Below are 126648 nucleotides of genomic sequence, written 5' to 3' on the forward strand. Positions count from 1 at the left end.
CGACGCGAGAATATTGCATGTTTTTTCTACCTCTAGATTCTTTCACTTCCCTCTCTTCCATTGGCACGAGTCAATGAAAGTGGCCCGGCCGGAGCCAGTCGGCGCGTGCTCGGTACGTCCTTTTTTCTTCGCACACGAACACAAGCACGCACGCACGCACACACGCACACCTACAAACGCACACACACTCACGCACACGCACACACAAACACACACACACACACACGCGCGCGCACACACACGCACACACACAGCGAAAACAGTGCCCTACCTGCCGTCCAACAAACACCGCACAGCATTTTTACATCTTTCATTCTGGTGTCCACGAACAACACACTGAACGTCGACCTTAGTTGCGCCCTTGCTGCGAGCAGTTTTTCAATCGAATGAGTAGTGATAAGAAACTAGCGTAACCGGCTGTGAAGTTTAAAGCACTGGCTCTTATGGCGGAGGTTCCCCGCATTTGTGTTGTTGTGCCTGTCAAGATCAGGCGCTCGTACATTAGTTTTTGATGAAAAGAAAGGCACGGTGTCTAACTCACTTCTTGGTGGACACTTAAAACTGTAGCGTGATGGAAGGGCGGAAGGAGGTAGTTAAAGAAGGAAGAGGAAAATAGGTGTCATGGTGCAGGGCTCCGCAAAAAATTTCTGCCCCCTGAAGCTTTTACGTGCATTGACATCGCACAGTATACGGGTGTCTGAGTTTCGCGTCCACTGCAGCGCGGCCAGGATTGAACCCTTGTCACGTCGGGACGAAGCGCAGGACACGACGACAGACGCACGGCTGATTCATGCTCACTTTCTCCTCTCACTCCTTCCTTAGCTCCATCCCGGCCCAGGTGTCCACCTCCTGAGGAAGTGCCACTGTTTCTTTTTTTAGTACGAAAGCAACTACTCCAGAAGTACCAACCCTGAGCAACAATGTTCTGTCTTCTCAACTTGTTTTGAGCTCCCAACTAACGAGAGCTTACCCGAGTTACCCGAGTTACCCGAGCTTACCCGAGTTACTCGGGTTACTCGGGTAAGCTCGGAAGAGTGTCGCGCACGCTGTAAGCAATGGGAGTAGAGTGTCGCACCACCTAGATCTCATAACCTTATGACGTCATCAAAACCTGCCCTGGCGGGGGCAGTTGAATTAATGATTGGTCGTGGGAGAATGCTCGGGAAGACAAACCTGTCTTTCACAATCCCTACCGGTGGCTGAGATAGAAATAGCCAGTGGCGCATGGCTTAACTGCTGCACTACTGAGCTGGTAGTGGTATGAGGACTCGCCGCGATCTATGAGTGTTAAGTAGAGAATGGCCAATTGATCATATATGGGCATTAACCCACCAAAGATATTGTATCATACCCTTTAGGCGGAGCTTAAGTGTCCCCTCCAATTGAGAATAAACTCCTGCTCGGTTTAACTACGTTAAATCATTGCCACTTTTAGATTGAAAAGCTCTACTTCTTCCATACTGAACCTGAAGCTCATCTGGCTTTTGGATTTGGATTTGACCTCAAACGGGAGGCGCGCCGCATGTGCAAAAATCGTGCGAGGCAGGTGCCGCGATTTTCTACTTCATCGACGGCATAGCTGGGCGCTTGGCAGTCACGTCGGCCGCGGCGCCAGCTGCTGCTTGGCGGCTCCTCCTTGCCAGTTGGGGCATATGATGTGTCACATGATCCTCTCTTCCGCTTGGCAGTCACGCGCACCGCTGCGCCGACCGCCGCGGTGGACGCTCGTTGTTGCACTTCTGGCACATGATGCATCACGCGATTTGGTCTCGCTGAAACAATTAGCTCTCGCTGAAGTCTTGAAAAAATAAAGGTGAACCAAAGCTAAACTTTCACTATCCATACTTAACAGAGTTTTCGCTCATAACATTCTGGTCAAGTGAGTTGAGCCAAAGCAACTTTTTCTTCCTTTGCAACTATACTGTAAAAATATAAACAAGACGCAAACGTATACTGTGTGGCTTGAGCAACCGTCGCGCGTTGAGGGGATAGGACGCAGCCTCTGCAGAGCAAGGTCGCTCCTGTCTCAAGCTGTGCAATAACTGGTGGTTTGGCAACACCGTTCTGAGGTCACCTCAAAGTTGCAGTTCCTGTGGCCGCTACGCTATGCATTATGGCAAGTCGGCTTAGGAAACTTCATTGCAGGTGTTCTGTTAGGTTGGGACCACAGACGTTACTCTGTCAGTCCAGGAGTTGCGAAGTTCGAGTGAAGCTCGCTAGAGTCGCATGGAAGAACACCTCGACGATTTAGGCGAGCGATGTGGCGTGTAACCGAGCGGCCAGGGCTCGCAATCGGGGCAGAGGCGCCAGCAGAACAAGGGTCTACGCGTCAACATAAGCGTTCGCCACAGGAGCGGCGGGCCGAGGCCAAACGCAAGGCGCGTGGGAGCCCCAAAGTGCGGGAGCTTGAACTCCGAGCCTACCTTGAAAGATGGCAAGATCCTCAATTACCGGCTCAGCATTCAGAAGCCTCTCGCGAATCACGCCAGAATTAGGTTCTGGCCCGATAGGCAGAAGCCACCCATGATAGATACTTGCGACTTATACGAGAGCGTTAATCGCAAAATCGTTAACCGGGAAAGCACAAGGGGAAACGAGCTAGTGTTCACCATTGTAATTGCCGTGAATGCGAAATCTCCACATAATTTCTTTTGTAAGAACTACGCCAGCTAGTGAGCAAAGGCGAATCCTCGTGAGAGAGACGGTTCTCGCTTCGTCTAGCGCGACCGTGTTACACGCTGCGAAAGTTACTGGCTGGGGACCTCTAAGGGAAGTCTCACTGGCCGAGCGAAGGATCTGTCAATATTTCGACGTGTTACTCTTGGAGTAAATTTAGCCCATGAGTAAATGTTTTGTGCAGCCGGTCGCCAGCCTCAGCGAGAACAGGGAGACGAAATTTTAATTTTTCTTGGAAGTACGGTCGAACGGCACATTCAGTAAAAGCATGTACTCAATGGCGGCTATTTCCAGCTTTTTTGTAGGCTTTTCACCGGGTTTGGAAAGCGGTGGCGTGGGGTATCTTCCCCATGCGTAAACCAACTCATTATTGCATTCCCGAGGTTTATCGTGTTCTCCGGAGTATGTCAGTGCACTGTGTTTCCTCCGTACCTTTAGTCGACTGACATTTTCAGAAGGCACGTGAGTGGCCCCTTTGATTTCATACTTACGAAACCCAGCTCATGACGTGCTCATTTCTCCCTGCAATGTTTCTTTCAATCTCATCAGAGGGAAGCGACTGAACAGCGCTTTGTGAGAAGTCTAAATGACGCTGCTCGTTCACCCGTTAGACTTTTTACGAGCCCAAATTCACGTTTACATTTTGTAATTCGTATAGTAGGTTATCTCATGCATTATTTAACAGAATAGTTGTTAACGGCTTCGCGATGCTGGGGGTTTTTGCTCGCCCCTGGCTTTTCGCTCTGGATCCACCATGGCGCAATAATTTCTATCTCTTCAGACTCGAGGGTTTCCTGGGCCGTAATTATAAAGTTATAGTGCCATTATCTGAAAAGATTCCACTGATACATGCCGGTTGCTGTTATATGCCATATCACACATTCCTGCACGGATGAGATTTGTGAGCAGTATATTCACTGATGGCCCACTAGTTATGGTTATACCGTATGGACGTATTTCACAATAGGCTAACGAGGGTTTTAATCAAGGTTCCTATTGTAAGGCAGTAACAAGCTTCTTGTTGTACTCTAACCTTTTCTGCCATGTCTCAATAAGCTACTCTTGCAAAGAGGCATAATACGAATGCTGTAGACCTTTGTCAATGCACGAAGGGAGGGTTACATGAAAAGCTAAAGGCGTGTTTTTGTGCGATGCGCTTGTTAACTGATTTAATTAACTGTAGAGGTCATGCCTTCTCAAAAAGGGCAAGAGCAGCGTGTAATGAAAGCCAACTGAAACGAAATTTTTGCCGCTTAAAATACAATTTGCTAGTGATATTTTAAAAGAGAGCGCTGTAAAAGATGACAGCTTTTGTAGAAGCGAGTGTGTCAGGAATGCCTCTTAAAATCTTTGTTGCTCAATCCGAAACGAAAACCGCCCAAATAGGCGTACGAGAGAAGCACTCTGACCGATTAAACCCTGCGGACGTGGCAGTTCGCCTGATGAGGCAGGCAGGCTCACGTTGCAAGCTACTCGATCGTCGATCACGGTTAGTTACTGCCCTGAGTGCCAACTATTGAAACGCGGTGCATTCTTTTGTCGTTCTTACGCCGCTTGCTTTCGCCCTTCTGCCGCCGACAGCATATGGCCCTGCTTATGCAGCTGTTTCAAAAACTTATTGTTTCATCCGCAATCGCTGCAGGCAGTTTGGATTTCCAAATAGTTCTGAACATTTCACGCAAGGAACTCACTCGAAGGCACTATTAAAAAAACAAACAGAGCGCCAAATGCTAGACATCTATCGCTTCTTGCTCGAAAATGCACGGATGCTTGTTTTACGTGTGGCATGAGTGTTTGCAAACCCGAATGGTGCATAGCGATTCGGCATGGTGCTCGCACCTGATATCTGAAAGACTATTTAGCCACACCAAAGAATGCTAACCAAGCCACTATTTTGCCTTCAGGCATTCCTTCAGCTAGTCACACCGCGTCATCCATGATCCACACTTACAAGTTTTTCTGTGGGCAGTCTATAGACTGACCATAGACTTCTCAATGAAGTCCACAGACTTTGTGCAGACAAATCTATTATAATAGTCCATAGGAAATCTACACATTTGTGGCCATACAATTTTTGTGGGTTTCTGCCTACAGGCAGTCCAAAGACAAATCTAGAGCTTCAGTAAGCACAGGTCTGTGCTCTGTCTAAAGATATTCTATAGATACCTGGCCTTGCACTTTTAGACACATTTGCCTTAAAGAGTCTAAGACCTCTGTCTACTATACCTTTTGTACAAATTGTCTATAGACTTTCGACAAACAGTATACAAGCGTTGAAGAATGTCACTACACAGCTTTCACAAATACATGATGACCTATGCCACTTGCATCTCTAGTTTATTTCAAAGTTTTCCAGGCTGGGCAATACATGCACGATAAGAATTGCACCATGTTATAGAATCAAAAATATAAAGTAATAGCCCGCCTAGTTTCCTCGAAAGTATTCTTGGGGCCTGTTGTCTGCTGTCAACCATTCGGGCATATTGGCCTGTACAGCTCAAAACAAAAAAAGTAGTGTAGGGTAATTGAACAAAAACGTAACCGCTCTCCACGCATGTACAGTGGGCCAATTCTTTAACAGTACCGCGCGAGCGCCGACCAAACTGCTTGTCAGCGCCTTATCGCAGCGCGGAGCGGCGAAGCCAGCGAGAATAATCGCGCGCGCACAAGTTTGCCCACACAGCGATTGTCGTCTGCTAGGCTCTTCCCGCGATGGCGACACAACCCCGGCCGTGTTGTTCTCCTCCCCCCGTTTGATGACAGCGGCGTGATGAAGCAGTAAACGACAGGCTGGGCAAATCTTTGTTAACGTTTTAGGCATGCCGCTAGCTTTTACTCAGCCGCAAAATGCACTACGAAGGCGTCCTTGGTGACAACGCAACTACGGTTGTGCATAAAGTGTGGTCGCCCCGTCGAATGTTTTTTACTCGCTGTCTAGGAGCAAGAAGAATGCCCCCATGCATCCCGGAAGAAACGCGGCTGCGTATTGTTGCACTGGCGACAGCGGAAAAATGTCAAAGGGAGATAGCTAGGGAAGTTGGTGCGAGGAAGGCAACAGTTAATAGGATTATTCAGGCCTTCCGTGATGAAGGCCGCATTGGAAACGCACCCAGATGTTTAAACCGGAAGACAACACGAGAGCAGGATATGGCCATCGTTGCTGTAGCTGCTGCGGATCCTTTCATGACGGCGGGCCAGATAAAGAATATTGTCGGCTTGGACACAAGTGACGAGCTTGTGCGAAAACGGCTACGTGAAGCAGGCCTCACGAACAGATGTGCGGCCCAAAAACCATTGCTTTCGGCCACCAGCAAGGCAGAAAGGCTGCGGTTTGCGCACGAGCATCTGCAGTTGACAGTGGACGACTGGGGTCAAGTAGCATTCACTGACGAGTCGACGTTCTGCACTCAGTGGAACCAAAAGCAGAGAGTCTACCGTCCAGCCCTGTCAAGGTATGCAGAGCTCAGTTTGTGTGTGATTGTAAACGATGCCCATGGTGGACCTTCTACTCAGTTTCATGTTACCGTCAAATGCGCAAGAACGCTCACTGCCTTTGCCACAAATGAATTGAGCAGCTTTGTTTCTCCGATGTAGCCTACGTTATGCCTTGAAATTGCACCGACAATATGGTATTACATTCAGATATTAAAACTGGCTGTTTTTGTTTTTGTAGGTATGACCCGTGCTACACCCAAGCCGTAAAATCCAGCGGTCGCACGAGTGTCAACGTCTGGGGAGTCGTTACCAAGGACGGACTCGGGCCCATTTGTCGGATTCCCGGTCGTTTCTGCTCGGAGGCATATATTGAAATTATTGACAACAAACTCCTTCCCCACGTGCTTGATGGACCTTTTAAGGACGGATGTTTTTACCTTCAACAAGACCTTTCTCCTATCCACACTTCCCGGTCTCTGAAGGCTCACCTAGAGCAAGTTGGTGTCATGACACTGCCATGGCCGCCGCAAGGGGCCGACCTCAACATAATTGAGAATGTGTGGGGAATAATGAAAACAAACTTGTCAAGAATGGGCTTGCACCATGCGACTTCCGACGAGCTCTGGTAAGCCGTCACGGGGGAATGGGAATTGCTTGAAGCCGACACGGACCTCGTACCAGCTCTATATGAGTCCCTACCTCGACGCATGGCTGGGGTTGTTCAGTCGGATGGAGCTTGCCTGGCTTACTGACCACGCACGAGTGCGCACATGAGCGCTGGAACGCACGCGGCCGCCATCACATGGATGATGATGTGCCTCAATAAACAGTGGTTGTGCGTCAACATCGAACGAGGTGTCTTCATTCTTTATAGTAAAACGAAGCATTTGTCCTGTTTTGCTAGTTTTGTTCATGTTTTTCCAGGGTAGGCGCAATCATGCGATAAATTCTGGCAAAAAAAATGCAATACAGTTACTCGTGCACCTGCTATTTCGGCTCGGTCAAGAATATGCGCACTCAGCAAACCGTGAGAGGGGTTGTGTCCCATTAGTGGGAACAGCCTAGTCGATGACCGTCGCGACGGAAGAAACGTTGTGCGCAATCGCTTATTCTCGCTGGTTTCGTCGCTCTGTGCCGTGATAAGGCGCTGACAAGCAGTTCGGTCGACGCTCGCGCGGTACTGTTAAAGAATTGGCGAGGTGTACAGTTTTGGTAAAAAAATGGCCTGGCTTAGCTTATGGTTAAGCCTAGGATGCGAAGCATACGTCGCTTGGCAAGCCGTACTTCTCGTTCTTCTCCCGTTTCCGTGGCTCTTTGTAACTTGCGCTTTGCGGTCTGGCGAGCCGCCCTCTCCCTGGCCGACATCTCGCTGCTCAAGTGACTCAACGAGTGCGTCGCCTTTTATACAATTGCGTGACGTCAGTATCTCCTAGCGGTAGGAGCGGGAGTTAGGCCGCCGGCGGACGCTGGGAGGCTGCGCGTCCGCAAGCGAGCGCACGAGTTGAGCCCCAGCTTTCACAGCTGTTGTGACGTCATATCACGTGGTGCGCCGATGTAGGTCAAGTGGTAGCTACGCGGCCGTGCGCGTCGCAGCAAGGAAGAGCTCGGATGTGCGGCTAGTATGTTTCGCATAAAAACTTAAGGCCGCTGTGAACGGCCGGGGAGCGGCTGCGCTCCGCTATCGCGGCGCTGCCACCGCCAGCGCGCGCCGCCGCTCGCTTGCGCCGAGGATAAAGAGGGCGAGGGAAGCATATCTCTCACTCTCAAGCCTCCTCTGATAACAGCGCTCGTGAAAAACTAGTGCGGCGTTCGTTATGCCAGCTCGTATCGCGGCCGCCGTGACAGGGCCTTCCTGCGACTAAATTCGGTTTCCTGGACGAAGCGAGCAGCGCATAACAGTACAAAAGTTATCGTAATCATCGCAATTTTCTATTACAATTTTATTTTACACATTTAGAGCGGAGAGGGTTCGCATTATGCTTTTAGGTATACATTTCGAATGTGTTTCGCAGCGCGGTGAAAATAAAAGATAAAATATAAGCCTGATTTCTCTGAGTGCTCCCTAGCGCTGTGCCAAGTTGCATTGAAATATATGGGCAATTCAGTCAATGTTCTTTTAAAAAAGGACGAGAAGCAGTAATTTCTACTACAAAGGCTGTCTTAGGAAAGGGCCTGTGACTTCCGCCACAATTTTTCAAATACGTAGACCGCACTTATTCACTAAGGAATTAGCGCACGTGTGTGTTCGACGTTGAAGTTCTTTAAATAAGCCCACATTGAGATTATGAAAACTTTTTGGAACTAGAGGACGCTTGTCTGGCCTAAGTAGCCGATTGAGTTAGAGCATACCTTGGCAATTTGGAAATTGCCCACTGCTTGGCCTCTTTTCATGTCTTAGTGCATGCTGCCTCATTGTCGTTAGGGCTCACTTTCAAGCACATATGACGCCAGCGTAAGTTTATCCCTCTTTAATTGGACACCACGCGTACGAGACGTTTGAATCGTGCAAAATAGCCGACGGCCACGAGATTACAACGTGCTCATCCTGCCTTCTCCTAACGAGTGCTGCCCATGCCCATGTCTTATTGATGCAGCCATCCGCAAAAATTTCGTGATGTTCTTCACAAGAAAGTGCATCAATGTAGACGAGCAGAATACAAAAATAAAAACGCAAAAAATTGATCCCCCAGCCCCACCCCACCATTTCCATTTCATGCCTTATCCCGTTTTACAAGCTTTCACGGCTGCTCAGAAAGCACCTCGTCCAGGCCACCACAATAGGCCGCACGAAGCGCCCTGTCACGGCGGCCGCGAGACGAGCTGGCACAATGAAAGCCGCACTAGCTTTTCACGAGCGCTGTTATCGAAGGAGGCTTGAGAGTGAGAGACATGCTTACCTCGCCCTCTGTATCCTCGACGCAAGCGAGTGGCGTCGCGCGCCGGCGGTGGCAGCTAAAGTCACTGGAACGGGAAAAGTACCGCAACCAGCCGCCATATTTGGTCCAGCGCCGCTTGCTGTGCACGCTTATCTCGGCCCATAAGAGCAAGTGCTACGTAATGCTCCGGATTATCTGTGTGCCGGCGGCCACGGGAAAGAAGCGAGCAGACCATTTATGACGGGGAATGATCGCGTCACCGCGCAGAACGAATCGGGAACGCGCGCGCGCTGGCCGGCCGCCTCGGCGGCGAGAGAAAACGAATGCGGTACTTTTCCCGTTCCAGGGACTTCAGTGGCAGCGACGCGATAGCGGAGCGCAGCGGCTCCCCGCCCGTTCACATAGGCCTTAAGTTTTTTGACCAAGACTATACTTTAAAGCGGAAGGCATAACTTGGCTGCCCTATTCTAGAAAATAAATCTCCATCGTTTCAGGGAATAAGCGTGACAAATTCTGAATGATTTTCATGAAACGTTGTGAGAAACACCCATAATCTTTGGAGCAGTTCACTCTGCATTAAATATCTACTGCCAAGTCTGATCTCGCAATACACATTCTTTTTGCATTGAATCATAAGACTTCGAGAAATTTTGGAACGTGTCACCATTGACTCCCTTCAGGCTGTTGAGAATGGCACTGGAATAACATGCACGTTGAAAGCTCCTAACACAGGGACACCAAGATTATTGTTTCACTTTTTTTATATTCGCTAATTTCAGTGGAAGACACGCGCTCCAGCGTTCGTGTTAAGCGTGATTACGCCTGTACATTGAGCTTTACGTCGGATTGTTAAGGAATACGTTCCGTGAAAACAAGTATTTGCTCTTATGAAATTTGTTTACTATTAATAGTGTTCAAAGCAGTCTAGTCCTTGTCATTCCACCGGAAGATTAGATATGTATTGATTAAATTGTAACATTTTACTTTATTTGCGCTGATCTATTTTGGTCGGCATATGATGTGTAGCCATCTGCAAAAACAAACATTTGCATTGTGCGCTATCAGGGTGCCATAGCCTAGTAAGACACTTTCCGGGCCTTTTTCAATCCTTCCCAGACAATTTGTTTGAAATTTCCTCAAATAACGACAGAAAGAAAGAGAGAAAGAAAGAAAAAGTGCCGGGAAGACGAGGTTTCTTAGTTGGCTTGGCTATTTTAAGGAACAAAACGTGAATTCAGCGTAAACGCACTACTCTTCTCGAGGCAAACCGCGAAGGAATTATGCGCAAGTTTCCGTACCGGCATAACAACGAACTTTTACATGCTTTAAATCTGTTGAAGTGAAAAGCGCAGTATTCAGATAACCTAATCTGCGGATAGATAGCAGCGCGGGGCAACTACCGATTTCGAGTTACAAGTCTTTGGCCTAACACTATCCAAGCCAAACACGACACCTTGTCTTCCCTGAAATCCCGCGGTAAATGAAGTGCTCTTTAAGAAACTCGCGTAGACGGTGGCGCCAGCTTTCCCACTAGGCAACATTTAGAAGCTCTATGGTGTGGTCCACTTCTCCTAAAGGTTAACCCCTCGCTTTTGGTGACGGAAATTGAGTCTTTATGTTATAGACCCAAGAGTGCTCCCTAATTGCTTTGAGCAACCGATGAACGACAATCTGGGAAACACCACTAGCGCTTTCATTGCTCGCGCTGCGGATTCACTGTGGATCGATGCGATCGGTGTCGCCGACGCGCAGATGGGGCAGTAGCCATCTGGGCGCCAAGTCCGTCGGGGCAGCGTTGTCGGCCGCCGCTAACGTCAGCTGCGCCCGGGCATCGAACTATAGCGTTCGTTGTTTACTCTAACGTCACTCAGCGTGCGCGAAGCTCATGCGCGCGCGCCCGCGTTACGTCGGACTACAAACGCACCTTTATGGCGCGGTGCTGCAGCGTTTTCACTTTTAGAGCAACTAGGTCCAATTAATCAGAAAGCACTACTTCACGGGGTCAACCACATCCAAGAATCTTGTGGCTTGCATGAACTTCAAGGTGCAGGAAAAAAAAACAGATAATGCCGCGACTGTATTTCTAACCCGCGGCGGCGCGAAGAGATCAGCTTCGCTGTCCACTGCACTAGGGCACTATGCTATCGTCGCATCCGATCACGCCTCGTTGTTGTTGTTTGCCTCACAAACTGCAGCACACACTCGCTGTGTGCTTTGCAAATCCTCGTCTTCATCAACTTCCATCTGCGATGTGAAAGATCGGATCAGCCTAACCTTGGTCAGATCTTAACCTGAGTCTGATATCGCCGCCAGACGTGCCGACAACCAAGCAAGGTAAAGCCACGAGGCAACCTGGCCGAACACATGTTTTCGCAAGTGCATATTTGTTGTAAATGCGTAAGCATTGTACCAATTCTTTTCACCCTTTCCCCGTGTGCATCTTCACTGTCTTCGCTTCCAACACGCCGCCACTTGTAATACCCCTACCCTGCAAGTTCAGGGTACAAGATTTTGTTTTTAATGTTATTCAGTTAAGACCGCGGATACGCGATGATCCCTACCACCGTGTGAATTACGGCTCGTCTTCCTTACACAAAGTAAGGACACTGCCGTAACTAAGGAAAGGTATACCAAGCCAGCTTAGCAATAACCAATATCGCAACAAAATACTATCCACGAGAGCCAAATTCAAAGCATTATTTATTTTTATTTTTTGTCGCAGAAGAAAAAGATAATGTCTCGCCAGCCAATATTGAGAATGAGTGTGAAGACTCGCTGTCCTTGTTACCAATTACGTTACTATTTCATTACAGACCAGTGATGAGGTTTGCAGAAATTAAACCGAGCCGTAATCAACCCGTTTCTTTACTTGCGTATTAAATGCAAATCCTTTTGTACACATTTTTATGTATCAGTGCAGTAAGTTTCGCAAGATCCTTTTTTAGCAATAGTTGCTATGCGAGCGCAAATGAACATGACTGAAAAATTACACTTAAGACTAACTTTTGGCTTTTGAGCTTCAATATCTCTTTGTGCACAAACCAGTGCAGCTTCAAAGCGCTTTGAGGAAATTCTGAAGTTAAAATGTCATCCTCGTATTACCTCCACGTACCGATCATGCGGCTAAGATCAGCAGTGGTTTCACATGGCATAGTAAGACAGTATATGTAAAGCGGCCACCAAAGGGGCTCGGAGTGTCACCCTGTTCGGTCTCTGTAAGGCCCCTGTAGCGATCGCGAGTCGTTGCCAAAAAAAAATCTGACAATTCCCGAAGGCGCACGCGGCTGCAAACGCATCCCTGCACAGGGATCACTAGCCCTAGTTCATGCAAGGCTGCATGAACTAGGGCTAGTGATGCATGCACGACTGCGAGAGCGGGGTTTTGCCTTGAAAGCACTGCAAATTGCGAAAGGACATTGCACATAAACTGTGTACACGAACTTTCAGTGTGTAAGGGGCAAGTCACGGCCTTTTATTTGTGTTTAGATTGGCTGGGCAAAAAAGCACAGCAATCTTCTTACGGTGCGGCGTGTAAGACCGCGGTAGCGAGCGCAAGTCGATGCCAGCGCGCGCGCCTAAAAAAGAAAAAAAAAACAATCTCCTGGGCATTCCCGAAGGCCCACGCGGCTGCAAGCGCATCCTTGCACAGGGGGCCAGGACCTACCCCTCATCCCCCCCCCCCTCCCCCCTCCCGCGACCTTGTCGAAGCAGGGCGCGCGCGGACATATGTTCTAGATGTTTCTTGAGCTCTCGAGAAGCCGGGGGGGAGGGAGACGTAGTTTAACGTGTGCTGCGACTCCTTTTCTCTCTTGTAGCGCCGTCGTCCATTTCTGGAAGTTTCGAACTGGGTTTTTTAAGTGCGCGTTGCTTCACATTATGTGCGCATTTGGTCAGGCTTCGCACAGCAAAGTAGGCAGACCCCGGTTTTCGGCAAGCCGTGAAGTGCGAGCTTGGAGCTCGAGCGTTAATTTGTGTCAGCATTGGTAGCTGAGTGTGCAGCCCCTGTTGTTTCTGCCTATAGTTGTTTGTGTAGAATTTTGAAGTGTTATAAAGTCCAGTTTCTTGGTTCGTCTGTCTCTCGTTGATTGTCCACACTCTGGCTGTCGGCTACGAGTCCAACGCCAAATAAGCCAGTACCTGGAAGGAAGTAAGCTGCGACGAAAGAACCTTTTAACATCTTTACGGGCGCTATGGTGGAAAAGGAAAAGAAAAATTACTGATATGCTAGCGTTTTTGAGCCCAAAAAAGAATAACGATAAGCTCTTCCTTGAAGTAATAAGCAAGCAGTGTTACTTTGAGGGAACAATTGGTTTAATTTTGCTCTAAATATGACGGCAATTTCTAGGTCATTTTTATTACAAATTTAGCATTTTTCTATAGTGATTACCTTAAAAATGTAATTCTGCCGTGCATCTCGCACATCGCGCCCATGGGCTTAGAGCCCAAGCCAGGTAGTATGGAGGTCGGATTTCGAAGCCAGAAAACGAAACCCGCAAGAGCATTGGAACTAGCGAAGATGGAAAGGCGGAATAATGTGTGTTCATTGATGAGGTCACATCGATGTCGGTGCTTCTAAATAAAAGGAATTAGCACAATGTGTGCGCTTAAGCGCAAAACAGGTCGAATCTGAACATGCAGTACTTCAAGTAGACCGGACTGCTTCTCCAGATAACCTGAAACTCCATGGTATGTATACGGGAGTTTGCTTGCACAGAAATTTCACGGTATGTGATCTGTTCCTGTTTTTTTAGATTTCTGCTTTGTTCTGAATATCCGGATTCCCATCGGTAGGAACCCGGATATAACGGGAGATACACTCTCATCGTCTACCAAGCAAGGTAAGCAGCTGATTTTTACACTCCTCTGAGATTTTCTCATGTGCACAGAATGCTAGTTTCACAACTTGAGCCTTCATTTAGTTCAGCTGGTTTTCGAATCGCACGCTCGCTGATAGAACTTCATGGTTTTCGAATAAATTTATAACGCTTATGATTGTGAAACATGTAGACACACGTACATAAAAACAACCCTGTATTACAGCGGTCTTTCATTCCCGTTCGAGTTGTATATCCTCGGCCAGTTTTCTATTCTCTGAAGAATGATGGGCGAGTAACTTTGTTCAAGTACCGCTCTGCGTTTTTGAGGATATGCAGGCTATATCACAGTTTTGTGGAGCAGCGCAAAAAACACAACGAAGTACAGATCGCTGTTTGGTTATTGACAGAAAAACTACGCTGAACGAAAAACTCTGCAAAGCACACAAAACAAAGAGGCAATGGCTCTCTTGAACGCATCTTGCTAAGATTCTCATGAAGCAATACTGTCTGCTAGAACAGAAATGGTTTGAATCAATAGTTTGAATTGGACAAGTTGGTTGATCGAGCTTGAGAAATATTTAAAGAATCAGTGCAAGGCGCTTGAGTGTTTTTCTTAGTTCTTTCATTTTCGACCATTGAGTAGCCCCTCTTATTATTGGCAATCACGAACCATATAGCCCACATCCCGATAGAAACTGATGCTTGCTGACATGCAGACGCACTGACCGGTTGCACTATTTATGATAGAGCAGCATCTCACAAAAATGACCTTGAAGTTTCGTTAACATTTTGTTGGCCTTTCTTCGCTCAATGAGTTTGTAATGAAATGTTTTATACTTGCTTTTGCTTAACAATGAATCAACAAAATTTTCCTTGAGCGCTGCGCAGTGAAATACACATTGAGTAGTAAATGCATATTTTTCGTTGTGCAGCAGTTGCGGCGTAACCAGCGCCGCGCACCATCTTCCGGCTTGGAGTCGTCCCCACGTGATGACTGTTGGGTAGTGTTTTGTGGTGCAATTCAGTCGATCGTCATGTGTTTCGTCTGGATAGGTAATCGTAGAAGCTTGTCTGTTCATGTATATCTGTCAGCGCGCTGTGTCAGTTACGCTGCTAGTGTGGGCCGACGCGGTATAGCTTCTTTAGTGTGAACTTCTTTGTTCTTGGCTGCCGAAAATGTTGCTCTCCTGACCAGAGGTGGGCAAATGCCCTCATTTTTACTTTTCCTCCCTCACCTTCACTTTTGAATCCATGGCCCTCCCTCAACCTCTCCCTCATTTTGAAAAGTTATCCGGCCTTCCCTAGCCCTCCCCTACTTCAAAAAATTTGCTGGCCCCCCCTCGTCCTCACATCGTCGGCCCTCCCTCACCCTCACTGTCACTAACAGTCATTCTAAAATGCGAGTTGTATGTTCTAGTATGTAACATCTGGCGATATCACTGAGTAATAAACATACAAGAAAAGCCCTCAAGGCTCTGTTGAACGAGAGGCTAGACGCTTATACTGTTGTGTGTGTGCGGGTACGTGTGTGAGCTGTTTGAGCTAATACGTGAGACAGTTACGAATTCTGCCCTAAGATATCACTGTGGCTTTACTTCTGTCACGCACTGCATGAATACATGTGCCCTGAATTTATAGCATTTCATTGATATTGCAGCGGGTAGACGACGACTACGACATTGAGCGAGTGAACGAGTGGACGAGGATGAAGACGAGAACTCATCTCTGGCTGTGTTCTGAGTGCCGCCCGTAGCTGTTCATTCGTTTTTTAAATAACTGTAAATATATTCTTTCCCGCAACATATTTGGTGGAGGTGCGGCTTTCCTCTACGCCTACTGAAGACGGAGCTCCGCAGCGGCCGCCAGCTGACTTCGCTCACCATGACCCAAGACGCCTCCCAGCAAACATCACAATCGGCAATGCCATCGCTCGTTCTTTCTTCCCCTCGTGACCCTGGGACATTTTCTGGCACCGACAACGTTGACGTGGACGACTGGATCAACATGTATGAACGCGTGAGTACGTACAACCGCTGGGATCCGACTCTTATGCTCGCGAATGTCATCTTCTATCTAAAATACACCGCCTGCGTCTGGTACGAGACTCACGAAGATGATTTGACCAGCTGGGACGTCTGCAAGCAGAAACTGCGAGCTGTTTGGACGGCCGCTCGGCCGAACATTCGCCGCTAAGAGGGAGCTTGCGTCCAGATCTCAAAGGTCTACGGAATCCTATGTTTCGTACATTCAGGACGTGTTGGCCCTCTGCCACAAAGTTGACAATAACATGCCCGAATCTGACAAAGTGGGTCACGTGTTGAAGGGGATCGCCGACGACGCCTTCAACCTGCTCGTCTGCAAGAACTGCACTAAAGTCAACGGCATTATTAAGGAATGTCGCCGCTTCGAGGAGGCTAAAAGCAGACGTATTAGTCAGCCGTACACACGCCTCCCCAACACGGCTGCCACTTCCTCATGTGAAGACCTGCTGCACCGGCAAACTCCTGCGCCTCCAGAAAATGTGACCCGCATCATTCGACGCGAACTCGAAGCTATGTCCCCTGCCTCCCTGCCTCTACGTGATGGCGACAACCACCTGCCCACCATCTCGATGGTACAAGCCGTCGTCGGTCAAGAGCTTGCAAACCTTGGTCTCCAGCCCGTCAGCCCTGTGCGTCCTTCATCACCACTCGACATCACTGCGATTGCTCCTGAACGACCTTCCTACTTCGCTCCACGTCGCCGTAACCATAACGACTGGCGGACACCCGACGACAGACCCATTTGTTTCCTCTGCCACCGCATTGGCCACATCTCCCGTCACTGTCGCAATTATTGGTCTCGTCGTAGCACATACAGTCATCTAAGCTCTCACCGCAACGATGACCAGCCCCGCCACTTCACGCCCCCTCCAGCCCAGCAGAGTGCTACCTTTGATGGCCAGATTTCCCGCTCCAGCCGCTCCCCGTCCCCCCTGCGTCGGCAGTCTCGTTCGCCCCTACGCCGTCGCTCCTCTCCTGGCCCCTACGGACGCTCGCAAGCGGAAAACTAGACGCTGCAGTGTCTGGAGGTGATGCTGCAGTACAGCCCCAGTCCCAAAATCCTCGCTTAGCCCTTCGCGCACACCAAAATTTGCTCGCTATTTATGTCGATGGAGTCCCTGTGAGAGCCCTGATCAACACGGGCGCGCACGTGTCCGTCATGAGTTCCACCCTACGACGCCGCCTCAGAAAGGTACTGACCCCTGCACCCACAGCCGTTCTCCGCGTTGCCGACGGCGGAACGCCTCCTGTGGTTGGACTATGCACAGCTCGTGTGACCATATCCGGCCGCCATACATCTGTTCTATTCTCTGTTCTGGGCCAGTGCCCTCATGACGTCATTCTTGGCCTCGACTTCCTGTCTGAGCATTCAGCCCTCATCAACTGCGCCACCAGTGTTGTCCTGCTTGACCTTCCTCTTTCTGCTGAGTCGCCGTCCCCAGTTGTACCTCGTCTTTGTGCTGTCGACTTTGTCCGTCTACCGCCTCAAGCCGCAACTTCATTTCTTTCTCATCTGTTCCCCCTGTCCCCGATGGCCCCTACGTAGTCACTCCGGACCTTGACGTTGCCCTCACGCGAAGTATTGCGCTTGCGCACACTGTCTTTACAATGTCGCCAAACCGTGCGTACCTTCCGGTTCTGAACTTTGGCTCGTCTATCCAACCGCTCCCGCAAGCCATCTCACTCGCCACGCTGTGCCCTGCTGCCGAATGTGTCATATCAGTGGTGGACAGCTGCTTACCTTCCACTCATCAATGCCTGTTGTCTGCGGCAACATCACCATAGAAACCAACGGATGACTACGCCGACATGATCTGTTCTGACCTACCAGCGATGCAAGCTCACGATCTTAGGTGCCTCTTATCATCTTTTCGCGACATCTTCGACTTTGATGTCCGTGTTTTGACTCGTACCTCTGTGGTGACGCATCAGATAAACACTGGTGATGCCGCTCCTCTCCACAGACGTCCGTACCGCGTGTCCAGCGCTGAACGCACCGTCATAAATCAAGAGGTCGATAAGATGCTCGCAAAAGACATCATCGAGCCCTCGTCAAGCCCTTGGGCTTCTCCAGTTGTCCTGGTAAAAAAGAAGGACGGCAGCTGGCGCTTCTGCGTTGATTACCGGCACCTAAACCGCATCACAAAAAAAGACGTATATCCTCTCCCCAGGATCGATGATGCATTAGATTGCCTCCACGGCGCCAAATATTTCTCTTCAATTGATCTTCGATCGGGGTACTGGCAATTTGCCGTAGATGAATAGGACCGTGTAAAGACCGCCTTCGTGACGCCTGATGGCTTATACCACTTTAAACTCATGCCATTCGGACTCTGTAACGCGCCGGCTACCTTTGAACGAATGATGGACTCCCTTCTTCGCGGCTTTAAGTGGTCTACCTGCCTCTGCTACCTAGACGATGTTGTGGTTTTCTCGCCTACATTTGCCACGCACCTCGACCGCCTCTCCAGTATTTTGACAGTGTTTCGTAACGCCGGACTCCAGCTGAACTCATCGAAATGCAAATTCGGTCGCCGCCAACTCACTATTCTCGGACACCTGGTTGATGCTTCTGGTGTACGCCCAGATCCAGTCAAAATTCAAGCCGTGAAGGAGTTTCCTCTTCCTAGGTCGTCGAAAGATGTGTGCAGCTTTGTCGGCTTGTGCTCGTATTTTCGACGTTTTATCAAAGATTTCGCCGGCATCGCTCGCCCCCTCACCGACCTTCTTAAGAACGACACCCCCTTTATCTGGGGCTCTGCTCAAGAAAACTAATTTTCCTCCCTCGTTCATTTGCTAACCTCTCCGCCCATCTTAGCCCATTTCGACCCGTCGTCTCCCACAGAGATTCGCACCGACGCCTCCGGATATGGGATCGGTGCCGTGCTAGCCCAACGTCAACAGGGCCAAGATCGCGTCATCGCTTATGCCAGCCGCCTACTTTCCGCCGCAGAGCAAAATTACTCCATTAATGAGCGCGAGTGTCTCGCCCTTGTCTGGGCTGTCGCTAAATTCCGCCCGTACCTGTTCGGCCGCTCATTCACTGTCGTCACTGATCACCACGCTCTCTGTTGCCTGTCTTCACTAAAAGATCCCACCGGTCGCCTTCGTGGCTGGGCTTTGCGCCTTCAAGAGTATTCATACTCTGTCGTGTACAAGTCCGGTCGTAACCACCAGGATGCTGACTGTTTATCCCGATACCCTGTGGAGCCACCTGACCTCGAAGACGCTGAGACCCTACCATGCCTCTTAGCTATCACTGCTCTCACCGATATCGCCAACGAACAGCGCAACGACTCATCTTTACAACCTATCTTTGATGGCCTCCACTCTGCAAACCGATCTCCGTCTCTGCAACTTTATGTGCTCCAGAATGGCATTTTGTATCGCCGCAACCTACGCTCCGACGGTCCTCCGCTGCTCCTCGTCATACCCCAACATCTACGTTCTTCTGTCCTTGAGGAATTGCACGATCTGCCGACAGCCGGCCACCTTGGCGTGTCCCGCACGTACGCTCGAGTGCGGCACCGCTTCTTTTGGCCTGGTCTGTATCGTTCCGTCAAGCGTTACGTTGCCGCTTGCGACCTGTGTCAACGCCGGAAAAGGCCCTCCACTTTGCCTGCCGGTCTTCTACAACCCATCGACGTACCTCCGGAACCTTTTCACCGTGTTGGCCTCGACCTTCTTGGCCCTTTTCCCACGTCCCTCTCTGGTAACAAGTGGATCGCGGTCGCAACTCATTATACGACTCGGTACGCCATCACGCGTGCTTTGCCCACCAGCTGCGCTACCGATGTCGCCGAGTTTCTTCTCCAAGACGTAATTCTTCACCATGGCGCCCCTCGTCAACTGCTCACCGACCGCGGTCGTTATTTTCTGTCCAGAGTGATTGATGACATTCTTCGTTCGTGTGCCACGCAGCACCAGCTCGCGACAGTTTACCATCCACAAACCAACGGGCTTACGGAACGGTTCAACCGCACGCTCACCGATATGTTAGCAATGTACGTCTCACCGGACCACCGCGATTGGTACGCAGCCTTGCCTTGTGTGACATTTGCGTACAACTCTTCACGGCATGACACAACAGGCTATTCCCCTTTCTACCTTTTGTGTGGTAGGCACCCCCTATTGCCTTTGGACACACTCATGCCGCCTTCTTCAGTCCCCACCACTGCTTACGCTCAGGACGCCATCGCCCAGGCCACGTTGGCTCGCCAAATAGCCCGTAGTCGGCTCCGTGCCTCTCAAGCTTCCCAGAAGTCCACCTACAACCGCCGGCACCGGGCCGTCGAATATCACCCCGGATCACTCGTCCTTCTCTGGACGCCGTCGCGCAGCGTCAGTCTCTCCGAGAAGCTCCTTTCTCACTACCGTGGCCCTTACCGTGTGGCGCGCCGAGTCACCGACGTGAACTATGAAATTGCTCCCCTTGCGTCCTCGCCATCGTCCTCTGGCCCCTCTACCGACGTCGTCCATGATGCCGCCTCAAACCTTATCACGACGCTCCTACGCCACCACTCTAACGCCGAGACGGCGTTTCATCAGCCGGGGGTCCTGCAGCGGGTAGACGACGACGACGACATTGAGCGAGTGAACGAGTGGACGAGGAAGAAGACGAAAACTCATCTCTGGCTGTGTTCTGAGTGCCGCCCGTAGCTGTTCATTCGTTTTGTAAATAACTGTAAATATATTCTTTCCCGCAACAATATCTATATTTATTTTGCTTATACTGCAATCCTCACTACGGATTTTAGCAGGGTGGGATACAGGCTAGTAAACACAACGTAATAACACAGGCAATGAACACAAGGGCAAAGTGGAATAACATAGCTCGAAAATTTTTGAAAAAAAGCATACACAACAGATTTTTAACAATACCGGAAAGAAATGTCGACATAGAAGATTTTGAAACGCCGTCATTGGTTAAGAGTTTTCCTTCAATTAGTGTTCGTGGAAGGAATACATAAAACGGTTATCACGCGTGATAAATGGCGTTACTGTGCGCCTATGTCTTTGACTAGTGGCTAACCAGATGAAAAAGAAATTATTCCTGTGGTATATGTCTTACAGTGGCCGTTAAAAAATTGAAAGACAAATTTTAGTCGTGGCAGGGTTTCTTTGTGTTAATGGGGGCAAGTCCGCTTTGGTTGACAGTTCTGTCACGTACGCTCACATCGATTGTAAATGAAGCGAGGGGCTTTTTGTTGCACTATTTCTACCTTAATAGTGTAAGTTTTAGTGAAAGTGCCTCAAATAACGTATGCATATTCTAGCATCGGCAGAACTATGTTTTTGTATGCGAACAATCGGACAGAAGGAGGAGGAAGTCTCATAGCTCTCCTCAGAAAGAACAACTTGCGCTTAGTCATTATGTCGTCATTGTGTTTAGCCCGAGTGAAGTCATTAGCGATGAAGAGTCTGAGATACTTATAATGTATCTAGAGAAAAACTCCAGAAAAGTTTCGAAGGATGAATGTTTAAGCTTCTTATCTAAAGCGGCGTCTGCAGTAGTGAGCAGTACAGCTTTGTGGCCCGATATTTTATCTATCTGGCTATTTCTTTTGGCAGTAATTGGTCCGCTAACAAAAAAGAGGTCGAGCATTGATTGAGAATTGCACTGAAATATGGTATTTTCTTCTACAATCTGCAATAAGTCGAAGCCAAACGCAATGTACAACATAGCTTCACCTTGGGGGTGGTGCTTTTTAACTGAAAAACTTGACCAGTCTACTTCAGGCAAAATAAAATTTCCTGACAGTATAATACGAGTGCCGGGTTTAACATTCGTGCACAAATGTTGTTTCAGTTCCTATAATACGGCAACGGTAGAGTTGGGGGGCCTGTATACAATGCTCCAATAATAAATCTAATGCTTCCATAGTACGTTGAGCAAAAAATTCACTACATTGGTTACATCAGGGATTGGTAAAATTCACAGCGATGATTTAAACCTAATTCTGACTTCTCCACCTCTACCATCACGATCATTTCGGTACGAACTGCCGCCAGTGGTAACGAACACAATGTCAAACACTGTATTGTTGAGCCAAGTTTCTGTCAAATGTGCTATTTCAGGGTCGCGCTAAAGCAGAAAGCCTCCAACACATTTGTCTTGTTTATGACACTTCTGCAAAAAACATTTGATATTTTCAAGGTCTGAAGTATCTTAGTTCGCAGTCAGTTTGATTGCTTTCTAAGCCTAAAGCGAGGAGCTCTTTTTCATCCCAACCATACATTGCGCTATTAACACTTAGCTTATCATAGATCAGCTTTAAAGCTTGGCGCCCTCTTTCCGCTCTTCTTCACAGCTTTTCCACTGTTGTTTCCGTATTTCCGTAACTCGATTAAAAATGTCCTCAGCTAATGATTTTCAGCTTTTTTGGTTTTTGTTTTTGAGCTGATTTTGGTGTTTTCGAGTTAATATAGCATGTTCGTAATATTGAAATTTTTTAACAGAAGTCGAGGAGTTTCAAAGCGACTGGTCGTGCCAGATTTATTTCTTTTTTATCCACCCTGTGGCATTTTTCGACACCACTCACTGTTAAAACTTGTTGCAGAAAAAAACACCATCAATTATTTCCTTTCCCCGTTCCTCGCTAGTCTCCTGGCTAAGCTCTTTTATTACGTAAATGATCAGGTTATTTCTCCTACCTCTTTTTTCTGAATCGCCTATCTGGTTCCTAACCGTACTAAGCTGCTCTTTAGGTTCCGATATTACCGATTCCATGTCCTAAGACATTTAGGCCAGACAACTGTTTCTCAGTGCGATCAATTCGCTGAGTTAAACCGGAAAGTTTATTCTCAGTAATCTTTTGAGACACCTGCAGGCACCACATTGTTGAACTAATCTTGCTCTGGCCTTCTAGGAATTCCGATAGCATTTATTTCTCAATCGGGTCAGGATTTGTTTCAACACCGCCCCAAGACAACAGATCTTTTGATAATGCGATCACGCAAGAAAGGAAACACTGAACACAGAGTGGCCAAGACAGCAGCACTAGAAATCTATCGTCACTCCTGCAGCAATGTGCAGATTTCGAATCACTAATCTGGACGGCAAAGCAAAAAGGATTGCTTAGCATGCTGCCTTCTTTGCTGCTGCCATGCCGACTGTGCTAAAATCAGTCAGCGCGTTCTTGTGTATGTGTACAAAAACTAATGTACGCCGAGAGTAGTTAGAAAACAATTCAGTAGCGTTTACCACGATAATTACAATAAGTGCTAAATACAGAATAGACTCAGAAGAAGGAAATTTTGTAGGCCGCTTAATTACAATTACCCGACGACATCGCGATTGCACTGAGTCTTTTCTATTCCACGGCTTCTAATCTTCCGGCATTTCGTGCGGTTTGCTGCATGCTCGTCTGATGACGCTTCCACGCGCACGGATGGAAGATGATGAAGACCACGCTTTCAAACTACCGCGTGAGAGACTGGCACTTTAAACAAGAACTCTCGTGAACGCGGCTACGTGACCAAGACGATGACATTGCAAGCACAGCACGATAGCTTGGCAGTTCGTACAGGCAGGATGTTAGGATTTCTCCCAACTGATTGTTCAAATTAGGGAAATGTATGAACCGACCGAATAAAAAGCGGAGTGGGAATCCTTCTTGGTGATGCGCTCAGCCTATACTCGCGTCTACTGCTCTGTTGCAGTCTTTTTGCGATGTGTTTCGGGGCGTATCCTAAAAGCTTTTTAAATAATTCAGTTAATGTAAATAGAATATATTTTCAATCTTATAAATGTCGTACTTAAAGAAAAGTTGTGGCGATGGCGTAGTGGTCTGAACTAGCGGTCAGCGGAACTGATTTTATAGTGCCGCCACGATTTCGGGTCCCACTCTCCCAGCTTTAATTTTTTTATTTCTTTAGTGTCTTCTCCCGGTGGGGTGCCCCCTTTCAGCTGCATTGAGGCCCATAAGCGGTCGCCTAAAATAAAACATTATTGAGGCCACTTCAAAATCAAATGGCTCGCTAAAATGCAGCATTTCGGCTGAATAATAGTAATCACCAACTCCACAAATCTGTAGTGAACGAATCCTGTGGTTGCCATTTTAGTGCTCTATTGCTTCCAATTCCAATCCGCCGAAAAGTGATCATCTGTGTATCCGAAGCCTGCTTCTAGCATGTGGGCCACCTTTGTCACTTGACGTTGTGACGTCATCACAAGCTGCCTATCGGATTGTGAGCAAACTGCCCACCATGGCAGTTCAATTTAATGATCAGTCGCGAGAGATTCCTCAGGAACAACATAGGTCTCGCAAGCCCCGCCGATGGCAGCACCTGCCATCGCAGGGCAGTGGCGCGTAGCTTAAGCCTTGCACCTCTGCGCAAGGAGAGGAATCAAGACTCCCAGGGACCTGTGAATGTAGAGAATGACCCATTCCAGTGCAGTACAAGTCTAAAATGATGCAATACCACGCGAACTTACATCATATGACATATCAACGAAAGTAAGGATGTTGAGGCCAAGCAGCAGCATAGAAAGTCAAGCTAAACCAAGCGAAACAGGAGTAATGGTGCTATCACACGACAATACGTGGTTAACGCCAAGCGAAACCTCCCGCGATATTTGTTTTTTTTGCTACTGAGTGTCAATAACCAACCATGTCTGCTAGAAATTTGGTTCATAAAATCAGGCGCGAGATTACGCGGTCTAACATGTCTTACCAGGGACAGAAATAAACCAAGAGATGTTGATGTTATCTGCAGAGCAATACAACGTTGTCTGTTTTAGCACATCGTACAATGCAAGGCGGAGCGAGCGATCATGCAGACCAAGCTGGTTAACGCGTTTACTTATTTTCATGGTAAGACCACAGTGGTCGGCCTTGCCCACCATATTGCAGCACCGCTTTCCTATACCGCAGTTTCAGAGAAAATAGAATATAGAAAGAATATATGGCGGAACTGAACTACTCACTGCGTGAACAAAAAAATTCCACACCAACGCCGCCAACAGGCTTTGATTTTACAGTGGAATTTGGAAAAAGGAATTTTTTGCGCTGCAGCCAAATCTATGATACCTCACTGAGCTGAAATCTTACTTCATTGCGGCAAAGAAGGCTTAGAAGTTGGGAATTCAACAGCCATACTAAGTATAATTTCTACGTGTTTTACTCTACACTCTGATCATCCGACAGACTCCGAGCTGATGATGAAAATGTTGACTGCGGTACCATGGTTCCCGTTCGACTGGCAGCCACCCGCGCGGCCCGACCAGTGACCCCTTGTTATCGCACTACACAGGGTGGTTAACCGAATACTTTACAGAATTTTTCAAAAAGGTTTTTCAGTTAAGAGAGCGCTTTTTCCGGCGGTGTAGTACATCACGACGACGTAGCAGATGTGCTTTAATCGCCTTTCGTGTTCACCTCATGTACTTCCAGAGTGGAGAAACTATGTCTTCCCTGGGATCATTACCCTAAATAGCGCATTATAATGGGATTTCATAACTGGCGGCTCAGGCAAAAGCCCGGAGTACAGTCCGGGCCACCACCCTCGCCCTCGAATACTGAATTCTGCCCTCCCTCACCCTCACCTTATCATGTCTTCCCTCCTCGCCCTCACCTCACCATGTCTTTCCTCCCTCACCCACGTCCTTACGTATTTTAATCCGCCCATGATCCCTCAATCTCACCTCAACAAGGGAACTTATCTTGGGGTGAGGGTAAGGACGCCCTCATTAGGGTTCGTCCTCGTGAGGATGCCGATCTCTGGTCCTGACGCTGGAACACGGAGCCACTAGAGAATTTAGTCACGGTGCAGGCTCGTGTCGGTGAGGTGATTTCTGCACAGCATCGGGATTCTCCCGGGATGAAAATACCACGCTTGTTCAAGAACATGTATCATTTTAGTGCGAAATCACCCTTACGCTCACCAACACGGATCAAGAATGTTATCACCATACGTACAGTCTACGTGAAAAGTACACAGCCCAAGGGGTCTGCTTCTGAGCCCTGCAGCGCGGTTCCTCCTTCATACTCAGGGACCCTAATCGCGCGAAGGCGGGAACAACTTGTGTCCTCAGCCCTCCCAAGCTTAGGACTGTATAAATGTGCTAAGAGCCGCGCTAAAGAGCTTGGAAACAAACCACTTGGGCTATATATTTTTGACAAAGACTGTACGTTCACCGTTCACCGTACGTACATACGTACGCTCTTATGCCGTTGCCTAGCAACCCGAGTTCGGAGCAGTATCGCGGCAACTGCGCGAGATGTTGCTCGAGAAGACCAACATGGGTCTCACACTCCTTAGAGGTGGCTGTGATAGAAACAGCTACCTGCTACTGCTGTGGCACAACGCTCAACCGCTACGCCACTGCGCTGGTAGTGGTATGAGTACTCGCCGCTATGAATGTTAAGTACAGAATGACCAATTCTGCATAAGTGGGCATCAACCGTACCCCTAACAATTAAAGAATGAACTACTGCTTTCACACGTCTACTTATTTTAACTACGTTAAACCATTACCAATTCTTTTACGCGGTAGCGTTAAGGCTGGCGTTCTGAAGAAATTCCGGCGTTGTCTGCGTCGTCGGCGTTGTGAGCGAAAAACACATATGCAGCAGGCGTAGAATGGCACTGACGATGAAAAAGTTGACGCGCGGAACTGGCTCCATAGGTCACTGGACAACTCAATCGCTCTTTTACGTACGTGACGGTGGCGTCCGCCTTCAGCTTAGCAATGCTAACCGCCAGCGCTTTGTTTTTATTTCTGCAGGCATATGCGAGGCCTCATAGAGACATCTGCATTGTTTTTAAGGAGTGCTTGTAATGTTCTACTTGCGCCTTAAGAAATGCTGAATGTGTGAGCGCATCAGGTTGTGAAGGGCCCTGAGGGTTGCAGACGCGGCGATCGAATTTTTCGTGACCGTCATGCGGCAGCGCTTCGGACTCCAGACAACTCCCCATATGATCGCGTCGCTACAAATTTGACGTCATATTTCGCATTTGTCGTTGCGCTCACATAAACCTTTAAGCGTCATCAAGCAGAGCAGCTGTGGCTTGCATTAAAAGATTTCCAGCTCTTTACACTTGCGATAAGTTTTGCACTTGATCCCTGCCTCGGCCCAAGCCACCCGAGTACGAACGACACTATGTTCTCTCACCTCCTGCTGGTTTTTTTGTCTTCCCATGGGTTGTTTTGAGAATGGACGTGCTATGCAGGAGCAGCTTTGCTTTTATTTTTGTGCGACTTCGTTCCTCATGTTGTAAGACAACCACGCGCCAACAATTAAAATTGCCGAGCCGTTCGGAGGCGCCCCGCTGGCAGTGCATCAGACACCAGAAAAAGAAGCGTGCTGGGCAATGAAAAAGCGTGCGAACAGCTGGAGAGGTCCGTGCCTGGCGCACGGATGGCGGGCCAGACTGCATGCGCCACAATTCCACTAGTAGAGAAATGCACGTTGTGCTACTTGTTTAAGTGTAATAGAGTGTAAGCATGGATTTAAATTCTGTTGTTACTAGAAAGTTGAGCAGTCCGTCATGTCTATACATAATGTCTGGTTTCGATGGTGAGCGTTTTGTTCGTAAGGCTTCTATAATTAATGCTGGACATAATTATATGGGGCGCAATGAGCTCAGTGGATTTATACCCACTCCACTGTCCCAACAGTGAGTTTGCATATTACTGAAAGGCAAATACGTTCAAAAACTTCGTCCTTGCAGAGAAAGCTGTCCATCAGTCGAGATGCCCATATCAGCGTGACCAGGAGGCGGGCGGTTTTTCATGCGAGATCATTAGTTTGCTCGTTGTGCGAAAATCCCGCCGTAGCCAGAAATGCGTGGCAGGCACGCAAGGTAGACGGCGCCGCATGAGAGTGACGCCATCACCATGAATGCGACTCTCCCCCTCCGAGAAGGGCGAGCAGACTTCCTCGAAAAATGGATGCACGCATGGAAGATGGCAGCGTATTCTTTGAAACGGGATGTGGCAGTTGTCACAATGATCGACTTTTTTTTCTTCATTTTTATTTAACCGCGTTAGAAAATGCTCTTAAAATTCGCCATTTTCTTTAAATACGTTTCCAGTCCTACGCATCTAACCTCAAGTCACTTCTCTGCTTTTGAGCGACCTCTCTTACAATCGGTTTATGATAACTTCATCTGCAGATCTATCTACGTGACCACTGCTGTCTCTAAACACGGTGGCCTAAGCGGGACCTTCTGTCCTTGCATCTACATTGGGATGGATACCATCACGTTCGAGTGTTAGCTGTTCAATTGTTTCCACAGATTTACCACACACAGCACATGTGTCATCAGGTTTGGAGGCACCCACTCCTCCTCCCTGCGGTTGCTGTATAATACTCACCATGCGGATAACAAAGCAGCCCAGGCTCAGGGGGAGCATCTAGCCCCCTCCGTCGCATGCACTGTGCCGGATGCCTCTGAGCGGCCTGACTTGATGTGGAACATGTTGTAAACAGTGGCGTGTCGCCTCCGCCCGACTAGTTAGGAAATACGATGGACCACCGTCGGATTCATGTAAACACGGCTAGAGATCACACAGAAGTAAAGTCCCCACCGCCGTCGTCAGTTGGCCTTCAGCTTTCGGAGAGTGAGGTTGCGGCGCTACGCAGTCTTCTTCGTCCAAGTTGAATCGATGCCGTCTACATCATCAGGCGCGACAGCAAAGCGTGGCCGTAGGCGGTAGCTCAGTGCTCATAAAGTACGCGACCATCGCAATGTGGCAAAACGGATGAAGAGAGCTGCGGCAGCGAAGAGAGCTGCTGCAGCGGAACAACGTTCACCCCCAAGCTGTTAGCAACTCAGCGACACAATCAGCAGCAAGCAGTTCTCTTGCATTTACACATCGTGAGAATTCCTTAGGTGCCTCCATAATTTTTGTTTTCCTTGCTTCCGCTGCATGGTGCTGTGCACGCCAACGTGTTTCCCTGTGCATGTTGGGTAGTGCTTCGTGATGTAATGTGCTCAAGCGTCGCGTGCTTCGTAGGTAATTGTAGAAGCTTGTTTGTCCACGTATATCATCTGTCAGGGCACTGTATTAGCTGCGCTGGGAATGCGAGCCGACGTAGTAGCCTTTCGGGTGTGCATTACTTTGTTCTTGCCTGCCGGAAAGGTTGCGGTCCTAAAGGTGGAACACGGAAACGACGAGCCAATTTAGTGACCGTGCGGGCTCGTGCCAGTGAGGTGATTTCTGCACGGTGTCGTGATTCCCTCAGTGGGTGACTTCCATGCTTGTTCAGGAACATGTTTCATTTCTTTTAGCTTTAAGGCTCCTGTTCTGCAGAAAATCCAGCTTCGGCGTCGTCGTCGGCATTGTGAGCAAAAACTCTTCATACAAGCAACCACGTGGGCCGCCTTGGTCACGTGATCTTGAGGCGTCATCCCAACCTTCCCACCGGATTGTAAGCAAACCGGCCACAGCGCTAGGTGGCAGTAAAAGAAGCGGTTTATCACTCGAGAAGATAAACCTGGGTCTCACAAGCCTCACCGGTGGTGCTTTGCTACACCACTGCTGCAGGAGTGGTTGAGGACTTCCAGGGATCTAAGAATATAAAGTCGAAAATGACCAAGAACGCGTATGTAGGCATTAACTCATTAACCCTATGGCGCCATACCCTTAAGGCAGCACAAATGTTCTGTCCTACTTTCTTACCATCCGCTTACTGACTACCCCCCACCCCCAGGACAGGTTTCTCGCTATTAAAAAAAAAGGGATGCTTTCTCCGTGATGGGTGGTGAAATGTCATACTTTGACTCTGTATGGATTCGGAAATATTAATATTTTACCCGCTGCTTGCTTGTCATACTTGAACAAAAATGCATATTGCATCGGCAGTGCGTAAAAGGTCGCTAATCACGTAAAGTACCATTGTAACTGCTAAGAGACACATTCTATTATTCCCTTCTTTGTGCTCCCAAATCTGAGCCACTCGACACCCCGCTGCAGATTCATTGATTTCACTTTGTAAGCCCTAGTACCAGTTCGCTAGTTTCAGGACAATAGGCATACGCAACATTTCTGGACAAAGACATTTGTGAACGGAGAAAGTTTATAGGCGCAATTTTTTCATATATTGTAATATTTCATTACACGATCAATATACCCGCAGACCTCCCTTGGACAGGCTTTCATTTTTTTCTATTAACGTTTTTGCTCTCTTCAAAAGCCTTCCCCATTGGTTTGCTATAGTAGTCTTAACCAGAGATGGGCATCCTCACGAGGACGAACCCTCATGAGGGCGTCCTCACCTCATGAGGATTTCACTTGGTGAGGTGAGGGTGAGGGAGGTTGGGCGGATGAAAATACGTGAGGACGTGGATGAAGGAAGAAAGACCCGATGAGGTGAGGGCGAGGAAGGGAAAGCATGACGAGTTGAGGGTGCGGGAGGGCAGAATTCACTATTCGAGGGAGAGGGTAGTGGCTCGAACCGTACTGCGGGGTAGCCCTGCTGCCTGTGCCAGCCGTTATGAATTCCCATTTTAAAGCGTTACTTCTTAGGGTGAAGATCCTGGGAAGACGTAGTTTCCGCGCTATGGGGGCACACGAGGTGAACACGAAACACGGGTGCAGCACACCTTCTTTGTCGTCGTGATATACTACACCGCCGAAAAAAGCGCACTTCTAACTCAAAAACCTTTTTTAATTATGTAAAGCATTCGGTGAAACACCCTGTATAGTGGGACAACAAGGGGCAACTGGCCGGGCCGTGCGGGTGGCCGACAGTCCAACGGGAACAATGGTACCGCAGTCAACATTTTCATTATCAGCCCGGAGTCTGTTGGATGATCAGAGTGTAGCGTAAAACACGTAGAAATTATACCTAGTAAGGCTATTGAAATCGCAAGTTCTAGGCCTTCTTTGCCGGAACGAAAGTCAGATTTCAGCTCAGTTATGTTTCACAGAATTGGCAGTAGACCAAAAAATACTGTTGCGAAATTTGTGGGCTTAGTTACGAACCCGTGCCGAAGTGTTGAGTGGCATTTCGCCCACATATCGCGGGTTCGGGCCAGAGCAACCTGAGGGCATATCCAGCGTTCGCCGCGCGCCTGCGCTCTCGCTCCGAAGGAAGGAAGGCGCAGTTGTTTGAGAGCACAAGTGTTTATTACACAGGAAGCTGCAATACATAACGCTGCACTGATCCCCAGACCTCAGTACAACCCGTAGCCCAGCCGCAGCATCCGAAAGCGGGCCCGTGGAGCCACACGTGCAAAGGAAAGACTACATACGAGCATGACGGCATAGCTAAGGGCAATCGCATGCCGCACGGCTTACCAGAGGGTTAGATTGCGCGCAATACAACACGAGGGAGGATGGGGAATCCGCGGAGCACATCTTGACGACGCAGGTCCCACGTCAATGGTCCATCGCGCGTCGTCACCGGCAGTGGCCAGCGATGACGGAGAACCAGCCAGATCAGGCCCTCCCGAATCTGGAGTGCGTCAGCGCCGCACAGGCGGGCGACAATACTCCGGAGGCTCCGGCCTGGACTAAAGCGGACATACTAGGTGCGCAAGGTTACACCACCCGCGCTCTTGGCCCCCGGCAAAGGCCGGGGCCCCCGGGAGGAGAGATCTACGCACCTTCCTGCTGCCCCAGTCGGTGGTGATCTCTCCGCTCATTTTCCGCTCGGGCCTCTCGCCGAAACAACGCACCCCAACTGTCACTCGGAGTGACCCAATGGGGACGCGAGGTCGAAGCCGGAAGAACGGAAGAAAGGGTGATCTACAGCGGTTCTTCAAAAGATCTTCCCTCGGAAAGAAGGACAACCATCGCGGCTGCCTGCATTCTGCTCGCGGACACCCCGTGGCGGTCTCTCTAACGAGCAAAACGGGAACAGCGGCCGCGCACTCCGATCGCTCAAGAGGCCCAATTCCCACAATTTCCACTTCAAATCAAAGCCTGTTAGCGGCTTTGGTGTGGAATTCTTTTATTCATGCTGTGAGTAGTTCAGTACAGTCATATCTTCTCTCTACATTCTATTTTCTCCGGAACTGCGGTACAGGAAAGCGGTGCCGGAATGTGGTAGGCAAGGACGACCACTGTAGTCTTACCCTTAAAATAAAGCAGCACCTTACCACCTTGGTCCAAATCGTCACTCCCTCCGCCATGCATTGTACAATGTGCTAAAAACGAAAAAGTTGTACTGCTCTCCAAATTACATCAACATCTCTTGGTTTATTTCTGTCCCTGGTAAGACCTGTGACCGCGTAATCGCGCGCCTCATTTTATCAACCAAATTTCTAGCAGACATGATAGGTAATTGACACTCAGCGTTTGTGTAAGGCGTAGACGCGAATTAGCAAAGAAAGCACAGCCGGTTTTGCTTGGGGTTAATCAGGAATTATCGTGCGCTAGCACCGTTAGTCCTGTTTCGCATGGTTTATCTAGACTTTCTATGCTGTTGCTTGTCCTGAACAGGCTTACTTCGGTTGATATGTTATATGATGTAAGTTTGTGTTTTATTGCATCATTTTATACTAATACTGTGGTAGAATTGGACATTATTTGCATTCACAGATACCTGGGAGTCCTGGTTCCGCTCCAGCGCAGAGGTGCAGCGGTTAAGCTGCGCGCTACTGCCCTGCCATGGCAGGTGCTGCCATCGGTGGGGCTTGTGAGACCTCTGTTATTCCTGAGGAATCTCGCGCGACTAATCATTAAATTGAACTGCCACGGTGGGCAGTTTGCTCAGAATCCGATGGGCAGCTTGTGATGACGTCACAACATCACGTCACCAGTGCGGCCTACGTGCTAGAAGCAGGCTTCGGACACACAGAGAACCCCTTTTTGGCGGATTTGAAGCAATAGAGCACTAAACTGGGAACCACAGGTTCACTCCAGACTCGGGGAGTTACTGATTACTATTATTCAGCCCAAATGCTGCATTTTCGTGAGCCGTCCGATTTTCAAGTGGCCTCAATAATGTTTCATTTTAAGCGACCGCATAAGGGCCTGACTGCAGCGGAAAGCCTGCACCGCACCGGGGGAAGACTCTAAAGAAATACAGAAAATTTAAAGCTGGGGGAGCGGGATCCGAACTCGCGGCGGCACTAAAAATTCAGTTCCGCTTGCCGCTACTTCAGACCAATACGCCGTCGCCACAGCATTTCTTTAAGTATAAGAATTATTAGATTGAAAATATATTCTATTTACACTAACCAAATTATTTTCAAAGCTTTCAGTATACGCCACGAAACACATCGCAAAAAGACAACAACAGAGCAGAAGACTCGAGGTAGAGGCTGAGCGCATCACTAAGAAGGATTGCCACCCCGGTTTTAAGTCTGTCGGTTCATACATTTCCCTAATTTGAACAATCAGTTGAGAGAAATCCTGACATCCTGTACGAACTGGCAAGCTCTGGTGCTGCGCTTGCAATGTCATTGCCTTCGTCGAGTAGCCGTGTTCACGAGTGTTGTTGTTGAAAGTGCCAGTCTCTCACGCTGTAGTGCGAAATCTTGGTCTTCACCATCTTCCATCCGTGCGCGTGGAAGCGTCATCAGGCGAGAATGTAGTAAACCGCACGAAATGGCGGATCAGAAGCAGTGATTTTGAAAAGACCCAGTGCAATCGTATTGTCATCGGGTAATGGTAATTAAGCGGCCTACAAAATTTTCCCGTTCTTAGTCTATTCTGTGCTTCGCAGTTATTGTAAATATCGGGGTAAGCGCTACTGAATTGTTTTCTAACTACTCTGGGCGTACATTAGTTTCTGTACACATACACAATAGCGCGCCGGCTGATTTTACCAGTACAATTTAGCACAGTGGGCATGGCAGTAGCAAACGAGGCAGCATGCTAAGCAATCCTTCCTCCTTTGCCATCGAGGTTAGTGATTCAAATCTGCACATTGCTGCAGGAGTGACGATCGCTTTCAAGTGCTGCTGTCCTGGCCACTCTGTGTTCAGGGTTTTCTTTCTTGCGTGATCGCATTACCAAAAGATCTGTTGTCTTGAGGCATTGTTGAAAGAAATCCTGGCCCGCTTTAAAAAGAAATGCTTTTGTAATTCCTAGAAGGCCAGAGCAAGATTACTTCAACAATGTGGGGCCTGCAGGCGTCTCAAAACATAACTGAGATATAAACTTTCCGGTTTAACTCAGCCAGTTGATCGCACTGAGAAACAGTTGTCTGGCCTAAATGTCTTAGCCACGAAGGTAAAGGGCATGGAATCGGTAATATCGGAACTTAAGGAGCCGCTTGGTACAGTTAGGAACCAGATAGGCGATTTGGAAAAAAAAGGCAGGAGAAATAACCTGATCATTTATGGAATAAAGAAGCTTAGCGAGGAACTGGGAAAGGAAGCAATTGACGGTGTTTTGTTTCTGGAACAAGGTTTAACAGTGAGTGGTGTCGAAAGATGCCACAGGGTTGGTAAAAAAGAAATAAATAAGGCGCGACCACAGGTTTTGAGACTCCCAGACTTCTGTGAAAATATTTCAATATTACAATCATGCTATTACCTCAAAAACACCAAAATAAGCTGAAAATCCAAACGCCAAAAAACTTCATAATGACTAGCTGAGGACTTTTCTAAACGAGTTCGGGAAATACAGAAACAACAATGAAAAATCTCTAAAGAAGACGGGAAACAGGGCGCCAAGCTTTAAAGCTAATCCATGATAAGCTAAGCGTTAATCGCGTACTGTATGGTTGGGATGATACAACAGCTCCTCGCTTTAGGCTTAGAAAGAAATCAAACTGTCTTCGGACTAAGAGACTTTAGACCCTGAAAATTCTAAACGTTAATTGCAGAAGTGTTCTAAACAAGACAACTGAGTTCGAGGCCCTTCTGCTTTTGCACAACCCTGAAATAGCGGTTTTGACAGAAACTTCGCTTAACAATACAGTGTTTGACATTGCGTTCGTTACCACTGGCTGCAGTTCGTACCAAAACGATCGTGATGGTAGAGGTGGAGATGTCAGCATTCGGTTTAAATCATCCCTGCGAATTTCGCTAGTCCCTGATCTACCCAATGCAGAGTGCTTTTTTTTGCACAACGTGCTGTGGAAACGTTAGATATATTTTTGCAGAAATGTACAAGCCTCGCAAATGTATCGTGACCTTTTATAGGGACTGAAACAATATTTGTGCACGAATGTTAAACTCGATATTTGTATTATACTGTCAGGATATTTTAATTTGCCTGAAGTAAGCTGGTCAAAATTGTCAGTTAAAAAGCACGACGCGCAAGGTGAAGCTATTGTGGGCATTGCTTCCACTCATTGCAGGTTGCAGAAGAAAATATCATATTTCAGGGCAATTCTCTATCAATGCTCGGCCTCTTTTTTGTTATCGGATCTATTACTGACAAAACAAAGAGCTAGATAGTAGATAGGATATCGAACCACAAAGCTGTACTGCTCACTGCTGCAGACGCCGCTTTAGTAACGAAACCTAAACAATCATCCTATCAAAACTTCTCTCGACCTTTTATAGGGATACATTATAAGTATCTCAGACTCTTGATCACTAATGAATACACTTTGACTAAGCACATTGAATGCATAATTCCTAATGTTAAGCGCAAGTTCATCTCTCTCAGGAGAGCTTTGAGACTTCCTCCTCCTTCTGTCCGATTGTTCGCATGCAAAAACATAATTATGCCGATACTAGACTATGCATGCGTTATTTGGGACATTTTCCCTAAACCTTACACTACTAAGATAGGATTGGTGCCAGAAAAAGGAGCTCGGTTCATTTTAAATTGATTTGGACGTGCGTAAGTGACAGAACTGTTAACCAAATCGGACTTGCCCCCATTAACGCAAAGAAACCATGTGTCACGACTAAAATTCCTATTTCAGTTTATTAACGGCCACTCTAAGACAGATCTCAGGAGAATAATTTCTTTTTCATCTGGTTACGCCACCTGGCAAAGACATAGCAGCACAATAACGCCATTTGCCACGCGTAATAACCGTTTTAAGTATTCTTTGCACCAACAGTAATTGAAGGGAATCTCTTAACCAATGACTACGTTTAGAAATATTCTATGTCGACTTTTCTTTCCAGTATTGTTTAAAAATCCGTTGTGCGTGCTTATTTCCCAAACTTTTCAAGCTACGTTATTCTACTTTGTCCTTGTGTTCATTGCCTGCGTTATTAAGTTGTGTTGACCTATCTGTATCCCACCCTGCTAAAATCCCCAGTAGGGACTGCAGTATAAGGGAAATAAATATAGAAAACAATGTAATGTTATTAGTGCAGGGCACATGTAGGCATGCAGTACGTGCCAGAAGTAAAGGCAGAGTGATATTTTAGGGCCCAACTCGTAACTGTCTGTAGTATTAGCTCAAACAGCTCACACACGTACCCCGCACACACACAACAGTATAAACATCTAGCCTCTCGTTCAATAGCGCCTTGAGGGCTTGTCTTGTATGTTTATAACTTAGCCATATTGCCAGAAGTTGCAGACTAGAAAATAGATCTCGAATCTTAAAATGACTGTTAGTGAGGGTGATGGAGGGCCGACGTTATGAGGGTGAGGGCGAGGGAGGGCCAGCAAAGTTTTTGAAGCGAGGGTGAGGGCGAGGGAGGGCCATGGACTCAAAAGTGAGGGTGAGGAAGCAAAACTAAAAATGAGGGCATTTGCCCGCGTCTGGTCTTAGCTGCCCCGTGCAAGCGATGGAAGAAAGTTAAAAGATTTCTCTAGGCATCGGAAGAATAAATATCTACCTTGAATATTTCCATAGTATGAGCACCTTACAATTTTTCAATGTTCAGAATTTTTGTCCAAAAATATCGGACACGTTAGACGTGCAGCTCGGAACAGCATCGCCGACTATTCACGCTCCTCTGAACAGTGCGGGCTAATTTCCAGCGCGTCTTTCGGCTTGTATAGCGTTTTCCTTCGATTAGAATGCGCGTATTACACGCGTCGAGCGCCCCAGATCCAAGGACCCCACTGGAAACTCGAGCCGCTTAGACGGCCTGCTGTGCTGCAGATCCTTCAGGGTGCGCGCTGTCTAATTGCTAAAAAGATGCTGAATCGGTTAGTGTGTCTAGTTGTGAAGGATACTGAGGTTCACAGGCACGGGGATCGAATTTTTCTTAGTGTCGGGCTATAGCGCTCCGGCCCCCAAAGAGCTCCTCATATGGTCGCGTACCTGGAAATTTCACATTATACCTCACTTCTGTCGTTGCGCTCACTATAACCTCGTTACTGTACTGCCGCTTCACCAGGGGTCTTTCAGCAGCGTCAAGCAGCTGTGGTTTGCATTCAAAGAATTCCTGCTCTATACACCTGCGTTAAGCTTTGCCAGTCCGAACGACACTAAGCTCTCGAGGCACCTGTTGTTTTTTGATCTTCCTGTAGGCCGTTTTCAGAATGGTCGTACTATACGCCAGAATATTTGCTTTTTCATTTTTGTGTGGCTTTGTTCTTTATGTGCAATAGGACCATGCAGCAATAACTATTAATTGCCGAGCCGTCTGACGGCGCCTCGCTGGCGGCGAATCAGGCACCACAAAAAAACTTGGACGCTTAAGCTTCCCTCTAAGATTAGAGCTCGATAGCGTTGACGGCAGCCGCTATCGTGATCTGCGCGCGGGGAGGGGTGTTGGTTCCGAACGTTGACTGAGTGGCTGCGCAAGGTTTCTGCCTGTGGTGCTCTTGGAATTTTTCAGGTAAAAACAATGCGACGAAGCCGCTGCATCCTTAAACTGTGGCGACGACAACGACGACTTCGGGTTTCCCGCCTCACGCGAAATTCTTAACGTTATCGCGTTAAAAAGGAGCGTACTGGCAATGAGAAAATGCGCAGGAGGGCTCCGTTCCTGGTGCAGGGCAGAATGGAGCGAGGCGCGTTGTAATCTGGATTTAAGTGTAATTTATAGTAAACACGGAATGAAATTCTTTCGTTTCAGATTCAGCAGTCCTTATTGCCTATATGTATTGTCTCGTTTCGGTTTTGTTGTCAGCGTTTTCTTGGCATGGCCTACATATATAATATTTGACATGATTACATGTGCCGCAATTAGCTCACTGCACTTCCACCCACTCCATTGTCCAGTCAGCGTGTTCCCATATTACCGACGCCTAAATACCTTGAAAACCTTGGCCCCAGATATAACTGTCCATCATTCGAGACGCCAAATTAGAGTGAACCGGCCGCGGGCGGTTCTGTTTTTCCACCTTAAGCTGCATCGTGCTGCGCGCCAACGTGTTTCTCTGGGCATGTCGGGGAGTGCTTCGTGATGTAATGTGACCGAGCGTCGTCTGTCCCTGTGGATACGTAATCTTAGAAGCTTGTTTGTCCTCGCATATCTGTCAGCGCGCTGTGTCAGGTGTGCTGCAAGTGCGAGCCGACGTAGTATAACTTCTTGGGTGTACACTTCTTTGTTCTTGGCTGCCAGAAAGGTCGCTGTCCTGACGCATAACACGGAAAGAATTTGTGAATTTATTCACTCAGTGGGCTCGTGCCGATGAGTTGATTTCCGCACAACATTGTGGTTCTCCAAATATGAAAGTGCCAGGTATGTTCAAGAACATGTTCCTTTTTTAAAACGCGATAGCGTTAAGGTTCCTGTTCTGCAGAAAATTTGGTTTGGTCGTCGGCGTCGTAAGCGAAAAAAACCCAGAGAAGGGACCAGGTGGGACGCCTTTGTCACGTGACCTTGTGGCGTCATCAGAACCTGCCCACTGGATTTTTAGCAACATGTTCGTAGTGGCAGGTCGCAGTTATATTCACGATTGGTGGCTCGGAAAGACCTACCTGGATCACGCAAGCGCACCGGTGCTAGCACCTGCCATTACAGGGAAGTGGCACATGGCTGAACTGCTGCATAGATACAGATACCTCATAGAAGAATTGTTAGCCCCCGCTTCATGAGAAAACTGTACAGCAGCTGAAGATAAAAGAAAAAGTTACAGACACGATCGCAAATAACATGACAGAAAGGTACGTATTTTTTGGCTCGTAAATTTCTGTTTTGCATCAAAAACAGCATCTAGGATAACGCTCAGGGAAAAAGGCTATATTAAACTGTGCCATGTATATTCCATTGTTATTTTGTGGGGTTCAGTATTCACGTAATTTCGCTTCCTGCTGTCTCTTGAGAGGCCTCACCTTTATTGCGTTTTGCTTTCTTGCCCTCGGGCTTCCTTCTTTGCTCAATGCTTTACTTTCCCTCGTGAACTGGGCAACCAAAATAAAGCTGCGAGTCTGCTGATCAATGACCCAAAGCATAGCACTGAAAAGCACTCTATTGTGTGTTTTGCTCTTCAAAAAGATTCAAAATCTCATTTGCGCAGATTTAAACCAGAGTTCCTGCCTATAACAGCAACTAAGCCTGAAACCAAAATCGCACTCATTTGGAAGCTTAGGTTTCCAAACTCAGTTCATGCCCGCACTAAGCCCCTGCAGTGATCAAACCTGGGCACCCAGGAAACCGACAGTTGAGGAGGCTGTTGTGGCTGGCTCGAGTGCGTGTGTGTCACAGTAACCAACGAAACGAACCCGAAGAAGCTAAGTAGACACGACTTGAACGAACCCCCCTCGTGAGTGCATAGAGCCCCATACTGTCACGAAGTGCGGTCAGCCCTCTGAACGTTGCGTCTCCACGCAAAAATCTCAGAAGTCGCAGTGCTTTACAGAGCTTTCTTTGCTTAGCTATCGTTCCTTATCAGTGTCTGATTGAAGATTTTTTTTTCTCCCCCCCCCCCCCAATACATTGCAGACGTCCGCACAGATAGCTGTTACTAGGAACTAGGATGATTTTACCTGCTTTCATGTCGTCGCAGGCAGAGCCGCAACTCCCAGCTGGAAGTTTGCAACTTTCAAACGACACTCCACCGGCGCACACCCACGTACTCAGTTGCATGTTCCTGCAGTTCTTGACATGCGCCTGTAGGAATTCTCAGCATACGTGAGCGCCTGTAAAATTTTGTTAGGCGAGGCTTTATTACAGCGGAACAAGCTCTTTTACCTGCGGCAAACAGTTACTCTTGATGTCTGCACAAGATTTTGCGCCGGAGATGCTCTCAGCGTCGGGAGAAGAGCCCGTTGGCGCAGAGGTATCTGTTGTAATTGAAGACTGGTTGTCAAGCCTACAGTCGCAGGAACAACTGTTCCAAATTTTCATTTTGCAACATTCTTCACCGATTCCTGGCAAAAGTATGAAGACCGAACTGGCGTGGTAAGCTGAATATATTTTTTAATTTTTTGCTCGAACCTTGCCTTCAGGAGTGTTTTGTTTAAAAATATTGACACAACTAAATGAAAGAACAAATCAGGGCTGATACCCTGGAACCGAAATCGCAGTGAATTGCATGTTACCATTTGCAGACTCATTTCATTCTCGGCCTAAGCCCATGCGGTTGCCAAACCTGCCACCCAAGGAACCGACAGCTGAGGCGGCTCTTGTGACTGGCATGGTGCGTGTTTGTCACAGTAACCAATGAGTCGAACCCCAAAGCGCTGAGTAGTCACCACTTGAAAGACCCCCTTCGTGAGTCCGTAAACCTACACACGGTCACGAGGTGAAGACAGCCCTGTGAACCTCGCACCTTCTCACCAAAAACTCACAAATAAAACTGAAATCCAAAGCATCGGATTCCTTTCAAAATGTACCAAAAATTACACAGCTTTCATTTCCTAACGATAATGCCCCATCACTGTTGAATCGTGCTTTTTTTTCCAAGCCTCCATCAAAACATTAGAAACGGGCGCTGTAGCAGCTGTTGCTAGGGATACCTTACCTGCTTACGGGTTGCCGACATCATGATGGCTGCTGTCTCGCCTAGTACATAAATCCCAGCTGCAAAACTGTACCTTTCAGAGAGCGTTCCACCGGCGCACATGCATGAACTCGATTGCCTGTCCTATAGTGCTCTAGACGTGGACATATAGAAACTCTTTTCGAAAGACTTGGACAGTTTGGAAATTTTGCTGGCTGAGGTTTTATTACAGGACAGAAAACTCTTTCACTTGGGCCAGGGAAAGAATTACGATGTTTGCCCAAGCCTTTGCCCCGGAGATGCTCGCTGTGTCGGGTGAAGAGTCTTCAGGCTTAGAGGGATCAGTTGTCATTGAAAACTGCATTTTGAAGTCTCGAATCCCAGGGACCACCGTTCCAAATGTCGATTTTGCAACGTTCTTCACCGAGGCCTGGCAAAAAAACAAGGACCGAACAGCGCTGGTGAGCTTGAAATTCTCTTTTTATCGCTTTTATTTTCGCACCGTGCCTTCACGAGTATTCCAAAAAATTATGCAACTGAATGCACGAACAAATCAGCGGTTAGTTTCATCCTGGATAACGGGAACAATTTACTGCGTTTTCAAGTCGCTAGTGTATCGCAGGCCTCAAAAATTCCACCGCTTTCTTTTAAAATTGGCGCTAGCGTCTGATCTCCCTGTTTTATTACACTGCCTGCTTTTGCGTTGTTAATATTAGGGAAAGTTCTTCCAACTGTGAATCTTAGAAATAAACTCTCATTGAGAGCTCTGTTGTCTATGATGCAAACTATGCGTACTATTTGATATTTTGCCCGTTTTCCACTTTCTGGTAGAGCATGTAAAATTTTTTGCTTGTTTCCTTCTTTGCGAAAGTGTCGTCTTGCATACAGTAGCAGTGTCAAGCAGGTTCTTCCTGCGATGATTATATGTAACAAAGCATTCGTCACAATTCAAGCAAGAAAATTGCACAATGTACCGCATATGTGCAGGTAAAAAGAAATATCGGCTGTAATCAACTGCTGTACACGTGCACGAGTTCCCCAATTAGCTACCAGATGACAGCTGCCTGCTTCCATCATAATTATAATTTTTCGTTAGGCACAGCTGTGCAGTTTAGTGCCATCTGTGAGTGTCTAAAAGTTTTTTCCGCGCAGTTTGGAGTCATTTTCATTTGTGCTGCATTTTGAGCTATCCTTTCAAAGCAGAATTCAGACAAGTCTACTCCGAGTGGATCATGAACTGACGTCAACTGGACGACTAAAGAAGAGCGTCAGTTCAGCTCATGTGCTCCTGGATTTGAATGCATGGTGTGATGTGTCCCCGTAAATTACTGTTAAAATATTTAAGGTTAAAGGCATTTCAAATGGTTTGGACGGAACAGAATGATGACTAATTTATGAGAGTGATGACAAGGATAACGATGATGACGGCCCGAACAACGGCGACAGCGACAGCAATAATGAACCTTAAAACGATCTCTAACTAGCCGCGAGCTATGCATCAACCTGTGATAAACAATAAAATTAATAGTTAGCAGAATATCGCTTTAAAATTGTAGTAAAAAATGCCGTTTCCGGCTAATGGCCGTACCTCACCCGAATTACGAAAATAAAAGTGCGGACCTTACCCGCATATACAATTTATTATCTGAAGTTACTCGACTTCGCTCTTCGTTTTGAAAACTAATGCAGCGAGACGTTACATCAATCACACGAGCAGCCCAAATGCCTGCTTCTTTGGTTTCGTGCACCGCCAGCTGCTTGCTACGCACACAATCGCAATGTTCGCATTGTAGACATCGCCTTCTCTTCCGGCACGCTTTTTTAAAACATTTATTGCCTTGGAGCGCAAGTAATTAGCATTCTCATTAAGTTTCGGAGCATGTGAGTGACTGTGGTTCACGCACCAATGTTTAATCGGCTGCTGAAAAGTATACTATATATGAAGTATATAAAGTATGATGTTTCAAGGAAAAAACCAGACATTTGTGGACCTTTCCCTGCAGCATCAAGCAGCCCTTGAAGGTGCGCGTGAGGGAAATAATGGAATCTTAACAAGTTGTTACAAAATTTTCGATGGCCATTACGAAATCCGACCCGTCTTGCTTTTCTGCGGAGAGAAAAATGGCTCGATTGGGGAGCAAATCCCAAGCACAGTTTCTAATTCTCTAGACCGTTAACTTTCCCAAGACAGCGCCGTGAATTGGACAACGTAATTCTTTACAGCATTGAATGGCCGGCGCTCACGAGAATAAGAGGAACCAGAATTCTATAGCGGCAAAGCAGGTACACCCGTTTTACCGCCATACAATTTTTCAGTTTTTCACCTGAGCGGCCATTTCTAATGAAAAACTTTCAGAAGTGGCAGCCGATTACGCTTCTTGGTAAGGCGTTTTTTGAGCTCAGATGCTACGGTATTTGAACCGTAGGTGACCGCATACGCAACAAGCGTCTCTGCTGTTACGCATGGCAGAGCGTGGCGGTCCGCTGCTGCTGAGCCTCTCCGCGTGCGAACGGAAGGCGGCGCGCACTACTCTGCTGCTATATAAAGGTTCGATCACATGGCAGCGTGACGGCCTGTCGTTGCCACGTGACCAGTTTTACTAGAGTTTGTACCCCTCATGTACGAACTTTTGCTTTAAAAAATTATTAGTTGTGTTGATTGCTTTAAACGCAAGATTCATATTTATACAAATAAAATATGAGAATAACTGACAAAATAATCCGCATGTATTACGCTTGTTGGTGTTTAAACACCACCAAAACCGGTTGCAAGCGCATATCTTCTGCCAGCAACACCGCTTTTCGCTACGGTGGAAAACGCGCTGCGGCAACGCATTTTAAATGAAAGCTCGCGAAGCACTTCACAGCGCAGCGCCGCTTTTCGCTCAATTCGCTGAATTGCTTGCATGTGAACCACCCTTTAGGCGCGGCCCGTTTCTGCGGAGGCAGCAGTGCCTCTTTTGTCCCCCTTGCCCCCGCACGAGGTTCCCATCGCCGCGGACTAGGACGATTAGATATAGACAGGGGGTAACTGAGGGGCTTTACCCAAGCAGCACGCCAATAATGGACCACCGATAGCATAAGAGTGGCAAAAATTGGCGCCAAAATTGGTCGTTCATCGGTATTTGGACAAATTACTACATTTTCCAAGCATGGCCGTCGTTCGTGCCAGTAACGGGCCGATGTTGAGCCACTCTGACTGCCAACAATGGGCCTGTGCACGGCCCAGTATGCACGAATAGTGGCTTTTCAGTTATTGGCATCGGGTGGCTGGCTACAGGCATTTCTAACATGGCAAACCATTGGCTTTCCCAACAACACGAGTGAGGAATTATCGCATGCAATTTTAGGTGCCGTTTGTGTTTTTTAATACTTCGTATTGTAATGAGCGATTTGTTGTAACTCATGAAACTTTCAACTAATACTGGAACCTGTCTTGATGGAGTGTATCAATTGAAAATAATTAAGTGATTCAAACAATTCTACCGGACACATTTTATTGAACCTCCATTTATTAACAAGTTCGTTGCTGTTCTAAGTATTTCGGTCGGGCTACAGCTTGGCAAGCTGACGTGGCACGGCTAAGACACCCACAAAGTGATTCGTGGCGCTGTCCTCCAGTGAACTCACGAGTAGTATCGGAACTACTCATGACATTTGTATTGAAAGGACTTTTGCAGAGCCTTGAAACAAATTCCTCGTCCATCTTTTGCACGATGACCTCGCAATACATCGAAGCTGTAAAGAGATACACGTTGTGGTTATAAGCATATGTATGCCAATAGCAAGAAAAGGTGAAAATTATAAACTTTGCGGCGACAATGCGCGAGAAGATACTCGCAAAACATTTCTATAGAATGATTGGTAAATGAGAACTATCGCCACCTTAATTGTAAAATGTGTAATCGAATTAATCATGCTTGTCATGCAGTGAATGGCCGATTTCTAATCTTAATGCCCCGTGTCACACCACGAAATGAACATGTTAAAATTCACAATGAAGTTAAATTTAGCACTAAAACAAATGGACGAAAATTTAGCTTTATTATCATATTGTCACGCATGAAACCCTATTACGCCCGTTAGCTAGTGCCGGGGTGGACATTCCGTGTCGACGCCACACGCGCCTTCGCACTTTCAGTGCCTCCATACTGTTTTCCCCCTTGCCGGAGGCATCGAGGCGATGCGTCTTGAAAGGAGGGGGCAATGCCACACTGCTCACATTCTGCGAGTGCCGCCATGCGGCCGAGCGGCATAACTGGGCTCGTGTGGAAGCGAAGAAGACGACGTTCCCGCTCAGACGCGGTATAGAAGAAGAAGCGCGCTGCTGTTGTTCTTGGCCATCCGATTTAAATACCCCTTTGTGTCGCCCTACGTTTGTCGGCGAAATTTTGGAAAACAGTATGGAGGCACCGAAAGTGCGAAGGCACGTGTGGCGCCGGCACTGAATGTCAACCCCGGCAATGGCTAGGGGCGTAATACGGTTTCGTGCGGGACACGTGGAGTACTTCAGACTTGGGCGGTCGAGAAGAGCGGACAACTCCTTGCGGGAACACTTCATAGTTCACATCGCTGAGTTGACGTAGCACCTCGTAGGGCCCGAAGTAGAGGCGCAGAAGCTTTTCAGAGCGCCCGCGCAAACGTATATGGCTCCATACACCGACGTGCACGCCGGGTCTGTAAATCACCTCCCTGTGGCGGAGGTTGTAACGCAGGGCTTCAGTTGTCTGCTGGTGGCGAATCCGTTGTCTAGCAAGGTGGCGAGCGGCTTCTGCATCACGAACGAATTGGTCAGCGCCTGTGACAGACGAGAGGGCACAATACGGGAGCAGGATGGCGTCCAGCATGGTCAGGGCGTCCCGGCCATATACCGAACGGAAGGTAGTGAAGCGCGTCGTTTCTTGGTGGGCTGTGTTATACGCAAACGTGATGTGAGTATTACGTCTCAGCTGCGATTGTCAGTGTCGACATACATAGGCATCATATCTGCAATAGTCTTGTTTAGTCTCTCAGTCAGTCCATTCGTTTGAGGATGGTAAGCGATCGTTTTTGTATGACTGGTGCCACAGAGACGCAGGTCCTCATCTGTAAGAGCCGACGTAAACGCGATTCCCCGGTCAGTTAATACAACCGCGGGGGCGCCGTGGCGAAGTACGATGTGGTGAACAAAGAACTGTGCAATTTCAGCCGCGGTGCCCCGGGGAAGAGCCTTGGTTTCACAGTAGCGGCTGAGGTATTCCGTGGCAACAGCAATATACCGGCTCCGGTTACCCATGGAGGACACTGGGAATGGGCCCAGTAAGTCCATGGCGACTTGCTGAAATGGAATTTGTGGTGGATCAATTGGCTTCAGAAGGCCGGCCGGTTTTGTCGGCGGTATCTTCCGTCGTTGACACTCACGACAGGTTCTAACGTAGCGTTGAACGACCGAAGCAAGCCGAGGCCTGCAGTAGTTGTGGCGCAGGTGTCCCTACGTTCTGGAAAAACCAAGTTGGCCAGAAGAAAGGTTGTTGTGACATGTAGAGAGAACTTCCTGACGAAGCGCGGTTGGGACAACGAGGAGATACGCAGTTTCGGACGGGCCGTAGTTTTTCTTGTAGAGGACTCCATCTATTAAGTACAACGCCGAAAGCCCGCGCGAGAAGAGTCTGGGCGGAGACGGAGCAGTTCCTTCGGGGTACTCGATTAGAGGCAGCAGTTCGCAGTCGTCCCTCCGGTGGTGGGCAAGGTCGGATGTGGTGACAGCGCCGAGGAAAGCAGAATCGTCGTCGGACTCATCTGGTGGGCACTGAAGAGGAGCTCGGGAGAGACAGTCTGCATCGCTATGTTGCTGACCCGACTAATACATGATGGTGACGCCTTAACTCTTGCACCCGAAGGCTCCACCGTGCAAGTCGCCCAGATGGATCTTTCGGGTTCGCAAGCCAACACAAGGAGTGATGATCGCTGACGACTCAAAACGGGCAGCCGTACAGGTTCGGACGAAATTTCGTGATTGCGCACACAACAGCGAGACACTCCTCTTCCGTGGTGGAAAAATTCACTTCGGAACGGGACAAAGTACGACTTGCGTATGCGATCACGCGTTCCACACCGTCTTGTCACTCCACAATCACCGCAACCAGGCCAACATTGCTGGCATCTGTGTGCAGTTCTGTGTCGGTTTTCTCATCGAAGTGGCCAAGGATAGGCGTAGATTGGAGGCGGGCCTTAAGTTCTGTGAAAGCTTTTTTCTGATCTTGGCCCCTGAAGACGGGTTCGGAGTCTTTTGTCAGGCGAGTCAGCGGCTCTGCGAGCTTGGAGAAGTTTTGAAGCAACCTCCGTTAATAATCGCAAATCCCCGGAAAACGCCGCAAGCTTCGTTTTTCTGTTGGCTGGGGAAATGCAGCAACGGCGGCCGTCCATTCTGGGTCGGGGATAACTTCATGAGCGCTCACAATATGGCCAAGAACCTTGAACTCTCCAAATACGAAGTGGCACTTTTCAGGCTTCAGAGACAGACCCGCGGAACGAATTGCCTCGAAAACAGCACGCAAACATTTCAGGTGCTCCTCGAAAGTGTCGGAGAAAATCACGACATCGTCGAGATACGCAAGGCAGAACTTCCACTTCAGGTCAGTTAGTACGGTGTCCATCATACGTTGGAACGTTGCAGGGGCTGAACACAAGCCGAAAGAAAGCACCTTAAATTCATACAATCCTTTAGGAGTAACGAAGGCGGTCTTTTCTCGGTCACGCTCGTCGGCCTCGATTTGCCAATAACAGCTACGCAGGTCGAGTGACGAAAAGTAGGTAGCATGGCGGAGGCGGTCTAATGAGTCATCAATGCGCGGCAGTGGATATACATCCCTTTTGGTAACGTTGTTGAGACGTCTATAATCTACACAGAACCGTAGTCAGCCGTCTTTCTTTGCGACTAGAACAACAGGTGATGCCCAGGGGCTCGTCGATGATGTATGACATCGTCGCGGAGCATTTCGGCAACTTGGTGGCGAATGGCATCACGTTCCTTCGACGAAACACAATAAGGACGCTCACATAGCGGTCTCTGGTCACTATCGACGATAATGCGGTGCTTAGTTATGGGCGTCTGACGAACCTTGGAGGTTGACGCAAAACAATCGCGGAAATAGTCAATAAGGCTTTCTACGCGGCGTTTTGGATTGGTGAGAAGGACAGGGTTCACGTCGGTGCTAATGTCTGTTGCCGTGTCCTGTTCCGCTGTTCCAGGGTCCGTTGTGGATAAGACACATTGGAGGGCATGCTCGCCAAGTCCTTCAAAATGGGCAATCACTGTCTTTTTCGTCAAATGTTGAGGTTCGCAACTAAAGTGGTCACTAAGAGCTCGATACGCGCGTGAACAAGGTCGACAAAGGCACGAGCAACGCAAACTTGCTGAGACAGTAGCAGCGACATGTTCGCTTCAGCCATGCCCCAAGTACTGAAGCTGGTATCACACTGGACTGTGACAAACTTCCTTGCTCTCGGCGGTATCGTTGTGTGGATGTCAGAGATGCGTAGTGCTTCCCTGTGCGGCTCGGGGTTGGTATCAACGGCTCGCTGGGTCGAAAACGATACCAATTGCCCATGCAGGTTTATGACCGCCCCATACTCTTTAAGGAAGTGCATGCCGAGAATCAGTTCTTTGGAGCACTCTCGTAGCACGGCGAAGGTGCCAACTAAAGTTGCACCCCGGATCTTTATATGGCAGGTACAGACGCGAACCGGCGTTACCACATGGCAACCAGCTGTGCGTTTCTGCGGCCCATGCTAAGGTGTTAGAACCTTTCTGAGGGTCATGGCTAGGTGGCTGCTCATGACAGAAAAGTCGGCTCCGGTATCCACGATTGCTGACACGTCATAGCCATCGGCGGCAACAAGAATTTCGGCGGCGGAAACGATTCTTTGACAACTCGTCGGTGAGATTTTTGGTGCCGTCGTCGATGGGGCCGTCGCTGAGGTTATCAGTGAGGTCGTCGGTGTGGTCGTCGGCGCGGTCGACGATGGGGTTGGCGGTGTGATCGCCTTTGAGGTCGGCGGTGAGACCGTCTTTGAGGTCAGCGGGTGGGGCCGTCTGCGTTCGGGTCGTCGCATAAAGTCACCGGATGGAGGCTGTTCACTCTCTGCGGCAGCGGCGGTCCTACCCGCAGAGGACGCCATCTTCAGTTTTCCCGGCGGGGGGACGTGTCTCTGAATTGGCCAGAGGATGACGCGTGACTTGGTGAAGGAACCCGTCTTGGAGACGGAGACCTAGACTGACGTTGTGGAGGCGTTGAGGGCAGTACATGATCGGCCAGGTACGTTTCAATGTCTCACGGTCTCTCACCATAGCGAAGTCGAGGTGCGCTCGGCGGAAATCCTTTTAATCCCATCCGCCGGTATGGGCAGTTGCGGAGGACATGACCGGGCTCCCCGCAGTGGTAGCATAGTGGCCGGTTGTTGGGTGTGCGCCACACATCCGCTTTTCGAAAAGGGCGTGGGTCACGCAGCTCGACGGGGGGAAGGTACCCCTGCGTTGGTTCGGCAGCAGGGCGCAGGTCTCCGCAGGGCTTCACTGTAGCTCATGATGTACGGCTCCGGCTGCGGCGTCCGTAGGACTTCGCTGTAGCTCACGATGCACGGCTCCGGCTGTGGTGCCGGTGGTGGCTGAACCGCTCGCCGAATTCCGTCATGGACGCCATCGGCTACAGCTGCAACACTGGCAAGTGGAGCATCTAAGCGGAGGTTGCGCAGTCCTTCGCGAACCACACTCGGCAAAAGTTCCCGAAGTGCCTCGTCTCCGGCGACTGGTAGTGACGCACAATAGTTGGTGGCCGCAACACTTCCGTGAAGACCGTACTACTGCGCACTGCGTTCCTGCAAGGGACGATCCATGCCCGCGGCTTCTTTGACGAAGTCAGCGACGGTTCTTGGAGGGTCGCGTATGAGGCCAGCGAAGAGCTGCTCCTTCACGCCACGCATGAGGTGGCACACCTTCGTAGCCTCGGGCATGGCCGGGTCAGCCCGGTAGAAGAGACGTGCCATATCTTCGATAAACATGGCGACGCTTTCGTTCGACTGCTGTGACCTGGAGCGAAGAGCGATTTCGGCGTTTTTCTTGCGTGCGTTTGTGCTGATTGTAGCGCGCAACTCACGACGGAACGCTTCCCAGTTAGTAAAGGATGCCTCATGGTTCTCGAACCATGTCTTCACCTAGTCTTGGAACGCGAAATACACGTTTCGTAGTTTTCGATCGTCGTCACACGGGTTAAAAGTGGCCACATGGTCAAAGCTGGACAACCAGTCTTCGACATCCTCGAACCAATCGCCGTGAAAGGATGGCGGCGAGCGAGGTGTGAGGACTACAACCGGTGGGACAGTGCCGGAAGGCTGCCCTGTCTGACTGCCAGTAGTACACGTCATGGTACGCACCGACATCGTAAGTGACTGACACTCAGGTTGCTGGCCTCGCAGGCTGCGGCTCGCTTTGTGGACGGGTGTTGTTTCCAAGCGTCGCTGATGAGCGTCAGAATTGTCCTCGGGGTGAGCGTTCATGGGCCGACACCCAGCACCTCCACCAAAATTTCGCCGACAAAAGTAGGGCGACACAAAAGGAGCTTCTAATCGGATGGCCAAGAACAACAGCAGCGCGCGTCCGAGCGGGAACGTCGTCTTCCTCACTCCCACACGAGCCCAGTCATGCCGCTCGGCCGTATGGCGGCGCTCGCAGAATGTGAGCAGTGTGGCATTATTTACGTATCTTTAAATAACGAGCCGTTTTTTTTTGCCTTTTCATTCGAGCAGTGTTATAACACAGGTGGTAGCATCTCCCCTCAATTGACGTCCAAACAACTTTGAACGAAGCTTTTTCTCTATATTGACAAAATTATTTTATGCAAAGACGGCTTGCATAGTTTTGCGAAATCCGCTGAATGTCGGAGACTGAGGGCTTTTTGTTTTGAGAAAAAAAGCAAGCAGTTTACGTTACTTCGCGTGCATGTAACAAGGGAGACGGAACTCTTACTTCAAAACTACACAACACTCTTCTGAGAGTCCATGGCTTTTTAATTCAGAGGCAACTTGGGCAAAATCGACTGGAGCGAGGAATTCAGTATTTTCTGGTACACCTGCAAGTGGGCAAGCGAAAGAGAAATGGTTGGAACTGTTACACATATTCTGACTCGCCTGCTGCAGTGAAAGAGGGAACATGCCTCATTCCCATCTTGCACAAACGATAGACAACCAACGTCTCCACGAACACAGCATTTGTCGGGCCACATTGACACCCCACCATGCTGGTTGAAAAGGTGCTCAACGTTCGGTGAACGTTCAGCCACAATAGATGAAAAATAGTTCTCACCACTGGGGTTGCATTCCTTTGAGCACGCCGTCAAGCTAGAAATTTCGCAATGAGAGTTGGAGCACAGAAGCCGTCTTTGCGCTTTGACGCTTTCTCTTTTCCTGCAAGAAAAAAAGGCGCGTATACAAAGCAGCAATTACACCCAGAAATATATTCATATTTGAATGCATTTAAAGATAAAAGGAAATGTAGTACTTACAAATAGGATCTTGCCGGCCAGGCTACTTAATGACGTCGGAGTCGTCGTAACGCGTCAGGTGTGGGTTTCGCTTGCGCAGAGTACGAACGGTGTGAACGTGAACTCGAGTGTATTGCACATGCTTTCCAGTGCACTCGTGTGGTTATTCGCCATCGTGCTACCCACAGGCCAAGCACGTCTAGTGGAAGTTGCGGCAGTGCACTGGATCGTGCTACGCCATAGCGAGTGCCGGGGAGACGAGGAGACAGCGAGGGGATAGGCTCATTGCTTTTTTTTTCTTTGGGGGGGGGGGGGGGGGAGGGAGGGGAGCGGGAGAATTTTGTTGTAGCAAGAGAAACGGCAACTGAAAGTGGCGAGAAGGAAATCCAGAGAGGGCGAATGTGCGCGGCCGCGCGTAGCTGGGTGTGAGGGGAAAACAGGCTGTGAGTAAGAAAAATCAGAAAGGAAAAACAGCGCTTTGCGCGGGAGGGACCAACTCTCTTCCAAGAAAACGACTCGGTCGGGACAAAAGGCGACTGTATGAGACTTGAAGGAACGGGGAGAAGGTGAAACGAGCGACAGAATTCCGTAATGCTTGGGGGCTGCGTCATAGGAAGATGACAAGACGATAAAAGGGAAGGAAAGGACGATGCGAAGCTGTCAGATTGCAGCCTCAGTGCAAAAGGAAAATCAAGAACCAAGAACGAGCCTCATGTAAGGTGCCGGAAACTTTTGAGGCAATAACTTTGAGCTCGGTCATCGATTTCACCAAAAAAAGCTCCAAATACTGGCGTAATGTTTGCGCTCGTGTGCTGTAGCTCCTTTGGCTCAATATGGGATAAAAGTGTTCCTATGAAAATACAAAAATGTTGAACAATAACTGAAAATACAGGCACAATATGTGTTCTTCGAGTGTTTCATATATGACGCATGAGGCAAACAAATTAGGATAACACATGTCCAAGCAACACAGTTTATCAATACGATGATTCGCTGAGAGAGTGAAAAATCCTTTACATTTTATGGACAGCAAGGTAGACAGGCCGGCCTCAAGAATGGTCATGCGGCCTGCCAACGCGTGTTTGAGGTAGCAAAGAAAAAGCAAAGAGAAACAAGTGCAATTGCGACTGCTAACAACTTCCGATGCTTTTATTAAATGAAGGCGATGTTTATGAGCAAAAACGTACGCAAGAGCCATGGGTGCAAAACACAGCCGCTTTTAAAATTGGCGAGGCCTACGATGGAAGAACAGAGGTCAACGTGGGTCAATGCGGCCAGTTTCCAAACTCGGCGAGGCATACGTTGGATGAGCAAAATTCAAATTGGGCCAATGTGGCCAGTTTTTAAAATCAGCGAGGCCTACGTTGGATGAACAGAGGACAACCGAGGCCAATGCAGTAACCCTTTTTATATGGCCTAGCCGTTGTTGTACGAATGTGCGGAATCTTGGGCCTATGTCGAAAAAGCGGTGAACTGGCTTAACCAACGTTGGCACGCCGCGGTGAAGTCTGGTCCTATGTAGGGCCACTCTGTGCCAATGACTTCCTAATAATGGACCAATATTATGTGCTGCCTTGGTATGCACTATCTCTCCACGCCCACTTAGAGACGCCACCGTAAGTTTGGTCGCCCTCTCCTGCGGGCGCCCAGCGACAACGTCAGTGAATGAGAGGCTGACGCGACGCCGTATAAACGCTGCCCTGTGTTTGGAAGCGGGTAGCGCCGCGGATTCCGTAGTCTGACTGCTGCTGTACCATTCTCCTCCGTCCTCATGATCACTTTGCTGTGGCCGTACTTTTATCCTCTGCTTCGCTCCGCATCCCTCCGCGGTGAATCAGTGGTTAGGGCACTCGGTTACTGTGCCGGAATACCCCTGTTCAAACCCTAACGCGGCGGCCGCGTTTCGATGGAGACGAAACGCAAAAGGCACCCGTGTGCTGTGCGATGTCAGTGCACGTTAAAGATCCCCAGGTGGTCGAAATTCTTCAGGAGTCCGCCACTGCGGCACCTATTTCTCTCTATCTTCTTTCACGCCCACCTTCCTTCTTCCCTCAGGGCACGGTTGAAGTGTCCACTAAGAAGTGAATGAGTTACTGCGCCATTTCCTTTCTTCAAAAACCACTAATCCACTTTGCTTTCTTCAAAAACCACAAATTTTTTGCGTTCCGCTCTCTTTCGTCCTCCGCTGTGATGCTCGTTCGTTCTGCCGGTAGGCCCCTTGACAGTGATGGCAGCGCTCCGCACGGCATGCGGACGACGGACAACAAAGGCCTGACAGCAGGCAAGCGGCTTGTCCGGCGTCTGGCGAAAAGTTGAACAAAACTTGAACTTTTGCGCTGGCGCGCGGGTCCGCACGACGACCGGATGGCAGATATTGGCTGGTTTTTATATGACGTGTCAGGCCTTTCTATCCATGCTTTTGCCAGAGCAAAGATGGCCGTCCGTGGATTTAACTGGGGAGCGGTGTTAGTGTCTGAAACGCAAAAAATATCAGCACAGCCAGTTTGGCCAATTCTTTTTCTTAAGTTTTCTACTGTTCCAGGAGATATAAAGCGATGCGTTTTTTTGTTGTCTTTTTATACTGAGGGGTTCTGCGGTGTAGAGCAAAATTATGGGGACTTGGACACTTATATAACAGCTTAATGCCTCGGATCGCATGTTCTCATTAGATGAATTTGTGATGAACAAATCAAGTAATGATGACGATGATGCAGAGATGCGTGTTGGCACGGAAATAAAACAGTAAAAACCATTGTATTGAAGTGATGATTGCAACTTTCTTTCTTGGGAGAACATTTTCGTTAGGTCAATACTGAAAACGCCGCCAATAGTTAATATGCATATAAAGACACTTCCAGAAGAGAGAAAATAGTCAAAGAACTCAAAGAAGTAATGCTTTCATTTAGAGGATGACATAACAGGGCGAATAAATTATCGCCATTTTTAACGCAAAGTGCTTTGCAGTCTTCGGTAATAAGGCTATACTCATTTAACGTTTCACACTGTGATAATAAGGTTTGTATGGACTACCCTCCTCTTTTTTCTTCACGATTGAAAGAGAAGTGGAGGCAATTAGGACGTACAAAATAGTCCGAGTTTTGATTGCACCAGGTCTCGTAAGAAATAACAACAAATGCGGTGTAGAGCAAAATTATGGGGACTTGGACACTTATATAACAGCTTAATGCCTCGGATCGCATGTTCTCATTAGATGAATTTGTGATGAACAAATCAAGTAATGATGACGATGATGCAGAGATGCGTGTTGGCACGGAAATAAAACAGTAAAAACCATTGTATTGAAGTGATGATTGCAACTTTCTTTCTTGGGAGAACATTTTCGTTAGGTCAATACTGAAAACGCCGCCAATAGTTAATATGCATATAAAGACACTTCCAGAAGAGAGAAAATAGTCAAAGAACTCAAAGAAGTAATGCTTTCATTTAGAGGATGACATAACAGGGCGAATAAATTATCGCCATTTTTAACGCAAAGTGCTTTGCAGTCTTCGGTAATAAGGCTATACTCATTTAACGTTTCACACTGTGATAATAGGGTTTCTATGGACTACCCTCCTCTTTTTTCTTCACGATTTAAAGAGAAGTGGAGGCAATTAGGACGTACAAAATAGTCCGAGTTTTGATTGCACCAGGTCTCGTAAGAAATAACAACAAATGTGAAGTTGCAAGAGTTAAGTAACGCACGTATATAATTATTTCTCGGCTCGAGTTTTCTAGTATTTAAATGGAGCAGTTTCAAATACGTGTCTATTTTTTCGTCCAAAGAGTTCATTAATGTGTTGAGGAAGGATGAAGTTGCTGGCCGTGGTTGATATGAAAAGTTATAAACATTACTATAAAGTTGCAACGTAGAACCACTGCTCCTAATCTTCTCCAGGTGGCTTTCTCGGACGATCAGGACAATGGGCAATAATTCAATGCGCCACGCGAAGATAAAACCGCTTCTTGTCCAAACGAACTTCCACTCATGGTCGCGTTTGCAGGCAATGGCCAAACTTAACAGCTTTTTCATAGATGAGCTCAGGTGCTTATTTATGTAGGCTGGCACCCCCTTGAGCAGCTCTAGGGTAGTATTTGTGAGACATTTCTTTAGGGAAAGTTCAAGAACATTGTCAAGCTTTTCGCGGCGTCGGAACTGAACGATCATGTTTTCGTGTTTTGCGGGCACCCTGTGGCATACTCCGATGTCATTTCGTGTAATGGATTCCCAAATTGATTCACCAATCTTTTTAAGCACCTGTGCAAGATTCTCAGGGGGCCGCTCCTCAACTCAATTTTTTTTATAGATTTCTGTTGCGCCAATGTTGTTCGGATTTAAGGAGCGTCCGATGTGGTTTCGGTCAGGTCTTTCTCAAGCTTAAAAGTTTGCGCTGAAAAATTTCATTTTGGGTCTTGAGATCTCTGTTCTCTCATGCATACTTCAAGCCGCTAGTTAACCCCATCAAGTGACTTCATCATGAAATTCTTGTTTTCTTTAAGCTCTGCGATCTCGGTTTTCACGCGTCTTAGTTAATATTGAAAGCTGCGCTCAACCGCATCTTACAGGTTTTCCATTTCTGCCTTCATTTCATGTTTGAAATTTTGAAACAACTTAGCAACCTCTTTAGCCATGGTAATCCACAAACAAGGGATATATAGCAAGCTAGTAAAGGCTCCTCAAAGGCAGTGGACAGCAGTGACAATGACAAAAACCAAACATAGATATCTCTGACACAACAGATCTGTTGTGCAACAATCTGGAAGACGTAGGAAGACTTGTATGCTTTTGCGTACAGTGCTGTCACTGCTGCCAATGAGCCGATCACTGTCGTCATCCGGGTTTTATAGGGGTCGTCAAGGGTATCACGTGGCATCTACCGCGGTGGTGATTCCAACTTCCAAGCGCTCAATAGCAGTGCACGGCCGTCCGGTGAAAATTCCGTCGGTGTGCATGGAAGTTGTAGGACGACTGCTTTGCATCTGCGTACAGCGGTGTCACTGCTGCCAATGGTGGCTATGGTGCGAAACATATTATATTGGCCGCAGGTTGCTATTACGAGTTTTCCATAGCGACTGCTAACTTCGCCGCGTTCAAAGTCGACGAGTGACATTTCCCCCATGAGTTTTGAAATCATCTACGTAGGCTGATCGAGTTGACAGAGCGGGCTTCAAACACACGGAAAACCTACGTGGTGGCGGCATCACGATGCCTTTTTTTGTAGCCGTTTGCGGTTGCTGCAAGCGTTCCTAATTCCTGCGAGGGTCATCACGGACAGCGACGAGTAACAGCTGCGCAAGGTGAACAACCTCTGAGCGCACAAGCTGCACAGCACAGTGACAAGTGTCCGCGTAGTGAAAGTGATTGTGATCGGAGTGAGTGCTTTTCCGTCCAGTCAGCGAAATGTGCATCTGTTAGTAGCTTACTACGCACACCGTCTTATCCGAATCCTGAAATGAATTTGGCGTCGTGTAGCCGGTCGCATTCTTTGCGATGGTTGCTGTGATCGCGACCGAAGCGAGTACACGAATATATAGACAGGTTGTTGTTTCTGCTAAGCATCTATTACCGATTTTCATCGCGGTTCGTGTCTGTACTGCGCTTGACAACTGCCGTGTGCGGCACCGTTTTTTGCCCCCACAGCTGTCGGGCTGTTTTATGCCGCGACAGCTGCAGCGTGGCCTTCCTCTTGAGCCTTAGGGCTCCATAAAGTGCACTTTGCGGTGATGGGTGCTCGGTTTACGACGGTGTGCCGGCGACGCTGTGCAAAAGACATCGGTGTGCAGTGGACATGCGGACCTATGTCTGCAATAATTAGTTGTGTGACGAAGTGGCGATGGAACACAAGTTCCTCTACATGGTGATGGGGCAGAGCCAAACGAGTAGTTTTCGGTTGAGGTTGTGACAAAATGTTATCCCCAGATGAGGAAATGGAGCAAAAATCATTGCCATAATTGAATCATAGCTTTTTCACAGTGTACAAATCTATAATATCTGCCAACTCATGTATCTCTTTTCGTGGGGTCTGCTACCACCCTTGATCACAGCGCCGTCTGTGGCAGCAACTACTCATCACGTTTCGAAATTTCGTGAGGTCTCCTACCACCCTGAGATCAAAGTGCCCTCTGTGGCTGCAAATAAAAAACAGCACATCTCGCATTGAGACTTGTAGCGCCATCTACAATAGCATTGTAGAAACAACCACCTGCCGCGTGCCAATGATGAAGTCACGGTTCAATATGGTGGATAGAGGTGGAACTTTGTATGACATCCGGGGACGAAATCGTGGCATAGTTTCGGTTTCTCGTATCCAAGATGGCGGCCATTACAATTTGTTGTGCCCTCTCATCCCTTTCCCCCCTCACCAAAAAAAATATCCTAAAACGGGTAGAAAAACTGCACCGTTACGGGACCGCTATACATGTCTACTTTCGTTCCGCTATATATACTCCGACAACAACGGCGAGCCATCCGAACACCGAATTTGGAGGGCAGATAAAACCCTATGGATTTTGGTATTGACATTAAACCACAATTGCATAATAGGTAACATTGTATGCATGCAATTACTAACTGAAGTGCTACCATATCGCACCGCAAGCCGAATTCTAGGCCCACCTTGACCCCCAAACGAAGCAAATTCCGTTTGGGACGTATCTTGAGGGGGTGCAAGCCGACAATGGGTAGACGTGCATCGTTATTTCTCTAATAGATGGCGCTAGGCGCCGTGCGTGCACGCGTAGCTAGCTGGCTAGCGGGCTTGAACCACCGCCCGATTCAAAGGGTTCAGCCTTATCCATCCATCCATTCCAACATGGTGTCAATCCACCCAGTTTCAAATGGTATTACATTCAGTTTCTCGAGACGAGCGGTGCGTTATTCTTCGCTTTCTTCATCTAGTAAAACAAACAGCTAACGCTCGTTACTTCAACGTCTTTCAGACGGCAGCGGCCTTTTTTTTCAAGAGGGTTTCACTTGATGCGATGCGAAAAAGGAAAGGACATGAGAGAAGTTTATGCTTCTCAAAGCTAGCAACCCTTATACAGTCATGCTAATTTAAAAAAGACAATTTGGTTCCTGATTGAAACCATCCACTGAGTAAGTTTGCATAAGGAGTAGTGATTCAAACCAAAGTAGAACAAAAAATCTTCAGAAAATACATCTGATTTCTTTTTTTTTTCACATAGCAGTGTCAAGTCGACATTAGACACATGCTTGGCAATCTGAAGTTGATCTTGATGTTAAAAAAGGCATCTTGGTTTCAATTTTCATCAGAAAAATGCAGTGATATTGAAGCGCCTCATGGGCCATGACACGCTTTGTGCTGATCGACCTGCCCTTGCAGGGCAGTGGCGAATCGCTTAACAGCTGTACCACGGCACCAGAAGTGGTACGAGGACTCCCAGGGGTCCATGAATGTAGAGAAACATTATTCCGCATGTATGGGCATTGACCCATTACATATCGCGCTATACCCTTAAGGCAGAGCTTAAGTGTCCCCTCCAATTTTTCATTTGTAATTGAGAATAAAGCACACATTCCTGTCAGATGGTAAGCTAAAAGGTTAAACCTCATGGCCTATACCTCCTGCGCACTGCAAAACCATAAAAAAATGCTGCCTGCATTCACAGTGTCCAGTTCTGGCGACTACAGGAAATCACTGATGTCTGCCAAACATTTACAATTAGCGCATACATTTGTATGTACAGCTTCATGCAGCACGTGATGGCAGCCTGCAAATAATAAGTTTGTCCAGATTGCCCTGTTTCATAGCGCGACTAGTCGCGAACCCTGTTTTCAGCGAAAATTGGAAAGGTCCGTGAGTGATGATGTGAACTGCCTTCTACGCACCGCTCACAATGGACCTCCTAGAATACTGCCATCGAGGAAGGTTTCTAACTTGAAAAAGGAGTGGTTGATAGCTTTACAAAACGAAAAAGAAGTAAGATATATCGCCATGTTGACGGAAATTTAAAAAAGGGCACTACAGCACAGAGACGACTGTCAGTTAAGATACCACCTAGAAGAATTTACTATCAGCAATGAATGAAACATGAACATGAATGCCTACACAAAAATACCAATATACTGACTCCTGGACGGCAAACACAATTGAAGTTGATTAACCCTTCTCAATGACACTCTTACCTTCTTCGAAGCGAAATTAAACTGCGCTAGTATTGAATTTCCCCCTTCTAAGGTCATGTTATTCTTGTTCGTATTTCTATTCTGTTCACGTTTTATTGCTCGCTGCTAGTACAGACTTCCTGTTTTTGAGCCGTATCCGGCGACCGTCGACATCCTGGTGCAGCCGCCTTGGAAGGCGAGTAGACAGAAAAACTGGCAGCAACTGATGACTCATTCGCACAAAACGTGTTGCTAGACAGTACAGTCTGGTAGGCTGTTCTAGTCTGAGAGCCATGCCTTGCGCTGCGCATATGCGGGTAGCGTTTAGCAGCCTTCGCCCTGTGTTCTACGCCTCCCAAGCACGATGCTGCAACACAGCTATGTTTGCGGACGCTGTCCCAAGTGCGTTCGTCTTAACGCTTTTAAAGCACCGGTGCGAACGTCATGCGCAGTTTGTTTTTCAGTGTTAGCTCTTTAAGAAATGAATTGTGCAACGAATCCCGCGTAGATATAGCCGATCATGCCGAGCTCCTCCCAGCGGTTAAGTGATCCCCCACCCCGTGCACGTGATACGTGCCTCGTGCCTGCTGCCCCATTCGTTGCTAACTACCTCAATGCGAGCTAGTAAGACACTTCCAAAATCTGGGAAATGCCACTTCGATGTTATCGTGAAGGAAAGAATCAAAGTAGGGGTAAAAATGGCAGCCACCAAAAAACAATTGTGTTAACGCTTCCCCTCGCTGTCTCGCTAATTACGCTGTGAATTTATTTTTGTTTATAACGACTGCACCTGTTTTTTCAACGCTGTACACCATTTATGGTAACTGTGTATTTTGTCTAAGTCAGGCCACACCCGCACAATGTGCAGGTGGCGAATTCAAGCGGTCGCAACCACAGGGTTTCACAGTGTTGCAAATGGAGATAAGCTGGCGCCACTCTTTGTGCTAGTTTTGAATGCGCACTTTATCCACTACGGGCATGCCGGAAAGGCGAGGTTTCCAGTGTCACATTTCATGCTTATCTGCCCACTCCTGAAGGAAAATTAACCGAGAAGCAATGCGCGGTACTTCTGCAGCCGGGAGCCAAAGAAATCGGCATCACACAGTACGTCGCTTCTCATCACGTTTCATTCCAGCTCGATACGTGTTCATGACACTTCTTCCACCGAAAGCGGGTCAGCTCAGTCGTCGCAGTAAATACCCAAGGTGTCATCTGAGCCACTGAAAATGCTGTTAAGTTGTGTTTAGCAGAGTAGGCCTATTAGTGGACGATCTCAGAGTACGGAGAAAGGGATGTGGAACAGCTTCACTTAGCTCCAGAGTAGACCTTGAAGTGTGAGAATTTTTTTCATCTCCAAGGTGTCGTGCCGGTGCCTCTCTATCTTGACTTGCCGTCATATGCCATCCCACAGGTTGACGCCAAGTCTGGCTCCCGGTACACCTTCGGCGAACTGCTGGATACATGCCGCAGGGTTGCGGCGGGGCTTCGGAGACTCGGCCTGCAGCCGGGAAATGTGGTCGCATTCAAGGCCGCCACCAGCAGCGAGCTCTTAGTCGCCATGTGCGGCACTCTTTTTGCTGGGGGCATCACCGCTCTAATCAAGGCCAGTCTCACCGAAGGTTGGTAGTGGCCGGCAATTCAAGTTGTCGAACACTCACCTCATAACCACCACAAGAACTTATCTGCTTTATGAATCGAGCTCTTGCCACCTTGTTGAATTTCTTGTTGGAATCATGTAAATGTAGATTTGAACTTGTAATATTAAGCCCATTGAGTCACCTCAATACTGCTGTTCAGCCTTTGTATAGTTCGGGTTTCATTTTTTTTTCAGGAGAATCTCGTTACCAGTTTCAACATTCCCAACCTAAGTTTGTTTTTTGCGATGGAGACGACATGAAAAAAACTGAACAGGCTTGCAGAGGAGTTTCATCAGTGGAGGTGACTATTTTTGTTCAATTATATAACCAATCTATTTCTCCTTTTTTACTGATGCGACTGTTTACACCTTACATCACATTGAGATAACGGCTCCAAACGGAGCTGGAAATTCGCAGCAGAATACTACGTACTCTACTCTCATTTAACGCATTAAGGGGAAAGGTGGAGTGTGGAGTTCGCTGACCTTTCCGCAAACTCGTTGGTCTTGTGTTTGCAAGGAAGGCCGCTACAGGGGGGTCGGAAGTCGCCAACTAAGGGACCCGTCCCCGTCTCGGCCTCCCCTGCTTGTGCTTGCGGCGGACGTCCTCGTTTACTCCGCGCCGTCACGGGCATAGCCCGTCTTAAGAAGCCTAACCATGTACAACTGTCGACATGTGTGTGTTGTCAAGTGGTTGCTGAGGCTTCGGGAATGCACGAGATACGGCTGAGTATTAGCCGAATGACCGAAAACCCACTATTCCCGTCACGACTGTCTTCTTCTCTTTCAGTGTGTTCTGAAAACCACTTTAGTGATCGTCTCGTCGGCATATGTTTGTCGTGTGTGCGAAAGAGAAAACATATGTTCAGAAAGTGGTAACCTATGGGCCGTGGGTGCCGTGGGAGAGGGTAGTCGCGTGAGTGCTGTTTGTGTATTTGATTGCAACCTCTTTTCCCAAATGTTCAATCAGCACTCTTTCCCCAATCTGTGATTAGTTGCCGGAAACCTTATTTTCCTTTCCCTATCCACTGATTGGTGAGGTGTGTCGCTTGTAATCTTATTGGTGGCTGTCCCTGCTGAGGGCGAAGACAGAGGGATTAAAAACAAGTGGTTTGGGTTGAACGAGAGCTGAATTCTTCTGATAAACGGTTTAGTCTTGTGAATAGTTTTCTCCTTGCTTTGTTTCTTTTTGTTTTATTTATTTTGTAAATAGATAGTTAACCTTCTCCTTTCTTCGAGTAACGTGAATGTTTGCGAGTTAGAACCACCGGGCCACCAAGAAACCCCGATTTCATCATCAACAAGGTGTTTCCTCTCATCACCACCTGAAGGGGGAAACTCAACTGGCGCAGCCGGCAGGATCGCAACTTCTTTCTACTCGAGGCATTGGACGGAAGGTGAGAAGAACAAGTCGGTGGACAAGCTGTTTGTCCTAAAGGAGAAAACGTGAAGCTGCGTCGAAAGACTGACTTCGAAAGCTTCAGGATCACGGGTCGAGTTCGAGACGACATCGGAGGCTCAAGTCACCTAGGAGCTGAAGGAGCCGGGCAACAACAAGCCATCGAGGGTTCTAGTCAGCGAGGTGCTGAAAAGAACCAGACGTCCACCTCAAAAGTGTTCGAGTCAGCGAGCTGCTGAAAAGTAACCAGGTGCCCAAGTCAAGCCAGTCAAACGAGGATGTAGCCAGCGAGCTGCTGAGAGATCCAGGGCTCAAGTTGTCTGCATCTAGGAGCCTGTCGTCACCGCTGAGGACGACGAGATCACCGTGGCAGAGAGCAACGAGTGAGGTAGGAGACCTTTCTGCTTTCTCCGAATTCACCATGTCGGTGTAGTGTTTAGTGCTAGAAAGGGTAGCACAGAAAACGGAGATGGTTGCTGTACGGTATGATCGGGAGGGCATGATGCGACGCGTTGAGCAGGAGGAGGCAGAAAAGCTGAGTGAAATTGAAAATTTGAAACTCCAAATTGAGCTGGGAAAGAGAAAACGTGCACAGATGCAGTTGAAATTAAGGCAGGGGACGAACGTTGATAGCAAAGTCTTATTCGCAGCGGTTCAGTGTTATACCTGCATGAAATTTGGACATTTGATGATTGACTGTCCGAACACAAACCAAGAACAAGATGTTCCCGCGGTGAGGACAGATGTGTGCAAACTAGTCGCTCAAGTAGAGATACTGGCGCCTGATAAGCTACATTCCCAGTCGGAAATGACTGTTAATAAGGTCAGTCAACCAGATGGGACGGAGGATCTGCCATGCGGAGACTTGCATACCGAAGGTCAGAGTTCTGAAACCTGTGTGGATTCAGGGACTGAAATAACGTTAACAGGAGAACAAAGTCAGTCACTTTTCAGGGGTAAGGGCTCTGAACAAACAAAACAGGAAGGTGCGGTTCTCCAGGTAGCGGACGCTGATCTGACGCGTGTGCCGATGACTACAGCTTTGAAAGCTGCAGCGGTTAGACAGCAGGACCTAACCTTGTGTGCCGTGCCAGAAGAGATAGGCATAGGAGCGTTAGTCACTCCTGTGACGAACATGCTGTCAGAGCAATCCAGTATAGACCAGACCCAGGAGACACTTGAGTGTATTGCTCGCGAAGAAGAGTTAAGCATCGTGCCCCAGCCAGTGTGCGCTAACTCTGACGCAGCATTAATGGTCGAGGACGGGGAGAAGGCGGATCTGATAGCGAGAACGCTCTTTGCAGTCGACAGTAATCTAGATGCCAAAGATGAGTTGTCTTGCCAGCCGGTGCGGACACTGTGCGCGCTGACAGATCTAGCTGAAGGTGTAGGGCAGCTAGTAACATTGGAACAACACTCGCTACTAGAGCAGCCAGAAAGGGACCAGCCAGATGAAGAACATCAGAGCTCAGATTTCGATGAGCATTTCAGAATCTCGCACGAATCTGTTCGTGACAGAGTCGAGGCTTCAGTGAAGCTTCAGGCAGGTCCAGAGCATCAAATGTTTCTGTATCAGATTGGGAGCTGACAGGAACAGCTGCAAAGAGTTTCGCAGCACATAGGAAACTGGTGGATGCGGGCAATGTCTCCATTCCTGTAGGTTTCCACAAGGAGCAACCTGCCCCATTAGCAGAAGTGTGGAAGCAAGGCAGCGAAGGTGATCGTAAAACGATAATGAATGAGTGCGTGCTTTTCTTTGAGGAGAACGCCGGCTGCCAACGCTGCAAACAGCTAACACTACCGGAAACTGCATGTCAAAATATTGGTCAAGTTGCCGATGACAGGCCTAACTCTACTCTGAAATTCAAAGAGGGAGAGAACGCAGGCGCGATGGCAGCAGCAATCTTTGTAGAATGCTGGGAGCTGGTGAGCTTAGTTGCTTTTGATGAAAAAGACGATGTAGACCTGTTAGCGGTGGTATCCTTTACAACCGGGGTGCCGTGCCGGATAAATCGGAATTTTGGTCCAATCTTGCGGACAAAGCTAAAAAGAAACATGAACTTCGGTTTCAAGATGTAGGCGGCTAGAAATCATTTCTGCCAATTTTGGTGCACCGATCTGACATGGTGGATTCTGGAATGTGCAGATTGGTGTCCTAGCCTTGTGTGTGCGGATTGAATTAACCGCAATGTGCGCTCGTGTTTGCGTGTTCGTGGACTGATTGAACAGCCGAGCATACATGTGCGCGTGTGTGTAATTTTGTTCCGGGAAACTGTGGCTGGACTTTTATGTCACGCTGACAGCAAGTGTCCGCGTGACATTCTTGGTTGGTAGGTGTGGAGTTCGCTGGCCTTTCCGCGAACTCGTTGGTCTTGTGTTCGCAAGGAAGGCCGCTCCAGGGGGGTCGGAAGTCGCCAACAAAGGGACCCGTCCCCGTCTCTGCCTCCCCTGCTTGCGGCGGACGTCCTCGTTTACTCGGCGCCGTCACGGGCATAGCCCGTCTTAAGAAGCCTAACCATGTACAGCTGTCGACATGTGTGCGTTGTCAAGGGGTTGCTGAGGCTTCGGAAATGCACGAGATACGGCTGAGTATTAGCCGAGTGACCAGAAACTCGCTATTCCCGTAACGACTGTCTTCTCTTTCGGTGTGTTCTGTAAACAACTTTAGTGATCGTCTCGTCGGCATATGTTTGTCGCGTGCGCGAAAGAGAAAACATATGTTAGGAAAATGGTAACCGCTGGGCCGTGGGTGCCGTGGGACAGGGTGGTCGCGTTTCTGCTGTTTGTGTATTCGATTGTAACCTCTCCTTTACAAATGTTTATTCAGCACTCTTTCCCCAATCTGTGATTAGTTGGCGGAAACCTTATTTTCCTTTCCCTAACCACTGATTGATGATGTGTGTCCCTTGTAATCTTATTCGTGGCTGTCCCTGCTAAGGGCGAAGACAGAGGGATTAAAAACAAGCGGTCTGGGTTGAACGAGGGCTGTATTCGTCTGATCAACGGTTTAGTCACGTAAATAGTTTTCTCCTTGCTTTGTTTGTTCTCGTTTTATATATGTTGTAAATAAATAGTTAACCTTCTCCTTGCTCAGAGTAACGTGAATTTTTGCAAGTTATAACCACCGGGTCATCAAGAAACCTTGATTTCATCATCAACAAGGTGTTTCGTCTCATCACCAACTGAAGGGAGAAACTCTACTGGGAGGGTCTGCTTTAAAGCGACACTTAGAGCACGACTGCTGCTGTGGAGCTCGGTCCCTTCCATATTCCCTCTTTGCGACACCATATGCTGCGTGGCGCTTGTTCAGGCAAAGAGGCGTCCTACACAGCTTCGTGCACGCTGACTTCCGCCATTCTTCTGGAACTAGAGGCAGCGCCGTTTCCACAACGCCAGCGCACATAGAGGCCCAGGAGGCGAATCTAAATCGTACCGATCATTTAGGCTGCAGTCGTTGAGCACTCCTTCCAGTAGCGAATGCGCAATATGCTTTGTGCGCGGAGCGCGCTAGAAAAAAACTTTACGCTATGTCACGTGATGCGCTGAGCTCAGCGATAGCTGGGCTGCGCAGAACTTCGGCTACTTGGTGCGACATTTCTTTTACACAGCGCGCACCTGCAAGGCATGCCTGACGCTGACGCTACAGCTGTCGAGCTATACCCTTCGCGGGAGCGCCGTGTGTTACATCTGGTGTCAGTGAGTCCGACTTATGGCGCGAAAGAATTGAAATAGGCGTCGCTCGACGCTCCAGCACCCCCACAACCACGTGCTGCTGAGAGGAGGACGTGACTATGCTACCACGGCAATCTCTCCTAAAGCTACATAGCCTCGCTGTCCCTGTCCCCTCAATTTTCTCTCACCCTCTCCCCTCTCGACAGACAAGCAAGCAATTCCAGCTCTGCAAGTTCCCCAGTTCTCTCACATTCCACGTTCAGCCTCACCGCGGAACACAGCTACGCGCGATAGGCGGCGTAAGGTGCCCTGTAAACACCCCTCGTTGTCAAATATCGAGATTTCGCTTGACCCACATTTGGCGCATGAAATTCATTGTAACCGCTCAGCTTATATGCCACATTTGAAATCAAAGCTGGAAGATCTTTCTTCAGGCTTGTATAAGTGTAACGTACAACATAAATCTCCGAACGGGGCTTCATGCGCATGAAGCCACTGTGTATCGGTTTAAGTGCGCGATACTGTGCTTAGACAATGTAAGCTAAGAAATACGCCACCCGCTAGTGATGTGCGGGAAACAAAAGAGACTTTTCAGCACTGTGTGCAGTTTCATGCCACTATACTTGTGTGCTTGTTGTAGTAGAAAAGATTTCAATAGTAAATTACAATGTTACATGCTGTACAGATGGAACGGAAAACGTGCACACATGGTATTTGCTAGAGTTGCATGCCTAGCACGCATGCGAAATAGGTTTCCTTAAGAACAATGATAAAACTCATTAAAGATGAAACACGAATTATATCTCTACTTTACACAGATGAACCACAGAAACGTTAAGAGGCAACAGCTCTGGCACATATGCATTGTTGTGCTTCACTGCACCGAACATTCAATTGGCGTGCACGTTTTCTACCTGTCCAGGTTATCATCGGTATCACCGGAGCTTCCGGAGGAGCAACCAGCCTATCGCAGCTAAAGCAGTCTCCTCTTGACGACTGTGAGTCTCGTAATTTGTGCCCCGACTCGGTGTTGGCCATAATATACTCAAGTGGAACCACGGGATCACCTAAAGGCGTGCAGCTCACCCACCGAAATGTCATCGCACAAGTGGTAATGTATGGGTAAGCAGAGCAGCAGAGCACCTTTACAAGGCGGTAACCCAGTTTTAGCCAGTTCATAGCGGTTCTCAAAATTTTGTGCACAAGTTCAAAGCGGGACTGCCAGGCTTTTAGAGAGCCAGTGCTTCTACTGCCACATCCTAGCTACGCCATGTGGCCCGTTATGCATCCCCAGAGTTTTAAATGTCTTTATGTTGTCAGGAACTGTTGTCCTCCCCCTACCAATGCGGATGCTTCAGGATCCCCGTTATATGGCTTAGAAGGTAGCCACCGGCCTCTAAACTTTTTATTACAGTTCACATAATGGGAAAGCGGAATAAGAAAACGCTTTTTTTTTCGCTTTGCCTTTTGTATCAGAAATACTACTCTGAAGCATGCTAGTCATTCCTGATCGTAGCTTGCAGGCACAATCTCCCTGCATTCTATCTCACTACGAATTGGTATCGTTGTGGAAGCCTCAAAATGAATAACAAAATCGAGCCGCTAATTCGTACCTGCGTTCTTAACATACATCGGTGACTCATTTAACAGCGTTTTCGCTATCGTACACTTGGTAATCATGGCTTGAAATGTCACTGGCATGTATAATTCGCATACTGCTCTCGTGTGCCTGCGGCTTTGAGAATTCGGGCTTTAATTTGTTAATCCCAGCTTTAATTTCCAAAGCGCGGCTAGCTTTTAGTGATACTCTGAATTGAGAAGCATTTTTTAGGAAGAACAATTTCTATTTACATTTACAAGAGCCCCATCCACTACGGTAAAATTTACGAGCTGTACTGCCATGTAAAACCAATGCTCTGGAAGAAAGCTTCCGCCGGGCTCGCAGTTCCAGTTGAGGGACTGGTTAAGCCTAGCTTATAGCATACAAAGGCAAGGATTCGGAGTACCAAATACTTTACAGTACCATACACAGCATAAAAGAGGCAATGACAAGAAAAAGCACTAAGTAGCAGTTATTTCTATCTCCGAGTAGTGTATAACGATGAACAGACGATATACTTCGGAATAGTAGCACCAGAAGAAAAGGGACCAGTGAACGAATATCAACTCGTTGACCGGGCCCTTCTCTTGTTGCGCTACTCCTCCGAAGTATGAACCAACAAGCCGAAATTTCAACATTAAACAGACGTTACTTTACTGGTCTTCGTGAACGGAGCTTTTCCCTTGTTAATACTTAGTTCTCTTAATATTCCGAAATTAAACAAAACAGCACATTTGGACGTTATGTATTAACCGCTATCGCCAGTTATGTTCTTCATGGCAGATTACAGCTGAGCTATTTGTTAAGTAGCTGGGCAGTCAGTATTGTCTTTTTAGCAGCCCCCTCTGTCATAAGGGCGTCCTCAATATGTAATCTGCTAATACCGCTATACCTTCAACTTAACACACCTTCATCCTGTAATCGTCTGGCCTAGCCGATTAGCCCAGCGGGTACCACAACAGTATAATCAGAATCAAAATCCGAAATTCTTTAGTCATTTTGAAAGTTAATACAAGATTGACATGCAAAAAACAGGTGCTATAGTCGGCGACTGTGAAGGAACCTCCTGTAGATTATAACCCTATAATGAGTGAAAGAAAGGGCATCATGTACTATTGGTGAAAATAGTTTGTGGGACGCGAGTTCTTGGAAAAACATTTATTGTAGCTCCGCTTGCTACCCAGTCGCCTTTTATTGTTACCAGAGGAACGAGCATTTAGACCTTTAATATTTTCGCGCAATATTAGGCGACTGCGTAGCGAGGTGGAGCTACAATAAACGTTTTTCCTAGAACTCGCGTCCGGCAAACTATTGTCCCCGATAGTACACAAAGGTCATACGTGTGTTGTCAAACATAACGCATAAATTAGCGGTCAGCTAAAACTTCAATAAAAATTGTGTAGCATAAAAATAAAATAAAAGTAATGATAGAATAAATATCCGTGCACTGGAAATTAACGTGCTGTGTAATATTTAAAAAATCGGTAGAGTAAATATTAGGATCCTTAATTAACGGTCTCTAGGTCATCTTTTGTTCCTGTTTAAAAATAAAACATTAATGTACTCTTAACGCCAAAAAAAAAGTGTGCCATGTGCTTATCGTAGTTAGTACGTACTTTTGGAAAGAGTAAATTGTTGTTAGAAGCTAAACGGGTAATGTTAAAATTTGTAAGCCTTTGTAATATGATTGTGACACATGGTAATTGTTTGTGGAAGAGTTTGAAGAGAAAATAGTGAGACAAAATTTAGTGAGCTATGTAACTGCTCAGATATTGTTGGTAAGGAATACAGATGTGGCATTATCAATGGCCGGACTGGGTGTAATAAATATTACGGCTTTATTGGGGATTAACTGAACCGAAGTAACGTGAGAGTAGTATTTGCACAACATGTTATGTCGTGAGTGAATTCACTGCAAATAAATTAATAATGCAGGCGCTACAGGTGTTCTGCTCCAGCTATCGTTCCTTTGAATGTACAATCTTTTAGCCGCGTGTGATTCAGCAGAAATATCGTTACCGAACTTTTTGTATCTAGCATGCAATCTCTTGTTCAAGCGCTGTTCTTTTTGTGCTAGCACTAAGGCTCCCGCTCACCGATTTCGCCGATCATTGTGTCAATCCTGCCTGACCTTCAAAACGAGCCTCGGACCGAAACGGAATTGAAGAGCGAAGTGCTTGCGCACCTAATTCATATTTCGCCTAACCACGCTAAATCATGGTGAAGGTAGCGCAAAAGACGAGGCCGAAAAAAAGAAGCAAGACACGACATGAACTCTTGTGTCAAGTTTTCCTCCTACATTTCGTCCTCGTCTTTCGGGCTACCTTCACCATAGTGGTGGTCACAACTTTATTTGTTGCGACAGCATTATTTGCTCTGGATCAGTTGGGAGTGGGACGAGTCCAGGGTAGCCTCCAGTGGGAGCGGCGATCTCTCAAGCTCGCGTGACGAGGGCCAGCATCCGATTCAACTCGCCGAAGTTTCAACCTTAACGCTAAATCGTTCGTCATTATTTTTTTGTTTTCTTACAGATATTTTGAAGGCTTTGTAGAGCTGATAACAGTTTCTAGGTACCTACAGATTTTTTTTAAAATTTAGACTTAGATTTTAAATGCAATTTGAAATTAGTGAGAAAAATCTGCAAAAACCTTGCTGACCTTCGGTCAATGACCTGGTTGTAGACCAGTCGGTGTTAAAAACAGCGTTAAGAATTTTTTTGCAAACAATCGTAGTAGCTGAGAGTGAGTGGGTTTCTGTAATACAATCAAAGCGTATAAGTATAGGTCAGTGATTACCAATGTCAATGACGCTTACACAAGCTGCTGGTGCCGTTAACAAGTTCGAGAGCTTGATCAATGAGCGAGCATTCACCGTCATGTGCAATACGAGTAAGAGTTTCAGTCAAATTTTCAAAGCCGAAATTATGAAATGTGGTAGGTCAGTTGACACAGTGTGGGGATGTTTTACCGACTAAAATAATATTGATGTCGACCATTAAGACGCAATTCTTGTTTTCAAGTGAGAGAGTATGTAAAACACGATCAAGGCTGTGCATAAATCAGCTACTGATGCTTGCAGTGAACGCTAAATGCAGCCAAATACGAAGGTTCTTTTATCAAGGCCATAAATCAGTGTTGTAGTCAAATCCTCATAGATTAGCACTCAGTAACGCTCAAAGCAAAATCATGCAAATATATTTAACAGAAACACAACTGGCTCCTCCTCCATGGCCACTAGCTGGTCTGTGGCAGTACTCCAATGCGCAGTTGGGGAAAGCGGGAAGGGTCATTGCCTTCAGAAAATAATTATGTTTCGGTGACTGTCATTAATGTCGAGGTGCTAGTAAAGGGACCAAGACAGATATTATTTTATCAAAATGTTTTCGGATGTTTTTAGCACTGAAATAGATGACAGGGCAATAATCAATCAAAATTTGGTTTAGATTACGTATTGTTAAAGCAGAGGCCATATTCGTTCGGTTCTAGAGGTAATTAGGCTAATGAAATTAGCGGCCTAGTGTATATTTGACAACTCACAATGACTGAAAATTCGTAGAACGTTGCTCGTAGTGGTCTCTCTAGGTTCAACATGTGAGCCCGTAGGAACATCGACATATTTTGTTCCGGGACATCGAGTGCCTGGAAAGCAGAGCTTTGTAGTTTTTGTGAGAGGATCAATCACAAAAACAGGTTATCGAAGTTCTTGATATTGAAATGTCGCTGGGGTGGACTTTGTCTTTTCGAGATTTGTTGAGAAAATCAGCCTTTCTAGCTCTTGAACTGAAACAGGCAGTGATTTTTTTTTCTTGTCCCTTGTTTTGGTTGGTACGCGATGAACATTGTGGATATCTGTACGCAAAATGAAACTGCCATCATTTTCTCCATCACTTGTATGAGTGCAACACAACCTTCCCGTCGGGAGCAGGGCACACCTTTGATTTCCACATCGTTCAATTGGAAGCACTGTATAGTTCTCCAACTATATGAGACAGGGAGTGGTTATCAGCTTTGAGTTGCCTTGTTTACTGTAACCAACAAACCATTTTGACTCCGAAGTTTATCAGTAAGTGAGCTCATATGGCCTGCACTGGGCATCAAAGCATCAACCTGTCCTTTCTGTTCTTTGACATCCAACCCGGAGGTCGGCATTTTTAACAAGAATTTACTCAATACAACGTGAGAAATATGTTCAATCATCCCGCTTAGTTTGCCTTCCCAACAAATTGAAAGTCGCTGACCTTCACCTTTTTAAGTATAATGCCTGAGCAGACGAACTTCGTCGAAGCATCGACCATACTAGTTTGGTTTCCAAGTGTTCAATCTTTCTTGCGAGTTCTGCATTTGTCGACATGGCACAAAATTAGGCGCAAACACGAGCAGAAATAACAACTGGCAGCACCAGTACTACAAAGAAAACGCTGTGAACAAGTGTGCAAATTTCACAAAGCGTGGGCTAACCTGCGCAAACAGCCGATACTGAATAGATGTGTCGGTTGTGCTGTCGCTGTTCGCAGTGAATCGTAACCGTTCAGAGTCGGTCACTTTATAGCAAACCCCAGCGATGGAAGTCGCGTCTATATAGCGGCAGAATCATTAATACCATCAAGTACAGCTGCACGAATGAGGAATCGCGCAGGTACTGGCGACTCGGCGCGATGCAGACCAGCAGACGAAAGGTCAGCACCACGCAGGCTGCCGCCAAGAAAAGCGGCTGACAATTAATATGCGCTAATATTGGACAGTGAATTCAGGAGCCGGTTTTGACACAGCTACTCCCTCTATGGCTGTGGTCCGGCGTTCGAGGTACAAGCTAAGACAATTTCTCAGCTTTCGGCGCTTGAGATAACTGTCTAGCTCTCCGTTTAAGCCGCACAGTACCGTTTTGGTTTCTGTTGTGTGTATTGATGGCAATTATTTTTTTTCTTGCCAAGCAGGCTTCCCGTGACTTGCTTCTTGCCTGAAATATCTAGCTAATTGCCATGTTTGCGTGGTGAACTCTTGAGAACGAAGTAAAAGAGTAATACCCTTGCATGAAACACACGGTTTACTATTCTCGTGTGCAGGGCCTTGACACTGGTACTGACAGTCCTTTTGTTCACGAGCACTTACCAAACTCAAACAAAGTGTGGAAATGAGCTTGTAAAACGTTTGCTTTCAGGCTTCTTGGCCCGTCAGTGTTTGACAAGGACGACATAGTCATTTGCACAGCCCCAGTCATGCACATCGCTGGTTTCTGGGTGGTCTTCGGCAACCTCGGCCATGGATGCAAACTGATCTTGCTCCATACGTTGGACATCGGCTTGATTTTGGAGGCCATCGATAGGCACAAGGTAGACAAAAATCCAGTCAACTATTTAATCACCCGAGAGTTCTTTTTAAGCTCGATAACGCCGAAATGATTTCAGCAGATTAGAAGTAGCAAGGGTATCGGCGAGGTGAACATGAGCCCTCGAGAGGCTGGAAAGTACTGCAGTAGGGTGTACTTTGGAGAAATAGACTCACATGACACAGTTCTCAACGAATACAGGGAACTTTTGACAGACTTAGTATTTTGGCTAAAATACGCGCAGTCCACTTACTGCGAACGTCCGATACAACGAACGTAACGCGCGAGACCGTCAGGTTCTAAATGGGTTAGAGATTAGAGGCGAAGTACATAAAGTCGTGTAGAGTGCACTATCACTCTATGCTAAAGACCCACAGGTGGTCAAAATTATTCCTGAGCCTTGCACTACGGTGTCTCTCATCGGACATGTGGAGCTTTGGGATGTCATACCCGATATACGACAGCAGTTGCTCACGGTAGTTTAAATCAAATATACCACGTACTTTTTTTAACGTTTACAGATTTTTATATTTAAATCTGTGGGAGACAAATCGGCGCGTTCGTTGCATGTGGATTTTACAGCAATGTGGTCGTTGTCTACGTTATGGAGTTCCATGATTAAATGGTTAACAAAAACTGATAAACATAAATTATAATTATATTAGGGGCTAATAATACACTGCGAAATTAAAGACTGTCAACATCGATGTTGGGCCCGCTTTTCATTTTTTTTTAATCGGCAATGTGGTTCCGCACACTAAACGTCAAAATCGCGCATTTAAAAGATCCTTGAGCTGGCTTTCCTGCGTTGCATATTTTTGGAATGGTGTCACTGCGAGTGGTATCGTAGCAGAAATCGCGCGAACTGCTTCTGCGTCATAAAATACCCCGACGGTGTCTGTATTTCCTGCATTAGAAATGCGAGCGTAACCGTTCCATAAATGTGCAACGCGAGCGAGTAACTCAGCGAGCTTTCAAAAGCGCATTTCTGATGTTCAATATTTCGAACCACACTGGCGATAAAAAAAAAAATTTCTCTCACTTTTGAGGTCAATAGCCTTCAATTTAGTAATATTATCTTACCATCAAAATAAAAATATCAAATCTATTCTTTCATTTTAATTCATTAATTGTCTAATAATGTCTGTCTTGCTGCACCATCCACCTGCACTTAATGCATAGCCGTATCTCTTAGTTTGTTTGCTTTTTTACAAAATCTGTAACGGTCAAAAAGATCAGCAGGTACAATTGAAGATGCGAGATTAAACTCAGGATCGAAGGCATGTTCAAGTTCAAAAATCAATAGCCTATTGCGTATTCGATAGCTAATTTAAGACTGCAAAGCTTTGCACGAAAGGCGTAGTGTTTTCTATAGGGGCTTGTGGGTAGGGTTGAGCTCACTTCCGTATTTGTCAGGTCGCTTGTCTCCTGAATGTGCCCCCTCCTTCGTCCGCTTGTGTTCTTCGAGCTAGGTAGAGAGCATGGCCTCCCTGACCGCTTTCATGGCTATGGGGCAAATTTGGCCGTGAGCTGCTTATCTTATGGCGAATTCCACTCGCAGAACAGGAGCGCAGGCAAGAGCATTGAGGAGCAGAGCAGTAGCACAGCGAGAGTGCGACTTCTTGCTCCCCCATTGAAACGTTCCATGCACTCTGAGAGCAATACAATGGCGAAGGTATATCACGTGACGTGCCTTCCCAGCATCCCTGCCAGAGCCGGCCAAAACCGCGCGAATTCGGGGAGAAAGTTTTCTTTCCCGTTCCTGTTTGGCGGCGATTCACTGCCATAGAAAGCGAAGGCGAACAGAATCTGCTTTCGCGAACTAGGTGCTTTAACAAATCATTTGTGATCGGTACGTTTTCGAATATTAACTACTCGCCTCTTGATTCGAGTAAGCAGGCGCCGTTTGCTTGGTTTTCTTGACGTGCGCCTCGACTTTGGGTCTTTTCTGCGGCGGTGAGAACAGCTCTTCAAACGTTTCAGCGTGCACTTCGGTGTGTTCAGCACTGCTGGAGCTGCTCGATGAGCTGCTCGAATGCGATCTAAAGCAACTACCTCTGCAGTCGTCGTCCATTTCAGCAAGTAAATGCGCAATTTGACGGCGTTTCGCTGCCTCCATCGCTGCCGGAACCAAGAAGACACAAACAAAATAAAAGGATATGACTCGTTTCCATTACCTGATTTCTTCCGCACTGCACTTCTCGTGCGGAAGCAGCTCGAACTGCTCTCGACTGCTCTCGACATAGCCAGACTGCTCCTGTTCTGCCATTGGATCACAGTGCTCCTGTTACGGTTCACTCACTGGAACGCAGCAACTTGCGAGAGAGCACTTCGAGCGCAGTTAAAAGTGCTCCTGTTCGCCGGATGAAAACCGGTATTAGTTGAGCCGCGCTCTCAACTTTCTTGGGCGCTTTTAGTGATTTACGTTCAGCCGCTTCTTCCATTAGTGCTGGGCAGCCTTTGGCGTTTCTCGATGCTGTTGCTCTTCCTCGCCCGGTCTTCAATGGTTTTCGGAAACATTCGAGACGCAGAGCAAACTGAAGAACAGTAATGGAGACGACGATATTCAACAGACACCAGGAGACACTACCAGCTAGGATACGCTCCGCGAGAGGCTGCGGCAACGGTCGAGTGATGTAAGGCATCGGTAAGAAGAGATGCTTTATCGGCGCTACGCAGGTACAAATCCCACTCGGGGTAATATTATGGTGAGGCTTTTCCCACTTGATACCGCTCTGAAGCAAAAGTTCGGAGATTTTCGGATAAGTTCCGCTTTATGTCCGACGCTTTTCGGACAATTTTGGTGATAATGGGATAAAAACATTTTATATTTAATATATATGAAGCGGATTACTTCAGAACAGGTAGTAGCTTCACTCTGAAAGTGATATTTACACTCCGAATGAACCTCGAGCAAATATGGAGGTGTACAAATTCGCAGTGACTTTCGCGATGACGTTCAGTTCGGCAGCGCCACCTATAGGGCTAGCCATTACAACAGCCAGGGCGGCGATCTGCAGATTTCAAGACCATTGAAACTGCATGCATCTGCCGTAATTTTACATGTAATCGAATAATTGTATTGTGTGGAATTTTTAGCGATAAAAAATTTTGCTGCCTTGATGCAGGCGAATGCGAAAAATTAGTGCCTTACTGGTAGTCGCTTAAAATTTGCCTCTTCCTTGCGCACTTCGTTCACAGCGATAGGCAGACTCCAACACTGGCAAGCGTGTTACAACTGGCAGGGTATTTTGCAGCGCTTTGTTGGAGTGGTCAACCCTTATGGTGACTTCCAATAGCAGAGTTGGAGCAACGTTTCCTGCTCTTTTCGGAGCAACTGTATTCCAAACACAGATCTAAGGTTACGGATCGCGTCTTCCAATCGTTGACAGGGAGCGGTTGCCGTGCCGAGATTGCTCCGTGAAGCAGTCGGGACTGCTCCGCCGAAATCGGCGGATCCGGCCGGAAGTTTGCGTGACGTTCTTTTTCAGCGGCGCTAGCGGCGCCCTACATGCTGTGGCCTGCATGCTCTGGCCAGAGCAGGTGTACTCCAATCGCAAATTCAGGTCGCGCTCTCTGCGCCGGATTCAGGCGCTCTGTCACAGAGCGTGCAGACCGCTCTGCGTCTTCGATTGGAATTCACCATTAATCATGCACACAGTGTATACGGATTCATGTTGATAACCATGCCCTGCAAGCCCGTGCATGGCGCCGTGCGCTACCTGCACTGTGCTGGGACCATTCCACGCGGGGACGAAAGGTTGAAACTGCCTCGTCAACTTTACGGAAGCCCACAGCTTTCAGTTCAACTATTGCAGCCTCTTCGCCGGACAAATTTATTACCACAAGATCATAAATTTTCAGTTGCTAGTCAGAGCTCGTGTCTGCCTCATTACTGGTGTTTTACCCTGTTGCTTGTTCTGTCTTGTTCGTTATAAATTTATTGTCTCTTAAAAAAATTCAACAAAGGCGTATTCAAGAGCCGTATCAGTCGCCAGTTTGTAAAAATGAACGTCGCACTTTTCTCTGCTCACAGCCGACCATGCTTACACTGTACCCAACGTTTCTCGCCAAATTTGAGGAGCATCCCCTTCTGGAGCATGTGGACACAACAAGCGTCACAAAGCTTATGACAGGTGGAAGCTTGGTGAGCTCATCTGTACTGAAGAAAATCACACTGAAGCTCGGCTTGAAGGGGGTCATACAAGGTTCGTTAACACGTTTATGTCATTGTCATCTTATTGCACAGCCATAAGGAATTTTTTCTTTTGTAAATTTTGCGTGTGGCATTAAACGCCACGCTATAGTCTGTTACTCTAGAAGGAAGAGCGTACGCGTTCGGTCAAGGCCGCAAGGTGCCCTTCTGTTTCACGCAGCCCCGCCCGAAAAAAAATGCACCTCCGCCAGGAAACTGCCTGCAGTGAACGCTGCCGCACGAAGCGCGGTGTGAAAGCTATCGTCGCAGAAAAAGCCCACGGTCTATAAAGTGCTTGATCACATGGGTACGGAGCATATATGTGTGACGGAGCTTCGTAATAGTTCGCTTCGTAATAGCTGTGATGAAAGAAAGAAAAAGCACTCACCTTTTTGTCTTTGCGCGTTGCTCTTGCGGATCTCTGAGACATTCCGCGGTTAAATGTGGGGCAAAGTGCTCAACGTTTTTTGGCATGGGATGCCTTAGAGGAAGTATCGAAGCGATGGTGCGAGAAGTGTCTCTGGTGGCGAGCAGACAGTTAGCACATCGCGTTGTTGATCACCGAGATAGCGCTGTTCACAGCGACGCCTTTGAACAGCGCTGGCACATTTTTGTGATTCATGCACCTTTATAGAAACGGTAGTGCCATGCGGAGAAAGCTAGCAACGTTCCTGCATCGGAGAGACGAAGATAGAGAGATGACGTTATTCCATAATGTTGACTCGAGGCCAGAATTTAAAGCAGCCTTGAGTGTGATGATAGCCAGACGTACGCCTTCTACATTTTGCCTGTAGACGTTGGCAGCGGGGCCGCGTTTCTCATGCCTCCAAGAAGCTTAAGTTATGCCATTTATTGCTGTGGTAAAACAAAGATAAGCGCTCCTCTGAGGCAAGTAAACTGCAGCAAGCTGTCTTGAGCAGCAGTGCATTACGACCATATGCCCCTGAGAACAAAGGAACACAGATAACAGCAATAAGGCATCATTGCAATAAAACGCATCAATATTCTGAGCTGATTGAATTCAAAAAGTAATCATTCCTCAAGCAAGGTCGGAAGCAACATCAACGTGGCCGAAATTTACCACCGACACGCACACTTTCGCCACGTCGATATACCCCACTCCTGCGAACCCCTATTAAAGGCAGTTCCGCTTAATGAATGAACTAAGGTAAGTTGCTTCTTAAGTATCGATAGTTAAGCAGATAGTTCAACTCAGTTCACATCAAAGTAAATGAACGTTTAATAATTAGCTGGAAAGTTTTTACGAAAAGCTGAAAGTACCCATACATTCTTGCATACCCTCGCAGTTCAGGGGACTACAGCATCTTTGCACATGTGCACTCTCAAAGAGGACAAGGGTACATTAGGCCTGTTGATGGCCTTCGTGCAATCGTTCTCAAGAAAAAAATAGTACTTAAGCCTGTATTAAGAGTACTTTCAGCAACTTTATGCAATTGGGGAAACGTGGGGTAGTGACCAGTTTAAAAGCAGGAACCTCTCGCTTACCGAGCAGTCATTTCTTGCAAGCTAGTAATTTTCTCCTGTGGGCAATCACGAGCCTTTCCTGAGTTCTTCATTGCCTTCAGAGTCCTTTTAAACGTTGTAGATAATTTACATTTAAACTCCAGGTGAGCTAGGGTATTTAAGCGTTGTCAAATTGAAAGATTAAGACAATGCAGTTGGCTCGCAAGCGAATTTTTTTGTATACAATCTGGAACGGATACAATATGACAAAAATCTTCATTGCTCCTTTGATGATTCCGTGTTTTTGTACTGATTTTGTCCCTTGACGCAGTGTATGGTATGACAGAGTTAGGCAGTTGCATTGCATATTCGACGCCAGAAATGGACGACTTCAGGAGCGCTGGAAAGCCGGGGCCTTTTGTGGAAATTAAAGTAAGTCTCTTTTTTTCTGAACAAGTAAAACATCAATAGTATGACTGCACTTGCCGTTTTCCTCCCTAAAGCCGCCTGTAGAATACAAAATCATGACTAACGAACCAAATAGCTGGCAAATGGAAAATTTTATAGATCACAATTTTGTACTCGGTGGTTTTAGCTTTTCAAACTGTCGAACCTAGTGTGACAAATAATGGTGCAAAGAGACAAATGTCGATGCGCTGTCGTTACTAGGTGCGGAGGTTGTACCGTATACTGTGGACAATGCAGACATAAGTGTACCTCATGCTTGAACTGTAATTGTGTATGGATATTACAAAACCTTGTCTGAGGCAAAAGGGTATAAAATTTTTATTGAAGTCTTCGCCCAGAAGGGAATCTCAACATCATCTGCGAGAACTTAGTGGAAATCATGTTTGCCATTGATTTCCACTTCTGCTGTCAGATCAGCGAACCTACTGCAGAATTTCCCAGAGGCCCCATTTTGAGGTTCTGGCGATCAGATTGGTTTTAAATTTGGCCGCCTACAGGTTACCTCTCCACCTGAAGCATAAAAATTGGTAAAACTTCTCTAACAATGTATGATGTGAGTCACATTTTTGTATAGAGTTTACAAACTGTCATGATTATATTTTAAAGCACACACTTTTGTAGGATGCTAGGAGAGGAAGGCAGCAGGTGCGGTGTTTTCGCAACTGGCTTATTAAGAAACGCAAAATACCAATTGGCACTGTGCGACGACAGCAAGAGCCGTGATAGTATAACAACACAAGCCAAAAAAATATGAAGGCATTGCGAGAACGGCGCGTGTCCTGTCTTATCTCGTGCTCCTTCCTGAAGTTTGCGTCGTACAGTATAATCATGATCGTGTAAAAAACATAAGCCAACTCTCTCGCGCAGGTCACGTATCTAACAACGTCACGGTTTTGTGCCCTCGTTTCGTCACTTCTGTCGCTACTGCTCATGTTTTAGAGCGCATAAGCTTTTCGTTTCAATTTATAAATAAGCTAGTTCTACCGTCTCGGCTCAGGGGTTAAGGCGCTTCGATACTGATCCAGAGTTCCCGGATTCGAACCCTGCCATGGTGCCCGCGCTTCAATGGAGCCGAAACGCAAAGGCGCTCGTGTGCTGTGCGATGTCAGTGCACGTTAAAGATCCCCAGGTTGTCGAAATTATTCCGGAGTCCTCCACTACGGCACCTCTTTCCCTCTTTCTTCTTTCACTCACACCTTCCTGCCTTCTCTTTCGGCGCGGTTCGGGTGTCCACCGAGATGTGAGACAATTACTGCGCCGTTTCCTTTGCACAAAAAGCAATTTTCAACTTTTTTTCAGTTGTTGGAACCGCACGCCTTCCTTTCTTATCTATTTTTGCGTCTGGGTGACATTCGCGCCTTGCTATATATTCGTGAAGAACATCCAAATCACCCAGGTTTCCGTTTTGCTCAACTATAACCAGCGTCTCTGGCAGGTAATCCTAAGAAACTGGCATGAGACATCTGATTTTTCAGCTTGTTTCCTGACTGGCACCATTTTGTGACTCTTGGTTAAGCCTGGGCTAAGCTCTGACTTATGGTTAGAATAAATCTTAACCGACTCCTGTCCCCAATTCTAGTAAGGAAAAATCACCTTGCTTATTTCATAATCACAGTGTTCCAGCGCATGTGAGTGGAGTGGTGTTGACAGTTGACGGTCTCCTTAGTTTAAGAATGCGTGTTTGACCTAAATATTTTGAAATCTTTAGCGAGCAATAGATTATTTATTGCAGCTTGACGCGCGCAAGAGATATCACCCAAGGCATTGCGGAAAGCATGAAGTAAACGCTAAAGCAGCAATTCTTGGTCAACTACCTTTACTCAAAATATTCTTTTAATGCATTAATGCATGTAACGCACTTCGCAGTTTATTGTGACGTGGGAAAGATTTAAATAACATTCAGTTCAATTAATGACAAGGGATAAAAGAGAAACAGACAGTTCAATGCTCCGAAAATAATGGGCCAACGACATCAAGCAGCATAAATGTGCTGAAAAATACATGAACAAAAAATAAAATCAGGGGGGAACTTTGTTGACCTAAAGTGTAGTGAGGCGAAAGCCTTTAGCGCGCTGTTGCTGCTTGTGTCACTGATGTGTGGTTAAGGTGTTAATTAGGTACACAATCGATTGTGAATCTTAAATGCTGGAGACACTAGAGGGTGTTTGGGAGGCATTCGTCTGATTCGACGCCTTTCCGCAAACACTCTCCAGCGTCCTAGACAAGAATTACATATGCGTTGCAGGAAGTATAGCGTAGTCGTTAGCACGCTCGGCTGCGGAACGGAAGCATGGTGATTCGAATCCCATCGAGCACGAAGATTTCGTTCTGATCGAGTTAAAGAGCGTAACGGACGGACGGACGCGAGCATGAGCCATTAAAGGCTATCGCTTTAATGAATATAAAAAGCTCAGTAAATTCATGACACAGCCACCGCAGAAACATTGCTAAGACCTTCGGGTTGGTGAGCGACTCTATAGTGCGCTTAAAACAGCAGCAGAAAAGAGGGAATACACATGCCTCTCGCAAGAGGAATATCACAACAATGAAAAAATGGGAGGCGGGGGGCAAACTAGCAGGGCGAAGCCGGCATCACCAGTGTGCCCTCCCTTACGATAAGAAACGGGTGCTCCAGCTTCGCAGCAACTGCTCCTCCCCATCTGCATCATGTCGCCCAGACAAGTACTGAGAGAGAAGCCGCAGGTTCTGCAAAGCCGGAAGAATTGCTCGCTCCGGGCAGCTACGTACTTGAGGCAGGCAGCGTCGGCACCACAACATATACATCGCACAGGCAAAAGCCAATTTTGAGAGCCACGCGGGCGCCGGACATCCGGTCCGACGCAGACAGAATACATTCTGTAAGTCAGGCGCCAAATAACGTGCGGAATAGGGCAATCAAAGAATATATGGCGCGAAAATTCTGTTACACCGGCCAACATGCCACGAGACAAGACGTTCCACCACCTGAGCCACTCAAATCGGCCCACTTCAGGCGGCAAGCGGCTTGCTGCCCACGAAGACCACTTGGTCACCGCAGAGCGCCGCTGGTTGTGCGGAGTGAGTCGCATGCGATAAGCTCTCTAATACAGCACGCCGGGACTCACATATGTATGTCAGTTAAGTCGGTATCTACTGCAATCTTCAGTCCTGCGACGGCTCTGTTAACTGCTGAAGGCTGTGCTCCGCCAGTAGTGCAGTAGCGAACGCCCCGGTTACGTCTCGTTGCCAATGAGTGTTAATATGATTGCTGAACGTACAATTCGAGCGATCGCGTCAACACATATGGTAACCCGAGGCCGCCGCGGCAGGGCGGAAACTCATACATTCGGCTAGAGACGAGCGCAGTCCCGCCGTCCCAGAGGAAAGCGCACGCGAGGGAAGACAAGCGGCCTGCATTGTGTACGGCGTGGCATGGTCGCTACGCGGGCAGCGTAATGCACAAAAGCGAAAGCGCGGCTCTTTATGATGGCCGCCTTAGCCTCGAGGGAAAGACTGAACTGCGCAGCCTTTGAGCGTGTGCTCGTAGTTAGAGTGGCGACCTGACTCCATGTCATTGGGGACATACCCCTCTGATGAAACAATACGGCGAACTCTCGGACGGCGTCCAAGAAAGGAATGGGGATTGGAAGGGGATTGCCATACAGCCGAAGTGAAGGGTGTGGCTCTTGTAACACTTGTTGCGGGGCTAGTTCGTGCACAGTTGTATGTACAGATGTTAGCGCAAAAATAAGAGACAATCACAAGAAAGGTGGACAAGACAACGCGCTTGGGCTGGGGGCCAGACAGTGCAGCGTAACTATCGAATGTGGCCAGAAGCTCTCTGAAGTTCCGGGTGTCGCGGAAGAAGAGGAAATGTCATCGGCTTAAGCCGAGATGATGACCGTTTCTTCCCTGGCATCGGCAGCCCACTGATGCACTGGATCGAGGCAGCGCGCCGCAAGAGCGGATCCAATGATAGTACGAACAACGCCGGAGAGAGCGGGCATCCTTTGCGCACGGCACGTGTCACTGGGAAAGAGAGGGAGACTGAACCGTTCGCTTACAACTTTGCAGTGAGGTCATGATTTACAAGAGCGATGCGCTCGATAAAGGGAAGGCATAAAGCATTAACTTTCATTTCTTGGGCGTTTGTGGCGCGGATCTGAGATATGAGCGCGCAAAATATTTTTCCAAATATTAACTCGCAACAAAGTATCAGTGGTCGCGTAACACGATGTTGAGTAAAATTATGCCTTGAGAAAAAAAGATGAAGTTTTCAAACCCTTCCAAATGTGCAAAAATCAGTTTAGTAGATACCTAAAGAGCATCAGCCTGACTGTGGCCGCTGCAAGACAAAGCCATCTCTCATATTTCTGCAATGAGCCCTGTCCTGTTGCCAGCCACGGCTACAACATCCGCGCAAACTTCATAATCTCATACGCCCACCTAACTTTCTGCCGCACCCTGGTACATTTGTATTCTCTTAGAATCCAGTCCGTAAGGACCAGCGGTTATCTTGCCTTCGTAATGCATGCCCTGCCCAAGCCCATTTCTTCCTCTTGATTTCGACTAGGATGTCATTGACACGTGTTTGTTCCCTGACCAACTCCGTCCTTTTCCTGTCTCTTAACGTTACACCTATCATTTTTCTTTTCTTGGCTCGCTGTGTTGTCCTTAACTTAGCTAAACGCTTTTCGTTAGCCTCCAAGTTTATGCTCCGTTGTGGAGCACCGGTGAGATACAGACGTTGTACACTTTTCTCTTGAGGGGATATTGGTAAACTGCCATTCATGATCTGAGAGGACCTGCCATAGGCGCTTCACCCCATTCTAAATCTTCTAGTTGCTTCACTCCCGTGGCCAGGATCCGCGGTCACTACCGGCCCTAAGTAAACGTATTCCATTAGCGCTTCCAGTGCCTCGTTACCAATCCTAAACTCCTGTTCATATCCGAGACTGTTCCGAGAAATTGTGTATGTGCGTGTAAAAAATTAACCATTGCTGTTTTTCGTTGGAGAACTCAAGAATTGTCTTTCCTGAGAATAAGTGCGCTATTCAGAGCAAAAAGGAATATATGTCTTAAATAGAAATCATGAAGGCTCCTGAAAGGGTTAAGCCAGTCGCTAATTTACGAGTCAAAGGATATATTGCGGCCAATCTTTGACACAATTTAAATTCGAAGCACACACGTCTAATATCCCCACTGATTTCCACAAGCTAAGCGTTCCGAAGCTTATGACCGGGCAATATTGTATTTTAGAAGGAAGGAAGGAAGGCCTCAGACGTTGCTGGCACATACCCACTACGGGGGAGTGGCCAAGACACAGGCGGTTAATTACTGGTTGCAGGAAATTTTTGACGGGAAAAGCAGTGGAAATAGTATGTAGTCTGATAGATTGGAAGAGGGAAGGAAAGGGGTCCAGTTAACTTGGAGATCGAAGACGGGACAATTGCTTAATGTGCATAATAGTACACAATGCCTGTAATGTTGCAATGTCTTACTGACTGAGATCGGGAAAAAGAAATTAGAATGGGAGTCGCTGCGTTTCTTGAAGAAAATTTTGCACAGCAGAGCGCACACTCCTGTCGCTTCGTCCAAGCAAAGAAGCGCCAATGGAAAGAACAACCGCGGAAGACACAGGCAAGCCCAGTTGATGAAATGGAATTTGCAAAAGACGCTTCCTCGAATGAGAAAAGCGGCGGCAGAACAGCAGGAAGTGATCTATTGTCTCAGGTTCGGCACAGAAAGGGCACAGTGGGGAAGCTGCCAGGCCAGATCTGTGAAGGTAGAAATTTAGAAGGGGAACCCGGCAACGCAAGCGCGTGAAAGAGACCTCTAGTCTGCGTGAGCGCCAGTCTTTGCTACTCCAAGGATGCAGAAGATGCTGATATTCGGGAGATGATGTAAGAGCCGAGGCAGCAAATTCCTGAAATATTGTGTAGCTGCGAAACCTCACCGCAGCTGTATATGCACACGATGGTAGGACAGGAACAATTGGGCCGCTGAGAGAGGCTCTTGCTAAGGAATCTGCAACCTCATTTAAGTGAAAGCCCATGTGACCTGGTACCCAAAGCAACCTTACCGAATTTAGATGCAGCGGAATCAGGAACTTAAAGAGGCGTAATGGCCGAGAGTCAGTGGGTGATGATAAGGAAGAGCAAATAGACAGAGAGTCTGTCATAACCACGACCTGGGAAACGGTAGATTCTAATTTTCGTAAGGCTAAGATTACTGCTAATAATTCAGCCAGAAAAATTGGAGTGAAGTCAGGAAGACGGAGAGAAAAAGACCAATCCAGTGAAGGTGAAAAAATTCCCACACCTGCCTTTTCGCGATCCTGCGAGGCATCGGTAGCAATAAGAACATGAGAAGGAAAGGACCTTAGGTGGTCCTGCAGTAGACCCTGAAGGAGCGGGAAGGGCTGCAGCTTTGCATTCGATGGGAAAATGTCATCGAATTCAATCTGGACAGAGGAGGAGTTGTTATATATTTGGCGGACATCAGTGAAATGAATATTTATGCGATCAAGGAGGGACTGCACGTAACATATCTGCGAAGTATAAAATCGAGACCAGGCAGCACTAAAAAAGGCGGAAGGTTGACTAAGAAATATTATACTGGAAGCGTGAAGAGGTGAGTCGCACAATTTTAAAAACGTTTGAACTGTTAACAGGCGAAACCTAGCTGATAACGAAGGCATTCGCGCCTCAAGGTGCAGAACAGCATTGGCGACATATTTTGGAAGCCCCAGACAAAGGCGCAACGCCTCACGCTCCAAAAGCACAAGAGGGCGAAGTTTATAGGCAAGAGCTCCTGAGAATAAAACACACCCGAACTCCAAAATTGGGCGGACGTACATTTTATAAATCATCAGAAGCGTATGCCTTCTCATGCCTGACCTAGCACTGCAAAGCCTGCGCAGGATGCCAATGGCCCGAACTCCTTTTGCAGAAACTTGCTCAATGTGTGGCCGCCAGGAGAGAGTAGAGTCATATATTACACCGAGATACTTCACCGTTTGAACTTGAGGTATTATGTTATTTCTGTAGACCAGGCAGATGTTTACAGGAACAGAAACTGGAAATACTAACAATGCGCATTTCTTCACATTAAGGGACAGATGAATTTTACCTAGCCAGTTGTCAAGAACATTGAGGTAATTTTGCAGGGTTCGATAAAGAGTGTGAATGTCACCTGCTGATGCAAAAAATGCAATATCGTCGGCGTACACATAAGTTTTCACATTTTGAATGCATGGAATTGAGCTTAGAAAAATGTTAAAAAGAACAGGTGAGAGAACTGATCCTTGCGGAACACCTCTTGTCTGTGGAAATCTCCTTGAGGAAACACCATTTTGGCAGCAGTAAAATTCTCTGTTTTCTAAAAAAACAGAAATCCAGGCTACAAAATAGCTTGGGAAATTGAGTTCCTGTAATCTTAGTAATAGAGTCGAGTGCTCCACGCTGTCGTATGCTTTACTGACATCCAAGGTGACAAGCGCAGCAAACTGTTTTCTATTGCGAGCTAATTTAATACGACTCTCAAGGTCAGTATGAGCACACCAAATTGAACAACCCGGCCTGAAACCAATTTGACATGGATTCAATACAGCATTTTTTGAAATGAATGACATGACACGGCTGAGAAGGACCCTTTCCACTAATTTCACTAGGTTCGATGTTAACGAAATAGGGCGTATATTGTCTAAAGTTAAGCCCTCCCCTTGCTTTTTAAGCAATGGAACTATTTCAGCAAGACGCCACTCATGCGGTATCCAAGGACCTTTAATAGAATGGTTAATTAGAGCCAACAGGTCTGCAGGAGATTCATTGAACAAAATTTTGATCATAGATGAAGTGACCTTATCGGGGCCAGGAGCCGCTGGGGATAAGCGCAGAACAATTTGCGAGAGCTCAGGCATAGAGACCTCAGTGAAATCACTTGAGGTGCATGTGAATATAGTAGGAGAAGGTAAAGCAGATGTAAAGCGAAGCTCTAGGCCACACGCAATATCTTCTAAGGCCTTTGCGATGTCAGCAGGGGACTGAACGAGGGATTCAATGTTGGCAGTCGGAGGAATCACCTTGTTGCGCCTCATGAAATTAAACAAAGCTCGTTTACTTCCTGATTGGGAAAGGAAATCATAATGATTTGTATTATACTCCTCCTTTGCACGAGCGACAGTGCGCTTAAATGTTGCTGCAACATACTTATAATCCAGCCAATTTTTTGGGCATTGATTGATGAGAAGTTTCTTCCAAGCTGCTTTCCGTCGTCTATATGCATGCGTGCACTCAGCATTCCACCAATTGTTCGCGATTGCACCCTTTGTTCTCTTAACCAAAAATTCAGACTTTTGCCTTGCATGGTCCAGTACTGAACATAGATGTGCAGCCTTGCTTTCGGCACTTATCTGAGCGCGAGTGTCTGAAGTGATTTGGAGGGCTGATTTTAGAGTGTCTTTAAAGCAATTGTAATTTATTAACGTGCGCTGATGTAGCTCAGGAAGAGTTAATTTACACGCAAACTTGAAACTAATCGGTAGATGATCACTGTTTGTTGCACAGTCAGCAGGCGCCCAAGACATAACGGAGACTCCTGGGGAGGAAAAAGTTAAATCCAAGGCAGAGCGGCATTGACTGCGAACAAACGTAGGCAATCCGGAATTGTTGCAGATCAAATTATTGCCAGAAGCCCAAACAAATAGCCTAGAACCAAAGCTGTTTGTTTTAAACCCCCAAGTCACATGGTGCGAATTGAAGTCGCCAAGTAATAGAACCTGAGATCGGCTACTAGACATGAGTGAGTCGCAGCAGATCTGTAGACCATGAATAAAATGACAACACATTAAAAATAATTCATTAGTAGCAGTGTCTACTGCCATTGTCTTTCCCTATGACACGACGGACGAGAATTCTACACGCTCTTGTCACGCGTGGTGTCATCCTGTGTTCTCTTCCCGGCTGCGTCAACATTCATTCTTTGTTGCATTCAACTGTGGGACGCGTCTGAAGGCAGGAAAATTAAATAATGAATCAGAACGTTCTTTTCTCTGTGCAAAGCTAGCTTTACTGCTGAAGTGTGGCTGCGATTTAATTGGTCCCGTTATGGCCGCCGAATGAACGTTTGCGTCGTAGCTTTCGTCTCTATCTTCCTCACTTGCGAGACAACATTTCTTTAAAAATTTCTTTGAAACGTGTCTTTTGCGTGAAAAAATGTTGGAATTAAACCTAAATAAATGTAGCATTTCTAAAACACAAAAGAATAGTTTGGAGCTAGTCGGTACCCAGTTTGGTGCTCGGGGACTTCATGCATCTGGCAGTGCTGGAAGCAGCTCCTGTACGGAAGACAAAGGACGATGTAGTATTTGGTTTTTGTCGTACTCGATTTTTGGCCGAAAGAGGGTTCTGGCACTTATTTAGCTTCAGCTCGACATTCTCGGGATAGTGGACAGTGGTATCATACCATACCTTAACTAGTAGTAGGGAAATCGGCTGACCCCCTTGACGAGAAGGCTATGGATCTTTGCGGGAATTAAGAAACCGAATTAGCTTCGTTCATCTAATACACGCGCGCTGTCAAACACAATGGTGCCTACGCCTTAACGCTACCTCATCCACGGCCATCGGCGCTTTTAGGTCGCAGTGATTATCCCAGGAGTGAAATAACCACTAAATTATGTTAATTGAGAGCACAATAAAGTCATGGTCTATACTACGCATTATTTTAAGTGTCTGCCATCGCAGTGGCGTGAACTAATTCAACACAACCGAGGAACCAAATGGAACGCAAACAAGCAATAACGTGCGATAGCAGATCATTATATTGCCACACTACTCACATTCTGCGAGCGCCGCCATGCGGCCGAGCGGCATTACTGGGCTCGTGTTGGAGCGAAGAATAGGACGTTCCCGTTCGAACGCACGCTGCTGGGTTTCTGGCCTTCGGATTAAAAAAAAGCCTTTTTTTCGTGCCGCCCTACGTTGGTCGGCGACAATATATACAAAAAATAAGGCTCGCCAAGGCAATACTTGATTCAGACTGGCTGAGCCAGTATGCTTTTTCTGCTTGTTGTCTTAGATACCTTCGCAATCACATCAGTGAATTTTACATTTCTTAAGTTTTTATGCTTTGCTCAGGTGGTGGAGGAGAACACCCGGAAAGCTCTGGGGCCATACCAGCATGGTGAAATTTGTGTGAAGAGCCCAGGCGCCTTCAAGTCTTACCTCAATAACCCGAAGGCGACGGCTGAAACCTACGAGAACGGCTTCGTCCGGACCGGTGGGACACCCTTGCCTATTTTCGATTTTGGAAGGCATACTCAAGAAATAAGAGAAAGGCGTAGAACCATGTTTTATGCAAATACCGTAGAAGAGCCTTACGAATTTTGCTGTTATCACCAACGGCGTATAACGTTCTGGTTATTCAGATTGTTATCTAGCGATTATTTCTGTAGTGCGATTTCTGAAAAGGAAGAAAAAGGAGGCGCATAGCTGCTTATCTCTTATTTTTGCCTGACCTTAAAGGGACACTGAGGAGAAATTGAAGTTGGCTTGGATCGATAGAATACCAGCTCCAGATCACAAAAACGCCGCTCTTACTGAAAACAAAGCTCCTGTAAGGTAGAAAATAGCAAGACCCAAAATACAGGTATCGCCGCCACAGGCCAAACTCGCAAGTACAAGCGTGGTGACGTCGTAGGGCAAGAGACGCCACCTTGGAGGAATTGTCCTTCCTACATTTCTTCGCGAATCTCTGAGGCTGACAAAGGAAGATTGCGCGGTTTAGTATTGAAGTAAGTTTTGTTTTAAAACCGACAGTGCACTTTTATCGCATAAGGAAGGCAGACAAAAGACAACCTTAATGTTGAAAGCAAAGAAAACCGATGCTTGGCGGCGCCACAGGCGGCCAGGAGGGTTTCGTTTTGTTAAGGCGCTTCGCGTGCCCTGTGGTTTTGTTTTTGACGCGCCTCGATTTACAAGCGCCGAACAGCAGAGGAACTCCAAGTGCAGCTTCAAGTGCTCGTTAACCTTTGATGATCGCCAAGGTCGATGAAAAACGGTGATGACACGATGGTCGGTAATCGTACAAGGCAGCACTTGTGTCTTCGCACGCTCACCCGGCGAAACATTCCCGGCTGTGCCAGTCATCTTCAAACTACTTAACGGAAATCGTTTATTAGGGACGGAAGACAAGGTACGAGGCAGTTCAGAAAAATTGCTGATGGTCTAACTCGGTTAGACCAGGATATACGTAGCGAAAGCGCGGAGATTTCTGCATCGGAAGAGTGCATTCACTAGACGCGCCTTTATTGAGAACCGCAACTTGAGCCGTCGTGGCGGAGTGGTAGCGCCTGCGCGTCAAACGCCTAAGGCCTTGGTTCGATTCCGAACCTCGGCACAGGATTTTTTTTTTTAGTCAGTGAATGGGCGGGGGGATTCAGTGGCTCCCATAGATTCCGCCACGGAATACATTGGTTAGCGGTTAAGCGCAGACACAGTTAAGGCGCGTTTATGCTCCGGCGTAACACGCGCGCGCGCGCGCTGCACGGCGCCGTCACGTCGGTCAAAGCGAGACCCTCTATACTCCAACTGCGCTTGACCGCCGACGCGTTCGGTGGCTTCGGCTGCTTCGGCGCACTCTGACCGCACTGGCGGGAGACTTGGAGCATGTCTCTATTTCGCGCCGAGTGCGCCAGCCACCGCCGGCCCGGCCACAATGATTCGGCTCCGCGGCGAGGCGCGCGTTGTGACGTAATTCAATAACTTCGGCAGTTGGGCGGAGCTGTTCTTTTCGAGCTCTCGGCTAATTTGATCCATTCACAGTACATATCTGAAGGTACATGCAAGTGGGCGAGAGAGCCCGATCCAGTGGACCCGTTGGATCTAGCGGAAGCCGTTGAAGCGTTGTGCGCCGTCTTTAGTTTTAAGCCGCCAACTTTAAACGCGACCGCCCGTGAGCACCTATCCGTTTTTTGTGGCAATAAAATAAATAAATAACTTGGCCCTTGCAACCGTGGGAGACCTCGACGCCACCTGCTGCCCCGTGTAACCGCGCCGTTCAAGGAATCACAATCCGTTGGCCCCAAAGCCCCGGCCAGCCTCCGGTGGGCGCAGCGCGCCGACCTTGTCCTGGCGCCTCGCGACTCCCCGCACTGGGGTTATGATATTTAGTTTGCAACGGCTGCTCACTGAGGAAGGGGGAAACGACCCGCCGGCGCCTACCTAACCGTGCTCCCTCAGAAGTATCGCACGCTCTGTGGGGCTGAGGTCGCTATAATGCAGGCCGGAGATTTTGTGAGAACTACGTCGTCGGGTTCGGGAACGGGATCCATGGCAACGCTGGCAAGACGCCGGTTCAAACGTAAGCAGAGCGACCGTAGCGATCCCCGATAGATGCCTTCAACGTGCGGCGGCGGTAGCTTTCATTTCGGCAGCTCCTAGACCGCACCGCTAGCTACCAGAAATCACGGAGTCTCCGTTTACATCACGTTTCATGTCGCTCCGTCCTGTGACGTCATAAGAGTTCTCCGCGACGTCATAAGAGTTCTGGAGTTTGAATCGGAGCGGCGGGAAAAACTTTTTCAACTTCGAATCCAAATTACTTTGAAATAAATGCATCTTTCGCTACCGGACAAGCGGAAACAAAGCCATAAAATGCCAAACTATCAGATTTTGCTAACAAAAAAAAAAATTATAGGGTTCTCCTCAGTGTCCCTTTAAGTCATTGTTGGGACAACCAAGAACTGAGGCAGCGAACGCCTACTGTAACTGAAAGGGTCGCAAAAAAAGACACGACCTTGTAAACTCTCATTGTTGTTATCGACTGACGCAGCAGGCGTCGTTTAATTTTTTATGTAAATGATTCTTTTATTCCTTACATGTGTTTTTTTTTCAGCGTACAGTTCTCTTTGCAAGCCAGACAGCACACACTAGAGCATGAGCATTCGCAAAACAAATCACAAAGCAACTCATCCAAGCTACCGCCAGTTTACACCGTCGTCATACTGCAGGGAGAAGACTGGAAACTGCAATCCGGTTCAGAAAGCTGATTTTGTTTAATAAAATCAGTTGCCTAGAGAAAGCAGGTGGTATGATATAAACAACCTTGCAAAGGCAAGCGTAGCCTTCGTGTCACGGAAATAATGCACTGCCTCACCCTGCATCACATCCTGGCCTTGACTAGGTAATCACTGCACGCCCGCCAGGCAAGATGAGGCCCCGCACAACCGCAGGCTTTGCTCCCCCTTTCTTTCCTACAATACACTTCGTACAGCAGCCTTTGCGCACTTTAAAAGGGACCAAATGCTGACCAAAATGAGCAATCAGATTATGGCGGAAATTAAAAGATCATGCCTCAAACTAAGTATTGAGCACTGCTATATCAAAGAAACGAGGATTTATAATTTTAATGTGTAATTGAAAATCGCATAAAAAGCCATCTTGTGGCGAACCCGCCATTGTCAGAGTAGTCCAACACGTGACCACTTCTTGACAAAATATTGCTTATTAGTTTTAAGTGTACTGTTTTTTCTTTCGAGAGTATTCATGTTTTAATAAAATTAACACTCTCTATATTGCACCATTTGATGAAAAGCAAAGCGCCCTTCGCATTGTCGACCATGCACTTTTAGCTTTTGTAACTAGATTGTGCCACAGTGTTTTGAATTTTTTGGATGGAGCGGCAACCACGGTCTATTAAAACTTTCGTCGATGATGCGTAAATCACTGTGCCACAAAAGGTTTGGTTTGGAAACTGAAATAGACGCTGCTACATATACTAAAATTATCTTATTAATCTCTGAGATTTATACTAGGTTTTGTTACAGCGCTTTTGCCGACGTGGAATCGCCATCGCGCTCACTGATCATGGATTTCAGCTTGGGGCACATAGCAACAGGCGCATGCACTGATTTAAATGTTCTGAGTAAAAATTTTCTAAAGCATTTCCATTAAAACGGTTGCGAAATACAGCAGCCTAGGAAGCAAGCTTTCCGTTGGCCTGAAAAAAATTAGATCCAGCGGTAGTTATACAGCACTACCTGTTGAACATCGGCATTTCGTGGTGTTGTCGACTGCGTTGAATCGCTTTCGACAGTAAAGTTCTATGAAGCATTGTCGACGACGAATGCCTCGTGTGTCACGACGTCGTCGATAAAGTACGTGGCTGAAGGAAAAAAAATAAATTGGTTGTGAGGAAAGGAAAGGCGCAGTAAACCTCTCACTCTCACCAAGAGAGACAGAATAAAGTTCATTGAAGAACAGGCGTTGCCAGTGGGTGGGTGATCAGATAGGTGGGGTCCTCATTCCAGAACTCAAGGGGTCGGAGTTGTTTCGAGAACCTAGTCGATGCACTTTAGCTGGTCTTCCAAAGATACGCTAGTCAGTTGAGCCTCTCAATGCTTGTAAGACGCATGTGTAAGACGCATGTAAGACGCATGTATACGCTTGTAAGACGCATGTCATGCTAACCCAATAATTGTAGCAAGAGCCCTCTAAACCGAACTTTGTCTGATTCTGCAATATGGCCTTCAGTATGGAGGTTAATAGGGTCGGGCGGCTTGTAGCAACGGCCGTGGACTCTTAGTTCCGATTTTTCGCGTGCGCAATGGAGTCTACTCCGAAGGCTTCGACTATTGCAGCGGCCGCTTGAAGGAATTATTCCTCTTGTGCTCACGAGCCTTTAGCTATAAAAATAGTAATGTCTTCCGCGTACACAGTGTAGCCGATATCCAGTAGCATTTGAAGGTCTCTGGCAAGACTTGACACCAGATGTAAGAGCCCCTTGTGGAGAATCATTGCTGTGGATGTTAAACACATCAGAACGAGAAACTAAACCGCGCAATGCAGAAGGGCAGAAGGAAGAGACACCGTAGTCGAAGGCACCGGAAGAATAATTTCTACCACGTGGCGTTCTATAATGGGGCACTGAGGGCAGCTGCATCCAATTATTGTTATCAGTAAAGACTGATTCTCAGGCTCTTTCCCGCTATGGTGACGTTTATCCGGCGAGAAATAACGGATTTATCGGCGAGAATATTTAGTTAAAAAACTTTCCGGAAGTCGATTCAAAGACGTCACGTCCATACAACGACGGACAAGTTGACGGCGTTTTGAGGTGAATAGCGGTGTATAGCCGTTTTGAGGTGAATAGACTCTGGGATCTGCACAAAAAACGATGTCGACTCATGAATTTTACTTGCGAAATCGGCCCGCGGTGGAGACACCTGTATTTCGCTGCTTGCTGTTTTCTAGCTTGTGAACACCCAGTTTTCATTTAGAGTGTTTTCTTTGTGGTTAGAATGCTGCAAGCCATCCATTCAGGCCAACTTCCATTTGTCCTCAGTGCCTCTTTACTGTGCACTGACAACGCATAAAACGGACACCTGTAGTGTTTTACCTGAATTGCAAAGCGGCTTCCACAGCTAGGATTTCATCCCGCGTCCGATTGGCGAAGTGCGAACAAAAAACGATTAGTGAGAATTTTGTATATTTCAAAATAATTTCCTCATAGCGCTTGACACCCGCTTGTCGTCACCGCGCGCTTCAGCCCTACACGACGAAGGAAGCATGCGGCTCGAAGCAAAGGCTTGCGCTCTCTCTCCTCTTCACACGCTTCTGCCCGCACCGCACCTGTGCTCTCTTTCCTCTCAATACCATCGTCGTTCTCCGAGGACATTCGAATGCTTACACCAACTGCGGGATTCTCACGGATTTTCTCATTAACAGCTGCTGATGTAAAAAGAGTCAGGCAGCTGGGCATATAATCATGGTGAGATGCCGGATGAAAGCTAGTGAAAGCCAGCGAGGGTCGCTTTTTTAAGAAGCTTACCTCCCCATTAGTATGAAATGCACCTGAAGTATATAAAATTGTGATTTGTGGAATGTTGTCAAACGACTGCGTGAACAGAAGGATGTATAATAAATTTTATTTCTTTCAGTTCTACTCATAGAAGCTAGTTAGGATGCCGACAAGAGAGCTGAGCCACAATCCAGAGTTTTTTTAGATGTAATGACTGAATGTTTCATTAATGGCTGCCGCTAAGGAATTTTTCGCCGGAGCTTTTGAAATAGAAGTGCATAAGATATAGAATTCGAAAGAAAGAATACGAGGCTTTTGCACTGCTGATCCCTCTCTTCCTGCTGCAGGCGACTTGGGCTACTACACTCCCGACGGCCGCTTCTACGTGTGTAGCCGGCTGAAAGACCTGATCAAGTGCATGGACCAACAGGTGGCCCCCGCCGAGCTCGAAGAGCTGCTGTCCTCCGACCCTGAAGTACGCCAAGTGGTCGTCGTTGGAGTGCCCCACCCCGAGTACGGCGAGGCGGCTCGAGCTTTTGTGGTGCCCAGGCGACTACTCCAACCGGGAAGCCACGAAGAGCAGAGGGAGGCCCAGAGACTGCGGGATCTCGTGGCTGGTATGAGTGGTCGTGCTGAATGGCTTTCGCATTATAACCAGTGATGCGGAAGCATCACCGACGCCAGAAAAGTACGCAGGAAAGCTGGGCCATAAAGTCCAGAATACACATGGCATCGCGGTACACACTCGGACGTTTGGTGATGCATGCGAAACGTGTGGCCCTAGAATTTAAACGTGAACACGTCCAGCTTTCTCGGGAAAAAAATTTGAAATTTAGAAAATTGTAAGACACTGTTATTAAATTATCGAAGGTAATGGTTCATTATTCTGACATGTAGCACTATCTTTCGTTTAAAGTGTTTCCATAGAACAGTTAAGACTGTCATAGAAAACCAATGGGGAACGCCTTTGACTATAGCAAAAACGGGAATAGAAAACAAATACAAGACTGCCGTCGGGTTGTCTGCGGATATATTGATTGTTGTAGTGAAATCTTACATTAGAAGAAAGAATAGCGCTCATAAACGGTTTCCCGCTCAAAAATGCTGGTGTCCACAATTGCTGGGTATGGTTGCCAACTGTTTAACTCGGCTTTCCCAACCCTCGGGTCATTGTGAGATGAGAGTGGACACAGCTTTCGCCCGCAAGCCACCGCTTCGTAGTGCAGCTTTCCATGTTGCGGTCCCGTCACATGCCTCTTTTGCTTTTGAAACGATTAATCAATAGGCCCGAGATGAAGACATGCTTAAGACAGGATTTTAATGCGGACTTCTATAGAAAAAAACGAGTAATAGAAACTTAAATGCCCCTTCGTAGGCCTAAATATTGCTGCAAATTGTTTGCATGCACAAAAAATATATTATGGTGTATATGCACAATTATTCTAATACTTTGAAGAATCCGAAAATTTCCCAGGCATTCGAAACGTTTTTTTAACAGGGCACTGATGGAAATTCCCGTTTCCCAACAAATCACCCACTCTGCTCAGATTTTGAGGCTACCTACAGAAATGGCTTACGTTGTTTAATTTACCGAGCACCACCTGGCTGCGCTTTCACTGTTTCCGAACGAAGCTTACATGAACTTTCGCCCCTAAATTTATCCGGCACTCACGATGTGTTATCATCCCAAACAAACGCTACCACGCACGATCGCAAATATCAGCCCTCGCTGCATATGGCTTTTCGCCGAACTCGCGCTAATCACCACCAATGATATTTATTGGCATGGTATGTGCGTTTTCATGTTCTGAAGCTTCACAGGAGCTATGATAAAGGCCGTTTTGGAAGGCTCCGGAATAGTTTTCGACACTTGGGTTCTTTATCGTGAACTTAACACGTATAGAATATGCGTGCTTCCGGATTTCTCCTCCATTAAATCAGTTCGCCGCAGCCGAACTCCAACCACGCGATTTCGTTCTCAGCGGCAAAAATTCTTATCCACCGGGCCACTACAGCGTGCTCCTCTGGCATGCTTGTCAGCGGTGGCCAGGTCACTCGTTGGTCAGGTGGTCAGGCGGGGGTCAGGTCAGTTATCCTACAATGGGTGAAACAAGTTTCGCTCAAAGACCTTTAGCGACTCAAAACTCCCATCTTGTCGCACAGACGAAAATACAGCGGCAGCAGGACGCTGCGGAGTTTGGTAAGATCAATTATTGTGGAATTTTTGCGAGCCTCGAAAGGGGCCAAGCCATAAACAAAATGCTTGATGCGCGCTACTTGTAATCCCCGGCGTTGGGGACGGTTAAATAAAGGCCGCCACCGTCTGGAAGACGTTGAAGTAAACGAGCGTTATTAGCAGAGCGATTGACGCCTAGTGCCATCTATCAGAGAAATTACGAAGCACGTCTAACCGTTGTCAAGTTACACCCCCCCCCCCCAAAAAAAAAAAAAAAAAAAACGTCCCAAACAGAATTTACTTCGTTCGGGGGGTGAAGGTGAGCCTACAATTCGGCTTGCGGTGCGATATGGCAACGCTTCAATTAGTAATTGCATGTATACAATATTTACCTATTATTTAATTCCGGATTTATTTCATTACCACAACTAATAGGGTTTTATTTGCCTACCAAATTCGGTACTTAACTGTCCCCGATTGGGTGCCACTTGTCATAGTATATATAGCGGTACGATTCTATGCGTACGTATTGGTCCCGTAACGGGACAGTTAATACCTCCTCGTTACAGGAAATTTTTGGGGGTGAGGGGGGAAAGGGATGGTAGGGCTGGGGTGCCTAGAAATACTTGCTTCTCTGCCCTTCACGCGGAGCTCTCTACAGAACCGGTTGTCTGCGCCTCGTATGAATGCGCAGGTGGCGCTGTACACATTCGGAACGTTGTGCCTGCAAAGGCGGTCGTGCCGTGCCTGCCGTGGCTGCGGAAGTGTTGCGCGCTGCTCCCTGGTCGCGAGCTCAGAATACTGGTGTTTTTTTGCCAAACCCGTGAACGCTAACTTGCGTGTATGTTGGTGTGCGTGTTCTTATGAATGTGTGATCGCGTCATGTCTTGACAAGTGCGACAGGACGTGTTTCGGGCTGGGATGCAAGAGCGGCTACCGTTCCTGAAATGTGAAATGCTCTCTCTTCAGGACACCAAGGGACGTAACATGAAGCGCGGCGACAGAGTGCTCGACGAAGCTAGTGTCGTTTGCGAGCGACATTTCGAACCGTGCTTTATTGAGCGAAGTTTTAAGAGAGTTTTCCGGGTAAGGTAATGGAAATTCCCCATGATGTGCCGCAACTCGGAAAGGATGCTGTTCCTACACTGTTTCCGGACACCACTAAGTATATCTCGAAACCCCTGCCTCGGAAGAGGAAGGATAGAAACTTATGCGAGCAGAAGCAATCGCCGGGAGTCAGAGCACCAGAAGAGAAAAAAAAGCGCATTGATCCTGAAGCACCAGTGGAGGTGGTTGAAGAATCTAGCGGCGGTGGATGATGTGATACGATTGTGCTCAGGGAATGCAGAGAGCTGCAGCCACCACAATCTTGGATAAATGTTGACTTTTCGTATGCTCAGCAAGTAACATTCGCACAGTGCCACTCAAGTGAGGACGGCTCTCACGACGCCTTATACGTAAGTCGACGAGTTCTGCTCCGTGATTCGGATGACGCTACCATGACGGCTACTCTGTATATTTGAGAAAAAAAAGTGAAGGAGTTAGACGTCCAATCCACAGAAAAGGCAATAAATTTTCTTCAGGACATTGCAAAACTCAGTATGTGCCCTGGCTAAGGATTGAAGCCCGTAAGCAAATCTTTTACGGCTTCAAATGGGCGTTACTTTGCTGTAAACTGATCCATTCCTTCGGATACAGCATGCATAGCTTGCGAATACTTGCGAAAGCTAACTCAAAACACCCGGTCAAGGAGGAAGAAATAAAGGGTGCCGTGCCTAAAGAAGACACCGACTTCAGAATCTCGGGCAGTGCGACGTATGAAAGACAAGGTGGCAAAGCTTTGAAAGGCTCTAGATGAAATGAAAAATGAAAATGAACAGCTTTTAGCAACAGAGTTTGAAAGAAGGGTTAGTGACCTTCCTCCTAAGCAGCCCCTTGCTGTCAGAACTTGTTTTGAGGCAGCCAAACGCAAGTCAACGAAAGGGATGGAATATTCCAATGAGTGGCTACTTGAATGCATTCTGATGCGAACGAAGAGCCCTAAGTTGTATGAACATATACGGCGACGCAACATCCTGGCTCTTCCAGGTAGAACATGCTTACAAAAGCGCATCCACAGTTTGAAGACCGTGTTTTAAGACCGTGTTTCAATTCAGAGCACACTTAGTTTAGTTGCACATCTCAACACACATGGCTTTAAATATCTGATGGCTGCAAACTTCAGCCAAGACAGGCTTGAAAGCGTATTTAGCATCGTTCAGCAATCATCAGAAACTAGTGACCATCCGAATGCCGCTCAGGTTTTGGTTACCGTTGATACACTCGCATTTTACAATCTTGCGAAACCATCATCATCGGGAAACTGTGCACCAGAAGTGGTCACTTCCTTAGGTTCGATGCCAAAGAAACAGCCGTGCAGCGAGATCGTGCTGGCTATTCTCGACAGCCTTATTTATAAAGGATCGCTCAATGATGCAGAAACTGCATTGGTATCTTGTGCTCCACGTAGAAGTATTACGTCTGACCACAGTGCCTGTGTGATAGGAAAAAGCCACGAGATGTTAATTTATTATATCTCCGGCTACATAGCTATAAAAGCTCTGAAAAAAAGCCAGTTCATAGAATGTGCGTCAGCCTTGTCGACTGAAAAAGCATTGGCTACAGAAAATGATCGGGCTGCAGTTTTCAAAGCAAACTTTGATAATGGTGGCTTACTCTATCCGTCTGGCCCCTCGAAAATTATCACCGTCCTTGAAGACAGCTTCACCACATATTTTAGTATGAATACGTTGCACGAAAAAAGCATTGTTGACCTCGCTGATTTTTTAACATATGTACATTTTCGGTCTCTGGCATGTGTGAAACATGGACGCGAGATTGTTAATGGCATAATAAAATTCAATATTCTTCTTCGTCTGCGCTTCTACACGAAGTCTATCAATGTTGACAGAGCAGCCAAGAAAGAGCAGCTGAAGCTGTTAAAGAGAAGATGCCAGTCGGTGGTGCAAACAAAAATGTGGGCAGCCTTAGTGCAAAGTGATGGAAATAAAAGTGTTCAATAACGCTTTTTATAATGTGTCATACATTAGTGATCCTTGGGTATCTTATCCGTGACAGTACATTTTACCTACATTGCATGAGCTAATAATGCTATCGTACCAAGCACGGGATTCGAAGGAACTACTTAGAATGCATGTTTGTGTTCATTACTTCTGTAACTCGGTTGCCTAAGCCTTAAGGAATGCGTTCTTGCAGTTGGCCTAAAGCACGTGATTTACAGGGCTCAGGTTCTCATCTTACATGTTTTAATTGTGCGTGCATCTAGAACTTTCCAGTGCTCAATCTGTCTTCTAACTTCATTCGGAGTCCGTAGAAGTTGAGGTCGGATGAATAGCATGAATGAGAAAGCCACTGTCAATAGCGCTTTGTTGCGCGCACAGACGGTTGTGGGGTTTAGAATCCTGGGTGATGTTTTTGGTGCAAGGAATTTTTATTTAAATTCCTCAAAAGACGGTATTATAATACGGCACGGCCGCAGTATACAGAAGGAAGAATAAAGTGTGAAAATAAGTGGGTTCGTTTCACCTTTGCATCTGGAGTACGCGCACAAAATTTGTTCGCAAAAAAATCGTTTGCGCCGCTACACCGATAACTGAAATGCACACTGAAAAACCACGACTAAGCTAAAAGGAAAAAAAACAGTGCAATCGCATGCCCAAGGCATCTGAAAAGGCGCAGTGAATTTTTTTCGCGGGGCGAAACGCATGCGTCTACCGCAGACGTCATGGCTGGCATGGCACGCCGGTTGCTCGCAGCGCCACCGCGGCTATCATTCAGCAGCAGCCCCCGCTGCAGCCGGCGGACGCCACACTAGCAAATATTTCTAGGGACCCTAGTAGGGCACAACCAAATTTATTGGCCGCCATCTTGGATTCGAGAAACCGAAAGTATGCTGCCATTTCCTCCCCTGATGTCATACTCACATTGTTTCACCTCTTTCCACCATATTGGACCATGACGTCACCATGGCACACGGCAGGTGGTTGTTTCTACAATGCTACTGCAGATGGCGCTACAAGTCTCAGTGCGAGATGTGCTGTTTTCTAGTTGCTGCCACAGATAGCGCTGTGATCTCATGGTGGTAGCAGACCCCACGAAATCTCGAAACGTGATGATCTCGAAACGCTCTTAAAAATTTACAGGCACGAACGCGCAGGTTGTGTGCTAGCCACGTAGTATGGGATGCCATACTGGATCATTTCTTTTGATAATATAAAATGTTGCGTTTTGCACTACGCATATTGTCAAAAGATTAGCTTCGTTCGAGCTTCTCTTGGCTGCCGCGCTACTCTCGGCTCCCAGATTAGAACCGCGGTAAGACGTACAACTCGTCTAGCTGCCATCGCAAACGGTTTCATTGAACTTCTGTTTATTTTAGTGCGAAGGCACTCATACGCTCCCCAGTATTGACCAAGAATCTTGTGGTCTTTGAATCTGTTGATATTGCGCCGTTGCCTAGGAACAGTGACGCACGTTAGGTTAAAAAAGAAATCACATCAGCGTAAAAAACTGGGAGTCCAACCCGCGGCGGCGCGAGCCGATCAGATTCAAAGGACGCTGGCTGTGGCCGCTTTTTTTTAACGTAACATTTATCACTGCGAAAGCCGCCGCGGTGGCTCACTGGTTATGGCGCTCGGCTGTTGACTCGAAAGACGCGGGATTGATCGGGGCCGCGGCCGTCGAATCTGGATGGAGTCGAAATTCTAGAGGCCTGCATACTGTACGATGTCAGTGCGTGTTAAAGAACCCCAGGTGGTCTAAATTTACGGAGCCCTTCACTACGGCGTCGCTCATAGCCTGCGTCGCTTTGGGACGTTAAACTCCCATAAACCCACCTTATTAGGCTAAAAATATTTGATATTCGCATGAACTATTCGCAATGCTTCCCAACACGCCTCGTGCTAAACTGGAGCAAACAGGTCGATGAGAGTTTAACCTCTGCCCATTATTGTCGCCAGAAGTGCCGACGACCCAGCAAAGCAAAACCACGACCCATTCAGGCTAAACGCAAGCTTTCTCAAGGCTACTTGGTTTAACTACATTAAAGGTACCATGTTTTTCTGACATGTGACCTCGCTCAGTTTTCACGGCTGTTGTGCCTGGGTGTGGACTCTATGAAAGGCAACGATGAGCTTCGAAAACCATTTATAGAGTATTGTGCATTTTTATCGTGAAGGCTTTAAAAAATTTCCCCGCCTCAACCGCTGGCTCGTCTGCGGTGAAACTGCACACAGAGCTTGCGTATTATGGTAACTTTTGTATCGTAGCCGGTTTGACAACGGTACTTCGTTGAGCCGTGCATGATGAAAAAATTAGCTGGTAGTTAAGCCCTGGTTTAACAGGCTCGAAGCGAAAAGCACTAACTCTAGGATGACTCCCCTTTGGGTTGTTGTGTTGTGTTGTGCAGAATGTGTTTCCAGGTCAGACCTTTCTTAAACTACTGGTATGAACGTCGTGTCGCGTTTGGGATCTTTGTTGTTGTAGCCCACAGCGACGACGACTTCTTTCTCTTGACGGCTTCTTCGCTTCATTTCTTCGGTTATTCGTAGCTGCTCGGCGAGCGAGAACAGCAGGATGCTGCTCTTCATCCTCCATTGCAAACGGGGCCGCAGAATGCGGTCAAGCATATATGTCGCTCTCTCCTCGCGGCAGTCGCTTCAGCACCGTGACGTCATGTATCACACCACCTCAGTTATGACGTCATGCCCTTGACGTCATTGTCATTTATGCGTAACCTTGACCTTGACCCTGGTCACGGCCCACTTGGTGGCCTACGTGTCTATGCCCCAAAGTCACATGCCGCCACCAGTCTTCGCACAGAAGTTTGACCTCTAAAGCTCCTCAAGGTGAAGCTCTGCCACATTGACGGCTCGAGCTGACTGGCGTAGTGAATGAAGCTTTTCGCTTCAAAGCGTAATCGCCTGCGTCGAGATCGGCAAACCGAAATCCGCAAATGCCGAGTTTTCGCTGAAGCGCAGCAGTTGCGCCATCTGTTTTCTGCAGTGGAAAGCGTCACGACAAATCGCCGAGGCAAGTGTCGCAAGGACGGTTCCTTTGAATACGCCATTCCGACAGATTTGTCTGCTTCAACTTAAGCACTTCGAACATTTTCGGCCTGAGTGGAAAGAAATATATCCAATTTCAGCTTACATCGTCTGCTTTCGTGACTCTCTTGAAACATCGGAGGATGACATCGCGAAGTCCCGAGTTCTTTTCTCCTTTAATTTCGTCGTGCGGTGCGAAGTTTTCATTCTTCGCTGCTGTTGTGACGTCATTCCTTCACTGTGCGGTGATGTGTTGAGCAACAGCATGCCAACTTACAGTGCGAAAGGGAAAGCGGCGGCAGTGGTATGACTAATTGAGTCAAACAATGCACTATGTCCGCAAACATTTCCTGGTGAGGTTTCGTCGGCGGCCACCGTCTCACGCAGCCTTTTGAAGTGGCGCCGTAAGTTTCAAGACACCGGATCCGTGAATAGGCAAGTGAGGAAAGATAAATCAAATACACACCGCCGCGGAATCGGTGATGTGCTTGAGAGAGTCTTTGAAAGCAACCCGCGCCCGTGCTGGGCTTATGTTCGGCGTAGTCGAATCGACGGTGAGTCGAGCCCTTTAAAGCAAATGATGACGTCCGTACACGGTGCGGGTACACTAGAACATAAGCCCAGCAGACAAAGCCCATCGGGTTTCATTCTGCCGCTCAGAGCTGCAGAGGGAGGCAGCCGATTGTGGACACCCCTAGTTTTTGCTGTTCAGTGATGAGGCTGTTTTTCACCTGGACGGCCAAGCAAACCGAAAGTGCACGCGTTACTTGGCGAAAAGCAACCTGCATTTCACTCACACCAGGGCCGTGACCTCATTACGAATTGTTGTCTCGTGTGCAATTTGGCTAGTGGGAGTGGTCGGCGCGTTCTTCTTTGAGGACACCGTGACAGCCGACTCCTATCTGCGCCTGTTGAAAGAAATATTTCTGCCGGAGCTGGTGCCGTACCACATGCAGCAGCAAGATGGCAAGATGGCACCCCTGTTTACTACTTAGTTATAGTTAGGAAATGGCTCAATGTAGAATTTCTGGGCCGGTGGATGGGGCGTGGGTCGTCCAATATGCCTTGGCCACCGGGATCGCCAGATTTGACACCGTGCGATTTTTTCGTATGGGGATACATAAAATCGTGTGCCTACAGGGCTGGAAACCTTCGCACTGCTGAGGATCTTCAGTAGCGGATAAAAGAAGAGTTCGACACGCTAAGCGACGACATGAAAGTTGCGGCGTTCAACAAATGCACTCACAGGTTGCAGCGATGCATAAACGCTGAAGGCGGCCACTTCGAGGATTAATTGCGCTTGCAGTCCGAACGTCTTTTGCTTTGTTATCAACTAATGTAGATTCACGGCGAGTTGGTGGCAGATCGTTCTTAAAACAGCGCAAAACAGACACGGACACATAGAAGGGGCGTACACACGAGCGAACGGCGTGTACTGCCTATAAATTACTATTGTTTCTTTCAACAGCTCCCACCATTCCCTTCCGACGACTGAGCGTCCTGCAAGGGAAGCTGTCGTTCTTCAGGTCTAATATGTGTATGTCGCTTTCATTGGGTAAAGGAAGACCGATAAACCTGGAATTGGTTTGTTTTACAGTACCGTAAATTAAAAATACTAAGGACGACGCAAATGCCGGAATGGCGTACTCGAAGGGTCTGCGCCCCTTGCAATGCTCTCATCGGCGCCTTGTCGTGACGCTTTGCACTGCAGAAAACCGATGGCGCCACTGCCGCACTGCAGCGACAACTCGGCGTTTGCTTGTTTCGATTCGCCGATCTCGACGCAGACGTTTACGTTTTTGCATAATGCATGGCTAAACTAAGTAAGTACCGTTGTCGAACTTGCTAAGTTACAAACGTTACCATAATGCGCAAGCGCTGTGTGCAGTTTCACCGCAAACGAGCCAGCGGTTGAGGCGGGAAAAATTTTTGAATGTCTGCACGACAAAAATGCACAATGCTGTATACAGTATTTAGAAAAATTTTACTGCTTATTGGTCCCGGAATATATACAAAAGATCATAATTGTACAGATAAGGGACGCATAGTGAATGACTGCACCGGTACCCTCGAAAGATAAATAATACAAGAAAAGAATACAGCATAGTTCGGGGATAATTATAAAATGTGGAAAACAACAAATCAATACTTCAGCACAAAAACAGAGTCTAAAAGCTCAATAACGGAGGTAATATACATAAAAATAGAATAAAACAGCAGCATTCCAAAAAATGCCTTGAGCTAATACTTGAGTGCAGGCAAAGAAATTGATGTTTTTAGAGTGGGCGGCAATGTATTTCAAAATTAAATTGCCTGAAAAGACGACGTCGTTTTACACACAATTGGTATGGACTTAGCCTTAAGGCTAAATGGATTACAAAGAGGATTACGAAGTTCTGCACGGGGGCCGACAGCCGGGTGACAACGTTGCCTCAGGCTATCCCTGCAAAAGTGCGAAGGACGCAGACGCCGGTACTTCCAATTCCCTCCAAAACACCACCGGGGCACTCAAGGCTGCTCTCGGAACTGGCAACCACCGGCGCGATGCGCGATGCTAACTGCATCGCGCATCGCGCCGGTGGCATAGAGGAAATTTGTCTTCCTATAATGAAATCAAGAAATTGTCAATTTTTGATTCCTTTCATATAAAAAACCCTAACCCAGGTCAGCGACACAGCATGACCAAGCCAAAAGAAAAAATCATCCAGTGCGTTCAAAGCCGGGCACCAGAATCAATGGCAATGGAATATTAACGCAGCAAACGAAGGAGGCAAAGGCTAACAAAGCCTCTATACAATCAGAGTGTTTCAGTACTGCTATAAGACCCTATTCGCACTGCTTATACTTGTTAGAGATGACCTTAAGATTAAATTAATGTTAGCAAATACGCGCTGAAGAAATGAGACGATTAAGCACTCATGTGAAGGAAATGCGAAAGGATATATTTACAAAACTTATTTACATGCCAAAATAGTTACTCGCGAATTCGCACTCGCTCGCGCACCCGCACCGTCGAGCATCGCACACACACACTCTCTGGGACACACTCGTTCCTTGTCGTCCGTCTCTTCGCTGTGTCTCCTCCCAGCGCCGCAGGCTACCGCGCACTTACAATGCACCGGAAGCGCACACACACGCACACACTCACGCGCACATGTGCACGGGCCCACTTGAAAGCAGACGCCGCGCGGCTCTCCAGTTCGTACTTCGGGTGGCGGGGGCATTGCCCGCGACCCTAACGACCACACCAATTGGTAACGAAGTGGGCGACCATCGGTCCGGTCGCAAAACGGTGGGTGTCGCCAAGGACGCTCCCCGTACAGAAAGCACACGTGTGGGCACAAAAGCACGCTCGCTGCACAGAACGACACTTGCGGAAAGAAGAAACATGTGTATAATAAATGGCCCTTTCTTACACTCGGCATTCTGACAAAACTTAACGGCCTCGTTAATAGAAGTGAACAAAACTGTACAACACACAAACACTTCGCAAACAGTCAAGAAACATATACAGACGTGCGAATACAACTAGAATAGAACGGATGCAGGCAGTAGACAAGTGGGTAAAAGTAGTAGCACGCATCCTTGGATGTGGCCTGAAAAATAGTTCAGCTCGGCACTGCGCGTTTGCGTTCCGAACGCCTGAGTGGCTGCGGGACACTCTCCACTTCTCTCGCAGTGTCTTCCTCTTCGGTGGATGACTCGTCGTCTTCTAAGCGGTCTTGCGGGTGCGTTGACGTCCACCCCTTAAGCTGTGACACGTGAGCTGTAGTCGCAAAACGAGTATTCTTGCACTGATCGAGCTCTGTCACTCGATATGTATCAGAGGGTAGAGCCTGGGTTACTACCAACGGTCCTCTGTACTTACGCTGGGCCTTCGTCGGTTTTCCGGTCTGCTCAGGAGCCTTAGTCACGAACACGATGTCGCCGAAATCGTAGAGACGTGCCGGGAAGTGTCTTCGATCATACGCTGCCTTGCTTTTCTCTTGCTCGGCGATTATGCGCTGTCGAACTCGTGTTCGCAATTCCTCGGGGTTTTCCCATTGGGCTTCGTCGCTGCCGACAATTCTTCTCAAGCCGGTGCTGTGGAACTCCGGCTGGTACCCGTACAGCATTTCGAAGGGTGTCTTGCCTGATGTCTTGTTTACGGCATTGTTGATGTCACGTTCTGCCTTTGAAAGTTTTTCGTCCCAATCGCGCTGCTTTGGGTCGCTCATTGAAGTTGCGATGACGGGCAGAACTGCCCGGTTTACTCTCTCCACAAGGCCGTTTGCTTGCGGGTGGCGCGTCGAGTTAAGCACATGACGTATGCATCGTCCAGTGCAGAATTCCGCAAAGGCGCGCGACGTGAAGCAACTGCCTCTATCGCTAATAACTGTCCTTGGCAGACCTCTTTCGAGAACGAACTCCTCTAGCGCACGGAGCACATGCTTGATGTGTCGCGTGTAGCGATCAGTCTCACAAATCTGGTGAGGTTGTCGATGAACACAAGAAGGTACTGGTTGCGCTTCTTGCTTGGGACGAATGGCCCCATGTGGTCCATATGTATCACCTCGAACGGTCGCTTGCCCGGCGGAATTGGGTGTAAAAGACCTCGTCTGCCAGCAGGTACTTTGTTGTAAATGCATTCGAAACACTGCGAAATGTGCTTCCGGACGTAGTTCCTTATTCGTGGGAACCAAAAGCTCTCTTGGAATTTGGAAACTGTCTTTCCCAGTGCGAAGTGTGCCATCAAATTATGCGATTGCACCACAACTGCCTTTTGCATGCATTTTGGCAGTACGAATTTGAACTTCACGTTTCCGTCCTCTTCTATCTCTCTCACGAGTCTTCCCTCCCTCACGTTGTAACCCTTCGCTCTTGCCTTCTCTTCCTTCGTACGATCGCTCTCCGGTTCCTCTAGAATGGTTAGCTCTCGCAGCTCTTCATCGCCTCTCTGAAGAACCATTACTTGTTCGGCGAGGTCACACGCCACGCACACCTCGAACCTTTCTTCTAGCAGGGAGTTCATCGTGTCTTGAGGAGCTTCCATGGGACCACGGCTGAGAGAGTCAACGTGGAGCATTCGCGTTCCCGGGCGGTGCTTGATTGTGAACTGGAACTCCTGGATCAAATCATAGCACCTTGCGATTTGCGGCTTTTGGGTTCGCTGCGCGTTGAGGTAAACCAAAGCCTGGCAGTCGGTAACAATTGTAAAGTGTATTCCCAGCAGCAGCGGTCTGAGGCGATCCACTGCCCAAACAATTGCCATTAACTCGAGCTTAGAAAGTGGTAATTCTTTTCCGCGTCCGTCGTCTTTTTACTAACACAATAGACGAGATGCCATTTGTCGCCCTTCTTTTGGAGCAGCATTGCTGCTAGTCCTTTTGCACATGCATCGGTATGTAACTCAGTCTCCGCTTTCAGGTCATACAGTTGGAGTACAGGTTCACACATGAGCCGTGATTTGAGCTCCTGGAAACTTTCCTCTTGTTCAGAACCCCATACAAATTTTTCTTCTTTCTTGGTGAGCCTGGTGAGAGGTTCAGCTATCAGAGCATATTTCGCGATGAAACGCCGAAAGAAGCTCGTCAGCCCCAAGAACCGCCTGACGTCATGAGCGTTTTTCGGTACAGGGAAAAGCTCTATTGCCTGCACCTTAGCTTCTCCGGGCTGCACCGTCCCCTCCTTGAGGCGAAAACCCAGAATTTCAACGCTGTCCTTAGCGAAGGCGCACTTGCTAAGTCTCAGGGTTAGATTCGCCCTTTTGAAAGCTTCGAGAACCTGGCACAGCCGCACGAGTAACTCGTTCCAGTTCCGTGCCGGAACGAGCACGTCATCCAAATAGCACATTGCAATCGTGCCCCTCAAAGGCCCCAAGACTCGATTCATCAGGCGCTGGAACACCGATGGAGCGTTTGTGAGCCCAAACGTCATCCTTTCGAACTGCCCTGTCTCATCAGGTGTTATGAAAGCTGTTTTGCTCTTTGCTTCGTCGCTGAGTGGCACCTGCAGATAGCCGTGACCAAGGTCCAGCACAGTGTACAGCTTCGCCCCCGACAATTTCTCAAGCTGTTCGTCCATGCTAGGGAGCGGGTACTTTTCCTTCAATGTCTGCGCGTTCAGGCGGCGGTAATCGACCACTGAACGCTTCTCGCCGTTCTTTTTTTTGCACTAGGATCACTGGGCTTGCGTAAGGCGACGAGGTCTCGCTTACGATACCCTCTCTTTTCCACTCTCCAACAACTCGCTTACGATATCCTCTCTTTTCCACTCTCCAACAATCTCACGAATTGTCTCTCTCTCCGCGGAATTTATTCGGTACGGCCTAACCGCAACAGGCGAACTTCCAGGTGTCTCCGTGATGTCCATCTTAAGCACAGGAGTGCATCCCAGCTCGCTAATGTTGTTGGCGAAGCAGTCGCGATATTCATTTATAAGGCCAAGAAGTTCAGCCTTTTGCTGCTTCGTTACCGAGGGCCCTACTTCAAGCTGCTGATCCTCGATTGGTCTGCGCTCTGTCGCAACGCAGAAAACCTTGGGCTCAGTTGCATCGCTCTCGCTCACGCGGGCAGGTTGGTTTTGGCTGTCAGGTATCTCCACAACGTCAACCTCCATGACGCGCCCGAGTCGCCGTCCCCTTTTCACCTTTGTCTCCGCTCGTGAAAATCGGCACACTAATCTCCCCTTCTCTCATGTCGACAAATATTTCGCTTCCGAGTGTACTGAACAAAACAGGGCCTGACAAATCGGAACCTGACGATAAGGTTATCCAATTAATAGCGTTAGAGTGAATGACGGTCTCTCTAGTCGCTTTCACACGCAGTCTGGGCTCATTCAACGGCTCCAGGTGAGAGAACGGACATACACTTTTGTGCCAGAAGCGCAAACAACCACCCAGCCTGGCGTAGGCCACGTAAGGTAGTTCTGTGTACGTTCTCCCGACAAGCAAGTCCACTGTCAAAGTATCGTCTGACACTACAAGAAAAGGAACGTTCTCGCCTTTGACACCGTCGATCTCGAGGTCTGTGTAGCACTTGCCGATCGCCCTGGCTGAAGGAGTGCCTTGGCTGCCGAAACCGTAGAGGGCCGTGGCATCCTTCGTCAGCTTCGCACCGCAACGTGCAGCCGCAGAGGCACGCAGGAGGCATCCAGAGCTGCCGTTGTCGATCATGCCGACGAGGGTCGTCGTCCCGTTCAGCATGGCCTGCTTCAGTAGCGCTCCAGGGGCGATTTTCCGTTCGGTGTCGGTCACTGTGTTGGTCTCGTTGCTTTGGCTCATCGAACAATGACGCTGCGTGTGGCCGCTCTTCCCACAGCGTAAGCATTTCATCTCATGCCTTTCTTCTGGACAATCGCGGGAGATGTGTCCGAATCGCCCACAGTTGTAGCATTTGAACTGGCCTCTTTCGTTGGTCAGGGGTGGTCTCCTGTCCTTGCCAAATTGATCGTACGTAGTCTTCCGCGCGGGTGGTGTTTCTGCAACCCTTTCGGTGGCCGCCGTGAATTGCCTCTTCTCACGCGTGCCGCTAAACCTTTGCTCCCGATCTCGGTCGATACGCTCAAATTCCATAATATCGTGGAGAAGATCGTCGTCGTCCTCGTGGGTGCGTCCAAGTAGCATAGTACAGAGCTGCCTTGAGCGGAGACCGGTCAGCACCTGCTCCCGGGTGTCACAAAAATCGAGGCTGGCCTCTCGACAAAGACGCACCTTTGAATGGAAGTAGGCTGTTGTGCTTTCGTTGCGCTGCTGTACTCGCTCCTGCATCTTCCTCCATCGTTCTGCCGCTCGTGTCTGGCCGCAGAAGGTGCGGCGGAAGTGGTAGTCAAAATTTTCCCACGACGTACTCACTTCTTTGCAAGAACGCAGCCAGTCCTTGGCAGGTCCCACAAGGTGGCACTTAGCAGTCTCCAACTTGAATGGTTCAGGCCATCGGTGCAGTGTAGCGGTGGTCTGCAGGTTTCCCAGCCACTCTTTCGCCGACGCCGCATCGCCGCTGCCATCGAAGTCAGAAATGTTCTTGCTGAGGTCAGGCATCACCTGATAGGTTGTTGTTGCTGCTGCCACGCCTGGCGCTCCTGATGACGCTGGTAGAGCGGTCATTTCCAGCAGACTGGCCAACAGACGGTCTTTTTCCCGCATCGCGCTCAGGAAGTCGCTCACTGAAATGCTGTCGCTCACTTTTCCTCCATCTACACCGTCGGTGGTGCCCGCTGTCGCTCCTGAAGGTGTCTCGCTCATGGTCGTGATTAACTACAGTTCGCTCTCTGGAATTCGCAGTCTCCAGTCCGGTTCGCGCAGTTACAATCCCACTTCTGATTAATGTTAGAGATAACCCTTAAGATTAAATTAATGTTAGCAAATACGCGCTGAAGAAATGAGACGATTAAGCACTCATGTGAAGGAAATGCAAAAGGATATATTTACAAAACTTATTTACATGCCAAAATAGTTACTCGCGAATTGGGGCTAGCAAAAATCTTTTCCTTCCTTTTTACTATTATTTTTAATAAAACCACTACAACAATTCGCACCCGCTCGCGCACCCGCACCGTCGAGCATCGCGCACACACACTCTCTGGGACACACTCGTTCCTTGTCCGTCTCTTCGCTGTGTCTCCTCCCAGCGCCGCAGGCTACCGCGCACTTACAATGCACCGGAAGCGCACACACACGCACACACTCACGCGCACATGTGCACGGGCCCACTTGAAAGCAGACGCCACGCGGCTCTCCAGTTCGTACTTCGGGTGGCGGGGGCATTGCCCGCGACCCTAACGACCACACCAATTGGGGACGAAGCGGGCGACCATCGGTCCGGTCGCAGAACGGTGGGTGTCGCCAAGGACTCTCCCCGTACAGAAAGCACACGTGTGGGCACAAAAGCACGCTCGCTGCACAGAACGACACTTGCGGAAAGAAGAAACATGTGTATAATAAATGGCCCTTTTTACATACTTACCGTGCACCTTTTGCAGACTTCGCAGCTGTCTTCGGCAAGCATTGATCGAAGAATATTTTTTCACGCTCTGAAAGCTTCCAAAAGCGCGCATCTAAACTGCTAAGTTTATTTGCACCTGCTGTGTGTTTAGTAAGGTTCTGTTGGCACTCGCAAAGCTGGTATTTCGTCATGCGAAGCTGCGATTCACTTTTGTCCTTTTGGGGATTGCCAGATGGCTTTGCAGTTTGGCAGGCTCTGTCGAAACTTCATTCCAGTCATTGCCTTTTCTAGCGTTTCAAGCTCTGACGTACTGAGACTAGCGAGCGATCTTTGTTGACACTGAGGTTCACCGTCATTAGCTTCGTCTGTAGTGTCCCGGCCGCTCAATGGGCGCACTGTGTGCGCCCATTGAGCAGCCGTGGTAGTGTCGTCGACAGCCGAATAGTTCGGCCACGAGATAGCCGGAGCGCCCGCTGCTCTGCAGGCATCTGATGCGATACGGCATCGCTTTGGTGGCGGCCAAAAACGTGATTTGATCTTGGTTAAGTATTGTGGGAGCCCTTTGAATATCCTCGGAACTGCGTCAGGCTTCAACTTGGGCAACTCACGTCGCAGCGAAACAACGTCCCCGTTCACTACGAACTCTTCGTACCGAAAGATGTCCGTGGTATCGGAAAGATTCTGACAAATGCGCAAATTTGGCGAATCAAAGGAGAAGCCATCAGCATGTCTTCGGTGGATGGCGCGTCTCCACTTCTGTCGCAGTTATGCCTCAGATATGAGCATAAAAGGCTGAAAGCAGGATTTCGCCTTTTCAGTTTTGGTTAAAGACAACCAATAATTGCAGCTATGACGAAAAACGACATACCTTTTCGTTGTTGTCTCTGTAGCCGGAGCGGCAGCTTGTCACACATCAAGGTGAAGGCATCATTCACAGAATTTACTGAACACACTCGCATCACAACTACACAGGCGTTCACATGCTTCGACGCTGCACCTGATAAAATGCCGGAACAAGAAAACGAAACAACACACAGCTAAACGTCGCTTTCCACGCAGTTACGGTACACACTAAACACAAATCAACCCAGATGGGTGTTTTTGGCGCTCCTCTAGCGTCCTCCCAAATCGAGGTTCGATATACACCGTCAGACTTGGGGTAGATTTCAGCTCCAAAAAATACGGAGGACTTACGGTTGGCGAAGGGAGCAGATTGGGTGTAAATTTTTACACCATAAAATACGAAGCACTTGCGGTTGACAATGGTAGTATATTTGGTGTAGATGTTTACACCAAAATATACGATGCACTTCTGGTTTGCAATGGGAGGTTTCAACCGCGGCGATACGCTGAGCGGTGGCTGTGGTGTCGTGTTTATGCAGGCGCCGATTTTGCAACGCCGGCATCTAGGAGGAGGTGATGACAGCGGTCCGTTTTTCTATATTGCATTTTTGCTCTTTCTTACAGGGCTACTAGAACTGCTAACTATATAGGCGGAACGGTGCTAGTTAGTCACAATAATCAGGTTCGAATGCGCTTTGTAATCATGAATAAAGGCCAATCTAACATAAATGTTGAGATATACCAACCAGCCCCGTTCCGTCCATGCCGTTACGAAGTAGTACTGTAAGGAACAGGGCAAGAACGCTGGATACAAAGTGCATCGGACCGCTGTCTTCCCATCCTCCTGGATGCCTGCGTTGCACGATCGTGGCGCCATGCATACACACAACGTCCCCTTCACGTCGCAGCCTACTGCCGTACATCGCGGAAACAAAACGAGACCAGTGGTGGCGGCAAGGAAACGTCTTTAATCTGACTCCGCTGAGTATACGGCACTTCTGTAAAAAATACATAAACCATGGCTCCGGCGCTAGCCGAAAGTATCTTGACGGGGTGGTTCGCAATGGGCAAGAGCAGATTTGGGCAGACGACAGGCAGTGAAACTGAAAACAAGACCGTGGTACCGGATCTACGTGCCATATTCCTGCCACATTTTTCTTCTCGTCAAATTATACCATCTCTTTACTGTGGTCAAAAAACCGAATCCCTGAAGTTAAAGAACTTGAATGGTGCACAAGCCACTTGCGGACAGCTCCACATTGGACAAATAATGTTTGCCATCTCTCTGCCTTTAGAAGTTTTTAAAAAGAATGCATTGTATATTGTATCCTTAAAATTCGCTCATTACTGTTACTTATCTTTGCAGTCCACAATGGACCTTTTTAAAGAAAATTTTGAATCCCGTGCTCCACTCGCGCATTGAAAATATTTTTCGAGCACTATTTTCGTCCAGTCGATAAGTCCTCAAAGTCTATAAAAGCAGGATTCGCAGTAAGGATCACACAAAAACATTGCATATAGCTTGTGCTCCGTGGTTTTATTTTCGAACAAAAATATAGTTCTTGGATTTTACCTTCATAGTGCAAGGTAGCTGTGTAAGTTTGTTACATTTTTTTTCAAGACTGCAGTTTTAGGCACTTTACAGAGCATTGTTACTAGTACGTCCTCAAAACACTCTTCGCAATTTAACTTGTGAATGCGACTTACATTCATTCCATTGGATGTTCGAAAATGCTGAATTACACAGAGCACCGCGGCAAATAGCACTGGATTATCAAAAATGTCAGTTACTAACCTACACACATATCTGAAATATTAACACCAGCAGCATGAAAAGGCTGCTTAACATGTCAAGCTTATTCAATTGAAAAGAAATTGAAGAGCCTGCATAAAGTAAAGGTCACAAGGACCTGTAGATTACAATTTTATTTTTCTAAATGGAGGACAATAAACAACATTTCAAACCACAATTCTTGGACAGGTATTAGAGATAGGGACTAACTTGAAATCAGCACCTAAAAGTAACCAAAACGATACAATAGCAAATCTTGAAAAACAATGCAGAGTTGACTTGAAAACTTCTTTGCTACACTTCATGCTAACTGGTGCTGTCAGATAAGATTAGCTAAAAAAATGTTATGCACTAGACAATTCCCAGTGGCTAATTCCAAGTGGCTAACTTCAAGATGCAGATTACAAACTACAGTAAAAGAAATACTAAACAGACATCCTAAAGCAGCCCACTAAATCTACAGTAAAATATCACAGGCATCCAACCTCTAATGTTTGTGTTTATTCTTCAGAAACACATAGGATGAACATAACCTTAGAAAACGTATACAATACTTTCAATTTAACACACAATCACATAAAAAGAACGCAAAACAAAACTTTACACTTAATATATGGAGGCCTATGTTCTAGAGAAAGTTTATGTGCTCCGAAAGATATGTTAGCCACCCATTTGAAGGAGCCTGTCGGAAGTAAAATGCAGCACTCATAACTTATATGGAAAAAATTAGAATACAGAACACATGCACACATGCTTTTCAATCTAGCTAACAAGTAATGACTAATGCTGAAACACAAGGAATTCGTCAACCTGGTATTACGTGACTGTGCGCAATACAAGCAAAGCAAAAACACATGGACTAAGGTCAAAGCGCTCAGGACACAGGCATTGTCTTTGATTGCGAGAAAGGCATTCATCACCTTCACTTTAGGAAGAAGTGAAAAAAAATTCCAGAAAAGTTCCCATGGCAACTGATCAGACTAAGGACTACTAACTTTGAGATTAAATAAGTAATTGAATTTCTGAAGACCTGTGTCTAAGCCCATATTTGCTTGAAAACTTAATTGTTCACCAAATCCATTATCACCATTATTTTTTCTAATTACAGGATATGTATAAATGCTAGCAAAAGTGTCAAGTGGCAGAACGGGAAGTCTATTAAAAAACAAAAAAAGTACAAAATGCTGACAGTGCTTCCAGGAAGTTGTCCGAGCTAGATGCAAAAAGATAAAAACCATGATTAGCTCATGCAGGGACAAGAAATCAGTGGGGTGATGATTCTTAGGGTCGACGAAATGTTGCTGTTCCTGTTTGTCATGTCTGTCCATGCTGTCACATAATGCGAGTACAGCATTTTTCGAAGTTTAGAGCCCAAGGAATTCGCTTCTGAGCCTTGTTGTGCATCGCTAGCATTCCAGATCTCTTGAAGGTACAGAAAATCTTGCCCTGACCACCGTGAATGTTGGACATCCATGGATGCTCAGAGGCCTTATTACACGGCTTAGAAGCCAAACCCTTTGGCTCTGTTCTTTTTGACAAAGGCTATACATCAGTTTTCTCACAGATTCATGCTGATATTGTTTTCCTTTTTCTTCGCTCTGGCCAACTGTATCATGTTAACATTATTAAGGTATAGCAGCACAGTTTGTGTTCCACTACCAGTATTCCAAACAGTACTAAAAAACTAGACATGTAAAACATGTACAGGCGGAAGAAGAGGCAGCTGTGAAGGAAAGAAAAACTGGTTTTTAAAAACTGATCAGCTCAAAACCATCAAAGCGTGGTTTATTTTAAGCCAAATATCAAAAAGCACTCTCCAGAAAGCTCAGCAGACAAAGTGCCTTCTTTAGATTTTCCAAACGGAACACCCAGAAGGCTGCAAACAGCAGAATCCCCACAGAAGTGATGCGGTTTTCACTACAGGGTGATGGCCAATGAACAGGAAAACTGCGCCTTGATCGGTGAGGAGGCATGCTGTAAGTGCTTGGTCCTGCAAAATTAAAAACGAAATATCACTGACATTTCTAACACTTGTGGAAGTGCGAAAAAATACTGTCGCATTTCAGTATAATGCACATTATGACTACACTATCCTAGGGATGAATTCATAAGGGGGTGATCTTCCCTCCTCAAAGTGAGAAATTTTACAAAGAAAAACCATGCTCAACCCAATTTTTCAAGAATAAAATCAAAGAAATGTGAGGTTCAAACATGTCACTGACCGTTTTTATGCGTTGCATATTGCAATTACTGAGTTCAGCCCTTGGGCGCGGCCGGGCAGCCACCATTGACCTTTAGCGCAACCACGTGACGTGACGTCACGACAGCCGGAGGAAAAGATGGGCCCCAACTCGCGCGGTCGCGCGCGGCCGCAGCCACCACCTGACTCCCGCTCCTCCCGCTAGGGGCGCTGCGCCGGCGCGTGACGTCACGAAGGAAAAGCTGGGCCCCAACTCGCGCGGTCGCGCGCGGCCGCAGCCACCACCTGACTCCCGCTCCTCCCGCTAGGGGCGCTGCGCTATGATTGACGTCACGGCATATGTATAAAAGAGCTGCGCTCCTTCGCCGGGACAGTCTTATACCCCTGTCACACGGGCATTTCGAGGGCCCTCGAACCAATAGTCTATCGACTCAAAGGCGATCGAGCGCTGCAACACGGGCAGTTTCAATGGCGATCGAGTCAATAGCCTATCGAGTCAACGGAGCAGCACGGAACTCCATCGAGATATGCAACGCATTCTTGGCTTAACCAAGCTAAGCCCGGCCATTTTTTAAAGATAATGGTAACCAGGCTAATGTATTGGAGCTATCAACACTGTCTAGCTTCAACTTCATTGCGCACCACTATGTGCAGCAGACCTTGGTGACAAGTTTTGCTATGAAAACTGTCTAGCATCAACTTCATTGCCCACCACTATGTGCTGGAGACCTTGGTGACATGTTTTGTATCAAAACTTTTTCATTCATGATTCGTTAGTATGGATGAATCACGTTGCGAGAATTTTGCTCGGAAACCAAAGTGTCCATAATACAGAGGTGCAACTGTACATATGATTTGTTCATTAGAGCCATGATCACATTTAGTGGGCCACCACAACTATGCAAAAGTTAAACAAAATGCTGCAATGGCCTCCCTGCCAAAGATTTGAAAACCATATTCTAGCTAAAAGACAACTGAGCTGCTCAATCTCATTTAATTGCAACCAGTGCTGCAACAGCCTAACTGTAATCGAACTAGAGGCTAAAGAAACAATGGTGAGCCACTGCTCATAAGGGAGCGTGATACAAAGTGCATATTCGAAAGGTACAGCTGCACACGAAATCTACCACTCTTGCTATATCCGTGACATTTGATACATATCGCGACTACAGGAATTTTTGCTGAGCATCAAAGAAGCAATTGTTCTCTAGGGAATCACATCTTGAGCACCTATAACAGACCGGGATGCAACAATCAGTACCCCCCATGAATCATATTTGCCTGTGTATAATGAAGACCTAAAAATGCAAAACTGGTATGGTGTTGTTCAAAGTGTATATCGCCATTATACACAGCTTGTGAAATAGCACTCCACAATGATTGGATGCCATCGAAGACTACGACACAAAACACTCTCCTTCAACTGAGAATAAAAATAGCTGCACCGTATCCAGACCTCATTACCATTTGTCAATAAAATGAAAAAAACCTGTCACAAAAGCAAATAATGGTGATCACCTCTCCATAATTTCGTGCAAGTCTAAAGAAACCACAACCGTCTCAACATTGGATTATTGGTTAGTTGAAAAGAGTGGTAGTGAACACGCGTGAAAATGAGACAGTAGCAATGCAAATCCCAAAATAGCAGCGTGTCAGTACGCTGTATCGGGTTTAGTCATGAAAGTACTCTACTTTCAAAACTGAGCATAGTTGCAGCAGTTACACTGGCTTCTTCTTCCTACTATTGTCTTTTCTTAATTGCACAAGTAACTATGCCTGAATTTTAATGAAAATCCCTTGGGGGCCGGCATCTCCTTACTGTCACTGTTTGCATCCCGCCTCTTTGCAAGATAACGAAACACCAGGGCTTTGTGCCAGCCCCATTCTAAAATAAATAATCACAAAACTCAAGCTTTGCTAAGGCTCGTGACATCAATGACTAATCTTGAGAAAATTCTTTGCCTAAAAGGTAGTCATCAGATGCTCAGATAAAAACTCAGCTGCTATTTTTGTACAAAAATTTCAGTTCCTGCCTATGTCCACCAATAATTTGCACAAATATACCTACAAATGGTGCAGGGGGCATCTTTCTTTGCGACTTAACTCTGAACTGTTTCGTACTGCTTTTAGATTAAACTGATGCAACCTTGGAGTTCTTCATAGATTAGAACCTGTATAGAACAATGTCCAGTCAGGTTTGATACCAAACAAATCATTATGAATAAAATGTATGTCGTTCGGATTACTGGCACCAATAATGATAGGTGAGCAAGGCAATGAAGTATGCGATGCTTTGAAATTAAAGCACCGGTTATATTTTCACAAATAGTGACAGCACGTTTATACTGCACCCATCGAAGTTATGCCGCAGCGAACCGCAGAACATAAGGCAAGAACTGACAGCCGTTGCTTTCTCGCTTTCACTCGTGTTCCAGTGACAATGAGATTGCACCATTGACTGAAAGAAACAAATAATCAGATCGGAATTCTAAATGTGGCAGCCGAATCTATGACGGCAGAATACAAGTATGCACTTCAGAAGCTTTGAGCAGATTCATTTGCTGCGACGCGCACGATAAGCAAAATTATGTTTTTTTGTTGGGAACCATGGCATTTTATAAAAAGCAACCTGATGTTTTCTATGTTAATAGCGATGCCGCATACCTCGTTCTGCGAACATGCATGAAATTAAGAGTGGCCAAAAATGCTGCACATATCCAAACTAAAATGACACAAATGCTTCGGAGGGCACTAAAATAACATTGCCCAAAACATACAGCCGCTTGCAAGGTTTACTTCAGTGCAGACGCAAGCAGACTTGTACTACAGAGCGCTCGTGCGGTTCTTTACGGAATGAATGCGAGCTTATAACGCAGGCAGTGGGATTGACTGACAATGCAGGTGCTCAAGCGCTGGCGCATAGTCATATAAAACAACCCATACATTGGCAGCACGTCGTTAAGAAAACTGCGCTAATGTTTTGCTCCATTCCGCAGCACAGTGCTTCAGCGCTCCACACAAGCCTGCTCACGTCTTTATCGTACAACGATATTTAAGACGCAAAATCACTTACCATGTATGCGAGACGGATGTGAGAGGGCAGGGATTCAAAAATATTCTTCCGGGCAGCAGTGTCGAGGTAGAAATTTCTCTCCCGCTGGCCAAGGGCGCGGCAAAGCCAGCGCTTGTCTCAATTCGCTCACAACGGCGCCATACCGCCATTCGCAAGCCAGAGCGAGGGGCAAGCTCAGCCGTCGTGTGCGATATCCACTTCAGTGAACTCCGTTAAGCATCCATCTTTCCTTTCTCCGTCGCGCATCGAAAAGCAGCAGCGGCAAACGCACAGTCGCCGCTCGCGATATCCGTTCCAAGAGAGGCTGCAGACAACCCGCCGCGCTCAATTCTGCGACGCAATCCGAGACGGCCCCGCTGGCGCTGCTAGGCCTAGCGCCTACGCCGCTTCGGTCACAGCGTCCGCACTCACGAGTCACGACTCTCTCGCCGTCTTCTGATCCTTTGCGCCGCCTGCTGTCGATTGCATCTCGACCGAAACCGAAACATGCTGCTTCGTTCCGGAACTATGCGAAACAGATAAAAGCACACAGTTCCACTGGCGCGTTCTTTTGAACTGCAGCAGGAATTCGACCTCCCTTCGTCTCAGTTGCCGTTCTACACCGTTCGGAAGGTTCCGAATGGCGACAACCACTCGGTTAGAGACGGCTGATGAACGATTGCGGACCTCGTTAGCACACCGTCAGTTCTAGCTGGTGTTGCTTCGGTGTTTATGATATCATGTGCACCGTTTTACCGGTGTTCTCGTCTGGCAATGCGGTGTTTTAAAGAGGACGAACACGAATAAACCTCCCACCTAGTGTCATTCGTGTTTAGTGTGTAGACGGCCGCCTGCTCCGCCGCCCGCCAAAACATGCTCCTCTACTGACGCTAGTGTCACCGCGCGACCATTTTAGAAAACGCACCAAGCTCTCCCAGAGAATTATGGAGAAGTTCCATGACGATAAAGCTATTGAAGAGCTCTCACGAAACTAAAGACAAAAAAAGCCATTCCACTAAGCTAACTTTCAAGAAGACTACTATCACAATTCTCTAAATAGAGCGCCTATAACTTGGTGTCTAGTGCTGGCTTCTGTGGTAGCTTAACTGGGGACAAGTATTGAGGGGCCATTAACCTTAGTTTTTTTTCTTATTTCAGGCCGTCTCGCTGCCCACAAGCACTTGTACGCCGGTGTGGAGTTCTTGGAAGACATCCCTCGTACAGCTAACGGCAAAAATCTTCGCAGCTCGCTGAAAGAGGCTTACGTACAGTTGCATTGCAAATGCGTGAAAAAATAGGACATGATATACCGACACCAAAGAAACTCGTCCCGCATTGCTTGCTGCGTAGCACAATCCACTCAGTTCTTTGCACCGGTGAAGACGTACAGCCTTTGCCAAAAGTTTATTACCCAACTGGTTAGCTTCGAAGCCGTTTAGTGCGGTTGTTGTATAATCCGAGGAAGTCCTAAGCTTCAAAGGTGCAAGGAGGAGAGCCCCTCTCAACTTCAAGGTGTTTAGAACTCTCCCGATGCGTAAAGAGCCACACTGCATGGACCAGAATGAAACCCCTTGGACTCTTTTTTCTGACAAATGTCGTTCCTGTGGTACTTGGCGTCACACTCAAATAGTCCTTACTGCATACAAAATGGTGGTGAACAAAAACATTTCAGGCAAGGAAATAAGTGGCGTTCTTTATTTAGTTTCACTGAATGTGAGTTCAAGCTAGCTCAGCGTTAGCCTACATTTAGGTCGAACAGAATGAATAAAGAGGATGCCTGCAGCGAAGCCTGTTCGCTCACTGGAAGTGAAGCTTGATTTTAACGTGAAACGTGCCAAGGCGACAGTAAAACACAGATAAAAGCTAATTAAAGCAAACGCTTATATATGTTGCTGTCACCAGAACATAAATTCGCAAGTAAGGAGAGTAATACAATGTATTTTCACAGAAAGAGTGCATGTCGAAACCTATAGCACTGGAGTGAGGGTATCGAGGTGATACCAAAAGAACAAGTTAATTTGCCTGTAATAATTGTGTTTTTTACCGCAAATCTTTATGAGTAAATAAAAGCTGAGCTCTGTTTTATACGCGCCATCATTCACCTTCGTAGTTGAGAAGGTAAATATGGCAGAGTGGTTCACCAGTACAAATGACTAGAGGCGAGGTTTGCATTGTGAATGATGATTTTTCTGTTTCATTTTACACTTTTTAGAAGTTTCTGCACGTAGAACAGTTGCGTAGATTGAGCAAGGACTAGAAGAGAGGCTGATAACTAGCTAGCATAGCTAAAATAGAGGCTAGAATACAGCATTAACTATACTGACTTATTACCTTGCATAACTGATTTCATAAGAGAAGTTGAAGTAATTCGAAGTTCTCAACTTTCCAATGCTCTTTTATGTCTTACGATCTGGGCCTAAAATCCCGCTTCCAAGGTGGTGTACAAGTAAATTTAAGCGGTCTGCGGGATGCGTACTTAATGTGCGCTCAGTGCCACATTCGGCCGATGGCTTACAATCGCGCAGAAGACGAGGGAACAAGATTACGATGAACTTACACAATAACTTGGTGCAACACTGGTTGACACAGACAATAATTATAGGAAAGATGGAATTAAGCTCATGACTTCATTTCGGAACATCATCAATTTGGAGTCGAGGGCCTGTCAAGCTCTATGCAAATTTCCGCCCGACGCTTTTATACCTTTTGGAATGTACCAATAAAGCCAACTGGCTTAATTGCCTTCTTAGTTACAATTTTATGTACAGCCTTTGTCACAAATATACAGCACAATATGTTTGATTCTAAGCCTCATAACTATGTGGTCTAACAGATATGGAGCGGCGACGGTTCACAATGTGTCATACTAAATGGTCTAGAAGAAAAACCCCTGGGATGTGTGTTTTTGGCAAAATCATTACTGGAACGCGGGGAACCAGGTGCAGTCCATATACGCACAGCTGTCACGTTGGTATATCCTTTGGGGGTCAGCAGCTCTTTACTGCCACTGTTTGCATTCCTCGTCTTTGCAAGATAACGAAACACCAGGGCTCTTTGTGCCAGCCCCACCCTTAAATAAATAATCACAAAACCCAAACTTTGCTAAAGGTCGTGATATCATCCCCTAAATTTGAGTAAATTCTGCGCCTAAAAGCTAATCATGAGATGCTCAGATAAATACTGAGCTGCTATTTTCGTACAGAAATTTCAGTTCCTGCCTATGCCGACCAATCATTTGCACCAAAATACCTACAAGTGTTGCAGGGGGTATCTTTCTTTGCGACTTAAATCTACTCTGTTTGGTACTGCTTGTATATTAAACTGATGCAAGCTTGGAGTTGCTCGTATTACTGACTCCAATACTGATAGTGAACAAGGCAATGGAGTATGCATGTGATGCTTTGAAGTTTAAGCAGCTGGTATATTTTCACAAATAGTGACAGCACGTTTATACTTTACCCTTCGAAGTTATGCCGCAACGAACCGCTGAACATATGGCAAGAACTGACAGCCGTTTCTTCCTCGCTTTCACTCTTGTTCCAGTGACAAAGTGATTGTACCATTGTGCTAAAAGCAACAAGTAATCAGATTGGAATTCTAAATGTGGTAGAATACAAGTATGCACTTCAGAAGCTTTCGGCACATACATTTGATGCGACGAGCACGATAAGCCAATGACGTTTTTTTTTTGTGGGGAACCGTGGCATTTTAGGAAAAGCAAGCTGATTTTTTTTTCTGTTAATGGCGATGCGGCATACCTCGTTCTGCCAACATGCATGAAAATAACAGTGGCCAAAAATGCGGCGCATATACAAGCTAAAATGAAACAAATGCTTCGAAAAGCACTAAAATAAAAATTCCGGAAAGCTACACTCGCTCTCAAAGTGTAACTCAGAGCAGACGCAACCAAACTTCTACAGAGCGTTCGAGCTGTGCTTTGGGGAACGAAGGCGAACATATAACGCAGGCAGTGGGATTGACTGACAATGCAGGCGCTCAAGCGCTGGCGCAGAGTCATATAAAGGAACCCATACACTAGCAACGCGTCGTTAACAAAACTTTGCTAATATTTTGCTCCATTCTGCAGCACAGTTCTCCAGTGCTCTATACAAGCCTGCCCACGTCTTTATCGTACAACGATATTTAAGACGCAAAATCACTTACCATGACGGCGAGATGGATATGAGACGGCAGGGATTTAAGAATATCCTTCCGGCAGCAGTGTCGAGGTAGAAACATTTCTCCCGCTGGCCAAGGGCGCGGTAAAGCCAGCTGCTCACAACGGCGTCATACCACCATTCGCAAATCAGAGCGAGGGGCAAGCTCAGCCGTCGTTTGCAATGTCCACTTCAGAGAACACTGTTAAGAATCCGTCTTTCCTTTCTCCGTCGCACATCGAAAGCCAGCAGAGGCAAACGCGAAGTCGCCGCTCCCGATAGTTGTTCTAAGAGAGGCTCCAGACAACCCGCCGTGCTCCATTCTGCGACGCAACTCGAGAAGGCCCCGCTGGCGCTGCTAGGCCTAGCGCCTACTCCGCTCGCAGTCGCAGCGTCCGCACTCACGACTCTCTCGCCGTCTTCTGATCCCTTGCCGCCTGCTGTCGATTGCATCTCGACCGAAACCAAAACTTGCTGCTTCGTTCCGGAAGTAAGCGAAACAGTTTCCCATGACCTTCCACTCTCTTCTCCGTCGGGCGCTTTCGCTCCCGCGCCCTTCTTGCCTAGGGCCGACTGTCCTCTCTTTGCGAGCATTTCATACCCGCAACCGCTTCGCGGCATCGTATTTCTTCCATTGCGCGCAAAATCCTTGCCCGCCATACGCTTACGCGGTAAACTCAACGCGAGGTGGGTCCTTGCATAACACCTTGCTAAAACAAGCGCTTTTAGTGCCGCATTGTGCAGTGCTCCTTTCCCTTTTCCCGGCTCCGGACCCGCTTCCCCTGCCCTATTCTTTTCACTCCCCTTCCCAGCACAGCCCAGTTGCGGTGACCCCTCGGAAGAAAGGAGGCAATTACCGGTCTGCGCATTTCCCCTCTTCCTACCAACTTTGTCCTCACGAACCCCCCCCCCCCCCCAACAACCACACAGCTAATACAATTCTCCTCCTTAAATACAGTATTCACGAGTGTGTTTCTGTTACTTGACAAATCTTACCCTGCTGGAAAGTACATGGGGGCGTCAGGGCAATCGCTTCAAGAGAAGAGGTCCGGCTACTGGCACGGCATCCACTCCTCAGCCTTGTTCAGACTTTAGCCGCTTCCTGGACAGCAGGAAATGGCCTATTATAACAGCAGATATGTGATTCCGTCTGGAGGCCTCGCTTGCTGCTTAAGGATCACCGTGTGGGTCCGATGAAACGCGCTCGTGACTCCATGTACGTGCGTCTGAAGAAGGCCACCCAAACAACCAGTCCTCCGGCGTGAATAAGCATTGAAGTGCAGCTGATCGGTGCAAGACGAATGGGCTTCACAAAGTGTCATGGTCAGTGTAGTGCATATATTGACCAGGGCGACGCGCACCTTGCATTATAATATTAAAGTCAACATCAAGCCCATACTTCCTGCTGGGCAGAACACGGTCAGTCTCAGAGCAATGCAAGGGGTTAACATTCGAAAACACGTCCGCGGTTTCGTGCATGGGCCTCCGATGAGGCCCGATCACAATAAAGTAGAGAGGTGCGGTTATGCTGATAAGAATATTTTCGAATATGAATCGAAAGCGAACAGCCACCAAATGCCAAACAATTAATTGCAGATGCACTGCTGCACAATAAGAGCATTATTTTGCCATGCTCGAGCATGCAACTAGTTCAAGAATGCATCAGTAACCATTTGCGTACTCAGAAATGCTTCGCATCATTAAGGGCGCAAGTTAAATCTTTTTTCACTCCGCAAGGAGCCTTGGTGCAGGGCAGAAAAGATCCCGCAGATTTGAATAAATTATTCTTATGAAAAAACAAGTCAAATGGGATCCGAAGCAGATTCAACGACTATATCACACGAAGTCATGTGAAAAATATGATTTAAAAATCGCGTGCAACGTAAGAGTGTCATGCCGACTGGACAGCGCATGCAACCGCCAAGCCTTGCCAACGAACAAGAAAGATAATGCATTTGTATACACTGCAAGGTATTTGATTTCTTCCGATTATAGTGTCCGTTTGACTGTTCTAAACGCCTAAGCTGAGCTAATCTTTTTGCACTAAATGAACAATAAAAGTGTGATTTGCAATTCGCATTCAGAATGTTTTAACCGCACATTTGAGCATGAAAAAATTTGAGAGGTAAGATGCAAGTTGGCGATGGGGCAATATTTAAAGAGTTTTCAAATTTCAAACTGTGAGACTCCACTCGTTGTAAGTACTTGTGCACTATAAATTTGCAACATATTGCGCAATGGTTACAAAGCGACAGGTAAGAGTACTTAAGGAATGGCAATAACTTTATATATCAGTGACTTGGAAAGGTTTTGTGCAGATGCGTTATATCTAATAAATTTAAATGACTTTCAACTAGAGGAAAAAATATTTTCCAACAGCATACTACTGCGAAGTGGGACACTCTTCACCCTCTCGGCAAAGCAAGTCCGTGAATCATAAAAATACCCTTGAGTTCTACTTGAGATATTTTAGCACAAAAGGCAGTAAGCAGGATTTCACTTCTTCAGTTTTGGTTAAAGGCAACTAATAATTACAACTATTACTGCAAGTTACGGGTATGTTGATCAAGCAAGCATAGAAACAAGAACTCCGCCTGCATGGGATTGAAGAAGATTGAGATATAGGCTGAGAACGAAGCAAAAGATGAGCGCTCTCTTCAATATCGCTGCTTGCGGGCTCGCTTACTTTTGTGTTCGTTCCATCATGTTATAGTT

At 47.3% G+C, this 126648-nt stretch overlaps 1 protein-coding gene across 1 annotated transcript; it reads left to right on the forward strand.

Annotated features, from left to right (window-relative positions):
* The first annotated feature begins 40141 nt into the window (after nucleotides 1–40141).
* LOC144112008 (uncharacterized) lies at nucleotides 40142–121074 on the forward strand. The gene is made up of 9 exons (XM_077645090.1): nucleotides 40142–40204; nucleotides 60561–60752; nucleotides 66779–66978; nucleotides 72614–72785; nucleotides 76818–76989; nucleotides 78772–78872; nucleotides 89027–89168; nucleotides 95036–95305; nucleotides 120935–121074. The coding sequence occupies exons 1-9, from the start codon at nucleotides 40142–40144 to the stop codon at nucleotides 121072–121074; spliced, it is 1452 nt and encodes a 483-aa protein (XP_077501216.1).
* Nucleotides 121075–126648: the final 5574 nt, after the last annotated feature.

This window comes from Amblyomma americanum, unplaced genomic scaffold (assembly GCF_052857255.1).
Source record: "Amblyomma americanum isolate KBUSLIRL-KWMA unplaced genomic scaffold, ASM5285725v1 scaffold_26, whole genome shotgun sequence".
NCBI lineage: Eukaryota > Metazoa > Arthropoda > Arachnida > Ixodida > Ixodidae > Amblyomma > Amblyomma americanum.

What these genes read in the sequence shown, in the direction of transcription:
- LOC144112008 (XM_077645090.1), top strand. Translation starts at nt 40,142, where the DNA reads ATGCGGTTGCCAAACCTGCCACCCAAGGAACCGACAGCTGAGGCGGCT. An exon ending in CGGCTCTTGTGACTGGCATG is followed by an intron (nt 40,205 to 60,560) that starts GTGCGTGTTTGT and finishes GCCATCCCACAG; the next exon opens with GTTGACGCCAAGTCTGGCTC. An exon ending in GAACGGCTTCGTCCGGACCG is followed by an intron (nt 89,169 to 95,035) that starts GTGGGACACCCT and finishes TTCCTGCTGCAG; the next exon opens with GCGACTTGGGCTACTACACT.